Source organism: Ascaphus truei, chromosome 2 (assembly GCF_040206685.1).
Source record: "Ascaphus truei isolate aAscTru1 chromosome 2, aAscTru1.hap1, whole genome shotgun sequence".
In the NCBI taxonomy this organism is placed as follows: domain Eukaryota; kingdom Metazoa; phylum Chordata; class Amphibia; order Anura; family Ascaphidae; genus Ascaphus; species Ascaphus truei.
In genome coordinates this window covers 474,210,719-474,342,688 of record NC_134484.1, presented here as the reverse complement: position 1 = coordinate 474,342,688, position 131,970 = coordinate 474,210,719, and the positions used below count along the sequence as shown (strand labels likewise).

Sequence of the window (131,970 nt, the reverse complement as noted above, 5' to 3'; positions counted from 1 at the left end):
CCCTGACACCCCCAATCACTGTGACACTTCCCCGCACACACCCTGACACCCCCAATCACTGTGACACTTCCCCGCACACACTGACACCCCCAATCACTGTGATACTTCCCGCGCACACCCTGACACCCCCAATCACTGTGACACTTCCCCGCACACCCTGACACCCCCAATCACTGTGACACTTCCCCGCACACACTGACACCCCCAATCACTGTGACACTTCCCCGCGCACACACTGACACCCCCAATCACTGTGACACTTCCCCGCGCACACACTGACACCCCCAATCACTGTGACACTTCCCACACACACACCCTGACACCCCAATCACTGTGACACTTCCCCACACACACACTGACACCCCCAATCACTGTGACACTTCCCCACACACACACTGACACCCCCAATCACTGTGACACTTCCCCACACACACACACTGACACCCCCAATCACTGTGACACTTCCCCGCAAACACTGACACCCCCAATCACTGTGACACTTCCCCACACACACACACTGACACCCCCAATCACTGTGACACTTCCCCGCAAACACTGACACCCCCAATCACTGTGACACTTCCCCACACACACTGACACCCCCAATCACTGTGACACTTCCCCACACACACACTGACACCCCCAATCACTGTGACACTTCCCCACACACACACTGACACCCCCAATCACTGTGACACTTCCCCGCGCACCCTGACACCCCCAATCACTGTGACACTTCCCCGCGCACACTGACACCCCCAATCACTGTGACACTTCCCCGCACACACCCTGACACCCCCAATCACTGTGACACTTCCCCGCACACACTGACACCCCCAATCACTGTGACACTTCCCCGCAAACACTGACACCCCCAATCACTGTGACACTTCCCCACACACCCTGACACCCCCAATCACTGTGACACTTCCCCGCGCACACTGACACCCCCAATCACTGTGACACTTCCCCGCACACACACTGACACCCCAATCACTGTGACACTTCCCCACACACACACTGACACCCCCAATCACTGTGACACTTCCCCGCACACACTGACACCCCCAATCACTGTGACACTTCCCCGCACACACCCTGACACCCCCAATCACTGTGACACTTCCCCGCACACACTGACACCCCCAATCACTGTGACACTACCCCGCACACACACTGACACCCCCAATCACTGTGACACTTCCCCGCACACTGACACCCCCAATCACTGTGACACTTCCCCCCACACACTGACACCCCCAATCACTGTGACACTTCCCCGCACACACTGACACCCCCAATCACTGTGACACTTCCCCGCACACACTGACACCCCCAATCACTGTGACACTTCCCCGCGCACACTGACACCCCCAATCACTGTGACACTTCCCCGCACACACTGACACCCCCAATCACTGTAACACTTCCCCGCACACACTGACACCCCCAATCACTGTGACACTTCCCCGCACACACACTGACACCCCCAATCACTGTGACACTTCCCCGCACACACTGACACCCCCAATCACTGTGACACTTCCCCGCGCACACTGACACCCCCAATCACTGTGACACTTCCCGCACACACACTGACACCCCCAATCACTGTGACACTTCCCCGCACACACTGACACCCCCAATCACTGTGACACTTCCCCGCACACACTGACTCCCCCAATCACTGTGACACTTCCCCGCGCACACTGACTCCCCCAATCACTGTGACACTTCCCCGCGCACACCCTGACACCCCCAATCACTGTGACACTTCCCCACACCCTGACACCCCCATTCACTGTGACACTTCCCCGCGCACACACTGACACCCCCAATCACTGTGACACTTCCCCACACACACACACTGACCCCCCAATCACTGTGACACTTCCCCGCACACACTGACACCCCCAATCACTGTGACACTTCCCCGCGCACACCCTGACTCCCCCAATCACTGTGACACTTCCCACACACACACTGACACCCCCAATCACTGTGACACTTCCCCACACACCCTGACACCCCCAATCACTGTGACACTTCCCCGCACACACTGACACCCCCAATCACTGTGACACTTCCCCACACACTGACACCCCCAATCACTGTGACACTTCCCCGCGCACACTGACTCCCCCAATCACTGTGACACTTCCCCGCGCACACTGACTCCCCCAATCACTGTGACACTTCCCCGCGCACACTGACTCCCCCAATCACTGTGATACTTCCCCACACACCCTGACACCCCCAATCACTGTGACACTTCCCCACACACACTGACACCCCCAATCACTGTGACACTTCCCCGCGCACACCCTGACACCCCCAATCACTGTGACACTTCCCCGCACACACTGACTCCCCCAATCACTGTGACACTTCCCCACACACACACACTGACCCCCCAATCACTGTGACACTTCCCCGCACACACTGACACCCCCAATCACTGTGACACTTCCCCGCACACACCCTGACACCCCCAATCACTGTGACACTTCCCCGCGCACACCCTGACACCCCCAATCACTGTGACACTTCCCCGCACACACACTGACACCCCTAATTACTGTGACACTTCCCCGCACACACACTGACACCCCAATCACTGTGACACTTCCCCACACACTGACACCCCCAATCACTGTGACACTTCCCCGCACACTGACACCCCCAATCACTGTGACACTTCCCCGCACACTGACACCCCCAATCACTGTGACACTTCCCCCCACACTGACACCCCCAATCACTGTGACACTTCCCCACACACTGACACCCCCAATCACTGTGACACTTCCCCGCATACACTAACTCCCCCAATCACTGTGACACTTCCCCGCACACTGACACCCCCAATCACTGTGACACTTCCCCCCACACTGACTCCCCCAATCACTGTGACACTTCCCCGCACACACTGACTCCCCCAATCACTGTGACACTTCCCGCACACACTGACACCCCCAATCACTGTGACACTTCCCACACACTGACACCCCCAATCACTGTGACACTTCCCCGCACACACTGACACCCCCAATCACTGTGACACTTCCCCGCACACTGACACCCCCAATCACTGTGACACTTCCCCGCACACCCTGACACCCCCAATCACTGTGACACTTCCCGCACACACACTGACACCCCCAATCACTGTGACACTTCCCCACACACACACTGACACCCCCAATCACTGTGACACTTCCCCGCACACACTGACTCCCCCAATCACTGTGACACTTCCCCGCACACACTGACTCCCCCAATCACTGTGACACTTCCCGCACACACACTGACACCCCCAATCACTGTGACACTTCCCCGCACACACTGACACCCCCAATCACTGTGACACTTCCCCGCGCACCCTGACACCCCCAATCACTGTGACACTTCCCGCACACACTGACACCCCCAATCACTGTGACACTTCCCCACACACACTGATACCCCCAATCACTGTGACACTTCCCCGCGCACACCCTGACACCCCCAATCACTGTGACACTTCCCCACACACCCTGACACCCCCAATCACTGTGACACTTCCCCGCGCACACCCTGACACCCCCAATCACTGTGACACTTCCCCACACACCCTGACACCCCCAATCACTGTGACACTTCCCCGCACACACTGACACCCCCAATCACTGTGACACTTCCCCACACACTGACACCCCCAATCACTGTGACACTTCCCCGCACACACTGACACCCCCAATCACTGTGATACTTCCCCACACACCCTGACACCCCCAATCACTGTGACACTTCCCCACACACTGACACCCCCAATCACTGTGACACTTCCCCGCACACACTGACTCCCCCAATCACTGTGACACTTTCCCGCACACACTGACACCCCCAATCACTGTGACACTTCCCCGCACACACTGACTCCCCCAATCACTGTGACACTTCCCCGCGCACCCTGACACCCCCAATCACTGTGATACTTCCCCGCACACACTGACTCCCCCAATCACTGTGACACTTCCCCGCGCACACACTGACTCCCCCAATCACTGTGACACTTCCCCGCACACACTGACACCCCCAATCACTGTGACACTTCCCCACACACTGACACCCCCAATCACTGTGACACTTCCCCGCACACACTGACACCCCCAATCACTGTGACACTTCCCCGCACACACTGACACCCCCAATCACTGTGACACTTCCCCACACACTGACACCCCCAATCACTGTGACACTTCCCCGCGCACACTGACTCCCCCAATCACTGTGACACTTCCCCACACACACTGACACCCCCAATCACTGTGACACTTCCCCGCGCACACTGACTCCCCCAATCACTGTGACACTTCCCCACACACACTGACACCCCCAATCACTGTGACACATCCCCGCACACACACACTGACTCCCCCAATCACTGTGACACTTCCCCGCAAACACTGACACCCCCAATCACTGTGACACTTCCCCGCACACACACTGACACCCCCAATCACTGTGACACTTCCCCGCACACACTGACACCCCCAATCACTGTGACACTTCCCCGCACACACTGACACCCCCAATCACTGTGACACTTCCCCGCACACCCTGACACCCCCAATCACTGTGACACTTCCCCACACACACTGACACCCCCAATCACTGTGACACTTCCCCGCACACACCCTGACACCCCCAATCACTGTGACACTTCCCCGCACACACACTGACACCCCCAATCACTGTGACACTTCCCCGCACACACTGACACCCCCAATCACTGTGACACTTCCCCACACACACTGACACCCCCAATCACTGTGACACTTCCCCGCACACACTGACACCCCCAATCACTGTGACACTTCCCCGCACACACTGACACCCCCAATCACTGTGATACTTCCCCGCACACTGACACCCCCAATCACTGTGACACTTCCCCACACACCCTGACACCCCCAATCCCTGTGACACTTCCCCACACACTGACACCCCCAATCACTGTGATACTTCCCCACACACCCTGACACCCCCAATCACTGTGACACTTCCCACACACACACTGACACCCCCAATCACTGTGACACTTCCCACACACACACTGACATCCCCAATCACTGTGACACTTCCCCGCACACACTGACACCCCCAATCACTGTGACACTTCCCCGCACACACTGACACCCCCAATCACTGTGAATCTTCCCCACACACACTGACACCCCCAATCACTGTGACACTTCCCGCACACACACTGACACCCCCAATCACTGTGACACTTCCCCGCACACACACTGACACCCCAATCACTGTGACACTTCCCCGCACACACCCTGACACCCCCAATCACTGTGACACTTCCCACACACACACTGACACCCCCAATCACTGTGACACTTCCCGCACACACACTGACACCCCCAATCACTGTGACACTTCCCCGCACACACCCTGACACCCCCAATCACTGTGACACTTCCCACACACACACTGACACCCCCAATCACTGTGACACTTCCCCGCGCACACCCTGACACCCCCAATCACTGTGACACTTCCCCACACACACACTGACACCCCCAATCACTGTGACACTTCCCCGCACACACACTGACACCCCCAATCACTGTGACACTTCCCCACACACACTGACACCCCCAATCACTGTGACACTTCCCCACACACACTGACACCCCCAATCACTGTGACACTTCCCCGCACACACACTGACTCCCCCAATCACTGTGACACTTCCCCGCACACACTGACTCCCCCAATCACTGTGACACTTCCCACACACTGACACCCCCAATCACTGTGACACTTCCCACACACTGACACCCCCAATCACTGTGACACTTCCCCACACACACTGACACCCCCAATCACTGTGACACTTCCCCACGCACACTGACACCCCCAATCACTGTGACACTTCCCACACACTGACACCCCCAATCACTGTGACACTTCCCACACACTGACACCCCCAATCACTGTGACACTTCCCCGCACACACTGACACCCCCAATCACTGTGACACTTCCCCACACACCCTGACACCCCCAATCACTGTGACACTTCCCCGCACACACTGACACCCCCAATCACTGTGACACTTCCCCGCACACACTGACACCCCAATCACTGTGACACTTCCCCACACACACACTGACACCCCCAATCACTGTGACACTTCCCCGCGCACCCTGACTCCCCCAATCACTGTGACACTTCCCCGCACACACTGACACCCCCAATCACTGTGATACTTCCCCACACACTGACACCCCCAATCACTGTGACACTTCCCCGCGCACCCTGACACCCCCAATCACTGTGACACTTCCCCGCACACACTGACACCCCCAATCACTGTGACACTTCCCCGCGCACCCTGACACCCCCAATCACTGTGACACTTCCCCGCACACACTGACACCCCCAATCACTGTGACACTTCCCCACACACTGACACCCCCAATCACTGTGACACTTCCCCACACACTGACTCCCCCAATCACTGTGACACTTCCCCGCGCACCCTGACACCCCCAATCACTGTGACACTTCCCCACACACTGACACCCCCAATCACTGTGACACTTCCCCGCACACACACTGACACCCCCAATCACTGTGACACTTCCCCGCGCACACCTGACACCCCCAATCACTGTGACACTTCCCCGCACACACTGACACCCCCAATCACTGTGACACTTCCCCGCACACACACTGACACCCCCAATCACTGTGACACTTCCCCGCGCACACCCTGACACCCCCAATCACTGTGACACTTCCCCGCACCCTGACACCCCCAATCACTGTGACACTTTCCCGCACACACTGACACCCCCAATCACTGTGACACTTCCCCACACACACTGACACCCCCAATCACTGTGACACTTCCCCGCACACACTGACCCCCCAATCACTGTGACACTTCCCCGCACTCACTGACACCCCCAATCACTGTGACACTTCCCCACACACACACTGACACCCCCAATCACTGTGACACTTCCCCGCACACCCTGACACCCCCAATCACTGTGACACTTTCCCGCACACACTGACACCCCCAATCACTGTGACACTTCCCCACACACACTGACATCCCCCAATCACTGTGACACTTCCCCGCACACACTGACACCCCCAATCACTGTGACACTTCCCACACACTGACACCCACAATCACTGTGACACTTCCCCGCACACCCTGACACCCCCAATCACTGTGATACTTCCCCGCACACTGACACCCCAATCACTGTGACACTTCCCCGCACACACTGACACCCCCAATCACTGTGACACTTCCCCGCGCACCCTGACACCCCCAATCACTGTGACACTTCCCCGCACACACACTGACACCCCCAATCACTGTGACACTTCCCCTGCACACACTGACACCCCCAATCACTGTGACACTTCCCCGCGCACACCCTGACACCCCCAATCACTGTGACACTTCCCCGCACACACTGACACCCCCAATCACTGTGACACTTCCCCGCACACACCCTGACACCCCCAATCACTGTGACACTTCCCCGCGCACCCTGACACCCCCAATCACTGTGACACTTCCCCGCACACACACTGACACCCCCAATCACTGTGACACTTCCCCTGCACACACTGACACCCCCAATCACTGTGACACTTCCCCGCGCACACCCTGACACCCCCAATCACTGTGACACTTCCCCGCACACACTGACACCCCCAATCACTGTGACACTTCCCCGCACACACACTGACACCCCCAATCACTGTGACACTTCCCCGCACACACTGACACCCCCAATCACTGTGACACTTCCCCACACACCCTGACACCCCCAATCACTGTGACACTTCCCCACACACACTGACACCCCCAATCACTGTGACACTTCCCCGCACACACTGACACCCCCAATCACTGTGACACTTCCCCGCGCACACCCTGACACCCCCAATCACTGTGACACTTCCCCTGCACACACTGACTCCCCCAATCACTGTGACACTTCCCCGCACACACTGACTCCCCCAATCACTGTGACACTTCCCCGCACACCCTGACACCCCCAATCACTGTGACACTTCCCCGCACACACACTGACACCCCCAATCACTGTGACACTTCCCCGCACACACCCTGACACCCCCAATCACTGTGACACTTCCCCGCGCACACTGACACCCCCAATCACTGTGACACTTCCCCGCGCACACTGACACCCCCAATCACTGTGATACGTCCCCGCACACACTGACACCCCCAATCACTGTGACACTTCCCCGCACACACACTGACACCCCCAATCACTGTGACACTTCCCCGCACACACACACTGACACCCCCAATCACTGTGACACTTCCCCGCACACACTGACACCCCCAATCACTGTGACACTTCCCCGCGCACCCTGACACCCCCAATCACTGTGACACTTCCCCACACACACCCTGACACCCCCAATCACTGTGACACTTCCCCGCACACACACTGACACCCCCAATCACTGTGATACGTCCCCGCACACCCTGACACCCCCAATCACTGTGACACTTCCCCGCACACCCTGACACCCCCAATCACTGTGACACTTCCCCGCACACACACTGACACCCCCAATCACTGTGACACTTCCCCGCGCACACACTGACACCCCCAATCACTGTGACACTTCCCCACACACACTGACACCCCCAATCACTGTGACACTTCCCCACACACACCCTGACACCCCCAATCACTGTGACACTTCCCCGCACACACTGACTCCCCCAATCACTGTGACACTTCCCCGCGCACACTGACACCCCCAATCACTGTGACACTTCCCCGCACACACTGACACCCCCAATCACTGTGACACTTCCCCGCGCACACACTGACACCCCCAATCACTGTGACACTTCCCGCACACCCTGACACCCCCAATCACTGTGACACTTCCCCACACACACTGACTCCCCCAATCACTGTGACACTTCCCCGCACACCCTGACACCCCCAATCACTGTGACACTTCCCCGCGCACACCCTGACACCCCCAATCACTGTGACACTTCCCCGCACACACTGACACCCCCAATCACTGTGACACTTCCCCGCACACACCCTGACACCCCCAATCACTGTGACACTTCCCCTGCACACACTGACACCCCCAATCACTGTGATACGTCCCCGCACACCCTGACACCCCCAATCACTGTGACACTTCCCCGCACACACACTGACACCCCCAATCACTGTGACACTTCCCCGCACACACACTGACACCCCCAATCACTGTGATACGTCCCCGCACACCCTGACACCCCCAATCACTGTGACACTTCCCGCACACCCTGACACCCCCAATCACTGTGACACTTCCCCGCACACACTGACACCCCCAATCACTGTGACACTTCCCCCCCAATCACTGTGACACTTCCCCGCACACACTGACACCCCCAATCACTGTGACACTTCCCCGCACATACACTGACACCCCCAATCACTGTGATACTTCCCCGCACACACACTGACACCCCCAATCACTGTGACACTTCCCCGCACACACACTGACACCCCCAATCACTGTGATACTTCCCCACACACACACTGACACCCCCAATCACTGTGACACTTCCCCGCACACACTGACACCCCCAATCACTGTGACACTTCCCCGCACACACTGACACCCCCAATCACTGTGACACTTCCCCGCACACACTGACTCCCCCAATCACTGTGACAAGTGGGCGGGAGATGGAGTTGAATGGAGATTAATACGCTTAATTCTCTCGCTTATGTAGTAGCTGCTAATAATATGGTCTCTCCCCCCCCCCCCCAGCTGACCTTCTTAGGCCTCGGGCCGCGCTGATCCGCGCTCCTGCTCTGCCTCGCCGCTCCTCCGCTCCCTCAGCGCCGAAATTCAAGCAAGCCTGTCTCCTCAAAATGTCTGAGCCTCTGCACGGATGCGGAAGCGGCTGCAAAAGCCGCGCTGATGACCGATGCAGGGGGTAAGTGCATCTGCTCAGCGCGGCTCAGCGCGGCTCAGCACGGCCTACTGTACTATGTCCCAGGCCTTAGGCTGGGGCCGGGGTACCGCAGACCGCGGTGAGGTGTCCGCACGCTGAGCGCACAGACTGCCTTAAGGCAGCGTTCGCGTCCATGCGCTGTGCGGGCGGAGGCAAGAGGTAGGGCGCGTTGCGTGAGAAATCAGTTAAACTGATTTCTCAGCGCGACAGACAGGTCACGTGACCGCTTTGCTCAGACGGCGAACCAGCTCCGTGACGTCACTGGCACGCCCCTAGACACGCACACGGACGGCGTGCGCACCATGGCCAAAAAACGCACCCGCTTCAAGCGTGTCACGGCCGCGCGCGCCTCCGCACCGGCGAAGGTACTATGGACCTGGCCAAACTCTCATGCTAACATCTGTACAGTGCCGGCGACAGCGACGTCGCGTCAAAACAAATGCATTGCCGGCGTCATGTGCGCTTATAGTAAGCGCAACGCGACGGAGCGACGGCTTGGGCGCGATCGCTGTAAGTCATCTCAGTTTGATTTTTCCAGCGACCACAGCGTGAGGTCGCCGTCACTATAAGCGCACGACAGCGGCAGTGCATTTGTTTTGACGCGATGTCGCATCGCTGTCGCCGGCACTATAAGCGCGGACTTAGGAAGGCGGAGAGGGTCAGCCCCCCCCCTCCCCGACATGGCAGCGCCCCCCCCCCCCCCCTCCGAACCTCTTGGAACAACATGTGAGTTTGTCGCATCCCCAGTGGGTGTTTGTAGTATTGTGCCTCATACTTTGTTTCCTCCTCACTGCCAGCCTCACTACGTGCTGTGACGCGCCCCCCCCTCCCCGACATGGCAGCGCCCCCCCCTCCCCGACATGGCCGCGCCCCCCCCCTCCCCGACATGGCCGCGCCCCCCCCCTCCCCGACATGGCCGCGCCCCCCCCCTCCCCGACATGGCCGCGCCCCCCCCCTCCCCGACATGGCCGCGCCCCCCCCCTCCCCGACATGGCCGCGCCCCCCCCCTCCCCGACATGGCCGCGCCCCCCCTCCCCGACATGGCCGCGCCCCCCCTCCCCGACATGGCCGCGCCCCCCCTCCCCGACATAGCCGCGCCCCCCCCGACATAGAGGCGCCCCCCCCGACATAGCCGCGCCCCCCCCGACATAGCCCCCCCGACATAACCGCGCCCCCCCCCGACAGCCGCGCCCCCCCGACATAGCCGCGCCCCCCCCGACATAGCCCCCCCCCGACATAACCGCGCCCCCCCGACAGCCGCGCCCCCCCCGACATAGCCGCCCCCCCCGACATAGCCGCGCCCCCCCGACATAGCCGCCCCCCGACATGCCGCGCCCCCCCCGACATGCCGCGCCCCCCCCGACATAGCCGCGCCCCCCCCGACATAGCCGCGCCCCCCCGACATAGCCGCGCCCCCCCCGACATAGCCGCGCCCCCCCCCCGACATAGCCGCGCCCCCCCCCCGACATAGCCGCGCCCCCCCCCGACATAGCCGCGCCCCCCCCCGACATAGCCGCGCCCCCCCGACATAGCCGCCCCACCCCCCGACATAGCCGCCCCCCCCCCCCGACATAGCCGCGACCCCCCCCCGACATAGCCGCGACCCCCCCCCCCGACATAGCCGCGCCCCCCCGCCATAGCCGCGCCCCCCCCCCCGCCATAGCCGCGCCCCCCCCCAGCCATAGCCGCGCCCCCCCCAGCCATAGCCGCGCCCCCCCCGCCATAGCCGCGCCCCCCCGACATAGCCGCGCCCCCCCCCCCGACATAGCCGCGCCCCCCCCCCGACATAGCCGCGCACCCCCCCGACATAGCCGCGCACCCCCCCGACATAGCCGCGCCCCCCCCCCGACATAGCCGCGCCCCCCCCCCGACATAGCCGCGCCACCCCCCCACCCCGACATAGCCGCGCCCCCCCCCCCGACATAGCCGCGCCCCCCCCCCCCGACATAGCCGCGCCCCCCCCCCCCCCGACATAGCCGCGCCCCCCCCCCGACATAGCCGCGCCCCCCCCCCCCGACATAGCCGCGCCCCCCCCCCCGACATAGCCGCGCCCCCCCCCCCCGACATAGCCGCGCCCCCCCCCCGACATAGCCGCGCCCCCCCCCCCCGACATAGCCGCGCCCCCCCCCCCCGACATAGCCGCGCCCCCCCCCCGACATAGCCGCGCCCCCCCCCCCCGACATAGCCGCGCCCCCCCCCCGACATAGCCGCGCCCTCCCCCCCGACATAGCCGCGCCCCCCCCCCCCGACATAGCCGCGCCCCCCCCCCCGACATAGCCGCGCCCCCCCCCCCGACATAGCCGCGCCCCCCCCCCCGACATAGCCGCGCCCCCCCCCCGACATAGCCGCGCCCCCCCCCCCGACATAGCCGCGCCCCCCCCCGACATAGCCGCGCCCCCCCCCGACATAGCCGCGCCCCCCCCGACATAGCCGCGCCCCCCCCCCGACATAGCCGCGCCCCCCCCCCGACATAGCCGCGCCCCCCCCGACATAGACGCGCCCCCCCCCGACATAGCCGCGCCCCCCCCCCCCGACATAGCCGCGCCCCCCCCCCGACATAGCCGCGCCCCCCCCCCCCGACATAGCCGCGCCCCCCCCCCCGACATAGCCGCGCCCCCCCCCCCGACATAGCCGCGCCCCCCCCCCGACATAGCCGCGCCCCCCCCCCCGACATAGCCGCGCCCCCCCCCCCGACATAGCCGCGCCCCCCCCCCCCGACATAGCCGCGCCCCCCCCCCCGACATAGCCGCGCCCCCCCCCCCCGACATAGCCGCGCCCCCCCCCCCGACATAGCCGCCCCCCCCCCCCGACATAGCCGCGCCCCCCCCCCCCCCGACATAGCCGCGCCCCCCCCCCCCGACATAGCCGCGCCCCCCCCCCCCCGACATAGCCGCGCCCCCCCCCCCGACATAGCCGCGCCCCCCCCCCGACATAGCCGTGCCCCCCCCCCCGACATAGCCGCGCCCCCCCCCCCGACATAGCCGCGCCCCCCCCCCCGACATAGCCGCGCCCCCCCCCGACATAGCCGCGCCCCCCCCCCCCCGACATAGCCGCGCCCCCCCCCCGACATAGCCGCGCCCCCCCCCCCCCCCGACATAGCCGCGCCCCCCCCCCCGACATAGCCGCGCCCCCCCCCCGACATAGCCGCGCCCCCCCCCCCGACATAGCCGCGCCCCCCCCCGACATAGCCGCGCCCCCCCCCCGACATAGCCGCGCCCCCCCCCCGACATAGCCGCGCCCCCCCCCCGACATAGCCGCGCCCCCCCCCCGACATAGCCGCGCCCCCCCCCGACATAGCCGCGCCCCCCCCCCCGACATAGCCGCGCCCCCCCCCCGACATAGCCGCGCCCCCCCCCCGACATAGCCGCGCCCCCCCCCCGACATAGCCGCGCCCCCCCCCCGACATAGCCGCGCCCCCCCCCGTCGTAGTCCCGCTCCCCCCGTCGTAGTCCCGCTCCCTACCGGTTTGACCACGCCCCCGTACCTAAAAACGGCTCCCTTCAGACCGCAGCCGTGCACGCGCCGCCTGACACTTCCCCGCGCGCGCACGGAGCCGCTGTGTGATGTGGGAGAAAGTCACTGATAATGTGACAGCAAACACAGGGAGAGAAGCCACTGCTTAACCCCGCCCCCATCCTCTGTCTGCGCCAATCACAGGAGAGCAGCTAAAAAACCCGCCCCCATCCCCCGTCTGCGCCAATCACAGGAGAGAAGCTAAAGACCTCGCACATATCCGTCTGCGCCAATCACAGGAGCAGCTAAAGACACTGATCCCGCCCCAATCCCCTGTCTGCACCAATCACGGGAGAGCAGCTGAAGGAGCAGAGAGTGACAGCCCAGGGGAGAGACACCTCCCAGCAAGGAGCAGAGAGAGACAGCCCAGGGGAGCTGAGAGACAGCCCAGGGGAGAGACACCTCCCAGCAAGGAGCAGAGAGAGACAGCCCAGGGAGCTGAGAGACAGCCCAGGGGAGAGACAACTCCCAGCAAGGAGCAGAGAGAGACAGCCCAGGGGAGAGACACCTCCCAGCAAGGAGCAGAGACACCTCCCAGCAAGGAGCAGAGAGACAGCCCAGGGGAGCTGAGAGACAGCCCAGGGGAGAGACACCTCCCAGCAAGGAGCAGAGAGAGACAGCCCAGGGGAGCTGAGAGACAGCAGCACAATCCGGATCCCAGAGGTATCCTTAGTCACTATTACAGGGGCGCAGATAACTCAGTGCCCGGGACCTGCTTATTTGGGTAAATGTTGAGATGTTATAAATCTCCAGACCAGCGTGTTACATAATGACGCGTCTCATTGCCAGGGAGACCTGGGGCGGGTTATACCATGTATTCCTAATGCCTGTTAGGATAAGGCCGCGCGTATAGTGCCCGCGATGGGACGGGTTATACCATGTATTCCTAATGCCTGTTAGGATAAGGCCGCGCGTATAGTGCCCGCGATGGGACGGGTTATACCATGTATTCCTAATGCCTGTTAGGATAAGGCCGCGCGTATAGTGCCCGCGATGGGACGGGATATACCATGTATTCCTAATGCCTGTTAGGATAAGGCAGCGCGTATAGTGCCCGCGATGGGACGGGTTATACCGTGTATTCCTAATGCCTGTTAGGATAAGGCCGCGCGTATAGAGCCCGCGATGGACGGGTTATACCGTGTATTCCTAATGCCTGTTAGGATAAGGCCGCGCGTATAGTGCCCGCGATGGGACGGGATATACCATGTATTCCTAATGCCTGTTAGGATAAGGCCGCGCGTATAGTGCCCGCGATGGGACGGGATATACATGTATTCCTAATGCCTGTTAGGATAAGGCCGCGCGTATAGCGCCCGCGATGGGACGGGTTATACCATGTATTCCTAATGCCTGTTAGGATAAGGCCGCGCGTATAGCGCCCGCGATGGACGGGATATACCATGTATTCCTAATGCCTGTTAGGATAAGGCCGCGCGTATAGCGCCCGCGATGGGACGGGATATACCATGTATTCCTAATGCCTGTTAGGATAAGGCCGCGCGTATAGTGCCCGCGATGGGACGGGATATACCATGTATTCCTAATGCCTGTTAGGATAAGGCCGCGCGTATAGCGCCCGCGATGGGACGGGTTATACCATGTATTCCTAATGCCTGTTAGGATAAGGCCGCGCGTATAGTGCCCCGCGATGGGACGGGTTATACCACGTATTCCTAATGCCTGTTAGGATAAGGCCGTGCGTATAGTGCCCGCGATGGGACGGGATATACCATGTATTCCTAATGCCTGTTAGGATAAGGCCGCGCGTATAGTGCCCGCGATGGGACGGGTTATACCATGTATTCCTAATGCCTGTTAGGATAAGGCCGCGCGTATAGTGCCCGCGATGGGACGGGATATACCATGTATTCCTAATGCCTGTTAGGATAAGGCCGCGCGTATAGCGCCCGCGATGGGACGGGATATACCATGTATTCCTAATGCCTGTTAGGATAAGGCCGCGCGTATAGCGCCCGCGATGGAGGGGATATACCATGTATTCCTAATGCCTGTTAGGATAAGGCCGCGCGTATAGTGCCCGCGATGGGACGGGATATACCATGTATTCCTAATGCCTGTTAGGATAAGGCCGCGCGTATAGTGCCCGCGATGGGACGGGTTATACCATGTATTCCTAATGCCTGTTAGGATAAGGCCGTGCGTATAGTGCCCGCGATGGGACGGGTTATACCATGTATTCCTAATGCCTGTTAGGATAAGGCCGCGCGTATAGTGCCCGCGATGGGACGGGTTATACCATGTATTCCTAATGCCTGTTAGGATAAGGCCGCGCGTATAGTGCCCGCGATGGACGGGTTATACCATGTATTCCTAATGCCTGTTAGGATAAGGCCGCGCGTATAGTGCCCGCGATGGGACGGGTTATACCATGTATTCCTAATGCCTGTTAGGATAAGGCCGCGCGTATAGCGTCCGCGATGGGACGGGATATACCGTGTATTCCTAATGCCTGTTAGGATAAGGCCGCGCGTATAGTGCCCGCGATGGGACGGGTTATACCATGTATTCCTAATGCCTGTTAGGATAAGGCCGCGCGTATAGTGCCCGCGATGGGACGGGTTATACCATGTATTCCTAATGCCTGTTAGGATAAGGCCGCGCGTATAGTGCCCGCGATGGGACGGGATATACATGTATTCCTAATGCCTGTTAGGATAAGGCCGCGCGTATAGTGCCCGCGATGGGACGGGTTATACCATGTATTCCTAATGCCTGTTAGGATAAGGCCGCGCGTATAGCGTCCGCGATGGGACGGGTTATACATGTATTCCTAATGCCTGTTAGGATAAGGCCGCGCGTATAGTGCCCGCGATGGGACGGGTTATACCATGTATTCCTAATGCCTGTTAGGATAAGGCCGCGCGTATAGCGTCCGAGATGGGACGGGTTATACCATGTATTCCTAATGCCTGTTAGGATAAGGCCGCGCATATAGCGTCCGCGATGGGACGGGTTATACCATGTATTCCTAATGCCTGTTAGGATAAGGCCGCGCGTATAGCGCCCGCGATGGGACGGGATATACCATGTATTCCTAATGCCTGTTAGGATAAGGCCGCGCGTATAGTGCCCGCGATGGGACGGGATATACCGTGTATTCCTAATGCCTGTTAGGATAAGGCCGCTTGTATAGTGCCCGCGATGGGACGGGTTATACCATGTATTCCTAATGCCTGTTAGGATAAGGCCGCGCGTATAGTGCCCGCGATGGGACGGGTTATACCATGTATTCCTAATGCCTGTTAGGATAAGGCCGCGCGTATAGTGCCCGCGATGGGACGGGTTATACCATGTATTCCTAATGCCTGTTAGGATAAGGCCGCGCGTATAGCGCCCGCGATGGGACGGGATATACCATGTATTCCTAATGCCTGTTAGGATAAGGCCGCGCGTATAGTGCCCGCGATGGGACGGGTTATACCGTGTATTCCTAATGCCTGTTAGGATAAGGCCGCGCGTATAGTGCCCGCGATGGGACGGGATATACCATGTATTCCTAATGCCTGTTAGGATAAGGCCGCGCGTATAGCGCCCGCGATGGGACGGGATATACCATGTATTCCTAATGCCTGTTAGGATAAGGCCGCGCGTATAGTGCCCGCGATGGGACGGGTTATACCATGTATTCCTAATGCCTGTTAGGATAAGGCCGCGCGTATAGCGCCCGCGATGGGACGGGATATACCATGTATTCCTAATGCCTGTTAGGATAAGGCCGCGCGTATAGTGCCCGCGATGGGACGGGTTATACCATGTATTCCTAATGCCTGTTAGGATAAGGCCGCGCGTATAGTGCCCGCGATGGGACGGGATATACCATGTATTCCTAATGCCTGTTAGGATAAGGCCGCGCGTATAGTGCCCGCGATGGGACGGATTATACCACGTATTCCTAATGCCTGTTAGGATAAGGCCGCGCGTATAGTGCCCGCGATGGGACGGGTTATACCATGTATTCCTAATGCCTGTTAGGATAAGGCCGCGCGTATAGCGCCCGCGATGGGACGGGATATACCATGTATTCCTAATGCCTGTTAGGATAAGGCCGCGCGTATAGTGCCCGCGATGGGACGGGATATACCATGTATTCCTAATGCCTGTTAGGATAAGGCCGCGCGTATAGTGCCCGCGATGGGACGGGTTATACCATGTATTCCCAATGCCTGTTAGGATAAGGCCGCGCGTATAGTGCCCGCGATGGGACGGGTTATACCATGTATTCCTAATGCCTGTTAGGATAAGGCCGCGCGTATAGTGCCCGCGATGGGACGGGTTATACCATGTATTCCTAATGCCTGTTAGGATAAGGCCGCGCGTATAGTGCCCGCGATGGGACGGGATATACCATGTATTCCTAATGCCTGTTAGGATAAGGCTGCGCGTATAGTGCCCGCGATGGGACGGGTTATACCGTGTATTCCTAATGCCTGTTAGGATAAGGCCGCGCGTATAGCGCCCGCGATGGGACGGGTTATACCATGTATTCCTAATGCCTGTTAGGATAAGGCCGCGCGTATAGCGCCCGCGATGGGACGGGATATACCATGTATTCCTAATGCCTGTTAGGATAAGGCTGCGCGTATAGCGCCCGCGATGGGACGGGTTATACCATGTATTCCTAATGCCTGTTAGGATAAGGCCGCGCGTATAGTGCCCGCGATGGGACGGGATATACCATGTATTCCTAATGCCTGTTAGGATAAGGCCGCGCGTATAGCGCCCGCGATGGGACGGGTTATACCATGTATTCCTAATGCCTGTTAGGATAAGGCCGCGCGTATAGCGCCCGCGATGGGACGGGATATACCGTGTATTCCTAATGCCTGTTAGGATAAGGCCGCGCGTATAGCGCCCGCGATGGGACGGGTTATACCATGTATTCCTAATGCCTGTTAGGATAAGGCCGCGCGTATAGTGCCCGCGATGGGACGGGTTATACATGTATTCCTAATGCCTGTTAGGATAAGGCCGCGCGTATAGTGCCCGCGATGGGACGGGATATACCATGTATTCCTAATGCCTGTTAGGATAAGGCCGCGCGTATAGTGCCCGCGATGGGACGGGTTATACCATGTATTCCTAATGCCTGTTAGGATAAGGCCGCGCGTATAGTGCCCGCGATGGGACGGGATATACCATGTATTCCTAATGCCTGTTAGGATAAGGCCGCGCGTATAGCGCCCGCGATGGGACGGGTTATACCATGTATTCCTAATGCCTGTTAGGATAAGGCCGCGCGTATAGCGCCCGCGATGGGACGGGTTATACCATGTATTCCTAATGCCTGTTAGGATAAGGCCGCGCGTATAGTGCCCGCGATGGGACGGGTTATACATGTATTCCTAATGCCTGTTAGGATAAGGCTGCGCGTATAGTGCCCGCGATGGGACGGGTTATACCATGTATTCCTAATGCCTGTTAGGATAAGGCCGCGCGTATAGTGCCCGCGATGGGACGGGTTATACCGTGTATTCCTAATGCCTGTTAGGATAAGGCCGCGCGTATAGTGCCCGCGATGGGACGGGTTATACCATGTATTCCTAATGCCTGTTAGGATAAGGCCGCGCGTATAGTGTCCGCGATGGGACGGGATATACCATGTATTCCTAATGCCTGTTAGGATAAGGCCGCGCGTATAGTGCCCGCGATGGGACGGGTTATACCATGTATTCCTAATGCCTGTTAGGATAAGGCCGCGCGTATAGTGATCGCGATGGGACGGGATATACCATGTATTCCTAATGCCTGTTAGGATAAGGCCGCGCGTATAGTGCCCGCGATGGGACGGGATATACCATGTATTCCTAATGCCTGTTAGGATAAGGCCGCGCGTATAGTGCCCGCGATGGGGCGGGATATACCATGTATTCCTAATGCCTGTTAGGATAAGGCCGCGCGTATAGTGCCCGCGATGGGACAGGATATACCGTGTATTCCTAATGCCTGTTAGGATAAGGCCGCGCGTATAGTGCCCGCGATGGGACGGGTTATACCATGTATTCCTAATGCCTGTTAGGATAAGGCCGCGCGTATAGTGCCCGCGATGGGACGGGTTATACCATGTATTCCTAATGCCTGTTAGGATAAGGCCGCGCGTATAGCGCCCGCGATGGGACGGGTTATACCATGTATTCCTAATGCCTGTTAGGATAAGGCCGCGCGTATAGCGCCCGCGATGGGACGGGATATACCATGTATTCCTAATGCCTGTTAGGATAAGGCCGCGCGTATAGTGCCCGCGATGGGACGGGATATACCATGTATTCCTAATGCCTGTTAGGATAAGGCCGCGCGTATAGTGCCCGCGATTGGACGGGATATACCATGTATTCCTAATGCCTGTTAGGATAAGGCCGCGCGTATAGTGCCCGCGATGGGACGGGATATACCATGTATTCCTAATGCCTGTTAGGATAAGGCCGCGCGTATAGTGCCCGCGATGGGACGGGTTATACCGTGTATTCCTAATGCCTGTTAGGATAAGGCCGCGCGTATAGCGCCCGCGATGGGACGGGTTATACCATGTATTCCCAATGCCTGTTAGGATAAGGCCGCGCGTATAGGGCCCGCGATGGGACGGGTTATACCATGTATTCCTAATGCCTGTTAGGATAAGGCCGCGCGTATAGTGCCCGCGATGGGACGGGTTATACCGTGTATTCCTAATGCCTGTTAGGATAAGGCCGCGCGTATAGTGCCCGCGATGGGACGGGTTATACCGTGTATTCCTAATGCCTGTTAGGATAAGGCCGCGCGTATAGTGCCCGCGATGGGACGGGTTATACCGTGTATTCCTAATGCCTGTTAGGATAAGGCCGCGCGTATAGTGCCCGCGATGGGACGGGTTATACCATGTATTCCTAATGCCTGTTAGGATAAGGCCGCGCGTATAGTGCCCGCGATGGGACAGGATATACCATGTATTCCTAATGCCTGTTAGGATAAGGCCGCGCGTATAGTGCCCGCGATGGGACGGGATATACCATGTATTCCTAATGCCTGTTAGGATAAGGCCGCGCGTATAGTGCCCGCGATGGGACGGGATATACCATGTATTCCTAATGCCTGTTAGGATAAGGCCGCGCGTATAGTGCCCGCGATGGGACGGGTTATACCATGTATTCCTAATGCCTGTTAGGATAAGGCCGCGCGTATAGCGCCCGCGATGGGACGGGATATACCATGTATTCCTAATGCCTGTTAGGATAAGGCCGCGCGTATAGCGCCCGCGATGGGACGGGATATACCATGTATTCCTAATGCCTGTTAGGATAAGGCCGCGCGTATAGTGCCCGCGATGGGACGGGATATACCATGTATTCCTAATGCCTGTTAGGATAAGGCCGCGCGTATAGTGCCCGCGATGGGACGGGTTATACCATGTATTCCCAATGCCTGTTAGGATAAGGCCGCGCGTATAGTGCCCGCGATGGGACGGGATATACATGTATTCCTAATGCCTGTTAGGATAAGGCCGCGCGTATAGTGCCCGCGATGGGACGGGTTATACCGTGTATTCCTAATGCCTGTTAGGATAAGGCCGCGCGTATAGTGCCCGCGATGGGACGGGTTATACCATGTATTCCTAATGCCTGTTAGGATAAGGCCGCGCATATAGTGCCCGCGATGGGACGGGTTATACCATGTATTCCTAATGCCTGTTAGGATAAGGCCGCGCGTATAGTGCCCGCGATGGGACGGGTTATACCATGTATTCCTAATGCCTGTTAGGATAAGGCCGCGCGTATAGTGCCCGCGATGGGACGGGATATACCATGTATTCCCAATGCCTGTTAGGATAAGGCCGCGCGTATAGTGCCCGCGATGGGACGGGTTATACCATGTATTCCTAATGCCTGTTAGGATAAGGCCGCGCGTATAGTGCCCGCGATGGGACGGGTTATACCATGTATTCCTAATGCCTGTTAGGATAAGGCCGCGCGTATAGTGCCCGCGATGGGACGGGATATACCATGTATTCCTAATGCCTGTTAGGATAAGGCCGCGCGTATAGCGCCCGCGATGGGACGGGTTATACCATGTATTCCTAATGCCTGTTAGGATAAGGCCGCGCGTATAGCGCCCGCGATGGGACGGGTTATACCATGTATTCCTAATGCCTGTTAGGATAAGGCCGCGCGTATACCGTCCGCGATGGGACGGGATATACCATGTATTCCTAATGCCTGTTAGGATAAGGCCGCGCGTATAGCGCCCGCGATGGGACGGGTTATACCATGTATTCCTAATGCCTGTTAGGATAAGGCCGCGCGTATAGTGCCCGCGATGGGACGGGTTATACATGTATTCCTAATGCCTGTTAGGATAAGGCTGCGCGTATAGTGCCCGCGATGGGACGGGTTATACCATGTATTCCTAATGCCTGTTAGGATAAGGCCGCGCGTATAGTGTCCGCGATGGGACGGGATATACCATGTATTCCTAATGCCTGTTAGGATAAGGCCGCGCGTATAGTGCCCGCGATGGGACGGGTTATACCATGTATTCCTAATGCCTGTTAGGATAAGGCCGCGCGTATAGCGCCCGCGATGGGACGGGTTATACCATGTATTCCTAATGCCTGTTAGGATAAGGCCGCGCGTATAGCGCCCGCGATGGGACGGGTTATACCACGTATTCCTAATGCCTGTTAGGATAAGGCCGTGCGTATAGTGCCCGCGATGGGACGGGATATACCATGTATTCCTAATGCCTGTTAGGATAAGGCCGCGCGTATAGTGCCCGCGATGGGACGGGATATACCATGTATTCCTAATGCCTGTTAGGATAAGGCCGCGCGTATAGTGCCCGCGATGGGACGGGTTATACCATGTATTCCTAATGCCTGTTAGGATAAGGCCGCGCGTATAGTGCCCGCGATGGGACGGGATATACCATGTATTCCTAATGCCTGTTAGGATAAGGGCGCGCGTATAGCGCCCGCGATGGGACGGGTTATACCGTGTATTCCTAATGCCTGTTAGGATAAGGCCGCGCGTATAGCGCCCGCGATGGGACGGGTTATACCGTGTATTCCTAATGCCTGTTAGGATAAGGCCGCGCGTATAGTGCCCGCGATGGGACGGGTTATACTATGTATTCCTAATGCCTGTTAGGATAAGGCCGCGCGTATAGCGCCCGCGATGGGACGGGTTATACCATGTATTCCTAATGCCTGTTAGGATAAGGCCGCGCGTATAGTGCCCGCGATGGGACGGGTTATACCACGTATTCCTAATGCCTGTTAGGATAAGGCCGCGCGTATAGCGCCCGCGATGGGACGGGTTATACCATGTATTCCTAATGCCTGTTAGGATAAGGCCGCGCGTATAGTGCCCGCGATGGGACGGGTTATACCATGTATTCCTAATGCCCGTTAGGATAAGGCCGCGCGTATAGTGCCCGCGATGGGACGGGTTATACCGTGTATTCCTAATGCCTGTTAGGATAAGGCCGCGCGTATAGCGCCCGCGATGGGACGGGTTATACCGTGTATTCCTAATGCCTGTTAGGATAAGGCCGCGCGTATAGTGCCCGCGATGGGACGGGTTATACATGTATTCCTAATGCCTGTTAGGATAAGGCCGCGCGTATAGTGCCCGCGATGGGACGGGTTATACATGTATTCCTAATGCCTGTTAGGATAAGGCCGCGCGTATAGCGCCCGCGATGGGACGGGATATACATGTATTCCTAATGCCTGTTAGGATAAGGCCGCGCGTATAGTGCCCGCGATGGGACGGGTTATACCATGTATTCCTAATGCCCGTTAGGATAAGGCCGCGCGTATAGCGCCCGCGATGGGACGGGTTATACCATGTATTCCTAATGCCTGTTAGGATAATGCCGCGCGTATAGTGCCCGCGATGGGACGGGTTATACCATGTATTCCTAATGCCTGTTAGGATAAGGCCGCGCGTATAGCGCCCGCGATGGGACGGGATATACCATGTATTCCTAATGCCTGTTAGGATAAGGCCGCGCGTATAGTGCCCGCGATGGGACGGGTTATACCATGTATTCCTAATGCCTGTTAGGATAAGGCCGCGCGTATAGCGCCCGCGATGGGACGGGTTATACCATGTATTCCTAATGCCTGTTAGGATAAGGCCGCGCGTATAGCGCCCGCGATGGGACGGGTTATACCATGTATTCCTAATGCCTGTTAGGATAAGGCCGCGCGTATAGCGCCCGCGATGGGACGGGATATACCATGTATTCCTAATGCCTGTTAGGATAAGGCTGCGCGTATAGTGCCCGCGATGGGACGGGTTATACCATGTATTCCTAATGCCTGTTAGGATAAGACCGCGCGTATAGTGCCCGCGATGGGACGGGTTATACCATGTATTCCTAATGCCTGTTAGGATAAGGCTGCGCGTATAGCGCCCGCGATGGGACGGGTTATACCGTGTATTCCTAATGCCTGTTAGGATAAGGCCGCGCGTATAGCGCCCGCGATGGGACGGGTTATACCGTGTATTCCTAATGCCTGTTAGGATAAGACCGCGCGTATAGTGCCCGCGATGGGACGGGTTATACCATGTATTCCTAATGCCTGTTAGGATAAGGCCGCGCGTATAGCGCCCGCGATGGGACGGGTTATACCGTGTATTCCTAATGCCTGTTAGGATAAGGCCGCGCGTATAGCGCCCGCGATGGGACGGGTTATACCATGTATTCCTAATGCCTGTTAGGATAAGGCTGCGCGTATAGCGCCCGCGATGGGACGGGTTATACCGTGTATTCCTAATGCCTGTTAGGATAAGGCTGCGCGTATAGTGCCCGCGATGGGACGGGATATACCGTGTATTCCCAATGCCTGTTAGGATAAGGCCGCGCGTATAGCGCCCGCGATGGGACGGGTTATACCGTGTATTCCTAATGCCTGTTAGGATAAGGCTGCGCGTATAGCGCCCGCGATGGGACGGGTTATACCGTGTATTCCTAATGCCTGTTAGGATAAGGCCGCGCGTATAGCGCCCGCGATGGGACGGGTTATACCATGTATTCCTAATGCCTGTTAGGATAAGGCCGCGCGTATAGTGCCCGCGATGGGACAGGATATACCATGTATTCCTAATGCCTGTTAGGATAAGGCTGCGCGTATAGCGCCCGCGATGGGACGGGTTATACCATGTATTCCTAATGCCTGTTAGGATAAGGCCGCGCGTATAGTGCCCGTGATGGGACGGGTTATACCATGTATTCCTAATGCCTGTTAGGATAAGGCTGCGCGTATAGTGCCCGCGATGGGACGGGTTATACCACGTATTCCTAATGCCTGTTAGGATAAGGCCGCGCGTATAGTGCCCGCGATGGGACGGGATATACCATGTATTCCTAATGCCTGTTAGGATAAGGCCGCGCGTATAGTGCCCGCGATGGGACGGGATATACCATGTATTCCTAATGCCTGTTAGGATAAGGCCGCGCGTATAGTGCCCGCGATGGGACGGGTTATACATGTATTCCTAATGCCTGTTAGGATAAGGCTGCGCGTATAGTGCCCGCGATGGGACGGGTTATACCGTGTATTCCTAATGCCTGTTAGGATAAGGCCGCCCGTATAGCGCCCGCGATGGGACGGGTTATACCGTGTATTCCTAATGCCTGTTAGGATAAGGCCGCGCGTATAGTGCCCGCGATGGGACGGGTTATACCATGTATTCCTAATGCCTGTTAGGATAAGGCCGCGCGTATAGTGCCCGCGGTGGGACGGGTTATACCGTGTATTCCTAATGCCTGTTAGGATAAGGCCGCGCGTATAGTGCCCGCGGTGGGACGGGTTATACCGTGTATTACTAATGCCTGTTAGGATAAGGCCGCGCGTATAGCGCCCGCGATGGGACGGGTTATACCGTGTATTCCTAATGCCTGTTAGGATAAGGCCGCGCGTATAGCGCCCGCGATGGGACGGGTTATACCGTGTATTCCTAATGCCTGTTAGGATAAGGCCGCGCGTATAGCGCCCGCGATGGGACGGGTTATACCGTGTATTCCTAATGCCTGTTAGGATAAGGCCGCCCGTATAGTGCCCGCGATGGGACGGGATATACCATGTATTCCTAATGCCTGTTAGGATAAGGCCGCGCGTATAGTGCCCGCGATGGGACGGGATATACCATGTATTCCTAATGCCTGTTAGGATAAGGCCGCGCGTATAGTGCCCGCGATGGGACGGGATATACCATGTATTCCTAATGCCTGTTAGGATAAGGCCGCCCGTATAGCGCCCGCGATGGGACGGGATATACCATGTATTCCTAATGCCTGTTAGGATAAGGCCGCGCGTATAGTGCCCGCGATGGGACGGGTTATACCATGTATTCCTAATGCCTGTTAGGATAAGGCCGCGCGTATAGTGCCCGCGATGGGACGGGATATACCATGTATTCCTAATGCCTGTTAGGATAAGGCCGCGCGTATAGTGCCCGCGATGGGACGGGATATACATGTATTCCTAATGCCTGTTAGGATAAGGCCGCGCGTATAGTGCCCGCGATGGGACGGGATATACATGTATTCCTAATGCCTGTTAGGATAAGGCCGCGCGTATAGTGCCCGCGATGGGACGGGATATACCATGTATTCCTAATGCCTGTTAGGATAAGGCCGCGCGTATAGTGCCCGCGATGGGACGGGATATACTATGTATTCCTAATGCCTGTTAGGATAAGGCCGCGCGTATAGTGCCCGCGATGGGACGGGATATACCATGTATTCCTAATGCCTGTTAGGATAAGGCCGCGCGTATAGTGCCCGCGATGGGACGGGTTATACCGTGTATTCCTAATGCCTGTTAGGATAAGGCCGTGCGTATAGTGCCCGCGATGGGACGGGATATACCATGTATTCCTAATGCCTGTTAGGATAAGGCCGCGCGTATAGTGCCCGCGATGGGACGGGTTATACATGTATTCCTAATGCCTGTTAGGATAAGGCCGCGCGTATAGTGCCCGCGATGGGACGGGTTATACATGTATTCCTAATGCCTGTTAGGATAAGGCCGCGCGTATAGTGCCCGCGATGGGACGGGTTATACCGTGTATTCCTAATGCCTGTTAGGATAAGGCTGCGCGTATAGCGCCCGCGATGGGACGGGTTATACCGTGTATTCCTAATGCCTGTTAGGATAAGGCCGCGCGTATAGTGCCCGCGATGGGACGGGATATACCGTGTATTCCTAATGCCTGTTAGGATAAGGCCGCGCGTATAGTGCCCGCGATGGGACGGGATATACCGTGTATTCCTAATGCCTGTTAGGATAAGGCCGCGCGTATAGTGCCCGCGATGGGACGGGATATACCGTGTATTCCTAATGCCTGTTAGGATAAGGCCGCGCGTATAGTGCCCGCGATGGGACGGGTTATACCATGTATTCCTAATGCCTGTTAGGATAAGGCCGCGCGTATAGTGCCCGCGATGGGACGGGTTATACATGTATTCCTAATGCCTGTTAGGATAAGGCTGCGCGTATAGTGCCCGCGATGGGATGGGTTATACATGTATTCCTAATGCCTGTTAGGATAAGGCCGCGCGTATAGCGCCCGCGATGGGACGGGTTATACCGTGTATTCCTAATGCCTGTTAGGATAAGGCTGCGCGTATAGCGCCCGCGATGGGACGGGTTATACCGTGTATTCCTAATGCCTGTTAGGATAAGGCCGCCCGTATAGTGCCCGCGATGGGACGGGTTATACCACGTATTCCTAATGCCTGTTAGGATAAGGCCGCGCGTATAGTGCCCGCGATGGGACGGGATATACCATGTATTCCTAATGCCTGTTAGGATAAGGCCGCGCGTATAGTGCCCGCGATGGGACGGGATATACCATGTATTCCTAATGCCTGTTAGGATAAGGCCGCGCGTATAGTGCCCGCGATGGGACGGGATATACCATGTATTCCTAATGCCTGTTAGGATAAGGCCGCGCGTATAGTGCCCGCGATGGGACGGGATATACCATGCATTCCTAATGCCTGTTAGGATAAGGCCGCGCGTATAGTGCCCGCGATGGGACGGGATATACCATGTATTCCTAATGCCTGTTAGGATAAGGGCGCGCGTATAGTGCCCGCGATGGGACGGGTTATACCATGTATTCCTAATGCCTGTTAGGATAAGGCTGCGCGTATAGTGCCCGCGATGGGACGGGTTATACATGTATTCCTCATGCCTGTTAGGATAAGGCTGCGCGTATAGTGCCCGCGATGGGACGGGTTATACCGTGTATTCCTAATGCCTGTTAGGATAAGGCCGCGCGTATAGTGCCCGCGATGGGACGGGTTATACATGTATTCCTAATGCCTGTTAGGATAAGGCCGCGCGTATAGTGCCCGCGATGGGACGGGTTATACCGTGTATTCCTAATGCCTGTTAGGATAAGGCCGCGCGTATAGTGCCCGCGATGGGACGGGTTATACATGTATTCCTAATGCCTGTTAGGATAAGGCCGCGCGTATAGTGCCCTCGATGGGACGGGATATACATGTATTCCTAATGCCTGTTAGGATAAGGCCGCGCGTATAGTGCCCGCGATGGGACGGGTTATACCATGTATTCCTAATGCCTGTTAGGATAAGGCCGCGCGTATAGTGCCCGCGATGGGACGGGATATACCATGTATTCCTAATGCCTGTTAGGATAAGGCCGCGCGTATAGTGCCCGCGATGGGACGGGTTATACATGTATTCCTAATGCCTGTTAGGATAAGGCCGCGCGTATAGTGCCCGCGATGGGACGGGATATACATGTATTCCTAATGCCTGTTAGGATAAGGCCGCGCGTATAGTGCCCGCGATGGGACGGGATATACCATGTATTCCTAATGCCTGTTAGGATAAGGCCGCGCGTATAGCGCCCGCGATGGGACGGGATATACCACGTATTCCTAATGCCTGTTAGGATAAGGCCGCGCGTATAGTGATCGCGATGGGACGGGATATACCATGTATTCCTAATGCCTGTTAGGATAAGGCCGCGCGTATAGTGCCCGCGATGGGACGGGTTATACCATGTATTCCCAATGCCTGTTAGGATAAGGCCGCGCGTATAGTGCCCGCGATGGGACGGGTTATACCATGTATTCCTAATGCCTGTTAGGATAAGGCCGCGCGTATAGTGCCCGCGATGGGACGGGTTATACCATGTATTCCTAATGCCTGTTAGGATAAGGCCGCGCGTATAGCGCCCGCGATGGGACGGGTTATACCATGTATTCCTAATGCCTGTTAGGATAAGGCCGCGCGTATAGTGCCCGCGATGGGACGGGATATACCATGTATTCCCAATGCCTGTTAGGATAAGGCCGCGCGTATAGTGCCCGCGATGGGACGGGTTATACCATGTATTCCTAATGCCTGTTAGGATAAAGCCGCGCGTATAGTGCCCGCGATGGGACGGGTTATACCATGTATTCCTAATGCCTGTTAGGATAAGGCCGCGCGTATAGTGCCCGCGATGGGACGGGTTATACCATGTATTCCCAATGCCTGTTAGGATAAGGCCGCGCGTATAGTGCCCGCGATGGGACGGGTTATACCATGTATTCCTAATGACTGTTAGGATAAGGCCGCGCGTATAGTGCCCGCGATGGGACGGGTTATACCGTGTATTCCTAATGCCTGTTAGGATAAGGCCGCGCGTATAGCGCCCGCGATGGGACGGGTTATACCATGTATTCCTAATGCCTGTTAGGATAAGGCCGCGCGTATAGTGCCCGCGATGGGACGGGATATACCATGTATTCCCAATGCCTGTTAGGATAAGGCCGCGCGTATAGTGCCCGCGATGGGACGGGTTATACCATGTATTCCTAATGCCTGTTAGGATAAAGCCGCCCGTATAGTGCCCGCGATGGGACGGGTTATACCATGTATTCCTAATGCCTGTTAGGATAAGGCCGCGCGTATAGTGCCCGCGATGGGACGGGATATACATGTATTCCTAATGCCTGTTAGGATAAGGCCGCGCGTATAGTGCCCGCGATGGGACGGGATATACCATGTATTCCTAATGCCTGTTAGGATAAGGCCGCGCGTATAGCGCCCGCGATGGGACGGGATATACCACGTATTCCTAATGCCTGTTAGGATAAGGCCGCGCGTATAGTGATCGCGATGGGACGGGATATACCATGTATTCCTAATGCCTGTTAGGATAAGGCCGCGCGTATAGTGATCGCGATGGGACGGGATATACCATGTATTCCTAATGCCTGTTAGGATAAGGCCGCGCGTATAGTGCCCGCGATGGGACGGGTTATACCATGTATTCCTAATGCCTGTTAGGATAAGGCCGCGCGTATAGTGATCGCGATGGGACGGGATATACCATGTATTCCTAATGCCTGTTAGGATAAGGCCGCGCGTATAGTGCCCGCGATGGGACGGGTTATACCATGTATTCCTAATGCCTGTTAGGATAAAGCCGCGCGTATAGTGCCCGCGATGGGACGGGTTATACCATGTATTCCTAATGCCTGTTAGGATAAGGCCGCGCGTATAGTGCCCGCGATGGGACGGGTTATACCATGTATTCCTAATGCCTGTTAGGATAAGGGCGCGCGTATAGCGCCCGCGATGGGACGGGTTATACATGTATTCCCAATGCCTGTTAGGATAAGGCCGCGCGTATAGTGCCCGCGATGGGACGGGATATACCGTGTATTCCTAATGCCTGTTAGGATAAGGCCGCGCGTATAGTGCCCGCGATGGGACGGGTTATACCATGTATTCCTAATGCCTGTTAGGATAAGGCCGCGCGTATAGTGCCCGCGATGGGACGGGATATACCATGTATTCCTAATGCCTGTTAGGATAAGGCCGCGCGTATAGTGCCCGCGATGGGACGGGTTATACCATGTATTCCTAATGCCTGTTAGGATAAGGCCGCGCGTATAGTGCCCGCGATGGGACGGGATATACCGTGTATTCCTAATGCCTGTTAGGATAAGGCCGCGCGTATAGTGCCCGCGATGGGACGGGTTATACCATGTATTCCTAATGCCTGTTAGGATAAGGCCGCGCGTATAGTGCCCGCGATGGGACGGGATATACCATGTATTCCTAATGCCTGTTAGGATAAGGCCGCGCGTATAGTGCCCGCGATGGGACGGGTTATACCGTGTATTCCTAATGCCTGTTAGGATAAGGCCGTGCGTATAGTGCCCGCGATGGGACGGGATATACCATGTATTCCTAATGCCTGTTAGGATAAGGCCGCGCGTATAGTGCCCGCGATGGGACGGGTTATACATGTATTCCTAATGCCTGTTAGGATAAGGCCGCGCGTATAGTGCCCGCGATGGGACGGGTTATACATGTATTCCTAATGCCTGTTAGGATAAGGCCGCGCGTATAGTGCCCGCGATGGGACGGGTTATACCGTGTATTCCTAATGCCTGTTAGGATAAGGCTGCGCGTATAGCGCCCGCGATGGGACGGGTTATACCGTGTATTCCTAATGCCTGTTAGGATAAGGCCGCGCGTATAGTGCCCGCGATGGGACGGGATATACCGTGTATTCCTAATGCCTGTTAGGATAAGGCCGCGCGTATAGTGCCCGCGATGGGACGGGATATACCGTGTATTCCTAATGCCTGTTAGGATAAGGCCGCGCGTATAGTGCCCGCGATGGGACGGGATATACCGTGTATTCCTAATGCCTGTTAGGATAAGGCCGCGCGTATAGTGCCCGCGATGGGACGGGTTATACCATGTATTCCTAATGCCTGTTAGGATAAGGCCGCGCGTATAGTGCCCGCGATGGGACGGGTTATACATGTATTCCTAATGCCTGTTAGGATAAGGCTGCGCGTATAGTGCCCGCGATGGGATGGGTTATACATGTATTCCTAATGCCTGTTAGGATAAGGCCGCGCGTATAGCGCCCGCGATGGGACGGGTTATACCGTGTATTCCTAATGCCTGTTAGGATAAGGCTGCGCGTATAGCGCCCGCGATGGGACGGGTTATACCGTGTATTCCTAATGCCTGTTAGGATAAGGCCGCCCGTATAGTGCCCGCGATGGGACGGGTTATACCACGTATTCCTAATGCCTGTTAGGATAAGGCCGCGCGTATAGTGCCCGCGATGGGACGGGATATACCATGTATTCCTAATGCCTGTTAGGATAAGGCCGCGCGTATAGTGCCCGCGATGGGACGGGATATACCATGTATTCCTAATGCCTGTTAGGATAAGGCCGCGCGTATAGTGCCCGCGATGGGACGGGATATACCATGTATTCCTAATGCCTGTTAGGATAAGGCCGCGCGTATAGTGCCCGCGATGGGACGGGATATACCATGCATTCCTAATGCCTGTTAGGATAAGGCCGCGCGTATAGTGCCCGCGATGGGACGGGATATACCATGTATTCCTAATGCCTGTTAGGATAAGGGCGCGCGTATAGTGCCCGCGATGGGACGGGTTATACCATGTATTCCTAATGCCTGTTAGGATAAGGCTGCGCGTATAGTGCCCGCGATGGGACGGGTTATACCATGTATTCCTAATGCCTGTTAGGATAAGGCTGCGCGTATAGTGCCCGCGATGGGACGGGATATACCATGTATTCCTAATGCCTGTTAGGATAAGGCCGCGCGTATAGTGCCCGCGATGGGACGGGTTATACCATGTATTCCCAATGCCTGTTAGGATAAGGCCGCGCGTATAGTGCCCGCGATGGGACGGGTTATACCATGTATTCCTAATGCCTGTTAGGATAAGGCCGCGCGTATAGTGCCCGCGATGGGACGGGTTATACCATGTATTCCTAATGCCTGTTAGGATAAGGCCGCGCGTATAGCGCCCGCGATGGGACGGGTTATACCATGTATTCCTAATGCCTGTTAGGATAAGGCCGCGCGTATAGTGCCCGCGATGGGACGGGATATACCATGTATTCCCAATGCCTGTTAGGATAAGGCCGCGCGTATAGTGCCCGCGATGGGACGGGTTATACCATGTATTCCTAATGCCTGTTAGGATAAAGCCGCGCGTATAGTGCCCGCGATGGGACGGGTTATACCATGTATTCCTAATGCCTGTTAGGATAAGGCCGCGCGTATAGTGCCCGCGATGGGACGGGTTATACCATGTATTCCCAATGCCTGTTAGGATAAGGCCGCGCGTATAGTGCCCGCGATGGGACGGGTTATACCATGTATTCCTAATGACTGTTAGGATAAGGCCGCGCGTATAGTGCCCGCGATGGGACGGGTTATACCGTGTATTCCTAATGCCTGTTAGGATAAGGCCGCGCGTATAGCGCCCGCGATGGGACGGGTTATACCATGTATTCCTAATGCCTGTTAGGATAAGGCCGCGCGTATAGTGCCCGCGATGGGACGGGATATACCATGTATTCCCAATGCCTGTTAGGATAAGGCCGCGCGTATAGTGCCCGCGATGGGACGGGTTATACCATGTATTCCTAATGCCTGTTAGGATAAAGCCGCGCGTATAGTGCCCGCGATGGGACGGGTTATACCATGTATTCCTAATGCCTGTTAGGATAAGGCCGCGCGTATAGTGCCCGCGATGGGACGGGATATACATGTATTCCTAATGCCTGTTAGGATAAGGCCGCGCGTATAGCGCCCGCGATGGGACGGGATATACCACGTATTCCTAATGCCTGTTAGGATAAGGCCGCGCGTATAGTGATCGCGATGGGACGGGATATACCATGTATTCCTAATGCCTGTTAGGATAAGGCCGCGCGTATAGTGATCGCGATGGGACGGGATATACCATGTATTCCTAATGCCTGTTAGGATAAGGCCGCGCGTATAGTGCCCGCGATGGGACGGGTTATACCATGTATTCCTAATGCCTGTTAGGATAAGGCCGCGCGTATAGTGATCGCGATGGGACGGGATATACCATGTATTCCTAATGCCTGTTAGGATAAGGCCGCGCGTATAGTGCCCGCGATGGGACGGGTTATACCATGTATTCCTAATGCCTGTTAGGATAAAGCCGCGCGTATAGTGCCCGCGATGGGACGGGTTATACCATGTATTCCTAATGCCTGTTAGGATAAGGCCGCGCGTATAGTGCCCGCGATGGGACGGGTTATACCATGTATTCCTAATGCCTGTTAGGATAAGGGCGCGCGTATAGCGCCCGCGATGGGACGGGTTATACATGTATTCCCAATGCCTGTTAGGATAAGGCCGCGCGTATAGTGCCCGCGATGGGACGGGATATACCGTGTATTCCTAATGCCTGTTAGGATAAGGCCGCGCGTATAGTGCCCGCGATGGGACGGGTTATACCATGTATTCCTAATGCCTGTTAGGATAAGGCCGCGCGTATAGTGCCCGCGATGGGACGGGATATACCATGTATTCCTAATGCCTGTTAGGATAAGGCCGCGCGTATAGTGCCCGCGATGGGACGGGTTATACCATGTATTCCTAATGCCTGTTAGGATAAGGCCGCGCGTATAGTGCCCGCGATGGGACGGGATATACCGTGTATTCCTAATGCCTGTTAGGATAAGGCCGCGCGTATAGTGCCCGCGATGGGACGGGTTATACCATGTATTCCTAATGCCTGTTAGGATAAAGCCGCGCGTATAGTGCCCGCGATGGGACGGGTTATACCATGTATTCCTAATGCCTGTTAGGATAAGGCCGCGCGTATAGTGCCCGCGATGGGACGGGTTATACCATGTATTCCTAATGCCTGTTAGGATAAGGCCGCGCGTATAGTGCCCGCGATGGGACGGGTTATACCATGTATTCCTAATGCCTGTTAGGATAAGGCCGCGCGTATAGTGCCCGCGATGGGACGGGTTATACCATGTATTCCTAATGCCTGTTAGGATAAGGCCGCGCGTATAGTGCCCGCGATGGGACGGGTTATACCATGTATTCCTAATGCCTGTTAGGATAAGGCCGCGCGTATAGTGCCCGCGATGGGACGGGTTATACCATGTATTCCTAATGCCTGTTAGGATAAGGCCGCGCGTATAGTGCCCGCGATGGGACGGGTTATACCATGTATTCCTAATGCCTGTTAGGATAAGGCCGCGCGTATAGTGCCCGCGATGGGACGGGTTATACCATGTATTCCTAATGCCTGTTAGGATAAGGCCGCGCGTATAGTGCCCGCGATGGGACGGGTTATACCATGTATTCCTAATGCCTGTTAGGATAAGGCCGCGCGTATAGTGCCCGCGATGGGACGGGTTATACCATGTATTCCTAATGCCTGTTAGGATAAGGCTGCGCGTATAGTGCCCGCGATGGGACGGGTTATACCATGTATTCCTAATGCCTGTTAGGATAAGGCCGCGCGTATAGTGCCCGCGATGGGACGGGATATACCGTGTATTCCTAATGCCTGTTAGGATAAGGCTGCGCGTATAGTGCCCGCGATGGGACGGGTTATACCATGTATTCCTAATGCCTGTTAGGATAAGGCCGCGCGTATAGTGCCCGCGATGGGACGGGTTATACCATGTATTCCTAATGCCTGTTTGGATAAGGCCGCGCGTATAGTGCCCGCGATGGGACGGGATATACCGTGTATTCCTAATGCCTGTTAGGATAAGGCCGCGCGTATAGTGCCCGCGATGGGACGGGATATACCATGTATTCCTAATGCCTGTTAGGATAAGGCCGCGCTTATAGCGCCCGCGATGGGACGGGATATACCACGTATTCCTAATGCCTGTTAGGATAAGGCCGCGCGTATAGTGCCCGCGATGGGACGGGTTATACATGTATTCCTAATGCCTGTTAGGATAAGGCCGCGCTTATAGTGCCCGCGATGGGACGGGATATACCACGTATTCCTAATGCCTGTTAGGATAAGGCCGCGCGTATAGTGCCCGCGATGGGACGGGTTATACCATGTATTCCTAATGCCTGTTAGGATAAGGCCGCGCGTATAGTGCCCGCGATGGGACGGGATATACTATTTATACCTAATGCCTGTTAGGATAAGGCCGCGCGTATAGTGTCCGCGATGGGACGGGTTATACCATGTATTCCTAATGCCTGTTAGGATAAGGCCGCGCGTATAGTGCCCGCGATGGGGCGGGATATACCATGTATTCCTAATGCCTGTTAGGATAAGGCCGCGCGTATAGTGCCCGCGATGGGACGGGTTATACCATGTATTCCTAATGCCTGTTAGGATAAGGCCGCGCGTATAGTGCCCGCGATGGGACGGGATATACCATGTATTCCTAATGCCTGTTAGGATAAGGCCGCGCGTATAGCGCCCGCGATGGGACGGGTTATACCGTGTATTCCTAATGCCTGTTAGGATAAGGCCGCGCGTATAGTGCCCGCGATGGGACGGGATATACCATATATTCCTAATGCCTGTTAGGATAAGGCCGCGCGTATAGTGCCCGCGATGGGACGGGTTATACCATGTATTCCTAATGCCTGTTAGGATAAGGCCGCGCGTATAGTGCCCGCGATGGGACGGGTTATACATGTATTCCTAATGCCTGTTAGGATAAGGCTGCGCGTATAGTGCCCGCGATGGGACGGGATATACCATGTATTCCTAATGCCTGTTAGGATAAGGCCGCGCGTATAGCGCCCGCGATGGGACGGGTTATACATGTATTCCTAATGCCTGTTAGGATAAGGCCGCGCGTATAGTGCCCGCGATGGGACGGGTTATACCATGTATTCCTAATGCCTGTTAGGATAAGGCCGCGCGTATAGTGCCCGCGATGGGACGGGTTATACCATGTATTCCTAATGCCTGTTAGGATAAGGCCGCGCGTATAGTGCCCGCGATGGGACGGGATATACCATGTATTCCTAATGCCTGTTAGGATAAGGCCGCGCGTATAGCGCCCGCGATGGGACGGGTTATACCATGTATTCCTAATGCCTGTTAGGATAAGGCCGCGCGTATAGCGCCCGCGATGGGACGGGTTATACCATGTATTCCTAATGCCTGTTAGGATAAGGCTGCGCGTATAGCGCCCGCGATGGGACGGGTTATACCATGTATTCCTAATGCCTGTTAGGATAAGGCTGCGCGTATAGTGCCCGCGATGGGACGGGTTATACATGTATTCCCAATGCCTGTTAGGATAAGGCCGCGCGTATAGTGCCCGCGATGGGACGGGATATACCATGTATTCCTAATGCCTGTTAGGATAAGGCCGCGCGTATAGTGCCCGCGATGGGACGGGTTATACCGTGTATTCCTAATGCCTGTTAGGATAAGGCCGTGTGTATAGCGCCCGCGATGGGACAGGATATACCATGTATTCCTAATGCCTGTTAGGATAAGGCCGCGCGTATAGTGCCCGCGATGGGACGGGTTATACATGTATTCCCAATGCCTGTTAGGATAAGGCCGCGCGTATAGTGCCCGTGATGGGACGGGTTATACCATGTATTCCTAATGCCTGTTAGGATAAGGCCGCGCGTATAGTGCCCGCGATGGGACGGGTTATACATGTATTCCCAATGCCTGTTAGGATAAGGCCGCGCGTATAGTGCCCGTGATGGGACGGGATATACCACGTATTCCTAATGCCTGTTAGGATAAGGCCGCGCGTATAGTGCCTGCGATGGGACGGGTTATACATGTATTCCCAATGCCTGTTAGGATAAGGCCGCGCGTATAGTGCCCGTGATGGGACGGGTTATACATGTATTCCCAATGCCTGTTAGGATAAGGCCGCGCGTATAGTGCCCGTGATGGGACGGGATATACCATGTATTCCTAATGCCTGTTAGGATAAGGCCGCGCGTATAGTGCCCGCGATGGGACGGGATATACATGTATTCCTAATGCCTGTTAGGATAAGGCCGCGCGTATAGTGCCCGCGATGGGACGGGATATACCATGTATTCCTAATGCCTGTTAGGATAAGGCTGCGCGTATAGTGCCCGCGATGGGACGGGTTATACCATGTATTCCCAATGCCTGTTCGGATAAGGCCGCGCGTATAGTGCCCGCGATGGGACGGGTTATACATGTATTCCTAATGCCTGTTAGGATAAGGCCGCGCGTATAGTGCCCGCGATGGGACGGGATATACCATGTATTCCTAATGCCTGTTAGGATAAGGCCGCGCGTATAGTGCCCGCGATGGGACGGGTTATACCGTGTATTCCTAATGCCTGTTAGGATAAGGCCGCGCGTATAGCGCCCGCGATGGGACGGGTTATACCATGTATTCCTAATGCCTGTTAGGATAAGGCCGCGCGTATAGTGCCCGCGATGGGACGGGTTATACCGTGTATTCCCAATGCCTGTTAGGATAAGGCCGCGCGTATAGCGCCCGCGATGGGACGGGTTATACCATGTATTCCTAATGCCTGTTAGGATAAGGCTGCGCGTATAGTGCCCGCGATGGGACGGGTTATACCGTGTATTCCTAATGCCTGTTAGGATAAGGCTGCGCGTATAGTGCCCGCGATGGGACGGGATATACCATGTATTCCTAATGCCTGTTAGGATAAGGCCGCGCGTATAGTGCCCGCGATGGGACGGGTTATACCATGTATTCCTAATGCCTGTTAGGATAAGGCTGCGCGTATAGTGCCCGCGATGGGACGGGTTATACCATGTATTCCTAATGCCTGTTAGGATAAGGCCGCGCGTATAGTGCCCGCGATGGGACGGGTTATACCGTGTATTCCTAATGCCTGTTAGGATAAGGCCGCGCGTATAGTGCCCGCGATGGGACGGGTTATACCATGTATTCCTAATGCCTGTTAGGATAAGGCCGCGCGTATAGTGCCCGCGATGGGACGGGTTATACCATGTATTCCTAATGCCTGTTAGGATAAGGCCGCGCGTATAGTGCCCGCGATGGGACGGGTTATACCATGTATTCCTAATGCCTGTTAGGATAAGGCCGCGCGTATAGCGCCCGCGATGGGACGGGTTATGCCATGTATTCCTAATGCCTGTTAGGATAAGGCCGCGCGTATAGTGCCCGCGATGGGACGGGTTATACCGTGTATTCCTAATGCCTGTTAGGATAAGGCCGCGCGTATAGTGCCCGCGATGGGACGGGTTATACATGTATTCCTAATGCCTGTTAGGATAAGGCCGCGCGTATAGCGCCCGCGATGGGACGGGATATACCATGTATTCCTTATGCCTGTTAGGATAAAGCCGCGCGTATAGTGCCCGCGATGGGACGGGATATACCATGTATTCCTAATGCCTGTTAGGATAAGGCCGCGCGTATAGCGCCCGCGATGGGACAGGATATACCATGTATTCCTAATGCCTGTTAGGATAAGGCCGCGCGTATAGTGCCCGCGATGGGACGGGTTATACCATGTATTCCTAATGCCTGTTAGGATAAGGCCGCGCGTATAGTGCCCGCGATGGGACGGGTTATACATGTATTCCTAATGCCTGTTAGGATAAGGCCGCGCGTATAGTGCCCGCGATGGGACGGGATATACCGTGTATTCCTAATGCCTGTTAGGATAAGGCCGCGCGTATAGTGCCCGCGATGGGACGGGATATACCATGTATTCCTAATGCCTGTTAGGATAAGGCCGCGCGTATAGTGCCCGCGATGGGACGGGATATACCGTGTATTCCTAATGCCTGTTAGGATAAGGCCGCGCGTATAGTGCCCGCGATGGGACGGGTTATACCATGTATTCCTAATGCCTGTTAGGATAAAGCCGCGCGTATAGTGCCCGCGATGGGACGGGATATACCATGTATTCCTAATGCCTGTTAGGATAAGGCCGCGCGTATAGTGCCCGCGATGGGACGGGATATACCATGTATTCCTAATGCCTGTTAGGATAAGGCCGCGCGTATAGTGCCCGCGATGGGACGGGTTATACATGTATTCCTAATGCCTGTTAGGATAAGGCCGCGCGTATAGTGCCCGCGATGGGACGGGTTATACCATGTATTCCTAATGCCTGTTAGGATAAGGCCGCGCGTATAGTGCCCGCGATGGGGCGGGATATACCATGTATTCCTAATGCCTGTTAGGATAAGGCCGCGCGTATAGTGCCCGCGATGGGACGGGTTATACCATGTATTCCTAATGCCTGTTAGGATAAGGCTGCGCGTATAGTGCCCGCGATGGGGTGGGATATACCATGTATTCCTAATGCCTGTTAGGATAAGGCCGCGCGTATAGTGCCCGCGATGGGACGGGATATACCATGTATTCCTAATGCCTGTTAGGATAAGGCCGCGCGTATAGTGCCCGCGATGGGACGGGTTATACCGTGTATTCCTAATGCCTGTTAGAATAAGGCCGCGCGTATAGTGCCCGCGATGGGACGGGTTATACCATGTATTCCTAATGCCTGTTAGGATAAGGCCGCGCGTATAGTGCCCGCGATGGGACGGGTTATACCGTGTATTCCTAATGCCTGTTAGGATAAGGCCGCGCGTATAGTGCCCGCGATGGGACGGGTTATACCATGTATTCCTAATGCCTGTTAGGATAAGGCTGCACGTATAGTGCCCGCGATGGGACGGGTTATACTATGTATTCCTAATGCCTGTTAGGATAAGGCTGCGCGTATAGCGCCCGCGATGGGACGGGATATACCATGTATTCCTAATGCCTGTTAGGATAAGGCCGCGCGTATAGTGCCCGCGATGGGACGGGTTATACCGTGTATTCCTAATGCCTGTTAGGATAAGGCCGCGCGTATAGTGCCCGCGATGGGACGGGTTATACCATGTATTCCTAATGCCTGTTAGGATAAGGCTGCGCGTATAGTGCCCGCGATGGGGCGGGATATACCATGTATTCCTAATGCCTGTTAGGATAAGGCTGCGCGTATAGTGCCCGCGATGGGGCGGGATATACCATGTATTCCTAATGCCTGTTAGGATAAGGCCGCGCGTATAGTGCCCGCGATGGGACGGGTTATACCGTGTATTCCTAATGCCTGTTAGGATAAGGCCGCGCGTATAGTGCCCGCGATGGGACGGGTTATACCGTGTATTCCTAATGCCTGTTAGGATAAGGCCGCGCGTATAGTGCCCGCGATGGGACGGGATATACCATGTATTCCTAATGCCTGTTAGGATAAGGCCGCGCGTATAGTGCCCGCGATGGGACGGGATATACCATGTATTCCTAATGCCTGTTAGGATAAGGCCACGCGTATAGTGCCCGCGATGGGACGGGATATACCATGTATTCCTAATGCCTGTTAGGATAAGGCCGCGCGTATAGCGCCCGCGATGGGACGGGATATACCATGTATTCCTCATGCCTGTTAGGATAAGGCCGCGCGTATAGCGCCCGCGATGGGACGGGATATACCACGTATTCCTAATGCCTGTTAGGATAAGGCCGCGCGTATAGTGCCCGCGATGGGACGGGTTATACCGTGTATTCCTAATGCCTGTTAGGATAAGGCCGCGCGTATAGTGCCCTCGATGGGACGGGTTATACCGTGTATTCCTAATGCCTGTTAGGATAAGGCTGCGCGTATAGTGCCCGCGATGGGACGGGTTATACCATGTATTCCTAATGCCTGTTAGGATAAGGCCGCGCGTATAGTGCCCGCGATGGGACGGGTTATACATGTATTCCTAATGCCTGTTAGGATAAGGCCGCGCGTATAGTGCCCGCGATGGGACGGGTTATACATGTATTACTAATGCCTGTTAGGATAAGGCCGCGCGTATAGTGCCCGCGATGGGACGGGATATACCGTGTATTCCTAATGCCTGTTAAGATAAGGCTGCGCGTATAGCGCCCGCGATGGGACGGGTTATACCATGTATTCCTAATGCCTGTTAGGATAAGGCCGCGCGTATAGCGCCCGCGATGGGACGGGTTATACCACGTATTCCTAATGCCTGTTAGGATAAGGCCGCGCGTATAGTGCCCGCGATGGGACGGGATATACCATGTATTCCTAATGCCTGTTAGGATAAGGCCGCGCGTATAGTGCCCGCGATGGGACGGGTTATACCATGTATTCCTAATGCCTGTTAGGATAAGGCCGCGCGTATAGTGCCCGCGATGGGACGGGATATACCATGTATTCCTAATGCCTGTTAGGATAAGGCCGCGCGTATAGTGCCCGCGACGGGACGGGATATACCATGTATTCCTAATGCCTGTTAGGATAAGGCTGCGCGTATAGCGCCCGCGATGGGACGGGTTATACCGTGTATTCCTAATGCCTGTTAGGATAAGGGCGCGCGTATAGCGCCCGCGATGGGACGGGATATACCATGTATTCCTAATGCCTGTTAGGATAAGGGCGCGCGTATAGTGCCCGCGATGGGACGGGATATACCGTGTATTCCTAATGCCTGTTAGGATAAGGCCGCGCGTATAGCGCCCGCGATGGGACGGGATATACCATGTATTCCTAATGCCTGTTAGGATAAGACCGCGCGTATAGTGCCCGCGATGGGACGGGTTATACCATGTATTCCCAATGCCTGTTAGGATAAGGCCGCGCGTATAGCGCCCGCGATGGGACGGGATATACCATGTATTCCTAATGCCTGTTAGGATAAGACCGCGCGTATAGTGCCCGCGATGGGACGGGTTATACCATGTATTCCTAATGCCTGTTAGGATAAGACCGCGCGTATAGTGCCCGCGATGGGACGGGATATACCATGTATTCCTAATGCCTGTTAGGATAAGACCGCGCGTATAGTGCCCGCGATGGGACGGGATATACCATGTATTCCTAATGCCTGTTAGGATAAGACCGCGCGTATAGTGCCCGCGATGGGACGGGATATACCATGTATTCCTAATGCCTGTTAGGATAAGGCCGCGCGTATAGCGCCCGCGATGGGACGGGATATACCATGTATTCCTAATGCCTGTTAGGATAAGGCCGCGCGTATAGCGCCCGCGATGGGACGGGTTATACCATGTATTCCCAATGCCTGTTAGGATAAGGCCGCGCGTATAGTGCCCGCGATGGGACGGGATATACCATGTATTCCTAATGCCTGTTAGGATAAGGCTGCGCGTATAGTGCCCGCGATGGGACGGGTTATACCATGTATTCCTAATGCCTGTTAGGATAAGGCCGCGCGTATAGTGCCCGCGATGGGACGGGTTATACCATGTATTCCTAATGCCTGTTAGGATAAGGCCGCGCGTATAGTGCCCGCGATGGGACGGGTTATACCATGTATTCCTAATGCCTGTTAGGATAAGGCAGCGCGTATAGTGCCCGCGATGGGACGGGTTATACCATGTATTCCTAATGCCTGTTAGGATATGGCCGCGCGTATAGTGCCCGCGATGGGACGGGTTATACCATGTATTCCTAATGCCTGTTAGGATAAGGCCGCGCGTATAGTGCCCGCGATGGGACGGGTTATACCACGTATTCCTAATGCCTGTTAGGATAAGGCTGCGCGTATAGTGCCCGCGTTGGGATGGGATATACCATGTATTCCTAATGCCTGTTAGGATAAGGCTGCGCGTATAGCGCCCGCGATGGGACGGGTTATACCATGTATTCCTAATGCCTGTTAGGATAAGGCCGCGCGTATAGTGCCCGCGATGGGACGGGATATACCATGTATTCCTAATGCCTGTTAGGATAAGGCCGCGCGTATAGTGCCCGCGATGGGACGGGATATACATGTATTCCTAATGCCTGTTAGGATAAGGCCGCGCGTATAGTGCCCGCGATGGGACGGGTTATACATGTATTCCTAATGCCTGTTAGGATAAGGCCGCGCGTATAGTGCCCGCGATGGGACGGGTTATACCATGTATTCCTAATGCCTGTTAGGATAAGGCCGCGCGTATAGTGCCCGCGATGGGACGGGATATACCATGTATTCCTAATGCCTGTTAGGATAAGGCCGCGCGTATAGTGCCCGCGATGGGACGGGTTATACCATGTATTCCTAATGCCTGTTAGGATAAGGCCGCGCGTATAGTGCCCGCGATGGGACGGGTTATACCATGTATTCCTAATGCCTGTTAGGATAAGGCCGCGCGTATAGTGCCCGCGATGGGACGGGATATACCATGTATTCCTAATGCCTGTTAGGATAAGGCCGCGCGTATAGTGCCCGCGATGGGACGGGTTATACCATGTATTCCTAATGCCTGTTAGGATAAGGCCGCGCGTATAGTGCCCGCGATGGGACGGGTTATACCATGTATTCCTAATGCCTGTTAGGATAAGGCCGCGCGTATAGTGCCCGCGATGGGACGGGATATACCGTGTATTCCTAATGCCCGTTAGGATAAGGCCGCGCGTATAGTGCCCGCGATGGGACGGGTTATACATGTATTCCTAATGCCTGTTAGGATAAGGCCGCGCGTATAGTGCCCGCGATGGGACGGGATATACCATGTATTCCTAATGCCTGTTAGGATAAGGCCGCGCGTATAGTGCCCGCGATGGGACGGGTTATACCATGTATTCCTAATGCCTGTTCGGATAAGGCCGCGCGTATAGCGCCCGCGATGGGACGGGTTATACCATGTATTCCTAATGCCTGTTAGGATAAGGCCGTGCGTATAGTGCCCGCGATGGGACGGGTTATACATGTATTCCTTATGCCTGTTAGGATAAGGCCGCGCGTATAGTGCCCGCGATGGGACGGGATATACCATGTATTCCTAATGCCTGTTAGGATAAGGCCGCGCGTATAGTGCCCGCGATGGGACGGGTTATACCGTGTATTCCTAATGCCTGTTAGTATAAGGCCGCGCGTATAGTGCCCGCGATGGGACGGGTTATACCGTGTATTCCTAATGCCTGTTAGTATAAGGCCGCGCGTATAGCGCCCGCGATGGGACGGGATATACCATGTATTCCTAATGCCTGTTAGTATAAGGCCGCGCGTAATAGTGCCCGCGATGGGACGGGTTATACCATGTATTCCTAATGCCTGTTAGGATAAGGCCGCGCGTATAGCGCCCGTGATGGGACGGGATATACCATGTATTCCTAATGCCTGTTAGGATAAGGCCGCGCGTATAGTGCCCGCGAATGGACGGGTTATACCATGTATTCCTAATGCCTGTTAGGATAAGGCCGCGCGTATAGCGCCCGCGATGGGACGGGTTATACCATGTATTCCTAATGCCTGTTAGGATAAGGCCGCGCGTATAGCGCCCGCGATGGGACGGGTTATACCATGTACTCCTAATGCCTGTTAGGATAAGGCCGCGCGTATAGTGCCCGCGATGGGACGGGTTATACCATGTATTCCTAATGCCTGTTAGGATAAGGCCGCGCGTATAGTGCCCGCGATGGGACGGGATATACCATGTATTCCTAATGCCTGTTAGGATAAGGCCGCGCGTATAGTGCCCGCGATGGGACGGGTTATACCATGTATTCCTAATGCCTGTTAGGATAAGGCCGCGCGTATAGTGCCCGCGATGGGACGGGTTATACCATGTATTCCTAATGCCTGTTAGGATAAGGCCGCGCGTATAGTGCCCGCGATGGGACGGGTTATACCATGTATTCCTAATGCCTGTTAGGATAAGGCCGCGCGTATAGTGCCCGCGATGGGACGGGATATACCATGTATTCCTAATGCCTGTTAGGATAAGGCCGCGCGTATAGCGCCCGCGATGGGACGGGATATACCATGTATTCCTAATGCCTGTTAGGATAAGGCCGCGCGTATAGTGCCCGCGATGGGACGGGTTATACCATGTATTCCTAATGCCTGTTAGGATAAGGCCGCGCGTATAGCGCCCGCGATGGGACGGGTTATACCATGTATTCCTAATGCCTGTTAGGATAAGGCCGCGCGTATAGCGCCCGCGATGGGACGGGTTATACCATGTATTCCCAATGCCTGTTAGGATAAGGCCGCGCGTATAGCGCCCGCGATGGGACGGGATATACCATGTATTCCTAATGCCTGTTAGGATAAGGCCGCGCGTATAGTGCCCGCGATGGGACGGGTTATACCATGTATTCCTAATGCCTGTTAGGATAAGGCCGCGCGTATAGTGCCCGCGATGGGACGGGTTATACCATGTATTCCTAATGCCTGTTAGGATAAGGCCGCGCATATAGTGCCCGCGATGGGACGGGATATACCATGTATTCCTAATGCCTGTTAGGATAAGGCCGCGCGTATAGTGCCCGCGATGGGACGGGATATACCATGTATTCCTAATGCCTGTTAGGATAAGGCCGCGCGTATAGTGCCCGCGATGGGACGGGTTATACCATGTATTCCTAATGCCTGTTAGGATAAGGCCGCGCGTATAGTGCCCGCGATGGGACGGGTTATACCATGTATTCCTAATGCCTGTTAGGATAAGGCCGCGCATATCGTGCCCGCGATGGGACGGGATATACCATGTATTCCTAATGCCTGTTAGGATAAGGCCGCGCGTATAGTGCCCGCGATGGGACGGGATATACCATGTATTCCTAATGCCTGTTAGGATAAGGCCGCGCGTATAGCGCCCGCGATGGGACGGGTTATACCATGTATTCCTAATGCCTGTTAGGATAAGGCCGCGCGTATAGTGCCCGCGATGGGACGGGTTATACCATGTATTCCTAATGCCTGTTAGGATAAGGCCGCGCGTATAGTGCCCGCGATGGGACGGGATATACCGTGTATTCCTAATGCCTGTTTGGATAAGGCCGCGCGTATAGTGCCCGCGATGGGACGGGATATACCATGTATTCCTAATGCCTGTTAGGATAAGGCCGCGCGTATAGTGTCCGCGATGGGACGGGATATACCATGTATTCCTAATGCCTGTTAGGATAAGGCCGCGCGTATAGTGCCCGCGACGGGACGGGATATACCATGTATTCCTAATGCCTGTTAGGATAAGGCTGCGCGTATAGCGCCCGCGATGGGACGGGTTATACCGTGTATTCCTAATGCCTGTTAGGATAAGGGCGCGCGTATAGCGCCCGCGATGGGACGGGATATACCATGTATTCCTAATGCCTGTTAGGATAAGGGCGCGCGTATAGTGCCCGCGATGGGACGGGATATACCGTGTATTCCTAATGCCTGTTAGGATAAGGCCGCGCGTATAGCGCCCGCGATGGGACGGGATATACCATGTATTCCTAATGCCTGTTAGGATAAGACCGCGCGTATAGTGCCCGCGATGGGACGGGTTATACCATGTATTCCCAATGCCTGTTAGGATAAGGCCGCGCGTATAGCGCCCGCGATGGGACGGGATATACCATGTATTCCTAATGCCTGTTAGGATAAGACCGCGCGTATAGTGCCCGCGATGGGACGGGTTATACCATGTATTCCTAATGCCTGTTAGGATAAGACCGCGCGTATAGTGCCCGCGATGGGACGGGATATACCATGTATTCCTAATGCCTGTTAGGATAAGACCGCGCGTATAGTGCCCGCGATGGGACGGGATATACCATGTATTCCTAATGCCTGTTAGGATAAGACCGCGCGTATAGTGCCCGCGATGGGACGGGATATACCATGTATTCCTAATGCCTGTTAGGATAAGGCCGCGCGTATAGCGCCCGCGATGGGACGGGATATACCATGTATTCCTAATGCCTGTTAGGATAAGGCCGCGCGTATAGCGCCCGCGATGGGACGGGTTATACCATGTATTCCCAATGCCTGTTAGGATAAGGCCGCGCGTATAGTGCCCGCGATGGGACGGGATATACCATGTATTCCTAATGCCTGTTAGGATAAGGCTGCGCGTATAGTGCCCGCGATGGGACGGGTTATACCATGTATTCCTAATGCCTGTTAGGATAAGGCCGCGCGTATAGTGCCCGCGATGGGACGGGTTATACCATGTATTCCTAATGCCTGTTAGGATAAGGCCGCGCGTATAGTGCCCGCGATGGGACGGGTTATACCATGTATTCCTAATGCCTGTTAGGATAAGGCAGCGCGTATAGTGCCCGCGATGGGACGGGTTATACCATGTATTCCTAATGCCTGTTAGGATATGGCCGCGCGTATAGTGCCCGCGATGGGACGGGTTATACCATGTATTCCTAATGCCTGTTAGGATAAGGCCGCGCGTATAGTGCCCGCGATGGGACGGGTTATACCACGTATTCCTAATGCCTGTTAGGATAAGGCTGCGCGTATAGTGCCCGCGTTGGGATGGGATATACCATGTATTCCTAATGCCTGTTAGGATAAGGCTGCGCGTATAGCGCCCGCGATGGGACGGGTTATACCATGTATTCCTAATGCCTGTTAGGATAAGGCCGCGCGTATAGTGCCCGCGATGGGACGGGATATACCATGTATTCCTAATGCCTGTTAGGATAAGGCCGCGCGTATAGTGCCCGCGATGGGACGGGATATACATGTATTCCTAATGCCTGTTAGGATAAGGCCGCGCGTATAGTGCCCGCGATGGGACGGGTTATACATGTATTCCTAATGCCTGTTAGGATAAGGCCGCGCGTATAGTGCCCGCGATGGGACGGGTTATACCATGTATTCCTAATGCCTGTTAGGATAAGGCCGCGCGTATAGTGCCCGCGATGGGACGGGATATACCATGTATTCCTAATGCCTGTTAGGATAAGGCCGCGCGTATAGTGCCCGCGATGGGACGGGTTATACCATGTATTCCTAATGCCTGTTAGGATAAGGCCGCGCGTATAGTGCCCGCGATGGGACGGGATATACCATGTATTCCTAATGCCTGTTAGGATAAGGCCGCGCGTATAGTGCCCGCGATGGGACGGGTTATACCATGTATTCCTAATGCCTGTTAGGATAAGGCCGCGCGTATAGTGCCCGCGATGGGACGGGATATACCATGTATTCCTAATGCCTGTTAGGATAAGGCCGCGCGTATAGTGCCCGCGATGGGACGGGTTATACCATGTATTCCTAATGCCTGTTAGGATAAGGCCGCGCGTATAGTGCCCGCGATGGGACGGGTTATACCATGTATTCCTAATGCCTGTTAGGATAAGGCCGCGCGTATAGTGCCCGCGATGGGACGGGATATACCGTGTATTCCTAATGCCCGTTAGGATAAGGCCGCGCGTATAGTGCCCGCGATGGGACGGGTTATACCATGTATTCCTAATGCCTGTTAGGATAAGGCCGCGCGTATAGTGCCCGCGATGGGACGGGATATACCATGTATTCCTAATGCCTGTTAGGATAAGGCCGCGCGTATAGTGCCCGCGATGGGACGGGTTATACCATGTATTCCTAATGCCTGTTCGGATAAGGCCGCGCGTATAGCGCCCGCGATGGGACGGGTTATACCATGTATTCCTAATGCCTGTTAGGATAAGGCCGTGCGTATAGTGCCCGCGATGGGACGGGTTATACATGTATTCCTTATGCCTGTTAGGATAAGGCCGCGCGTATAGTGCCCGCGATGGGACGGGATATACCATGTATTCCTAATGCCTGTTAGGATAAGGCCGCGCGTATAGTGCCCGCGATGGGACGGGTTATACCGTGTATTCCTAATGCCTGTTAGTATAAGGCCGCGCGTATAGTGCCCGCGATGGGACGGGTTATACCGTGTATTCCTAATGCCTGTTAGTATGAGGCCGCGCGTATAGCGCCCGCGATGGGACGGGATATACCATGTATTCCTAATGCCTGTTAGTATAAGGCCGCGCGTAATAGTGCCCGCGATGGGACGGGTTATACCATGTATTCCTAATGCCTGTTAGGATAAGGCCGCGCGTATAGCGCCCGTGATGGGACGGGATATACCATGTATTCCTAATGCCTGTTAGGATAAGGCCGCGCGTATAGTGCCCGCGAATGGACGGGTTATACCATGTATTCCTAATGCCTGTTAGGATAAGGCCGCGCGTATAGCGCCCGCGATGGGACGGGTTATACCATGTATTCCTAATGCCTGTTAGGATAAGGCCGCGCGTATAGCGCCCGCGATGGGACGGGTTATACCATGTACTCCTAATGCCTGTTAGGATAAGGCCGCGCGTATAGTGCCCGCGATGGGACGGGTTATACCATGTATTCCTAATGCCTGTTAGGATAAGGCCGCGCGTATAGTGCCCGCGATGGGACGGGATATACCATGTATTCCTAATGCCTGTTAGGATAAGGCCGCGCGTATAGTGCCCGCGATGGGACGGGTTATACCATGTATTCCTAATGCCTGTTAGGATAAGGCCGCGCGTATAGTGCCCGCGATGGGACGGGTTATACCATGTATTCCTAATGCCTGTTAGGATAAGGCCGCGCGTATAGTGCCCGCGATGGGACGGGTTATACCATGTATTCCTAATGCCTGTTAGGATAAGGCCGCGCGTATAGTGCCCGCGATGGGACGGGATATACCATGTATTCCTAATGCCTGTTAGGATAAGGCCGCGCGTATAGCGCCCGCGATGGGACGGGATATACCATGTATTCCTAATGCCTGTTAGGATAAGGCCGCGCGTATAGTGCCCGCGATGGGACGGGTTATACCATGTATTCCTAATGCCTGTTAGGATAAGGCCGCGCGTATAGCGCCCGCGATGGGACGGGTTATACCATGTATTCCTAATGCCTGTTAGGATAAGGCCGCGCGTATAGCGCCCGCGATGGGACGGGTTATACCATGTATTCCCAATGCCTGTTAGGATAAGGCCGCGCGTATAGCGCCCGCGATGGGACGGGATATACCATGTATTCCTAATGCCTGTTAGGATAAGGCCGCGCGTATAGTGCCCGCGATGGGACGGGTTATACCATGTATTCCTAATGCCTGTTAGGATAAGGCCGCGCGTATAGTGCCCGCGATGGGACGGGTTATACCATGTATTCCTAATGCCTGTTAGGATAAGGCCGCGCATATAGTGCCCGCGATGGGACGGGATATACCATGTATTCCTAATGCCTGTTAGGATAAGGCCGCGCGTATAGTGCCCGCGATGGGACGGGATATACCATGTATTCCTAATGCCTGTTAGGATAAGGCCGCGCGTATAGTGCCCGCGATGGGACGGGTTATACCATGTATTCCTAATGCCTGTTAGGATAAGGCCGCGCGTATAGTGCCCGCGATGGGACGGGTTATACCATGTATTCCTAATGCCTGTTAGGATAAGGCCGCGCATATCGTGCCCGCGATGGGACGGGATATACCATGTATTCCTAATGCCTGTTAGGATAAGGCCGCGCGTATAGTGCCCGCGATGGGACGGGATATACCATGTATTCCTAATGCCTGTTAGGATAAGGCCGCGCGTATAGCGCCCGCGATGGGACGGGTTATACCATGTATTCCTAATGCCTGTTAGGATAAGGCCGCGCGTATAGTGCCCGCGATGGGACGGGTTATACCATGTATTCCTAATGCCTGTTAGGATAAGGCCGCGCGTATAGTGCCCGCGATGGGACGGGATATACCGTGTATTCCTAATGCCTGTTTGGATAAGGCCGCGCGTATAGTGCCCGCGATGGGACGGGATATACCATGTATTCCTAATGCCTGTTAGGATAAGGCCGCGCGTATAGTGCCCGCGATGGGACGGGATATACCATGTATTCCTAATGCCTGTTAGGATAAGGCCGCGCGTATAGTGCCCGCGATGGGACGGGATATACCATGTATTCCTAATGCCTGTTAGGATAAGGCTGCGCGTATAGCGCCCGCGATGGGACGGGTTATACCATGTATTCCTAATGCCTGTTAGGATAAGGCCGCGCGTATAGTGCCCGCGATGGGACAGGATATACCGTGTATTCCTAATGCCTGTTAGGATAAGGCCGCGCGTATAGTGCCTGCGATGGGACGGGTTATACCATGTATTCCTAATGCCTGTTAGGATAAGGCCGCGCGTATAGTGCCCGCGATGGGACGGGTTATACCATGTATTCCTAATGCCTGTTAGGATAAGGCTGCGCGTATAGCGCCCGCGATGGGACGGGATATACCATGTATTCCTAATGCCTGTTAGGATAAGGCCGCGCGTATAGTGCCCGCGATGGGACAGGATATACCGTGTATTCCTAATGCCTGTTAGGATAAGGCCGCGCGTATAGTGCCTGCGATGGGACGGGTTATACCATGTATTCCTAATGCCTGTTAGGATAAGGCCGCGCGTATAGTGCCCGCGATGGGACGGGTTATACCATGTATTCCTAATGCCTGTTAGGATAAGGCTGCGCGTATAGTGCCCGCGATGGGACGGGTTATACATGTATTCCTAATGCCTGTTAGGATAAGGCCGCGCGTATAGTGCCCGCGATGGGACGGGTTATACCATGTATTCCTAATGCCTGTTAGGATAAGGCCGCGCGTATAGTGCCCGCGATGGGACGGGTTATACCATGTATTCCTAATGCCTGTTAGGATAAGGCTGCGCGTATAGTGCCCGCGATGGGACGGGTTATACCATGTATTCCTAATGCCTGTTAGGATAAGGCCGCGCGTATAGCGCCCGCGATGGGACGGGTTATACATGTATTCCTAATGCCTGTTAGGATAAGGCCGCCCGTATAGTGCCCGCGATGGGACGGGTTATACCATGTATTCCTAATGCCTGTTAGGATAAGGCCGCGCGTATAGCGTCCGCGATGGGACGGGTTATACCGTGTATTCCTAATGCCTGTTAGGATAAGGCCGCGCGTATAGTGCCCGCGATGGGACGGGTTATACCATGTATTCCTAATGCCTGTTAGGATAAGGCCGCGCGTATAGTGCCCGCGATGGGACGGGATATACCGTGTATTCCTAATGCCTGTTAGGATAAGGCCGCGCGTATAGTGCCCGCGATGGGACGGGTTATACCATGTATTACTAATGCCTGTTAGGATAAGGCCGCGCGTATAGTGCCCGCGATGGGACGGGTTATACCATGTATTCCTAATGCCTGTTAGGATAAGGCCGCGCGTATAGTGCCCGCGATGGGACGGGATATACCATGTATTCCTAATGCCTGTTAGGATAAGGCTGCGCGTATAGCGCCCGCGATGGGACGGGTTATACCATGTATTCCTAATGCCTGTTAGGATAAGGCCGCGCGTATAGTGCCCGCGATGGGACGGGTTATACCGTGTATTCCTAATGCCTGTTAGGATAAGGCCGCGCGTATAGCGCCCGCGATGGGACGGCTTATACCATGTATTCCTAATGCCTGTTAGGATAAGGCTGCGCGTATAGCGCCCGCGATGGGACGGGATATACCATGTATTCCTAATGCCTGTTAGGATAAGGCCGCGCGTATAGCGCCCGCGATGGGACGGGATATACCATGTATTCCTAATGCCTGTTAGGATAAGGCCGCGCGTATAGTGCCCGCGATGGGACGGGTTATACCATGTATTCCTAATGCCTGTTAGGATAAGGCCGCCCGTATAGCGCCCGCGATGGGACGGGATATACCATGTATTCCTAATGCCTGTTAGGATAAGGCCGCGCGTATAGCGCCCGCGATGGGACGGGTTATACCATGTATTCCTAATGCCTGTTAGGATAAGGCCGCGCGTATAGCGCCCGCGATGGGACGGGATATACCATGTATTCCTAATGCCTGTTAGGATAAGGCCGCGCGTATAGCGCCCGCGATGGGACGGGTTATACCATGTATTCCTAATGCCTGTTAGGATAAGGCCGCGCGTATAGCGCCCGCGATGGGACGGGATATACCATGTATTCCTAATGCCTGTTAGGATAAGGCCGCGCGTATAGTGCCCGCGATGGAACGGGTTATACCATGTATTCCTAATGCCTGTTAGGATAAGGCCGCGCGTATAGCGCCCGCGATGGGACGGGTTATACCATGTATTCCTAATGCCTGTTAGGATAAGGCCGCGCGTATAGCGCCCGCGATGGGACGGGTTATACCACGTATTCCTAATGCCTGTTAGGATAAGGCCGCGCGTATAGCGCCCGCGATGGGACGGGATATACCATGTATTCCTAATGCCTGTTAGGATAAGGCCGCGCGTATAGTGCCCGCGATGGGACGGGTTATACCATGTATTCCTAATGCCTGTTAGGATAAGGCCGCGCGTATAGTGCCCGCGATGGAACGGGTTATACCATGTATTCCTAATGCCTGTTAGGATAAGGCCGCGCGTATAGCGCCCGCGATGGGACGGGTTATACCATGTATTCCTAATGCCTGTTAGGATAAGGCCGCGCGTATAGCGCCCGCGATGGGACGGGATATACCATGTATTCCTAATGCCTGTTAGGATAAGGCCGCGCGTATAGTGCCCGCGATGGGACGGGTTATACCATGTATTCCTAATGCCTGTTAGGATAAGGCCGCGCGTATAGCGCCCGCGATGGGACGGGTTATACCATGTATTCCTAATGCCTGTTAGGATAAGGCCGCGCGTATAGTGCCCGCGATGGGACGGGTTATACCATGTATTCCTAATGCCTGTTAGGATAAGGCCGCGCGTATAGTGCCCGCGATGGGACGGGTTATACCATGTATTCCTAATGCCTGTTAGGATAAGGCCGCGCGTATAGTGCCCGCGATGGGACGGGTTATACCATGTATTCCTAATGCCTGTTAGTATAAGGCCGCGCGTATAGTGCCCGCGATGGGACGGGTTATACCATGTATTCCTAATGCCTGTTAGGATAAGGCCGCGCGTATAGTGCCCGCGATGGGACGGGTTATACCATGTATTCCTAATGCCTGTTAGTATAAGGCCGCGCGTATAGTGCCCGCGATGGGACGGGTTATACCATGTATTCCTAATGCCTGTTAGGATAAGGCCGCGCGTATAGTGCCTGCGATGGGACGGGTTATACCGTGTATTCCTAATGCCTGTTAGTATAAGGCCGCGCGTATAGTGCCCGCGATGGGACGGGTTATACCATGTATTCCTAATGCCTGTTAGGATAAGGCCGCGCGTATAGTGCCCGCGATGGGACGGGTTATACCATGTATTCCTAATGCCTGTTAGGATAAGGCCGCGCGTATAGTGCCCGCGATGGGACGGGTTATACCATGTATTCCTAATGCCTGTTAGTATAAGGCCGCGCGTATAGTGCCCGCGATGGGACGGGTTATACCATGTATTCCTAATGCCTGTTAGGATAAGGCCGCGCGTATAGTGCCCGCGATGGGACGGGTTATACCATGTATTCCTAATGCCTGTTAGTATAAGGCCGCGCGTATAGTGCCCGCGATGGGACGGGTTATACCATGTATTCCTAATGCCTGTTAGGATAAGGCCGCGCGTATAGTGCCCGCGATGGGACGGGTTATACCATGTATTCCTAATGCCTGTTAGGATAAGGCCGCGCGTATAGTGCCCGCGATGGGACGGGTTATACCATGTATTCCTAATGCCTGTTAGGATAAGGCCGCGCGTATAGTGCCCGCGATGGGACGGGATATACCATGTATTCCTAATGCCTGTTAGGATAAGGCTGCGCGTATAGTGCCCGCGATGGGACGGGTTATACCATGTATTCCTAATGCCTGTTAGGATAAGGCCGCGCGTATAGTGCCCGCGATGGGACGGGATATACCATGTATTCCTAATGCCTGTTAGGATAAGGCCGCGCGTATAGTGCCCGCGATGGGACGGGATATACCATGTATTCCTAATGCCTGTTAGGATAAGGGCGCGCGTATAGTGCCCGCGATGGGACGGGTTATACCGTGTATTCCTAATGCCTGTTAGGATAAGGCCGCGCGTATAGCGCCCGCGATGGGACGGGATATACCATGTATTCCTAATGCCTGTTAGGATAAGGCCGCGCGTATAGTGCCCGCGATGGGACGGGTTATACCATGTATTCCTAATGCCTGTTAGGATAAGGCCGCGCGTATAGTGCCCGCGATGGGACGGGTTATACCATGTATTCCCAATACCTGTTAGGATAAGGCCGCGCGTATAGTGCCCGCGATGGGACGGGATATACCGTGTATTCCTAATGCCTGTTAGGATAAGGCCGCGCGTATAGTGCCCGCGATGGGACGGGTTATACCATGTATTCCTAATGCCTGTTAGGATAAGGCCGCGCGTATAGTGCCCGCGATGGGACGGGATATACCATGTATTCCTAATGCCTGTTAGGATTTGGCCGCGCGTATAGTGCCCGCGATGGGACGGGTTATACCATGTATTCCTAATGCCTGTTAGGATAAGGCCGCGCGTATAGTGCCCGCGATGGGACGGGTTATACCGTGTATTCCTAATGCCTGTTAGGATAAGGCTGCGCGTATAGTGCCCGCGATGGGACGGGATATACCATGTATTCCTAATGCCTGTTAGGATAAGGCTGCGCGTATAGTGCCCGCGATGGGACGGGTTATGCCATGTATTCCTAATGCCTGTTAGGATAAGGCCGCGCGTATAGTGCCCGCGATGGGACGGGATATACCATGTATTCCTAATGCCTGTTAGGATAAGGCCGCGCGTATAGTGCCCGCGATGGGACGGGTTATACCATGTATACCTAATGCCTGTTAGGATAAGGCCGTGCGTATAGTGCCCGCGATGGGACGGGTTATACCGTGTATTCCTAATGCCTGTTAGGATAAGGCCGCGCGTATAGTGCCCGCGATGGGACGGGTTATACCATGTATTCCTAATGCCTGTTAGGATAAGGCCGCGCGTATAGTGCCCGCGATGGGACGGGATATACCATGTATTCCTAATGCCTGTTAGGATAAGGCCGCGCGTATAGTGCCCGCGATGGGACGGGATATACCATGTATTCCTAATGCCTGTTAGGATAAGGCCGCGCGTATAGTGCCCGCGATGGGACGGGATATACCATGTATTCCTAATGCCTGTTAGGATAAGGCCGCCCGTATAGTGCCCGCGATGGGACGGGATATACCACGTATTCCTAATGCCTGTTAGGATAAGGCCGCGCGTATAGTGCCCGCGATGGGACGGGTTATACCATGTATTCCTAATGCCTGTTAGGATAAGGCCGCGCGTATAGTGCCCGCGATGGGACGGGTTATACCATGTATTCCTAATGCCTGTTAGGATAAGGCCGCGCGTATAGTGCCCGCGATGGGACGGGTTATACATGTATTCCTAATGCCTGTTAGGATAAGGCCGCGCGTATAGTGCCCGCGATGGGACGGGTTATACATGTATTCCTAATGCCTGTTAGGATAAGGCCGCGCGTATAGTGCCCGCGATGGGACGGGTTATACCATGTATTCCTAATGCCTGTTAGGATAAGGCCGCGCGTATAGTGCCCGCGATGGGACGGGATATACCATGTATTCCTAATGCCTGTTAGGATAAGGCCGCGCGTATAGTGCCCGCGATGGGACGGGTTATGCCATGTATACCTAATGCCTGTTAGGATAAGGCCGCGCGTATAGTGCCCGCGATGGGACGGGATATACCATGTATTCCTAATGCCTGTTAGGATAAGGCCGCGCGTATAGTGCCCGCGATGGGACGGGTTATACCATGTATTCCTAATGCCTGTTAGGATAAGGCCGCGCGTATAGTGCCCGCGATGGGACGGGATATACCATGTATTCCTAATGCCTGTTAGGATAAGGCTGCACGTATAGTGCCCGCGATGGGACGGGTTATGCCATGTATACCTAATGCCTGTTAGGATAAGGCCGTGCGTATAGTGCCCGCGATGGGACGGGATATACCATGTATTCCTAATGCCTGTTAGGATAAGGCTGCACGTATAGTGCCCGCGATGGGACGGGTTATACCATGTATTCCTAATGCCTGTTAGGATAAGGCTGCACGTATAGTGCCCGCGATGGGACGGGTTATACCATGTATTCCTAATGCCTGTTTGGATAAGGCTGCGCGTATAGTGCCCGCGATGGGACGGGTTATGCCATGTATACCTAATGCCTGTTAGGATAAGGCCGCGCGTATAGTGCCCGCGATGGGACGGGTTATACCATGTATTCCTAATGCCTGTTAGGATAAGGCCGCCCGTATAGTGCCCGCGATGGGACGGGATATACCATGTATTCCTAATGCCTGTTAGGATAAGGCCGCGCGTATAGTGCCTGCGATGGGACGGGTTATACCGTGTATTCCTAATGCCTGTTAGGATAAGGGCGCGCGTATAGTGCCCGCGATGGGACTGGTTATACCACGTATTCCTAATGCCTGTTAGGATAAGGCTGCGCGTATAGTGCCCGCGATGGGACGGGTTATACCATGTATTCCTAATGCCTGTTAGGATAAGGCCGCGCGTATAGTGCCCGCGATGGGACGGGATATACCATGTATTCCTAATGCCTGTTAGGATAAGGCCGCGCGTATAGTGCCCGCGATGGGACGGGTTATACCATGTATTCCTAATGCCTGTTAGGATAAGGCCGCGCGTATAGTGCCCGCGATGGGACGGGTTATACCATGTATTCCTAATGCCTGTTAGGATAAGGCCGCGCGTATAGTGCCCGCGATGGGACGGGTTATACCATGTATTCCTAATGCCTGTTAGGATAAGGCCGCGCGTATAGTGCCCGCGATGGGACGGGATATACCATGTATTCCTAATGCCTGTTAGGATAAGGCCGCGCGTATAGTGCCCGCGATGGGACGGGTTATACCGTGTATTCCTAATGCCTGTTAGGATAAGGCCGCGCGTATAGTGCCCGCGATGGGACGGGTTATACCATGTATTCCTAATGCCTGTTAGGATAAGGCCGCGCGTATAGCGCCCGCGATGGGACGGGATATACCATGTATTCCTAATGCCTGTTAGGATAAGGCAGCGCGTATAGTGCCCGCGATGGGACGGGTTATACCATGTATTCCTAATGCCTGTTAGGATAAGGCCGCGCGTATAGCGCCCGCGATGGGACGGGATATACCACGTATTCCTAATGCCTGTTAGGATAAGGCCGCGCGTATAGTGCCCGCGATGGGACGGGTTATACCATGTATTCCTAATGCCTGTTAGGATAAGGCCGCGCGTATAGTGCCCGCGATGGGACGGGTTATACCATGTATTCCTAATGCCTGTTAGGATAAGGCCGCGCGTATAGTGCCCGCGATGGGACGGGATATACCATGTATTCCTAATGCCTGTTAGGATAAGGCCGCGCGTATAGCGCCCGCGATGGGACGGGTTATACCGTGTATTCCTAATGCCTGTTAGGATAAGGCCGCGCGTATAGTGCCCGCGATGGGACGGGTTATACCATGTATTCCTAATGCCTGTTAGGATAAGGCCGCGCGTATAGTGCCCGCGATGGGTCGGGTTATACATGTATTCCTAATGCCTGTTAGGATAAGGCCGCGCGTATAGTGCCCGCGATGGGACGGGTTATACCATGTATTCCTAATGCCTGTTAGGATAAGGCCGCGCGTATAGTGCCCGCGATGGGACGGGTTATACCATGTATTCCTAATGCCTGTTAGGATAAGGCCGCGCGTATAGCGCCCGCGATGGGACGGGATATACCATGTATTCCCAATGCCTGTTAGGATAAGGCCGCGCGTATAGTGCCCGCGATGGGACGGGATATACCATGTATTCCTAATGCCTGTTAGGATAAGGCCGCGCGTATAGTGCCCGCGATGGGACGGGTTATACCATATATTCCTAATGCCTGTTAGGATAAGGCCGCGCGTATAGTGCCCGCGATGGGACGGGTTATACCATGTATTCCTAATGCCTGTTAGGATAAGGCCGCGCGTATAGTGCCCGCGATGGGACGGGTTATACCATGTATTCCTAATGCCTGTTAGGATAAGGCCGCGCGTATAGTGCCCGCGATGGGACGGGTTATACCATGTATTCCTAATGCCTGTTAGGATAAGGCCGCGCGTATAGTGCCCGCGATGGGACGGGTTATACCATGTATTCCTAATGCCTGTTAGGATAAGGCCGCGCGTATAGTGCCCGCGATGGGACGGGTTATACCATGTATTCCTAATGCCTGTTAGGATAAGGCCGCGCGTATAGTGCCCGCGATGGGACGGGTTATACCATGTATTCCTAATGCCTGTTAGGATAAGGCCGCGCGTAATAGTGCCCGCGATGGGACGGGTTATACCATGTATTCCTAATGCCTGTTAGGATAAGGCTGCGCGTATAGTGCCCGCGATGGGACGGGTTATACCATGTATTCCTAATGCCTGTTAGGATAAGGCCGCGCGTATAGTGCCCGCGATGGGACGGGTTATACCATGTATTCCTAATGCCTGTTAGGATAAGGCCGCGCGTATAGCGCCCGCGATGGGACGGGATATACCATGTATTCCTAATGCCTGTTAGGATAAGGCCGCGCGTATAGTGCCCGCGATGGGACGGGTTATACCACGTATTCCTAATGCCTGTTAGGATAAGGCCGCGCGTATAGCGCCCGCGATGGGACGGGATATACCATGTATTCCCAATGCCTGTTAGGATAAGGCCGCGCGTATAGTGCCCGCGATGGGACGGGTTATACCACGTATTCCTAATGCCTGTTAGGATAAGGCCGCGCGTATAGCGCCCGCGATGGGACGGGATATACCATGTATTCCCAATGCCTGTTAGGATAAGGCCGCGCGTATAGTGCCCGCGATGGGACGGGATATACCATGTATTCCTAATGCCTGTTAGGATAAGGCCGCGCGTATAGCGCCCGCGATGGGACGGGATATACCATGTATTCCTAATGCCTGTTAGGATAAGGCCGCGCGTATAGTGCCCGCGATGGGACGGGTTATACCATGTATTCCTAATGCCTGTTAGGATAAGGCCGCGCGTATAGTGCCCGCGATGGGACGGGTTATACCATATATTCCTAATGCCTGTTAGGATAAGGCCGCGCGTATAGCGCCCGCGATGGGACGGGTTATACCATGTATTCCTAATGCCTGTTAGGATAAGGCCGCGCGTATAGTGCCCGCGATGGGACGGGATATACCATGTATTCCTAATGCCTGTTAGGATAAGGCCGCGCGTATAGTGCCCGCGATGGGACGGGTTATACCATGTATTCCTAATGCCTGTTAGGATAAGGCCGCGCGTATAGTGCCCGCGATGGGACGGGATATACCATGTATTCCTAATGCCTGTTAGGATAAGGCCGCGCGTATAGTGCCCGCGATGGGACGGGTTATACCGTGTATTCCTAATGCCTGTTAGGATAAGGCCGCCCGTATAGTGCCCGCGATGGGACGGGTTATACCATGTATTCCTAATGCCTGTTAGGATAAGGCCGCGCGTATAGCGCCCGCGATGGGACGGGTTATACCACGTATTCCTAATGCCTGTTAGGATAAGGCTGCGCGTATAGCGCCCGCGATGGGACGGGTTATACCATGTATTCCTAATGCCTGTTAGGATAAGGCTGCGCGTATAGCGCCCGCGATGGGACGGGTTATACCATGTATTCCTAATGCCTGTTAGGATAAGGCCGCGCGTATAGTGCCCGCGATGGGACGGGATATACCATGTATTCCTAATGCCTGTTAGGATAAGGCCGCGCGTATAGTGCCCGCGATGGGACGGGATATACCATGTATTCCTAATGCCTGTTAGGATAAGGCCGCCCGTATTGTGCCCGCGATGGGACGGGTTATACCATGTATTCCTAATGCCTGTTAGGATAAGGCCGCGCGTATAGCGCCCGCGATGGGACGGGTTATACCATGTATTCCCACTGCCTGTTAGTATAAGGCCGCCCGTATAGTGCCCGCGATGGGACAGGTGACGTCACCCGTCGCCGCTAGCGAAAGTTATATTTCGCTTTGCGGCGGTGTCGCGGGCATACTGGTATTTGATTGGTTCAGGGGCTGGTCACATGAGACGACAGCCCTTAAAATCAAATATTCCCGGCATCCAAAATCCGCGACACGGCGTCGCATTGTCGCTGTCGCGCTTACTATAAGCACACGTGGTGGCGGCGGCAATGCATTTTGTTTTTGGGCGACGTCGCCCATCGCGGGCACTATACGCACGGCCTCAGCCTGTTTGTGGGAACATTGTTTCTTCTCTTATTTGTCTGGCACCCCCAGTTCTGCAGGGCCATGTATAACCGGACACGCAGTGTAAGCTGAGACAAGCTGAGACACGAGCTTCTCCAAGGAGACGACCCAAGGAAAAGGGGGTGAAGTTGCCCCGCTTGGGTTTAGCTGTCGGTTCCGACCCTCTGTGTGCGGTTCTGGGCTGAGCGTAAAAGGCGCCCGGCACCGGCTGGGATGGGCCTCCTCGCTGAACGTTCCTTGGGGACCGTTGTCCTGCATGCATGGTGGGGAGCGTGTGACCGGGCGAGGCAGAGGGCGCAGTGCGGGGGAAGTCTTGCAGGCGGCAGTGATGGTAATAAGGGAGGTGGAGAGGTGTAGTTCGGCAGGAGAGGGTAGGCTGCGTGTGCGAGAGTGCTCAGAGATCCGGGCAGACGCTGTGTTGGGTATCGCTTTGTAGGTGACCACGTGTCTTGAGTTGCCTCTGTTGGTACAGGGGTGTGCAAACTTTCTGCGCGGCGCCCCCTGTCTGCTCTCTCCCAGTGATGCGCTCCCCTCCTTACCTTTAATCCGGCGCCAGATGATGCCGCGGGGTTATGTGGCGTCACGTTGCATGACCTCGCGGCGTCATTGGATGCCGCGTTGCCCACAGCTGGCTGAATTCAGCTAAGTGAGTTAGAGGTCTTGCGCTGAAGAGCGCGGGGCCTCTGTAACCGCCGTGCGCACCCAGCTTGTGCGCCCCTGCTGCAGGGTATGGGCGGTCAGTGTAATGATTTATCTGCTGGGGGAGCCTGGCGGGGCTTTTAGAGGGGAGATCGCTGAGTAAATACGCGGGGATTGTGCAGTATGGAAAGGGGCATCTTGTACCAGGACCGGCCTTAGCGCCCGGCAGTTGCCTTGGGCCCCGCGCGCTCTCCTGTCCGCGCCGGGATTCACATTTTTGCCTGCGAGGGGAGTGCTGGGAAGTCCCGGTGCAGCATCGCACCGCTGCTCACCCCAAGGTGTGTGGGTTGGGGGAGATGCGTGGGGGGGGGGTCTTACCTTTATGTGGGGCGGCCTTCCTTCTGCGGCGTCGGGTTGTCGCGTTCCATCACGACGCTGCAGGAGGAGGGCCCCCCGCTGCCAGCGTGCCGCCATGATGTAGCAGTGCTGTGGAGGGGAGCATGGGTACTGCCTAATCCTGTGTGTGCATAAGGGAGCGGCAGGTCGCCCGAGGACAGCCCAGCAGCTGGCTGGGAAGGGAGGGGGGGACTCCTTTATTATCGGGGTTAGGCGGGGACAGGATGCGTTGTGCCGGAAGGGATACATAGTTAATGTGGGGGAACACAAGAAATGCATCCAGCCTTGTATAACGCCTCTGGAAGTTGTAATTTTGGGAAGCCCCTCTTTATCCCCTCTCCCCCCCTCCCACCACCTTCTTAATTTGCCCCATATCTCTAGTGATGGTCCCTTATGCTGCGCTCTGTTCTCCTGCTGCCAATAAACCTCCTGTCCTGCTGCTTCCAACCCCACGTTGCACCCCTACTGCTCCCCTCGCTGCCTTCAGTACCCCCCTCCCATAGTACAGGGGCTGTCGCAGGAGCGCACGCTGATTTCTGTGTGTCTCTTGCATAAGAGCGCCCCCAGGTAATAATATGTCATGCAGATGTTGTGTCTCGGATATTCTTACCCGGGGGCGCTGTATAACATCTCCCCCTTCTTTATATATCTATATCATGTCACAATGTACAGTTCTACATCCTAACGGAAGTTGACAGCCATTTGGAGCTTCTGTTCGAAATCTGTATAAATCCTGCTTGTGTGCCTAACGAAATGGCCGACTTCTGACTTTGTGCTGCAGTCTGCGAAATGCTGCGGCTGATATGTAACATTATATTACTAAATGTAACACATTATTGTTACAGCTTTCAGAGTATTAGACAGTCTGCTGTTTGGAACACAGCAACAGATCTGTTTGTGATACTTTGTTGCCCAAGGGCAGAGCTCAAAAAAGGTGCGTGTCAGAGTTCAGTTTCCAAAGAAGTGGTTAGGACTTTCTAAATGGTCGCTGTACCAACCAAAGGATGATCAGTACATTCAAAAAAATAATTAAAAATGGCTTTAGGAGTTTAGATAATACTGACTGCATTTTTTTTTTAATCAGCCTATTTTTTTAAATGAGCTTTTTCACGTTCTGCTGCATTAAGCTCCTGATGGTGCCCCGCGGGGGGGGGGGGGGGGCTGTGCGCTGGTGGTGCCCCGCGGGGGGGGGGGGGGGCTGTGCGCTGGTGGCACCCCGCGGGGGGGGGGGCTGTGCGCTGGTGGTGCCCCGCGGGGGGGGGGGGGCTGTGCGCTGGTGGTGCCCCGCGGGGGGGGGGCTGTGCGCTGGTGGCACCCCGCGGGGGGGGGGGGCTGTGCGCTGGTGGTGCCCCGCGGGGGGGGGGGGGGGGCTGTGTGCTGGTGGCACCCCGCGGGGGGGGCTGTGCGCTGGTGGTGCCTCGTGGGGGGGGGCTGTGCGCTGGTGGCGTCCCGCGGGGGGGCTGTGCGGAAATGTTCTCATTGGACGGAGGGGAAATAGACAATAGGTCGGATGTGGCTGAAGAAGTGGAAAGCACGGGGTTAAGCGGGAAGCCGGCCGTGAGGATGGGGGTTTGGGGGGTGAGGATGGGGGTTTGGGGGGGTTTGGGGGGGTGAGGATGGGGGATTTGGGGGGGTGAGGATGGGGGTTTGGGGGGGTGAGGATGGGGGATTTGGGGGGGTGAGGATGGGGGATTTGGGGGGGTGAGGATGGGGGTTTGGGGGGGTGAGGATGGGGGTTTGGGGGGGTGAGGATGGGGGTTTGGGGGGGTGAGGATGGGGATTTGGGGGGTGAGGATGGGGATTTGGGGGGTGAGGATGGGGATTTGGGGGGTGAGGATGGGGATTTGGGGGGTGAGGATGGGGATTTGGGGGGTGAGGATGGGGATTTGGGGGGTGAGGATGGGGGTTTGGGGGGTTGAGGATGGGGATTTGGGGGGTGAGGATGGGGATTTGGGGGGTGAGGATGGGGATTTGGGGGGTGAGGATGGGGGTTTGGGGGGGTGAGGATGAGGATTTGGGGGGTGAGGATGGGGATTTGGGGGGTGAGGATGGGGGTTTGGGGGATGAGGATGGGGATTTGGGGGGTGAGGATGGGGGTTTGGGGGGTGAGGATGGGGATTTGGGGGGTGAGGATGGGGGTTTGGGGGGGTGAGGATGAGGATTTGGGGGGTGAGGATGGGGATTTGGGGGGTGAGGATGGGGGTTTGGGGATGAGGATGGGGATTTGGGGGGTGAGGATCGGGGTTTGGGGGGTGAGGATGGGGATTTGGGGGGGTGAGGATGGGGATTTGGGGGGTGAGGAAGGGAAATGTTTTAGTTTTCCTAGATCAGGACCTGTTACCACCTGCTCAGAGGTTCTCTCGTGATGGGAGCACCAGTGCCCATGTTTGGTGCTGTCCTCTGAAGTAGGTGGGGGCAGCACTAATACCCCATAGTGACCAGCAGGGCGTGGGGGTGTCCACCCATGGAATGTTGGTTATGGAATTTAATCGGCCCACCGAGCTGGTTAGTGTGTGTGTGTGTGTGTGTGTGTGTGTGTGTGTGTGTGTGTGTGTGTGTATGTGTGTGTGTGGCGCGCGCTGACAAGGGCCTCTTACTTTGTGTTTGTGTTGTTGGGGCAATTCACGCGCCCGCTAGTTATGTACAAAGGGTCAGCAAGAGAAATAGTCACTCACCTGTTAGGGGTGCGGGTTTTGGGACTAGGGTAATAAAACGGGGATGTTTCGTTTCTGCCCAGACAGGGGGGTCTTGTAATGGTGACAAATAAGAGACTCTGAGCATTGGGGTTTTTTTAAGATGCCCCTTTGTTTGGACTGTCAATAGCAGGAGTGACCAACTACTGTCCTCAAGGGCCACCAACAGGTCCGGTTTTAAGGTTATCCCTGCTTCAGCACACTGATTGAACCACCGGTGCTAAAGGAGATCTGGTAGATGTTCTTGTCCCGTGTTATCTGGAACCAGATAGTCAGTGGTTTATACGTCAGTTGGATGAGTACCGCCCGTCACCGAATCAGCCCGTCCTGGTCCGTGAACTTTCATTTCCTATAGTATCCGGTGTAATTTAAACACACACACACTATAATAACCAGGACTGATTGCGGGTCCCATGTGATGGGAAGGCAGGGTGTCCGTGTGCTTTGCTAGTTTACACACACACACACACACACACACACACACACTAATAACCAGGACTGATTGCGGGTCCTGTGTGATGGGAAGGCAGGGGGTCCGTGTGCTTTGCTAGTTTACACACACACACACACACTAATAACCAGGACTGATTGCGGGTCCTGTGTGATGGGAAGGCAGGGGGTCCGTGTGCTTTGCTAGTTTACACACACACACACACACACACACACACACTAATAACCAGGACTGATTGCGGGTCCCGTGTGATGGGAAGGCAGGGGGTCCGTGTGCTTTGCTAGTTTACACTCACACTCACACACACACACACACACTAATAACCAGGACTGATTGCGGGTCCTGTGTGATGGGAAGGCAGGGGGTCCGTGTGCTTTGCTAGTTTACACACACACACACACACACACACTAATAACCAGGACTGATTGCGGGTCCTGTGTGATGGGAAGGCAGGGGGTCCGTGTGCTTTGCTAGTTTACACACACACACACACACACACACACACACACACACACACACACACACACACACACACACACACACACACACACACACACACACACACACTAATAACCAGGACTGATTGCGGGTCCCGTGTGATGGGAAGGCAGGGGGTCCGTGTGCTTTGCTAGTTTACACACACACACACACACACTAATAACCAGGACTGATTGCGGGTCCCGTGTGATGGGAAGGCAGGGGGTCCGTGTGCTTTGCTAGTTTACACACACACACACACACTAATAACCAGGACTGATTGCGGGTCCCGTGTGATGGGAAGGCAGGGGGTCCGTGTGCTTTGCTAGTTTACACACACACACACACACACACACACTAATAACCAGGACTGATTGCGGGTCCCGTGTGATGGGAAGGCAGGGGGTCCGTGTGCTTTGCTAGTTTACACACAGGATAATTCCCTATCTGCACACTGTCCTGGGCAGCCATAGCTGGCTGAGTAAACTCGTGGTGAACACACAGTGTGATATCAGACAGGAAATCGCCCCCTCCCAAGTCTCGGATATATATTATATTCTATTATAATATATATATGTGTATCTTTTATTTATTTATTTTTTGCTTCACTATGCTGGGATTTCAGTCGCACTTAAAGCTGCAGTTCAAGCTGTTGTTTTTTTGTTGTTTTTTCATTTAATATGTGCATCAGTACAATCTACACACTGACAGGTGAATAGCTAAGTTGCCGATCGATCCGTTCTCCTGAATCGATAGCTGAAATTCGGCTGGGGGTTCACTAAATGCATCTTGGGTAATCTCCTGCTGAACTGACAGACAAAGTTCTGTGAGGAAGACCGCGGTGACCAGGCCGGCACAAGATTCACTTGGCTCACTGCTAGAGAGGGCCGGGCTAAAAAAGGTGATGCTGTTTCAGAAGTGGAAGGGGATGTGACTTTGTATATGGTTGCTATAGGAACAAAAATGCCTGTTACATTACAATACATTAAAAATGTCGGTTTGTTTTTTTGTTATTTTTTAATGCTTCAAGTATTTTCTCATAGTACTGGGGGGGTCTCATTTCTGTAATCCCCCATTTGCATCAGGAATGCCAGCCAGTCTACCCCACGGAATATCTGGCAGGAAACCCTTTGTTGTGAGGTGTGAAATGGAACACTTGAAGACTGCTCTGGTTTGAGTAATCTCCGCCCTCATACAAACAGTGGAGGTGACAAAATCCTTTGAAACATACTCAAGTCCTAGACATTGGGTCGCCTTTCTGGCCATATGCTACCCTGGTATGCAAAGGAATTTCCTCTGGGTTTTACCCATACCTTGAAATACAGTATGTTGGATAAAACATGAACATATTAAAATATCCGGTTCCTTTGGGTCCAGCTGGTCCAAACTCCCCAGTTCTCAATGCCGGAACTGGGACACCCTATGGTCCAATTTGCGACTTGCTACGACCTTGGGAACCGGAGATACACAAATACACTTAAAACCGTTTCACATTTTAATACACAAAACTCCGCTGTAAATGAAATCACGGTTTTTCACTAAATCCCCATTGAAAATAACGGGTTCCGCCGCCATAGACTTTCAATGGCAAACCGCCGCCATTGGCGGCTATGGGAATCCCCGCCATAGACTTTCAACGGGGCGATGCCGCCGTTGAAGTCAATGGGGTTTTTCCGCCGTAGCCGGTCAATGGGGTTTGGCCGCCATTGGAGTCTATGGGCAACATCCCTAACTTTCAAGGGGGTCCATACTCCGTCGGGTTGGTCCAAGAGGGTCAAGGATGGTTCTGCAGCAATGCCAGAGCAGTGGCTACAGATACCCCAAACCCCGATCCTCTCCTCTGGGCCCTCCGGAACCGGAGCTATGGATTACCAGTTTTCAGCTTTTCACACTTAGCCGTTTTCCTGAGCTTTTCTGCCGCCGCCATTGGAACCTATGGCGCGGCCCGCTCTTCTCGGTTCGACCCTTATCTGGGGTCCAGGATACGGGGACCCGGTTGTGGTCGAGTGGGGGGAGGTCTAGGAACCAGGGACAGAAAGAATTTTATTTCTAGGGGCCCTAGAACTGTTTATTCCCACGCCACTTGTCGTTGAACTTGACTTGTAAGTGATCAAAGCTCTCCTATTGAAAATGTATCCGCTTTGCGGTTAAGCGGTTTGGACGGCAGCCAACTCGTTCCTGGAAAGCTCTCTCGAGGATTTCTCCATTGAAGTCAATGAGCCCATTGACTTTCAATGGGAAACCGCCGCTCTCCCTCTCGGACGCCATCTGCTGGTCTTCTCAGGAACAGGACCCAAACAGCAAGATTCACCATTTGAAAGCATTGAGCCCTAATGGCGGCCTATGGGAACCTGCAAAATGGTGCCTGAAAAGGCGGGAAAGTTACACAAAGGGCTATAATCACTATACAACTATTAACACTTGTGCTCCTGGATGGATCCTAGTGTGTGTGTGATGCAGACACTGATATAACAATAAAACAGGGTAACAGTGGAATATACATGTTCAGATTATGACAAGGGTTAAATCACATTTCTGGACCTCAGCCCAGTTAACCCCTTGTCTCCCTGGTGAGGTTAGAAGGTGGCCAATTGGGGTGTAACCCCTTTAATCCCGGGCCAAATCCACCCCATTGTCACAGTTATTAAATGTTGTTGTACATTATATTAAAAATATAAAGTTTTTAGCTTATTTTGAAAGTCTTAAACATGGCAGTAGTATTTGTATGTACACGTACGTGTAGTGGGGTGCGAGAAGGTCACAACGCATTTTTAAGACGTGTCACAGTAAATTCTATAGTGTTTCGCAGACCTTAGTATGTTTGAAACTCCTACATTATTTCTGTTCTTCTGGCTGTTAAACTGACTCTCTATACTTCTGTTTTTTTTGTTTGTTTTGTTTTTTTAAACCAGAAAATGTTTGTAGGGATGTGCTATAAACCACCAAATATCAGAGAGATTGAGGAAGCTAAAATACTTTTGCAAATGGAGAAGGCATCAAAACTAAGTCATGTTTGCATAATGGGGGATTTTATTTATCCAGACACAGACTGGGGCAATGAACTGAGGACTAATCTATAAGGAATAAATGGGGATGATGTTTTTGCAGGGAAAAATGTAGAAGATAAATGGGCAGTCTTTAAAACATTGTTAGAAAAGCACACTTATCAGTGTATACCCTTGGGTAATAAGTATAAAAGAAATAAGTCAAAACCAATGTGGCTAAATAAACAGGTAGGGGAGGAAATGGAGAAGAAGAGGAAGGCGTTTAGATTCTTTAAGTCAGAAGGGACGGAGACATCGTATCAGAATTATAAGGAATGTAACAAAAATTGCAAAAGGGCAATCAAATTAGCAAAAATGGATAATGAAAAAAGGATTGCAATAGAAAGTAAGATCAGCCCTAAAAAGTTCTTTAAGTACCTTAATAACAAAAAAATGAGAAAAGAAAATATAGGGCCCTTTCAAATGTGAGATGGGTAGGCAGATTATTGGAGATAAGGAAAAAGCAGAGGTATTAATTAAACAAGTGCTTTGCCTCTGTGTTTACCAGGGAAGAATCAGTTTCAATAGTAGTGCCGCAGGAGGAAGCCACAACCTCCATATTAATGAACAATTGGTTAACTGAGGAAGTTCATAGGCGGCTTGAAAAAATTAAAGTAAGTAAGGCACCTGGCCCGATGGCATACATCCAAGAGTTCTCAAGGAGTTAAGCTCAGTAATAGCCAAACCATTATATTTAATATTCAAGGACTCCATTTCCACAGGCTCAGTACCACAAGATTGGTGTAAAGCAGATGTGGTCCCTATATTTAAAAAAGGAGCTAGATCAGAACCGGGAAATTACAGACCTGTAAGCCTGACTTCAATAGTAGGGAAACTACTTGAAGGTTTAATACGGGATAATATTCAGGAATACCTAATGGAAAACAAGATTATTAGTAAGTCAGCATGGATTTATGAAGGATAGATCATGCCAAACTAACCTTATTTGTTTCTTTCAGGAGGTAAGTAGGAATTTAGACCAGGGCAATGCAGTTGATGTGGTCTACTTAGATTTTGCAAAGGCTTTTGAAACGGTAATAATATATGCACCTGGATTGAAAACTGGTTAAAGGACAGACAACAGAGGGTTATCATAAATTGAACCTTTTCAGGTTGGGCTAAAGTCCTGAGTGGAGTACCTCAGGGATCGGTACTGGGACCCCTGCTTTTTAACTTGTTTATTAATGACCTTGAGGTTGGCATCGAGAGCAAAGTCTCCATCTTTGCTGATGATACTAAATTGTGTAAGGTAATAGAATCAGAGCAGGATGTAATTTGTCTTCAGAAGGACTTGGAGAGACTGGAAACGTGGGCAGGTACATGGCAGATGAGGTTTAATACAGATAAATGTAAGGTTATGCATTTGGGAAGCAAGAATAAATAGGCGACTTACATATTGAATGGGGAGAAATTGGGGAATCCTTGATGGAGAAGGATTTAGGAGTGCTTGTAGACAGCAGGCTTAACAATAGTACTCAAAGTCATGCAGTAGCTGCATCTATGCCCGTGCCTATATACAGCACCATTATTTATATACCTCTTCCCAACAAGTTCTTTACCCCTCAATAAAAAGCACCACCACAAATCCTCTATTCACACCCTCTTTCTACTCCTTCCTGCTGCTGGGGATAAATCTCCTAATCCTGGACCCAGACATACACACCTGCTTATTCCCTCATCTGCTGTCTCTAAGTCTCCCAACATAAGCTCTTCGGTGCAGGGATTTCCTTTCCTATTGTCTGATTTTGCTGCGCTTATTGTATTATAATTCCCTGTACTGTATTCTTTGTGAAGCGCTGAGTACACTTTAGGCGCTATATAAATAAAGACATACATTACAAAGGCAAACAAGGTTTTATCTTGCGATGGAAGCGAAGTAAACATAATTATGCCCCTTTACAAAGCATTAGTAAGACCACACCTTGAATGAATATGGAGTACAATTTTGGGCACCACTCCTTAGAAAAGACATTGCACTCTCTCTAATCCGGTAGAGAAGAGCCACCAAATTAATAATGGAGATGGACAATCTAATTAATGAGGAGAGACTAGCTAAATTAGCTTTAATTACATTAGAAAAGAGGCGTCTAAGAGGGGATATGATAACTATATACAAATACATTCGGGGACAGTGCAAGGAGCTTTCAAAAGAACTATTCATCCCACGGGCAGTACTAAGGACTTGGGGCCATCCCTTAAGGTTGGAGGAAAGGAGATTTCACCAGCAACAAAGGAAAGGGTTCTTTACAGTAAGGGCAGTTAAAATGTGGAATTCATTACCCATGGAGACTGTGATGGCAGATACAATAGATTTGTTCAAAAAAAGGTTGGACATCTTTTTAGAAAGGAAATGTATACAGGGATAAGTATACATGGGAAGGATGTTGATCCAGGGATTAATCTGATTGACAATTCTTGGAATCGGGAAGGAATCTATTTTTCCCCTTATGAGATATCATTGGATGATATGACACTGGGGTTTTTGTTTGCCTTCCTCTGGATCAATAAGTAAGTATAGATATAGGATGAAGTATCTGTTGATGGATGCATGTCTATTTTTCAACCTCATCTACTATGTAACCTACTTGTGGCATCTTTATAAACCTGTGATGCATTTTGCACAAAGTTAGAAATGTGATTCCTGTTTGAGGATGGGCCATATTTTTGTCACTGTGCCCTGTCTTTCTTACCTCTTTTGGTAATCTTAGTTTTGACAGCTTACACTGTATACTATTGGTTACTCCCATAAAAGATTACACTAAATATAAATTCATTATGTTTTTTCTTTTCTGGTAGACACGACCCTACCTGGATCTCCGCTGATAACCAACATATCTAAATCAACGCACCTCCAGAGGAGCACTGCCCACGACCAGCATGGAGCCACACTGTCAAGGCACCTCCAGAGGAGCACTGCCCACGACCAGCATGGAGTCACACTGTCAAGGCACCTCCAGAGGAGCGCTGCCCACGGCCAGCATGGAGCCACACTGTCAAGGCACCTCCAGAGGAGCGCTGGCCACGGCCAGCATGGAGCCACACGGTAAAGGCACCTCCAGAGGAGCGCTGCCCACGGCCAGGATGGAGCCACACTGTCAAGGCACCTCCAGAGGAGCACTGCCCACGGCCAGCATGGAGCCACACTGTGAGTAGAGGAGATATTTAGCTGGCTTTTTAGAATCTGCAAGTAGGACATGTTCTATTCACATGTATTTCTGCATTCACCCAACTAATCTTATTTTCTGTTGGGATAAAACCATCAGAAGGTAAGATGTATTTTGCTTTATAATCTTTTAGACCTCTCTTGCCAGCAGGGCTCCCAAACAGGGGCCTGGTCACCGAGCGGCTAAAATGTTCCCTCGCTGTGCTGTATATCTGGCTGACACTCCCTCCTTCCTGCCTATCCTGGCATTAGCTCTGTGCTGTCTGTATCACAGCGACAGGAAGAGAGTTGGAGACGCAGCAGAAGGAGACACACAGCTGCTGCAACAAAGCATACAGATCTTCTTTGCCGCGACAGGCAAGGACCAGAGGATCACAAACCCTGTACATAAATCCCTACCTCCTCATGGGACTACCTCTTAACCCCTTCCCACCGAGGGACTGTCTCTCTCAATCCCTTCACCACCCCGGGTCTAGTCTTAACCCCTTAGGCCTTGTCCCCGCTGCGCGCGCAATGCACACAAAGTACGGCCCTCTATGGGGCCGGCCCCAGTAGCTGCCTGCGCGCGCCTGCACGAAGTGCGATGCGCGACCACCTTTGCTAAAAGACAAGATTTGTGTCATTTGGTGCGGTGGCCGAGCAATGGCTACGTCACGGCGGCGGTTTAGCCAATGAGGTCGAACCAGCCGAGTGACGTCATGGCCGCGCCCCCGCCACGCCCCCATCCCCCCCTCTCCCCTGTCACGATTTTGTCTTTCCCCCTGCTCTTCTCTGGACGCGCATCCATCTCAAAACAACAGACAACAGATCGCGGCTGAAACTGGTGCACGCGCCGTCTGGCGCTCTGACGCACGCGTGCACACAGTGACTGGGGCCGTCGCCTTATGTCTCTGTCACTGTGTGTGTCTGTCTTGTCCCTTCTCAACAAACCCCTTAAACATCCTACCCTCCCACATACACTGATCTCCTCCCCCAAAAAACGCTCTTCTCAACAAATATCTTTAATGTGCCCCCCCCCTCCCCCTCCCCCTCCCGCTCAGCACTTCCCACCCTCTTTCCCGTTAACATCCACCCTCTGCTCAACAATGGCTCCGAGAAACTCATGTCTGGCTCCTGAGTTTTATACCTTTTTGTTCACCTCTGCAAACACATTGCTTTACAACAGATAATAATTATACCAATATCAGAGGAGGTAATATCACAAGAAGCGCCCCCACTCCCAGCTTCACATGATGGATTTTCCTTTTCTCGTTGCCAGGTTTTTCCGTGATTGTAAAGGAGAGTTTAGAGATTAAGTCAGAGAAAGAAGAGGCCGACACTGAGAAACACCTGACCCCGATAAAGAGTGAAACGGCTTCAATTCCTGTTAAAGGCAAGTACCCCAAAATCCTCACGTCTGGAATAAAAATATATATTATATTATAGCATTTGGACTGAAATTGGACAAGCATGTAAAATAATATTAAAGCATGGGTAGAATTGAGACCTAGAGGTTTTGCTGGATAAAAAAAAGCATGTATGACTTGTTTAGGTGAATATTATTATTGTAGTTTAAACATTCCTGGCGTCAAACACCAAGTCTCAACATCTCTTCAGCATGTTCAGGGTGTATAACAAAGTAAAACCACTGCCCCCCTGCTCTATATGAATCCAGACATTATTTTATACGTGTAGTGATATCACAAGAAGAGCCCCCCACTCCCAGCTTCTTCACATGATGGATTTTCCTTTTCTTGTTGGCAGGTTTCCCAGTGATTGTACAGGAGTCTTTCGAGATTAAGCCGGAGAAAGAAGAATCAAACCCCGATGATCGCCTGACCACAATAAAGAGTAAAATAGTTTCATTTACCGACGATGGTGAGTACTGCGAAATCCGTTTGTGTAGCACCAATACTGTTCTAATAAGCATGGTCACCTTTTATGGAGTATTCAGGGTTAATTGCCATCGAATGGTAGGTCACTCGTACTGGTGGGTGAGCATGCAGTTCTTAAACAAGACACATGCCATAAATAGATTTTTGGCCTCGTGTGTCCCCGGAACACACCTGGTGTCCTTTCTCATGGGTGCTTGGGGGGGCGGCCCCGACGGGTGAGTGACGTCATCACGCATTGTGGGCGTGCCGACGTCATCAGCTGTGGCGCGAAAACGGGAGGATAGGGTGTGTATATAAGGAAGTAAAGCTTGAACACTCCTTGATAAAGTGTACTCTACACGAAACGCGTAGGAGGGTGTTTACCTCCTCTCAAGATGGATTCATAAAAAAATAAATAATTTTTATACATGGTTTGGGACCCACTCTTGGCTGTGCGCTAGTTTTTTCCTCTTTGTTCTCCTGGAATACACAGGACCACAAAGTTCATAAACCTTCAGCTACCCCCAGAATCAAGAGGAGACGGGTCTCCTCTCCTCAGGTTAAAGTTTTTGTTCAGTAGTAACCTTTTCATATTGACTTATTGTGTACAATCTTTGGTGTGGTCCTGTTTATTAAATGTACTGGAGCACTGACCGTCTTCAAGGCGTTATAACCCAGTAACATTTATACCACTGTAGAATTCAGTGTAAAGTATTTCTCTATGGGGATATCGCAAGGGGAACCCTCACCCCAGCTTTATATGATGTCATTTCCTGTCTCTTTTCCAGGTTTGCCGGTGGTTGTACAAGAGGCATTACCGATTAAGTCGGAGAAAGCCGAGCCAAGCACCGAGGAACATCTGACCACAGTAAAAAGCGAAATTGTTTCATTTACTGTCGATGGTGAGTACTCTAAAATCCTTTTGTGTAGCACCAAGACTGTCTTGATATAAGTATGGTCACCTTTTAGGGACTATTCCAGGTTTATTGCTATCTAATGGGAAGTCACTAGGCCTGCTAGGTGGACAGGAGATTCTGGAACAAGTCACGTATCTGTCCCCACATGTCCCAGAAATCCACGACCGAGAATGTTCATATGCTTCTGGATTTCAAACGTTACTGTTAGATACTCCAGCAAGTAGAGACTAGTATCCCCTTGTGAGATGGCGTTTAATTACCACGTATAAACCTTTTGATGATGACTGTGTGTGATATCTCCTGTGACCCCTACCATTAACGGTACTGGAGCGTGGACTGTCTTTCAGGTTTTAAACGCAAAATGAATTGTAACCCTGCTTTGGAAACACTGTAAAGCATGTCTAGCGTAATCTCGGTAATCTGGTGAGAAGATGGCACCCCTCAGCAGAGCATTAAATGCACCGCTTATCACAAAAAGATGATATACCTTCTCAGTCATATATTACTAAAATATTTACTGCTGTGACCATTTGGGATATAAATTAATCCAATTAAACTAGACTAATTGGCAGCATTTCTTAATGTCAAGGTTGCAGATATTGTGAAGAAAGGGGTTTCATATGCCAGTGGTCATTGTACCAGGGTATGAAAAAAAATATATATATTATTATTATTATTATTATTATTTTTCATATAATATATATAAATTATTTATTTATGGCGTGAACAGGTTTGTGAACCCCAATGATGATCATTACAGAAATTCCATAGTTTTTCTGTGATAACCTTCTTGAATCAAAACCAGTATTTTCTTAAATATCCGTTAGGGTTTACATTAACCAATTCCATGTCCTTTAGAAACAAAATGATGTATGAATTAGACAAACGATGAGTAATTAATTAAGAGTCAGGGTATGTGAAAAAGTAGGTGAAACCCTGGTTTTGTCAGCTAAATTAAAGGGGATAATTAGAATCGGGTGTTTAAATAATTGGGTATGTCTTCAGGGGTGAGTTTGGGAGGCCCCACCATATATACAAATCAGAAACTTTGTGAGTTTGGTCTTCACCATACAGGTGGGTGTAAACACGTCAAGCCACGATCAAAAGAAATCTCTGAGGACCTCAGAAAAGCAGTTATTGATGCTCATCAGTCTAGAAAGGGTTACAAAACAATTTCTAAGGCTTTGGGACTCCCCCAATCCACTGTCAGACAGATAGTCTACAAATGGAGAAAGTTCAAGACCACAGTCAATCTACCCAGGAGTGGTCGTCCTACCAAAATCTCTCCAAGAACAAACCAGCAAATCATCCAGGAAGTCACAAAGAACCCCAGAGTAACATCCAAGGATCTGCAGGCCACACTCGCCTTGGCTAATGTGAGTGTTCATGACTCAACAATCAGAAAAAGACTGAACAATGGTGGATGGATAGCCAGGAGGAAACCACTGCTCTCTAAAAAGAACATTGCTGCCCGTCTGAAGTTCGCCAAAGAGCACATAGATGATCCACAAGACTTCTGGAACAATGTTCTCTGGACAGACGAGTCAAAGGTAGAACTTTTTGGCCTCAATGAGAAACGTTCTGCTTGGCGAAAACCAAACACTGTGTTCGAACAGAAGAACCTCATCCCAACTGTCAAGCATGGTGATGGGAGTGTGATGGTTTGGGGCTGCTTTGCTGCCTCAGGTCCTGGACGGCTTGCCATCATTGACACAACCATGAATTCTGCATTGTATCAGAAGATTCTAGAGGAGAATGTCGGCCCATCCGTCTGTGAGCTGAAGCTGAACCAAAAGTGGGTTATGCAGCAAGAAAATGATCCTAAACATACAAGCAGATCTACAAAAGAATGGCTGCTGAAGAACAAATTCTGCGTTTTAGAATGGCCTAGTCAAAGTCCGGACCTAAACCCCATTGAAATGTTGTGGCAGGACCTGAAGCGAGCTGTCCATGCAAGGAAGCCATCAAATGTCACTGAGTTGAAGCAGTTCTGTAAGGAGGAATGGGCCAAAATTCCTCAAGACCGATGTGAGAGACTGACCAGCAGTTACAGAAAACGCTTAGTTGAAGTCATTGCGGCTCATGGGGGTGCCACCAGATACTGAATCTAAAGGTTCAGATACTTTTTCACACATGGATATTGTCGCGTACAGCACATGACCTGGATAAGGGTTAATACAGAGGTCTCTAGCTGGTCCACCATCGCAAAGGTCCCTCAAATAAGCAATATCTCCCCTCAATCCATCCCAATATACCACCTGTTCTGAACAGCCCACAAGTGAGCATTTGACTTGCAACCAGAGTTAATACACACGGCTACTCTAGCTTACCTTTCTCCTGCACAAGGTACTTTCAGTGAGTTAATATTTACCTCTTACTTGATTACAATCATCTATCCACTTCCATCACCCAGGAAATATCAAATATTAAATTATTTGCAGTCTTGGGACCCTGTTTATTATATAAAAACTGTGCACTTAACACAATCTGTTGTAGCAAAATGTGTCAGAAAATTTAAATACTCTACAAAGTGTGCAATAGTTAATTCAGATCTCAAAGCATTACTTATTAAACATATATCTTTATCTTACGTTACAGAAAAATATTATTACAAGAACATACAGTTATGATAAATACAGACATACAGGACACCTACAAGCTCATATTGAACCCCCAAAATAACCACAACATATATATAAGCATATAAGTGTCACAGAGGAGTGCTACTGTGCATGGCGATATATATTTAAAACCAGAGACAGAACATGAAACACAGACAGAGCTCAGTGCACATCCAATTGTGACAAGTTTGATTGTGACAAATCTAATACAGAGTGCTTTTCCTGGTAATGTACAGGTTAATAAGAGCTTCAATCAGACTTAGAACTATGCAACTAATTTTGACAGATTTATTATAAATCATTCTTCCTGGTAATGTACAGGTTATTAAGAATTTATATTAGTTTTAGGTACCCTTGAGATGTGGTCTGCCGTGTAGGGACTCAAGGGCTTACAACACTTTGGCCAAAGAGTTAAACTAAAAGACCATTTTATTCAAAAGATATCTATACATATATATTTAGGCACTGTACCGTGTATAAGTTTCATTGGATGTGCACTGAGCTCTGTCTGTGTTTCATGTTCTGTCTCTGGTTTTAAATATGATAAATACAGAACAGTTTCTTAACATTTTGAAAGGATAAAAAAAAAAAAAAAACAGAATTCCCTATACGGTACCGCACCTCATAAGTTCTTCCCAAAGAGGTCACTGGTGCAGAAAGATGAAAATTCATGTGTCTGATCCCAAACACACCTATGTTGAATTCTGATTTTCATATTACCTTGCTTAGACTTTTGTACTATTTCTTCCCCATTAAAACAACATAAGACCCACCCCTGTCGTAAATCGGCTCTCCTGACGTGTGTGTGTGTGTGTGTCTGACTGTCTGTCTTCATAACTTAATTTCCCTGAGATTGACACTATCTTCCCGGTTGCGTCTGAGCGCTCTACATGCACGCCTGCACCTAAAATTTGAAAGCCCAACGTCTATTTCCACAAGAGAAACCGTTATCTGTCTCTTGCACCTCTTAGGCTAGGTCCCCACTGCAGCCGGTGGCGCGCGCCTCACACCAGCCCCATACCTTCTCCCTAGCTGTCCCTAGTGCATCCTAGCTCACTACCCATTGGGATGCGTCAGCCAACGGGCTACAACAGGATTGTGTTCCCGTGCGGCGACGCGTCACATGGTGCACCAATCAGAAAGACTGATGGGTGGAGAGAGACACTGGGAGGGAGAGCGGCACAAGGGGTAGAGAGCGAGAGACTGACAGGAGGGAGAGTGGCACGGAGAGAGGGATGGTGGGGGTGGGAAGCAAAGTGGCACAGGGGAAGAGTTAGAGTGGGATACCACTTAAGTGTTTAATTATTTAAGACTCCATGATAGCCTAACTAATCTACTTCCAAATGAGGTCAAATATCTGTAACTAACTTTTTCACAGCACCTTACAGCCACGGGAGAGAGGGATGGGAACCCCTCCTCCACCTCCCCCCCATCATGGCCACACACCCCCATCCTCCTAAAAAAAGCTCCCTACTGATCGCAGGTGAAGTGCCGTACAAGCGCCACCAGGACACAAGGCGGGCGCGTGCAGTGGGGCCTTAACCTTACCCATGCAGTGCGTGGTATGATTGGGTGTCTCTCATCGCAACGGTGACGGATATTCATTTGTCACTCTTATGCATTGCTGTCAGACCCGTTATTTCTTACATTTTGCTTAAGTCCTCCAACTAAGTGGTGACTTATTTGTCACTTCTCTCTGGGATAGACAAGGGATACTTCAAGACTGTTACCGTTTTCTTTGAGGCTGAGTCCAGAACCTGGCTATCGTCTACAGCCTTCTAAATTACCCCTATTAGTGGGCCATCGGTGATAGCCCCCCCAATTAAACCCCTCTGTAGATCAGCACAGACACAGGAAGGGCCATAAAAATCAATATCTTATTTTTACGACAAACGGTAACCACATTAACCCCTGAAGCACCAGATTGATTTAAATACTTACGATTGCTGCCATTTTTATTACAGATATTGAATGTTGAATCATTTGTGGATAAATAAATGTTGAAAAGTATCATGGTTTGTGTGTAATTTGTTTAGATCATGTTAAGATCTAATAAAATGTTACGTTTGAAATATGTGAAATTCCTAAGGGGTTCGCAAACTTTTTCTCGCGTATGTATGTATTAAATAGCCTGACTATTATGTCAGAATTTGGGTTCCCGAATTATTTCAGTGGCCTAAGGCTCTCTAGATATCTATATCTAAATAATGTGTCTTTGTTTAGCACTACAAACAGCAAACAGTAACAATTAAAATGACAATTATATGAAGAATTCCTCTGGATTGCTGCACAGACACAGTTGTTATTAGATATTGTCCTGTAACTAGATGCATAGATGGTAACCGCCGCTACAGAAGCTATATCCAAAGGACATGGAATCGGGTGAATCAACAAGTCCTCTTATAATCACATTTTTATCAAAAAGGGGTAAAGTAGCCAAAGAGAACCAGTTTCACAAAGAGACACCTTAATAAGGTAAAAGCAAAATGGATCAAAAGGCTGTACACGCTGGACCACAGATATAGCAGTGGTTCCACAGAGAAGAATGGAACTCTCTTCATCGTCCCAATGCAGTCACCCACTCGCCTCGGTGTATGGTCATATATAGACAAAATGTACTTTACTCATTATTTCTATCTGACTTTGGAAAACAAAGCAAAAATGAACGATTAATGTGATGCCTTTTATTCTACCAACAACCGTTTAGTGTACAAACAAGCTTTCCGACTTTACTGGAGAAGAGTCCTGTGAAAGTGTTTGAGCATGGGAGACAGATCTGTGGATATCCAATACACCACAGGACATACGTCCGGATAAGGTTGCTACAAATGTCCCCTGGAGAAAACCGTAGATGAATCCATGAATATATCCCTTCAGAGAGGGAGTAGAACACTAGAACAGACTAATGTATAAAGAAACTGCTTGAACACGTAGTGTAGCCAAATAATGTCAGATATAAGTGCAATCATCACAGTCACTAAGTTGAGCCGTACACAGACCAGTATGACGGGGTATAGAACAGGTGTGTCTGGTTAGGATTAAATTAGTCTCTTACCGCATAACAATCCTTTAGCGTTCCCCTTCTCGTCATGTCCTGCGCTCTCCGGTCACTTAGGATGCCACACCGACAGCTGGTGTATGTGAGGGCTCTTCGGTCATGCGGATCGTGAGTCGGGAGAGCTGATCAGCTGTAGTACCGCCTCTCTGTGTCCAAGATCCACCGCAACTCCCCTGCACTCTCACTGCTCCGCCCCGTCCTGCATCTCAATGAATGTGACTGCTGCACTGGCTACTGTGTAAAACAAGGCAGCTGGTAGTCAGGTGAGGTATATTCACGAAGGACTCCTCCGGACTCCGTATCCGTCCCAGATAAGGCATGCATCCGTCCGCGTAGATAATGATAGTTAAAACAGCAAAACGTCGGAGCACTGCAACAAAACAGACTGGACTGGCATCGGGTAAAATGAAAATGATTTAATGGGCATAAAGCCAAAAGAACGCAAGCAGGAAAATCCTCTGACGCGTTTCGTGCTTCTACAGCACTTTATCAAAGAGTGCATCTGTGGATATGTCACATTCATTAATTTAGCTCTTTATTCATAGAGGTTGAGTGTATTGCACCCATCAATATATAATCTTCAATAAACACTTAAAAAACAACTAATAATCAAAACATTGTTGGCCTCAACGTCTGGAGGCAGACACATACTTTGGTTTGGCTGAGATGAATTGCTAATCCCACTTGGTCCCTGCTTCTTCTGGAGCAATGCAGACCTGTTCTTTTCCTCCCCGCTGACATGTAAATCATCACATGAAGGGCCGGAGGGGGAGATTAGCTGTGAATACCATTACGAATACCGGATGGGAGGGGGAGATTAGCTGTGAATACCATTACGGATACCGGATGGGAGGGGGAGATTAGCTGTGAATACCATTACGGATACCGGATGGGAGAGGGAGATTAGCTGTGAATACCATTACAGATATCGGATGGGAGGGGGACATTAGCTGTGAATACCATTACGGATACCGGATGGGAGGGGGAGATTAGCTGTGAATAGCATTATGGATACCGGATGGGAGGGGGAGATTAGCTGTGAATACCATTACGGATACCGGATAGGAGGGGGAGATTAGCTGTGAATACCATTACGGATACCGGATGGGAGGGGGAGATTAGCTGTGAATACCATTACATGGGAGGGGGAGATTAGCTGTGAATACCATTACAGATACCGGATGGGAGGGGGAGATTAGCTGTGAATAGCATTACGGATACCGGATGGGAGGGGGAGATTAGCTGTGAATACCATTACGGATACCGGATGGGAGGGGGAGATTAGCTGTGAATACCATTACAGATACCGGATGGGAGGGGGGAGATTAGCTGTGAATACCATTACAGATACCGGATGGGAGGGGGAGATTAGCTGTGAATACCATTACAGATACCGGATGGGAGGGGGGAGATTAGCTGTGAATACCATTACAGATACCGGATGGGAGGGGGAGATTAGCTGTGAATACCATTACAGATACCGGATGGGAGGGGGAGATTAGCTGTGAATACCATTACAGATACCAGATGGGAGGGGGAGATTAGCTGTGGATACCATTACGGATACCGGATGGGAGGGGGAGATTAGCTGTGAATAGCATTACAGATACCGGATGGGAGGGGGAGATTAGCTGTGAATACCATTACGGATACAGGATGGGAGGGGGAGATTAGCTGTGGATACCATTACGGATACCGGATGGGAGGGTGAGATTAGCTGTGAATACCATTACGGATACCGGATGGGAGGGGAGATTAGCTGTGGGTACCATTACGGATACTGGATGGGAGAGGGAGATTAGCTGTGAATACCATTACGGATACCAGATGGGAGGGGGAGATTAGCTGTGAATACCATTACAGATACCGGATGGGAGGGGGAGATTAGCTGTGAATACCATTACGGATACCAGATGGGAGGGTGAGATTAGCTGTGAATACCATTACGGATACCGGATGGGAGGGGGAGATTAGCTGTGGGTACCATTACGGATACTGGATGGGAGAGGGAGATTAGCTGTGAATACCATTACGGATACCGGATGGGAGGGGGAGATTAGCTGTGAATAGCATTACATGGGAGGGGGAGATAAAATGTGAATACCATTACGGATACCAGATGGGCGGGGGAGATTAGCTGTGAATACCATTACGGATACCGGATGGGAGGGGGAGATTAGCTGTGAATACCATTACGGATACCGTATGGGAGGGGGAGATTTGCTGTGAATACCATTACGAATACCGTATGGGAGGGAGAGATTAGCTGTGAATAGCATTACAGATACCGGATGGGAGGTGGCGATTAGCTGTGAATACAATTACGGATACCGGATGGGAGGGGGAGATTAGCTGTGAATACCATTACAGATACCGGATGGGAGGGGGAGATTAGCTGTGAATACCATTACGGATACCGGATGGGAGGGGGAGATTAGCTGTGAATAGCATTACAGATACCGGATGGGAGGGGGAGATTAGCTGTGAATACCATTACGGATACCGTATGGGAGGGGGAGATTAACTGTGAATACCATTACAAATACCGGATGGGGAGATTAGCTGAGAATAGCATTACATGGGAGGGGGAGATTAGCTGTGAATACCATTACAGATACCAGATGGGAGGGGGAAATTAGCTGTGGATACCATTACAGATACCGGATGGGAGGGGGAGATTAGCTGTGAATACCATTACGGATACCGGATGGGAGGGGGAGATTAGCTGTGAATACCATTACGGATACCGGATGGGAGGGGGAGATTAGCTGTGAATAGCATTACATGGGAGGGGGAGATTAGCTGTGAATACCATTACAGACACCGGATGGGAGGGGGAGATTAGCTGTGAATACCATTACATGGGAGGGGGAGATTAGCTGTGAATACCATTACAGATACCAGATGGGAGGGGGAGATTAGCTGTGAATACCATTACAGATACCGGATGGGAGGGGGAGATTAGCTGTGAATACCATTACGGATACCGGATGGGAGGGGGAGATTAGCTGTGAATACCATTACAGATACCGGATGGGAGGGGGAGATTAGCTGTGAATACCATTACGGATACCGGATGGGAGGGGGAGATTTGCTGTGAATAGCATTACAGATACCGGATGGGATTGGGAGATTAGCTGTGAATAGCATTACGGATACCGGATGGGAGGGGGACATTAGCTGTTAATAGCATTACATGGGAGGGGGAGATTAGCTGTGAATACCATTACGGATACCGGATGGGTGGGGGAGATTAGCAGTGAATAGAATTACATGGGAGGGGGAGATTAGCTGTGAATAGCATTACAGATACCGGATGGGAGGGGGAGATTAGCTGTGAATACCATTACATGGGAGGGGGAGATTAGCTGTGAATACCATTACAGATACCAGATGGGAGGGGGAGATTAGCTGTGAATACCATTACATGGGAGGGGGAGATTAGCTGTGAATACCATTACAGATACCGGATGGGAGGGGGAGATTAGCTGTGAATAGCATTACAGATACCGGATGGGAGGGGGAGATTAGCTGTGAATACCATTACAGATACCGGATGGGAGGGGGAGATTAGCTGTGAATACCATTACATGGGAGGGGGAGATTAGCTGTGAATACCATTACAGATACCAGATGGGAGGGGGAGATTAGCTGTGAATAGCATTACAGATACCAGATGGGAGGGGGAGATTAGCTGTGAATAGCATTACGGATACCGGATGGGAGGGGGAGATTAGCTGTGAATACCATTACGGATACTGGATGGGATGGGGAGATTAGCTGTGAATAGCATTACAGATACCGGATGGGAGGGGGAGATTAGCTGTGAATAGCATTACAGATACCGGATGGGAGGGGGAGATTAGCTGTGAATAGCATTACGGATACCGGATGGGAGGGGGAGATTAGCTTTGAATACCATTACGGATACCGGATGGGAGGGGGAGATTAGCTGTGAATACCATTACGGATACCGTATGGGAGGGGGAGATTTGCTGTGAATACCATTACGGATACCGGATGGGAGGGGGAGATTAGCTGTGAATAGCATTACAGATACCGGATGGGAGGGGGAGATTAGCTGTGAATACCATTACGGATACCGGATGGGAGGGGGAGATTAGCTGTGAATACCATTACAGATACCGGATGGAAGGGGGAGATTAGCTGTGAATACCATTACGGATACCGGATGGGAGGGGGAGATTAGCTGTGAATAGCATTACAGATACCGGATGGGAGGGGGAGATTAGCTGTGAATACCATTACGGATACCGTATGGGAGGGGGAGATTAGCTGTGAATACCATTACAGATACCGGATGGGAGGGGGAGATTAGCTAAGAATAGCATTACATGGGAGGGGGAGATTAGCTGTGAATACCATTACAGATACCAGATGGGAGGGGGAGATTAGCTGTGGATACCATTACGGATACCGGATGGGAGGGGGAGATTAGCTGTGAATACCATTACGGATACCGTATGGGAGGGGGAGATTAGCTGTGAATACCATTACGGATACCGGATGGGAGGGGGAGATTAGCTGTTAATAGCATTACATGGGAGGGGGAGATTAGCTGTGAATACCATTACAGATACCGGATGGGAGGGGGAGATTAGCTGTGAATACCATTACATGGGAGGGGGAGATTAGCTGTGAATACCATTACAGATACCAGATGGGAGGGGGAGATTAGCTGTGAATACCATTACAGATACCGGATGGGAGGGGGAGATTAGCTGTGAATACCATTACGGATACCGGATGGGAGGGGGAGATTAGCTGTGAATAGCATTACAGATACCGGATGGGAGGGGGAGATTAGCTGTGAATACCATTACGGATACCGGATGGGATGGGGAGATTAGCTGTGAATACCATTACAGATACCGGATGGGAGGGGGAGATTAGCTGTGAATAGCATTACAGATACCGGATGGGAGGGGGAGATTAGCTGTGAATAGCATTACGGATACCGGATGGGAGGAGGAGATTAGCTGTGAATACCATTACGGATACCAAATGGGAGGGGGAGATTAGCTGTGAATACCATTACGGATACCGGATGGGAGGGGGAGATTAGCTGTGAATACCATTACAGATACCGGATGGGAGGGGGAGATTAGCTGTGAATACCATTACGGATACCGGATGGGAGGGGGAGATTAGCTGTGAATAGCATTACAGATACCGGATGGGAGGGGGAGATTAGCTGTGAATACCATTACGGATACCGGATGGGAGGGGGAGATTAGCTGTGAATACCATTACGGATACCGGATGGGAGGGGGAGATTAGCTGTGAATACCATTACGGATACCGGATGGGAGGGGGAGATTAACTGTGAATACCATTACGGATACCGGATGGGAGGGGGAGATTAGCTGTGAATACCATTACGGACACCGGATGGGAGTGGGAGATTAGCTGTGAATACCATTACGGATACCGGATGGGAGGGGGAGATTAGCTGTGAATACCATTACGGATACCGGATGGGAGGGGGAGATTAGCTGTGAATAGCATTACGGATACCGGATGGCTGCTTCCTGACGCCTGGAAAAAAAAATGTAAATTCCCATGGTGCTTTCAGATTGTGTTTTGTATATTATTTATTTCTCTAGTGTAGAAGTAGATATTGAACCCCTAAAGTTTAATGTTACTATGTTTACTGACTGATCTGAAATGCTTACAGTTGGTTATTCCATTCCTTTAAAATAAGATTTAACTCCTAAAAAATATTCTTAGAATTGGTTCTTCTACTGCGAGGAACTGTTACTTTTAAACAACCAAACAAGAAAGCTGGGGTAAGCAGTAATTTACTAGGTTCACAAGCCTTTCCTAACCATGGACAGCTTCAATGTTAATCATTTGGCGGGCCACCATCCAAATAGTAATAAATGCAAAGTATAGAAGTATCATAAACAGTGTGTTGTCTGAGCTGCCATAAACTGCTTAGGAAACCACCAAAGTCATTGGAGTGCACTTGGGATACAGGGACCACAATTTGGGAAACACGGTTATAGGGTAAATAGAGCATTACACATGTTTTGTTTTACTTGGGTTGTGTTAAAGTAAATTTTGGCAAATATTTAAAAAAAAATTGCTTTTGCTAATTTGATTGACAGATTTAAAACATTTGACTTCCATCTTTTTTTTGTTTTGTCTACTATCAGAGAACTGCTTGAATGAGATGCAAAACTGGAGCTCTGGTATGTCAAGAAATTGTTTGACTCCCCACAACTCAGAAGTGACAAAAAGTAGCGATTCCTGCAATACGTTGGACAGGTCCAAGAAACCAGTGCAACATACAGGCCGTGCACAACACACAGGACAGGTGGACTCTGAGTGTAGGTCAAGCACAAGATCTAAGCGAGAGTCTAAAAGAATTCGTAATGCTCATCTTTTTATCTGTTGTGACTGTGGGAAAAGCTTTCCACATCACAAGGCCCTGCTCACACACATGCATATCCATGGCGGGGAGAACCCGTTTGCCTGTTCCGAGTGTGAGAGAAAATTCAGCAATGTTTCCAACCTCCGCAAACACCAACAAATTCACACTGGGGAGAAACACTTCACCTGTAAGGACTGTGGGAAAAGCTTTTATCAGAAGGGGAACCTCATTTCACATCAGAGGATTCACACAGGCGAGAAACCTTTTGATTGTATGGAGTGTGGGAAAGAATTCAGTCAGAAGAGGGACCTCGTGGCCCACCAGAGCATTCATACCGGGGAGAAACCTTTTTCGTGTTCAGAGTGTGGGAAACAATTCAGTCAAAAGGGAAGCCTCTTAATACACCAGCAGATTCACACAGGGGAGAAACGATTTACATGTGCAGAGTGTGGGAAAAACTTTTCTCAGAAGATCAGCCTCCTCACACACCAGAGGATTCATACAGGGGAGAAACCTTTTGCTTGTGCAGGATGTGGGAAAAAATTCAGTAGTAAGGGACAACTCCTCCGACACCAGCGGGTTCACACAGGAGAGAAACCTTTCACATGTACACATTGTGGAAATAGCTTTTCGGATAAGACCAGTCTCATCAGACACCAGCGGATTCACACAGGAGAAAAACCGTTTACATGTGCCGAGTGTGGGAAAAGCTTTTCTCAGAAGATCACCCTCCTCACACACCAGAGTATTCACACAGGGGAGAAACCTTTTGGATGTTCAGAGTGTGGGAAGCAATTCATTACAAAGGGGAACCTCATCACGCATCAGCGGATTCACACAGGCGAGAAACCTTTCACATGTACAGCATGTGGGAAAAGCTTTCCACAGAAGATCAGCCTCCTCACACACCAGAATGTTCACAGAGGGGATAAACCTTTTGCTTGTTCTGAATGTGGGAAACAATACAGTAAAATGGAACAGCTCCTTAGACATCAGCAGATTCACACAGGGGACAACAAATTTGTTTGTTCAGAATGTGGGAAACAATTTGGTAATAAGGCACATCTCCTCAGGCATCAGCAGATTCACACAGGGGAGAAGCCTTTCTCATGTACAGAGTGTGGGAAAAACTTTACTCAGAAAGTGAACCTTCTCACACACCAGAGTGTTCACAAAGTAAAGAAAGTTGTTGTGTGTACAGAGTAGACAATAAGAACTTGTACAGTAGCTGTATATAGTCGGTCCCTTTATCATGTGACAACATTATCGGTAATGGAGCCCCTTTTACTGGGCCAACAAGGGTTTACAGTATATAAACATTTAACCTCTCTGTCATACTTAAAGAACCATTTCAGATATGATACGACAAACAGTGTTCTGGTACCTCTTTTTTGTGTAAAGGGTGTGGGAAATGCTTCAGAAGTGGTGTGGAGCCTCCTTACACAACAGCATGTTCACAACGGGGAGAAGCCATTTGTGTGTTCACAGTAGGAGAAATACTTCATACAAAAAGAGAACCTCCTCATACATCAGTGTGGACACACAGGAGAGAAACCTTTTCATATACTGTAGTAGGAGAGATTACACTTACTAGCGTGTACACACAAGGGAGAAGCTGTATTTTGTGCAGACTATGGGAGCAATTTTAGCCACACGAGGAGCTTCTTCATACATCAGAGGACTCAAAGGATACAATCCATTTCATGGACAAATTATATGGAAAACTTCTAAAATACCACTTGCTTTTTTTGTTCCTTTAAATGAAAGCTGATATGTGACTGAAGATATTACTGTCAGTACTAGGCCTCTAGCGACAAAGCTGAAAATGTTTGACACTTTAGAACAATTACTTTATTTTCAATACAAAAAAAAAAAAAGTTTGTTCTAAACTAACCAGCTGTGCTATGTGTGTTCCTCAGCAGATGGTACGAATGTTCACTGCTTTCCCTAGGACTATGGAGTGTTGAAGCTTCAAGGAGGGTCGGGGTGAAGATCCGCTTGTAAGATAGCCGTTTAATGTGAGCGTTCTGTGGCAGGCAAAAAGATTTCACCACCAAAGGATGACCTTTGATTGAATAACCACTCGAATACAGTATTTATATACTCCATTGTTCATGATGCCTTCCAAAAGAGAAAAAAACTAAAACTCTCCATTTTGTTTGTTGACACTTGACAGAGAGATATTTCTCACGGCCTGTAGAGCGCGGCTTCTGTTTAATCAGAAGATCCAGTTGAATAAAAAAACAAGTACATCTTAAAATATCTTCAATTTCTACTAAAAGGGATTTATTCAATCTGTTAAATCAGTTTAAGCATACCAGCAAATCGGAGATTTCATAAATATAAAAACAGCTTGCTCATCTCTGCAGAACAGTTAAAGATAGAGATACATGATCAGGTGTGCAGGATGTGTTCATTGCCAGATTACAAGACCAAGAGAAACACATTCAAACTCTTCAATAACAAATAGAGGACGAAGGAGAGGTCAATGAAAATACTCTCCCTCTCATCCTCTCTCCCCTGTTATGGATGGAGCTCATTGTACCATCATAAAACAGAAATATGAAGCGCAAATACCCCTTATGTAAAACAATTAATAAACCTAGTAAATAATATAGTCCTTTGAAATAGTGCCACTCCTCCAGAATGAGACTCTTTCCACGTCTAAGAAGGTATGGAGAAAGCGAGATCTGGAGCGCAAATATTCTCCAAAGGTATATGGAATACAAACAGAAAAATATGAAGTGTAACACTGTTTAGATCACTTCTAGTATCATAGAACAGGCGATGGGTTTCTCACTCGTCTTATGTGAGGAAATTAGGCAGTGTGGTTGTTACAGTAAACAACTTATAGAGGAGTCTTGGCACCCACAGCACACATCCAGAGTAATGGGGAGGGGGAGAAGGGGTTCCCAAACATAAAAATAAAAAAGGTAATACATTCACAAACAGAAAAGCATATTAGGTGTTGAGACCACCCAGGGTCAGATGCAGAGCTTGCACTGTGCTTACACAAATACACCAGCCATCGCGGACATCATCAATCTGCGATGCGAGCAGGGACCTCAGCCGGTATTCTCCACAACACAGGGATAGTCCAAAAGCTAGTCACGCCCCATGCGGTTCACTCTACGAGCTTCCTCAGGGGGATAATACTGTATATATATCTGTCTGTTGAGGGTGCCAAGACTCATCTATAAATTGGTTACTTTAACAACCACACTGTGATTTTCTCACATAACACGTGAGTGAGATACCCATCACCTGTTCTAGGGCACCAGAAACAGTGATCTAAACAGTGAAATACCCTTGGAGAACATTGTGTGATCACACCTCAGCTTATCAATATTCTGAACAGTAAATTTAATCCATTTCTGTCAGCTAGTTGGCAAAACACTGAATCCTTGGATCACAGGTTCAAATGGAGGAACACCAAGAACAGACACTGTTCTGGGACTCAGGCTGCATCTATTAACCCTACATTGTCTGCAATCATGAATGACTTCTGACCATCTTTTATTTCTGACAATTACCACGGATGGTGGAATACTTTGTCTCTCAGTCTCTCTGATCCTCAGATAAAGAGTCTCTCCAACTTGATCTTATCTTAATCTATTTTCTTTTAGGTTGAGTTAATTTTATCTCTGAATAATTTTTCCTGTGATTCCTAGTATTATGTTCTAAGGATGTTCTTTAAATCCCTTCCTTCATACTGACATTTTTGTAATGGTTTACCCATAAACGTGCCTTAGTACTCCGTTTTAAGGAGGAATCCACCCTAGCCATCCCTCATTTTTACAGGATTGAATCCAGTGGTTACTCCAGAGCTGATGTTCTGCTCCGGAGACCTCCCCAGTTCCCGAGATAATGGCAAAGTTAGCGATATTACTTACTGTTTTGTTTTTTTTAAAGGGAATTTAATTGGCAGTTCAATATGAGACCACAACCAACGATGTTGCATCTTCCTATTGCCCTGACATTTGGCAGCCATTTTGTTCCCGCCAGAAGGAAATTTAAATCTGGTAAGTATCTCGTGAACCGGTTGGTCCTGGAGCGGAAAATAGCCGCGCTTGACCAGTTTATATCCTGTACAAAATGGAGGGGGTAAAAAAAAACAGAAAGGGGGACTTCTCCATGAACATTATTTAGAAGAAAAAAAATAACTGCATACCTGCAGATACCAATTTGCAACACCATTGCAAAATTAGCGGGAGATGACTACTTTCTATTGGTGCCCAGGTGGTTATAATTGTTGCAAAAATGTTAAGTTACATTTACTGGAAGCTGGGAAGATCCCGGCTGCCGAGATATTTATTTTTCTTTGTTTATCGTTTTGCCGATTTTGATATAAGACTAAATAAACCACCTATGGAAGCCGCTGGGTCACCAATAGATAGCTGCAATGTCATCTCAATGATTTTTTATTGGCTGCCCAGCCTCACGCATGACCAGGAAGCTGTAATCTCTTATACATTATTTTGTTTGGCAAAACAAAGCCCTAAGAACAATTGTTATAACACTAACTAGACAAAAAAGAGGGTTAGGTCTTCTTCACGTACTTTATTTTTAACGTTCACATCTTAAAACCACTTTTGATTGGTACCCCAACTCATCTATCAATCTATGGGTTCAATTAGAGGGTTTTTTCACAATATTTAGAACTTGACTTTGTTAGCTTGCTATCTAAAACTAACAGACCATAAACATTATATCATCAATAACAGCTCCTTATTGGCAGACCAGCTAATCACCTAGACACAGCAAGAGATCCGCACTATTGCTCCCAAACCCTCTCCCTCTCCCCTATGTGTTTCAAACCTTAGATTTTCCTTTAGGAGCCTGCTACAGCTGCTTTGGTAAATGGAGAAAGACTAATATCACGTGATGTGCGGATATGTTTCGCTTAGACAAATGAATACATTTGGAATATTTTATAGACAAATACTCTTGGCCACAAGCCGAATCTTGGCAGCATTCCCAAACCAAACGCTTCCTATCATCCCCTATTATGTCGCCCTACATTCAAAGACAAAAAGACTATATTTTAATCAAAGTATCTGGTATTTCTAAGAAGTTTAACATTTCCTGTATCTATAAACTACTTGATGCTTGTCTGGAAAAAACCTAAGTTTGCCTTGTCCCTGGGGAGGAAATTGGGGACAAGCCTACCACATAAAATAATGGTCTAAAATCTTGGGAATATTTAAGATTTCCATCTGCTGACACCAGAGTTATAACATATTCCTACAAAATCCTTTTCAGGTGGCATTCCCATGTAAATTGTGTTCTGTATTCCTCAGTGTTTCAGACCTATGCTGGAGAAACTCAATAAGGCCATACATCTCACTTGCTCCTCACTACTCAATATTATAATGTATGTAACAAATGACGTGGTCCTTAACAACCTGTGAAACCTGCTTCTAAATCAAAGCATAATGTCTCCTCCTTACAAAACTACCCAGTCTTTCATCTCCTATCCACAACCAGACGTACCTTTTTATAGCAACTACCCATAAATCCTTGGGTAGACAGTTGACCACCATGTATATCGGTGGATATGTATATGGAAATGTTGACACATACCCTCCACAACTCTGTACACTTTGGTCAAATATGGACTCGTTAAATTATATGACCAACACAAAAGGAATCAAATCCAAGCAAGTGCATAATTCTCAATATATTGATTGGATCTTATTGTAATTTTGACCCATAATCAGCACTCGGTTATTTTTCAGATTTTTCTGTTATTATTAAAACTGCTTCTTTTTTTATATTTTCTTTGTCTCCTGTATTATGGGTTTTTATTCTGTACAGCGTACTTTGTTTTCTTTTCATAACCCTGCACCACATGGACCAATAGGACTGCAACATAATCTGCGTCCCACTGGCCCGCGTGACGCAGGGAATTTAAGTACAAGGAAGCACCAGCGCTACGTTTCCCGGGCTGAGATTAACATAGTTCAACTCCTAGAGACCGCGTTCCCCATCTATTAGAGAAAGGGAGTCAGCGGTGGAACTGCGTCTTCAAATTCTCGGCTTTCTAACGTGACCTCCTTGTGTTTTACGGACATAAGGATAACTTGGCATATGGAATTTATAAATAAAGCACATTGTCAAATAATACATTACTCAGTAAATCTTGCCGGTTATTCAATACGGTGTCAATGTTTGCAGCTCACAGACTGGACAACTCGATTTACCGTTTCATTGTGTTCTGTATGAATAACCGCCATCGCTATTATATGTTTTACGATAGTTTCTCCTCAAATCCAGCCCTTTGTGTTGCATTAACTTGGTCGCCAAAAAAAAAAAAAAAAAGAGAGAGAGAGAGAGAATTCACTACCATCTGTCAATTGTACCGAGGTTTAATTATCGCAATATAGTACAAATGAAAAGAAACCCATCCTGCTACAAATATTTCAACAAACTTTATTGTAGGTGTAGAATTAAAAAAATAAAGAAGATTATAAAAGACAAAGGGTGTGTGTTAATTGTAAAACAGCAAGGTGGCGGGGAAGGGGGGGGGGGGGCGAAAGGTGCACTCATTTGACTCCGACACACAAAATGCCTCGGGTGCACGCCCAACGCCAAACTGCGAAATCAAGATAAGATGCAAATCTCCTTATGTTGACGAAAAAGACCGGCGCTCCGGAGAACTGGTACAATAGTAAAACATTTATTTAAAGAGATTAGATGTTTCGGTCCGTCACTCGGACCTTTGTCAAGATAGTGTTGTGCATTACTAACATCGCTCATATACATATTAAAGTGAGGAAGCACCTGTGGGACTGACATAATCTCGTTACTTCTCCTGACATCATTACATTTTCAGTGTAAACATGGTTAGCTGGCGACAGTATTAGATACCTCACTAACCATAGAAGGCAAAAAGTTCAATATGTCCGTCATGTTGTAGTAAAATTATCTAAAGTGAAACCTTTAACCCGGAAGAAGTTGTGAATATTACCTAACAAACAAACAAACACGAACAAGGACACAACTGCAAAAAGTGATAGACACACATTGGTTACATTTAAATAACAAAGCCCAGCAAGGAGGGGCAGTGGAGAAGGTGGGTATAGGTACCCAGCTCAGGGCCTCAATGGGCACTGGTGACTATTCTGTTGGATAAATTCATGGTTCTGTTCTCGGACAAACCAGGCAGTTTTATGGGTAAGCGTTACCAAAAGACTTAAATGAAATAAGACCAATCCTCGGTTTTTCTGTTGCTTTGTAGAAACCATGTCCCAGCTTTCAAATCGTCTTCATGAACAATGTAACTATTGAGTGAGACAACATCTATACTGACTAGATGGTTGTATTTACACCAAGGAACAGCAGTCAACGTTGTAAGGACATCCCTTGTATCTTGCAAATAGGAGGGTAACTCAATTACAAAAGGTAATGATCGGTAATCTAGAAACTGAAATAAAAGTGATAAGGGATCCCATTCCAAGAACGTTGGGCCTTTGCAATGGTTTTAGGCTGCCTCGGTCTGCTTTGTTTGGACAAACTGTGACTCCCGGTAAGTTTATTTTAATTTTTTTTATTTATAAAAGGTTTTACCAGGAACTAATACATTGAGAGTTACCTCTCGTTTTCAAGTATGTATCCTGTACAGTATGTAAGGACAGTGGTTCAGGGTTTCTGCATTGACATTGTACGCCTATGCAACTCAATAAAGAGAACCCGCCGTCCCCAGGAAAGCATGGACTAGTATTTGGGTGCCGGGGACCCGCCACTCTACAAACGATTCAACGGTACCTTGACAGGCTCTGGCTTGAGCTGACCATCCCGACCCGGTGTCCCAAGTACAGTGTGGGCTTCAGGATAAGCCCTGCTTCCTTGATACAGTAAAACACAGAAGAAATATGCAACAAATAATCTTCCCAGGTATATCTGAAGATGGCCAAGTCATCTAAATATGCTCATGCAAAGCCTTGGAGCCCTCCCAGTAGACAACTTAGATAAAGGTGATAAGGGATCCCTTTTGAAAAACGTTGGGTCTTTTCAGTGGTTTTAGGTGATCTTAATCTACCTTTGGCACACAATTACCACACAAGAACAGGATGACTGGGGTGTAAAACTTTTCCTTCTCTCTTTTTCCATAGGGCTATAATCTAGTGCAGGAGCGGCCAACTCCAGTCTTCAAGTACCACCAACTGGTCAGGTTTTCAGGATATCCCTGCTTCAGCACAGGTGGCTCAATCAGTCGTAGCTTCAGCACAGGTGGCTCAGTCAGTCCTAGCTCATTGAGCCACCTGTGCTGATGCAGAGACTGAATCAGTGGCTCATTCTTTGACTGTGCTGAAGCAGGGATATTCTGAAAACCTGACCTGTTGGTGGCCCTTGAGGACTGGAGTTGGCCACTCCTGCACTAGTGGATTGAGACGTTCATTCTTGAGGTCGTTATTTCTTTGGGGGGGGAATCCTGTCTTTTGTGCTGCAATGTGTGATGTGATATGAGCAGCTCCTAAGGCCTCGGTCCCGCTGCGCTCGTTGGCGCGGGCGGCAATGTAGCGAGTTCCCCACCAGCAGGGGAATCCTCGCGAGCCGGTCCCGGTCCCCCCTGGCGGCACAGCTGACTACACGCTGTGGCGCGTCAGCCGCTAGGAGACACAACAGAATGGTGTTTCCTAGCGTTGACGCGCCACGTGGTGTGGCTGTGAGCCAATGGGGAGGGGAGGCTGCGGGAGGAGGAGAGGCTTCGGGGAGCGGGGAGGAGTGTGGAGTGAAAGCAGCGTGCGTGCCTGTCTGTGTGTGTGTCTGAGTGCGTGAGTGCCTGCCTGTGTGTGTGTGTCTGTGTGTCTGTGTGTGTGTGTGTCTGAGTGCGTGAGTGCCTGCCTGTGTGTGTGTATGTGTGTGTGTGTGTGTCTGTGTGTGTGTATGTGTGTGCGTGCCTGTCTCTGTCTGTGTGTGTGTGTGTGTGTGTGTGTGTGTGTGTGTGTGTGTGTGTGTGTGTGTGTGTGTGTGTGTGTGTGTGTGTGTGTGTGTGTGTGTGTGTGTGTGTGTATGTATGAGTGCCTGCGTGTGTGTGTTTTTTTTACTTACCTGCAGCCTGTGGCAGCCCGTGGAGGGAGGGGGGGGAAAGAGTAGCGGGTCCCTCCGCTCAAGCCACGCCCCCCCCCTCCCTGTCAATCCTCCCAATCCCGCCCACCTCCCGCTCCGGCCCCTCACGTCATGGCCGCGCCCCCTCACGTCATGGCCGCGCCCCCCCCCCCCGACCCGTTTGGACACGCCCCCCCCCCGCTCCGAGAAAAGTATCCTGTAGACCGCAGATCGCGGTACAGCGAGTTGCACGCGCCGCCGGCAAGCCAGCCGTGCGGACGCGTGCAACGGGACCTTAGCCTTACTCAGACTCTGCTGCTATTCTCCTACATTGCTGCAGTAGGGACGTCACACAGACGGGGACAATGGTTTCCAGAGCTGAATTCTGTATGACTCCAAGATAATTAGGCAACTGGACTCCATTTATATGATAAATGTCTAATGTATTTAACTTTGTACCTATTCTTCCAGTCTGTGCCAAGGTGGGCGCTGGCACTGCTCCCAGGAGAGGTGTGCCGCTACATGCTCCGTGGTGGGTGACCCTCACTACATGACCTTTTACCGCAAGAGATATTTCTTCCATGGGACCTGTGATTACACTTTGGTGCAGGTAACTATCACAGATACGACTATGAAAAAAGCAAATTAACACGTTTCTTAGGGATATGGGGGATCATTTCTTAGGGTCCAGGCGCCTCTAAGTTCTTCTTTCACCCCCTCACCTGTATTCAGACTGCCTCGGTCTGCTTTGTTTGGACAAACTGTGACTCCCGGTAAGTGCAGTGGTTCAGGGTTTCTGCATTGACATTGTACGCCTATGCAACTCAATAAAAAGGACCCGCCGTCCCCAGGAAAGCAAGGACTTGTGTTTGGGTGCCGGGGACCCGCCACTCTACAATCGATTCAACGGTACCTTGACAGACTCTGGCTTGAGCTGACCACCCCAACCCGGTGTCCCAAATACACTGTGGGCTTCAGGATAAGCCCTGCTTCCTTGATACAGTAAAAAAAACTGCACCAAATGATCTTCCCAGGTATTACTAAAGATGGCCAAGTCATCTAAATATGCTCAAGCAAAGCCTTGGACCCCTCCCAGTAGACGACTGACCAGGCGCTGTAAGGTGGCCAGCACATTCTTCATCCCAAAATGCATGACTAAAATTGATACAAAATATCTGGGGTGATGAAGGCCGACTTCTTCCGGGCCTCTTGGGTCAATGGAATCTGCCAATACCTTCTACTTAGATCCATAGTGGTCAGATACCTTGCCCTCACATCTATTAGCTCATCCATGTGGGGCATTTGAAAGGCATCTGGAATAGTATCGACATTAAGTTTCTGGTAATCCACACAGAACTGGATAGTACCACCTTTTTTAGGCACCAGGACTACTGAGGAGGTAGGTCCAGGGACATATGGGCTGAAGATCACCCATAGGGCTAGCATCTCGTCGATCTCCCGCTCCATACTCAGTTTTACCTCTGTATTGATTGGCTGATCAGTGTGACGGTGAAAGGGTACCCAGGCTCACTAATAAAGGTTCAGACCACTTTGGTACCCCTGATCCGTGTATTGAGGTCCTAGAGTGTCAGCTCTTGGATCCAGATGTCAGAAATGCATTACTGTGACTGTGTGCAAATTTTGCGACAGTAAAGATTTTTCTGTGTTTTGCCTTTCTCGGGGTGCTGGGACCAGGACATTTCTAGGCTGTAAGTTTCAGGGTGGGTTTGCCGAAGAAAGTCTTCACAGAATGTGTCTATGTATCGGGGTTCCAGAGTTATGGGATACCCCAAAAGTTGGATCCGGGAATCGAGTGAGATTCTCGGATGCAGCCAAGCACATTGCCCCGGGCAAACTGTGACCCTGAAAACGTTCTTGCGACTCACCGCCAGGATTCCTGCTGCAGCATGATCCAGACAAGGTAAATGGGGCATGAAGGGGTTAATGCATACCTGCAACATACAGGGGATCCCTAGTATAAGGAAGGGTGGCTAGAAAACAGGGGAAAGGGAAAAGAGAGGGGGAAGGGAAAGGGATAAGGAAGGCTCCCGTATCAGCTAAAGTAGAGTGGGTAATAAGTTGATAGTCAAAGATCGTATACAGGTGCAAAAGGGGACAAGGGATAATGCAAACAAACAAAAGATTCCCCCTTGAATGCACTCAGATAGATCAATTAGTAATGATGGAATATGTTAAAATCCTTTAATCAATAATAAAATAGTGGTTGTACAGAGGGGTGTGGTGCAGAGCTCCAGGGCCAACCCCTAATGACATACCAAATAATCTTCCTTAATAATTAAATAAGGCAGGAGGCTGGAAGAGTCACTGCATCCAATCACATCGGTGTAATAGCCACAGTATACAGTACATTGATAAATTCCTACAGAACAGAGTGCTAGCCTATGGTAAGGCTGCACTTTTGTCTAAAAAATCACCAGTCTCTAATGAAATAAGGCTGCTGATGCTAAATCTGGAGGAGATGGATACCCTGGCAGTAATGTAAAGTACCAAAACAGGCTAGTAAAGAACTTACAGACATAGAGACACTAAATCATGAGTACCCCCTCTCAGAGCAAACTAGCATAATGTTTGCATAGAAAGCTATACAAGCGATACACTTAGCCGTATGGTCACCTGACGGCGTGACGTCACCCTACAGCACGGACCACACTGACACACGCTCCAGCAACTCCAGCTATACTACTGCTGCTTCGCTGTTACATTGTAGCGCAGTCTCCCGTCCTCCCACTCCTTTGGGCAGCAAACTCAGCATTTCATACACCTGAAATGAAGCTAAGTGTACCGCTTGTATAGCTTTCTATGCTGACATTATGCTAGTTCTTTACTATGCAGTTGCTGCATATCAAGACTTTTGTATATATATATATATATATGTGTGTGGCGCAGCAGTGTGTTGATTTAGACTGCTGCACTAGGAGTCTGACTTTGACTAACTAGGATTGGCATTTGATACTATCCTCCTGTTTACCACAAGTATATACTGTACACTCCCTGTGAGACTCACACTCAGTGTTTCAGTTCAATGGAGGACACTAGCAATTCATTTGATATATGTTATCTCATACAAAATCAAGTGTATATGTAGTTTTCTGTTCATGAGGCTATAACTTGATACGGTCGGCGAACCGTGCCTCAGGGCATTACACATGCACACTTTGTGCTAGCCCTCTCCAGGACTATATATCTTTGCTAGGTGTTTTTCTCCATTTTATTATGCTAACCATACATATTGATCTGATTGTGTCTGCAATGTGATATTCACGCTGTCTTTTGATCTACATCATCACAATAGGTTTGACAGGCTAATTATTACAGTCAGCCTGTTTTGGTACTTTACATTACTGCCAGGGTATCCATCTCCTCCAGATTTAGCATCAGCAGCCTTATTTCATTAGAGACTGGTGATTTTTTAGACAAAAGTGCAGCCTTACCATAGGCTAGCACTCTGTTCTGTAGGAATTTATCAATGTATACTGTGGCTATTACACCGATGCGATTGGATGCAGTGACTCTTCTAGCCTCCTTCCTTATTTAATTATTAAGGAAGATTATTTGGTATGTCATTAGGGGTTGGCCCTGGATCTCTGCACCACACCTCTCTGTACAACTACTATTTTATTATTGATTAAAAGGATTTTAACATATTCCATCATTACATATTGATCTATCTGAGTGCATTCAAGGGGGAATCTTTTGTTTGTTTGATTATAAGGAGGGGTGCCCAGGTACCCTGAACCTAGTATAGGGTTTCAGGGGGTGCTCCAGCTATATGATAAAGCTGAGAGTGATTTCTTGTGTGTTAAAAGTTTAAAAGTAATTTCTAGAGAGTGTCATGGATGAGGCTAGTAAGGGTAAGCAGTATATCCCCTCAATCCATCCCTGACATCAAAACGGGACTTACACATTTTTATCACACAAGATACAGGACTCAGTATATTTTATTAAAGAGTTATGTTTAATAGGAATATGTACTGATAACCTGTGAATGAACTATGGGATTTCCAAGTCATGGATTCCGAGGGACCAGATGGCTACCAAGCTTGGTGCCTATGGGTCTGTGCGGAATCCAGACTTGAAAGCCTCAGGGGCGCCAAGGTGTTAGACCAGAAGGGGGACTGCAGTGATGCTTGAGTACCCGCATCCTGGGCTAACACAGGGCTCTCAGCCACCATTTGCCAGAGCCCAGACTCTGTGGAGCCTGGAGACCCAGGGGGCTCGGTATGCAGAGGCAGAGGTGCCAGGTTGGCGCATGCCCCTTTGCAGAATGAAAAAGGTGCCCACCCGGCTTTACAATACCGGCAAATCGATGATTGGCTGGCAGGAAAATTCCCACGCTCTAATAGGCTGTAGAGGTTTGTGAATGGGACACTGAAACCCATAAGAAACCTTGCAGCCAATGAGGAGCGGAGATTCAAAGCGCCAAACCATCAGCGGCAAATTCAAAGATGCTCTGTTACTGAATAGACGCGAGCCGGCTTCAAAGATTTTCAGTGAGAACATTTTCTAAGTCCCGCTTTTTGAGAACGTAACGGTCGTGGCTGGCATTGCATGCCGAAATCAGTTCCAGGATTTCGTGAGTACCTCCCGGTCATTGGAAAGGGCTCCTACAGAGGTCAGTTTTGTGAATTTCGTTTAAAAGGACAAGTTTATTCGTTAGCCACGTCCCCATTAAGTGTGTTAACCGTGTAAATTGTGTTACATTGTGTGTATGTCTTTTCCTGAAATAAATGACAATTTATTTTACTTCCTTGCTTTGCTCAATCATATGATCCCGGTATAAAAAGGTGTTGATAAACCTGGTCTCCCGTGACAGTCAGCATGGTCGGTTCTGCCTGGTTTGATGGAGAACAGAACCATGAGTTTGTCCAACAGATTAGTCACCTGTGCCCATTGGGGCACTGAGCTGGGTACCTATACCAACATTCTCCACTGCCCCTCCTTGCTGGGCTTCACCAAGGTGATCAGGCAAAGCGGGGTCCTCTTGATCTCCCAGAGGTGGGCTACAGGCAGCCATCACCACTAACTCACTCACATAATAGGCTTTTAGCATATTGATGTGGTACAATCTCTGCCTAACTTGTTCAGTATCTAACACCACCACATAGTTAGTATAATTTATCCTCAGAATAATTGGGTATGGGCCAGCCCAGGCAGCTAATAGCTAGTTCTGGTGAGTGGGCTTCAACACAAGCACTTGCTGACGGGGAATAAATTCCCTACTATGGTCACTGTGGTCATACCAATGCTTTAGCTTGGTCTGACCCGCCCTTAGCTTAGTCTTTGCTCACCCCATTAGATCTTCCATCCTCTCTCGGAGCTACACCACATACTGCACCACTGAGGTGTCCGTTCAGGCGACCTCTCCCATCCTTTCCTGATAGGTCCAGTGGTCCACGTACCCAGCGCCCATAGAGCAGCTCAAAGAGGGAGAAGCTCTGTGTAAGCAAATAGTATGTGCTGAAAATCAGTCTCCCCTTTTGCTTCTACGAAAGTCCGCAGCATTTATTTGAGGGAATCGTTGAACCACTCAACACAGTCCATTAGTTTGGGGATGGTAGGGAGCAGTGTGGAGTTGTTTCAATCAATGGTATCAATGGTAGACAGAGCCACAGCTTTGCGATACCTGGTAGCAATATCCAACTTTGAGGATATACCTCTATCCCGTCCGACTGAATCATCAGGGGCTCCACAATATCTATAGTCACCAGCTGCAAAGACTCCACGTGTTCTGGAACCAAAGGGAATACGCTGGGTAATATTTGGCAAGACAGCTTAACTGGTTTCCTTTTACAAGCACCACAAGTTCTTTATCTTTCCTTCACTTTATTGAAAAGCAGCAGATTACAAAGTCACTTGTAGATGGTGTAGTGAGAGAGAGCTTCTCCACAATAATAGTGCTTTATAGTAGGGACAAAAGTAAAAACGATACTTCTTACCAAGAGCTGGGAGGCATAAGTAGTGCTTGCTAGACTGCTGACGTGAAAAGGAAGCAAAATGGAGGGTGCCTCACGGGAACAGAGGCCTGGGCTAAGGAAACTGTGAATACAGGCAGGGGGTAATGGAACAGTCCACTATGCCAGGGGAATAACAGGTTTTGTCAGAGCAACCACTACCAGGGCTAGGAGATAGAGAAAGAAACTAATGTATCCTTTTCACCTGCACTGGGAATAATAACTGCAGGGAAAGTGCTACTACATAAAGGGCCAGCAGGCAGAGCTGCAAAAAAGGAAGAGAACTATGATTCTTGTTCCATGACACCGCGATTTTCAGTAACAGTCTCAGGGATACCTTCACATGATCACCATGCCTGCCTACTTGCTGGCAGGCAGCACAGGAGTCGCAGAAGTCTGCCACTGCCTGGGTTACTATCAGGCTCAGTAGGGATATCCACAGGGAGTCAGTAGTATAGAATCACCTGGGATAATCACATGGTGCAACGGGTAGCAGAGAGTTTCCGGGAGGAACAGGCGAAAGAGGTTGTCAGACAAGCAAGGATCAAGGCAGGTGGAGAGTGGTGAGGGGGGAAGAGAGAGAGGTGAGGGGGAAGAGAGAGGTGAGGGGGGAGAGAGAGGTGAGGGGGGAGAGAGAGGTGAGGGGAGAAGAGAGGTGAGGGGGGAGAGAGGGGATAGCGGTGAGGGGGGAGAAAAGAGAGGTGAGGGGGGAGAAAAGAGGGAGGTGATGGAGGGGGAGAAAAGAGTGGTGAGAGGGGGTGAGAAAAGAGTGGGAGGGGAGTGAGAAGAGAGGGGAGGAGATGAAAAGAGATAGGTGAGGGGGGTGAGAGGAGTGGGAGGGGAGTGAGAAGAGAAAGGGTGAGGGGGGAGAGAGGAGGAGGGGAAAAGAGAGGAGAGGGGGAAGAGAGAGGTGAGGGGGGGAGAGAGGTGAGGGGGGAAGAGAGAGAGAGTTGAGGGGGGGGAGAGGTGAAGGTGGGGAGAGATAGAACTGAGGGGGGAAGAGGTAAGGAGGGGGAGAAAGGTGAGGAAGGGGGAGAGAGGTGAAGAGGGGGGAGAAAGGTGAGGAGGGAAGAGAGAGGTGAGGAGGGAAGAGAGAGGTGAGGAGGGGAGAGAGAGGTGAAGGGGAGAGAGAGGTAGGTGAGGGGGGAAAGAGAGGTGAGGGGGGATGAGAGTGGTGTGAGGGAGAGAGGTGATGTGGGAAGGAGGTGAGGGCAGAGAGGGAGAGGTGAGGGGGAGAGAGAGTTGAGGGGGGAGAGGGAGGTTAGGGGGTAAGAGAGGGAGAGGTGAGGGGGAGAGAGAGTTGAGGGGGGAGAGGGAGGTTAGGGGGTAAGAGAGGGAGGTTAGGGGGTAAGAGAGGGAGGTTAGGGGGGAGAAAGAGGTAAGGGGGAGAGAAGAGAGAGATGAGGGTGAGAGAAGATAGAGAGAGAGAGAGGCGAGTGGGGAAGAGAGGTGAGGGGGCGAGAGAGAGGTGAGGGGGAGAGAGAGGTGAGGGGGGAGAGAGGTGACGGGGAAAAGAGAAAGGAAAGGGGGAGAAGAGAGAGAGGTGAGGGGGAAGAGAGGTGAGGGGGAAGAGAGAGGTGAGAGGGAAGAGAGAGGTGAGGGGGAGAGAGAGGTGAGGGGGGAGAGAGGTGACGGGGAAAAGAGAAAGGAAAGGGGGAGAAGAGAGAGAGGTGAGGGGGAAGAGAGGTGAGGGGGAAGAGAGAGGTGAGAGGGAAGACAGAGGTGAGGGGGGAAGAGAGAGATCAGGGAGAGGGGAGAAGTGAGAGGGAAGGGGGATGTGAGGGGGGAGAGAGGGAGGGAAGGGGGAGGTGAGGGGGAGAGAGGGAGGAAAGGGGGTGGAGAGAGAGATGAGGGTGGGAGAGGGGGGAGAGAGGTAAGGGGGCAGAAAAGAGAGAGAGGTGAAGGGGTGAGAGAAGAGAGTGGTAAGGGGGTGGGAAGAGAGAGGGGTGAGGGGAGGGGGAAGAGAGTGGTGAAGGTGGGAAGAGAGCAGAGGGGGGAAGAGAGGTGTGAGGGGGGAAGTGAGGGAGGGGAGGGGGGAAGAGAGAGAGGTAGGGGGGAAGAAAGAGATATGAGGGGGGAAGAAAGAGTTGATGGGGGGAGAGAGGTGAGGAGGGAGGAAGAGAGGTGAGGGGAAGAGAGAGGTAAGGGGGAAGAGAGAGAGAGGTGAGGGGGGGAAGAGAGAGAGGTGAGGGGGGGAAGAGAGAGGTGAAGGGAGAATAGAGATGAGGGGCGAAGAGAGAGGTGAGGGATTGAGAGGAGGAGTCAGTGCCAGGCTGCAGGCAGGGAGGGGGAGGAGTCAGTGTCTGGCTGCAGACAGGGTGGGGGAGGAGTCAGTGCCTGGCTGCAGGCAGGGTGGGGGAGGAGTCAATGCCTGCCTTCAGGCAGGGTGGGGGAGGAGTTAGTGCCTGGCTGCAGACGGAGGGGGAAGAGTCAGTGCCTGGCTGCAGTGTCATGGAACAAGAATCATATTTCTGTTTGACCCCCTTCTGCTTGTCAGCTCCTTAAGTTCAGCTGCATGTATTTGTTCCTCAAAGACACACTGTGTCTGTGTGATGTATCACTGAGTTTCCTTTTCCTTCCAGTCTGCCAGTACTCTGGTTGCCCTGGCAACATCTCCAGTCCTCCTAGGTATTGGACTTTACCATTCCCCCCTGTCCCTGCTGACAGTTGGTTTAGCCTGCCCCTATTCCTGTGTCACAAGCAGGACCCTCTTTCTTTTCATTCCTTACTTGGCTGAGTGAGTACCTTCCTGTCACACTCCCATGGCAAGGCCATCTCTTTCTACCTGCCCTTAACTACAAACTCACAACTACACACCATCCACAAGAGCCTGTATTTACTGCTGCATTTCCAATAAAGTGAAGGAAATATTATAGGACTTGGCGTGATTTGGAAAGGGGGCTGAGTTAAGCTATCTGGGGATATTCACACATCACACGTGACCCTGGCTTCAGAATAGTAGAAAGAGGACTGTGTGCTTTGGCAACACACAAAGAAGCTGCTACTCACAGCCTTTATGCTAACACAGAGCAGTCTCTCCACATTGACAAGCGGCAGCTTTACACTGCCAATACAGAGCACAGACTTTCTACAGCATAGCAGCCACTGCCTACAGCCTTTAGGCCAAGTCCATAGAAGGACAGGCCGTGCTGAGGCGTGCGGACGTCAGCGCTGAGCCCCTGCATCCTCAATGAGAATGCCTTGAGAGGGGGCTCGCGCGAGCGTCCGCAGGCGTGCTCAGGCTTTGGAGTTTTCAGCCGAGCACCAAGCTGTTTTGTCGGCTGAAAACCTCCAATGAAAACCTCTGTGACGTCGACGTCAGTGCGTCGCGGGCGATTGGCCCAGCGACGTCACTGCCCCGCCTCCCTCAGTCTCCCCCCACCTCCGATCGCGGACGCTGGCTCGCCTGTATGTGCATGGAATCCCACAGCTTTTGCAGGCGAGCCTCAGCGTCAGCTCTATGGCCCGGGCCTCACACACAAGGCATCAGCACAGCAGTCAGACAGTGCACTATACACAGAACTTTGAGTGAGGAGCTACCATCTCACCTAACCCTGTGCACAGTCCACAGCTAGCGCCACCAGGGCCACACCACCGGACACCCGCCAGGACACGGGTCAGAGCCACTGGACACCTGTAAGTACAGCTACCCCTACGCTTACCGCTGCAGGACACCTCCCGGCACTATCTGAGACAGTCATCCATCGCTGACGCATGTAAACAGACCGCACGCCACACGCACTGGCTAAAGGCCTACACACACCTACAGCATGGCAGAACTCAGATCCCCACCAGACACAACGCAGGAAAGTGACCACTCAGACACAGAGACCGCTGCGCAACTGCAACAGGCGCAGGCAGACGCAAGGCCTAAATGGATAGTCACACTGACACAAAAGGCGCACAAAAAGTACGAAACTGACATTGAAGCGCACCGCGCTAAATTAGAGTTGGCCTGGGAAACAACCACACTTGGGATACGCAATGTCGCCGGCGCTGGCAATTATGTACAACAGCTCGAGCAGTCAATAACTCAATTGAAGATAGATCACTCCGGCTACCAAGCGCTGTCACAGGCATATTTCACCTATCTAACAAGAACAAACACAGAAGATGGCATGCGAGAACGCGACCTGCAAAAGGCGATTGACCTAGAATGTGATGGCATTGTGCAAACCGCCATAACGGAAGCTGAGAATAAGAGAAAAGACCTTTTGCAGGAGACCACATTGCAGCGTTCCAGCACATCCAGGCACTCATCAAGGTCAGCAAGATCAGCGCAATCTAACGCGTCCAGCAGAAGCGCTACCAAGGCGCGAGCCACCGCAGAGGCTGCATGTGCCAGGGCTGCATACGCTCAGAAAGAGGCAGCCGTAAGGGCAGAAAGAGCACGCATAGAAGAGGAGGAGCAGAACGCCGCCACCAATGCCGCCGCCTCTGTGCGTAGAAAAGCTGAATTGGACGCGGATCTAGAAGCTCTAAGCAAAGAAGAGGACGCCGCCGCCATAGCCCAAGCTGAAGTCCTAGACGCAGCCGCGCAATAGGACGGCGGGGAGCAACCGTACAGATGGATAGCCTCAGAGGATCCAGTACAACGCACTGAAGACTACGTAAGGAGCCTCTTCTGCGTAAACACCAGCGCGCGATCTCAACACGAGGAGAGTGACTCCACAGACACCAAAGACTTGATAGGTCCACATGGAGAAGACGCTGTTCCTGCAAGGGTACATGGTACTTGGGATAACCATAGCCGATACAGTGATCCACACGCCAGCACGCACACGGATGCACTACAACACGCTCACAATCCAGGTACACCCACACGGGAAAACACAGCCCCTCACACTGACCAGCAGTCATCACGCGTTCGTGACAAGGAAGAGGCGACCGCAAGGACCCTCCTGGCAATTACCTCAGAACGCGACCAACACGCCGATGCCTCAGGCCTGACAGACATGGGCAAGTACATGATCCGGCGTGACATGGTGCAAACAGGACTTACCAACTTTGACGATCGTCCTGAGAACTACCGAATGTGGAAGTTCACGTTCAAGGACGCAATAAAGAGCCTGGGCTTCTCAGCAAGGGAAGAGCTCAGCCTGCTATCCAAATGGCTGGGGAAAGAATCCATGGAACACGCGAAGAGACTCGGGGCGGCAAACGCGAACCACCCCCAAGTAGGTCTTGACCAAGTATGGGAAAGGCTAGAAGAGTGCTAAGGTAGCCCCGAAACAGTCGAAGATGCGCTCTTCAAGAGAGTTGACAACTTTCCCAGGATCACAGCTAAAGACTACTCGAAGTTACGAGAGCTCGGGGACCTGCTGCAAGAGCTGGAGTTTGCAAGAAAACACCATTCCTTAACAGGTCTCAACGTCCTAGACTCAGCTCGCGGAGTGAGACCCATCTTGGAGAAGCTACCCTACAACCTCCAAGAAAGATTGACGTCACAAGGCTCCAAATACAAAAGGGAGAAGCAAGACGCCTTCCCTCCCTTCTCATTCTTCTTGAGCTTCATCCGTGAAGCGGCAAGAACAAGGAACGATCCCAGTTTCATCTTGGGTGCGCAGACCACACACAGTGCCAGCAACCTGAGGAATGAGAGACCAGATACGGTAACGCCAGAACACCTATCTCGGTCCACAGGACGGACATGCCATCCACGACCCAAACAACTTCCGACCAGTCGGTCGCCGGAGACAAGAAACCAAGGGACCCAAACAGGGAATGTCCCATACACAGGAAGCCACACCCACTTAACAGGTGCTTTGGGTTCAGGATGAAGTCCCTAGAGGAACGCAAGAAGTTACTCAGAGAATTCGGAGTTTGCTTCAGGTGTGCCGATTCCACAACTCACCTAGCCAAAGACTGTAAAGAGGCCATCCTGTGTGTAGTGTGCAAAAGTGACAAGCACCTAACATTGCTACATCCAGAGGCACTGACACTCCACCAACTCAACAACCCATCCTCCATAGCGGAGCATGGCAGGGAGGAAGGAGAAGAAGAGCCAACATCTGTCACGTCTCAGTGCACCGAGGTTTGCGGGAAAGGAAGTGACAAAGGTTCCTGCTCCAAAATATGAGTTGTCGCAGTGCACCCCCAGGGACAACCTGAAAGGGCTATCCGGATGTATGCAATTCTCAACGATCAAAGTAACAGATCATTGGCGAAGACGGAATTCTTCAACTTATTCAACGCACAAGACAATGCCTCACCCTATACCCTCAGAACCTGTGCAGGGTTAACTGAGACAACAGGGAGAAGAGCAAATGGCTATATCATACGTTCAGTGGACAACAGAGTGAAGACTCATCGAATGCAACTCATCGAATGCAACACTCATCGAATGCAACCACATGGCGGCAAACTGGGATGAGATTTCCACACCAGACGTGGCACGCCATCACCTACACCTCAGAGGAATAGCCAACTACATCCAACCGGTAGAACAAGGCGCCAAGATCTTGCTGCTGCTCAGCAGGGACATCCTGAGGGTGCACAAAGTCCGTAAACAGCGCAACGGACCCCACAACACTCCATTCCCCAAAGACTTGACCTAGGATGGGTGATAGTGGGCAACGTGTGCATTGACAAAGGGCACGAACCAGACTATGTTGATGCCCGCAGAACAGTGATAACAGAATGCGGACACACATCCCTCTCCGAACCATGTCTTGGCCTTCTCCAAGTAACAGGAATACCAAGTGAGGAGAAGAGACAAGGTCATACCTCTGAGATAAACAAAAACATCTTCGCATCATGGAAATGTGACAATGGCCTAGGATGCTCATCAGTCCAGACCACTAAGGATGATGAGCGACTCCACTCAAGGAAGAAAGTTATCTCCTGAAGGTGACCGACAAAAGGATTGTCCAAAGGAAAATAAACAATTGGACAATCCTCCTGCGAGCAATGGCACACCTAAGACATACAGTCATTCCTCTCCGCAGAATACAAGTGGCAAAGCAGCCAGCTGCCACTGCTGGCATAGCCGCAAAAGATTGCGCCCTGCAGGTGAAACTACAGGGGCAAAAAGACTATCCTCTCACACGCCTAAAAAGAGACAGTCGCAGAGACATTTCACAAAAGCATTTACAAGGACAAAAGAGACTGTTCTTCGTCATGTCAAGGGAGAAAACAACCTCCTGAGGGCAGTTAACAAAGAGACACAAAGGCGTATCACCAAAATACGTGGAGACGTTCTCGTACAAGAGAAATGTACCGATGACTTAGGGTGCACAGCGTTCCAGACAACAAGGGACGATGACAAGCAAGCACCATTGAAGGAAGGTGAAGAATGCTGGTACCTCCTATCATCTGGTGTCCACCACCCTCAGAAACATGATCAAATCCGTCTAGTGTTCAGCTCCAGAGCTCAGCACCAGGGAGTCTCCCTGAGCGACACCCTCTTCACTAGACCAGACTTGTCAGACAGTCTTCCAGGAGTGTTGATCCGCTTCCACAAGGAGCCAAAAGCCATCTCCTTCTGCCAAACGCCAGGTGGTAGAGTGACAGACTACCATGACTGGCACATCCACAAGGTGATGCCCTCTGTAGAGAAAGCTACAGAGACAAAGGCAAAGCTACAGAGACAGAGACAAAGTTCACCCATAAGTTTAGAAGAAAACAATGCCAGAGACTTTTGCACAAAGACATTTTGGTGCAACCAGCTAACCTGGAGCGGTGCATCCACTTGGCATCCTTTGCCAAAGAACCTTGGCCAAGGGACTTTGAAGCCAGGGATACCGTCCGGTATCTCATCGCTATGTGGATATGCACTTTCGCATTGTTTGAGAATGTGATGTTATATTTGTTATGTATTTACATATGTTCCACATATTCTAATTATATAGTGGTATCTCCAGATACCAAACGGGGAGTATCCTTTAACAAGATTTATATTTCTGTTCAACCCCCCTCTTTTTGCAGCTTCTGCCTGTATATTTGCTCTGAACACACACTGCGCCTGTGTGATTTATACAATGTTGCCATTCCTGCCTCTGTGCATGAAGTCTGTGAGTTGCTATAGAAACCTCTAAAATCTTTCTCAGAATGGGCTATTCTGCCCTCCCCCTTGTCTTGCTGACAGTTAGTTAGTCCCATCTCACTTCTAGTGTGACCCTTGCTCCTCACTTCCTTTTCCACCAAGGACACAGTGAGTACAGTATCTGCCTGCTACTACCCCGACAAGGCCTTTCTGTTTTACCGTAGTCTAACCTCATACAAGCATTCAGACAGAGAAGCACTCTCTACTCACTCTACACCTACAAGCACCCTTTGTTTTATACTTCTGCAATAAAATTAAGAAAGACAATAAGGACTTGTTATGCTTTGGAAGAGGGAAGACATGAGCTAAGCTATCTGGGTCTATTCACACCCTATACGTGACCCTGGGTCCAGAATACCGATGCCTCAACTTATGGTATCAGTGCTGTGCTAAGCCATGTAGGCGAGGATGGCAGTGAGCATCCGATCGTCTACCTAAGCTGCAAGCTGTTGCCTCGGGAGGTAGCCTATGCCACAATCGAAAAGGCGTGCCTGGCCATTGTGTGGGCTCTCAAGAAGTTACAGCCCTATGTTTACGGGAGGCCATTCACCGTGATCACCGATCACAACCCCCTGAGCTGGTTGCAGCGGGAGTCGGGGGAAAATCGAAAGTTACTGCGCTGGAGCCTTGCCCTCCAGGAGTTAGATTTTACCTTTCAACACAATAAGGGCAGTGAGCACGGCCACGCCGATGGTCTTTCCAGACCATGAAAAGTATAGGCAACCGAGAGCTATGTAACGAGCAAGCCAGATCAGAGTACCAGACAAGTTTTGGAGCTGATCAGACACACGGCTCTTGGGATTTTCAAAAGTGCTTTGTATGGAATAGCACTGAGAAGCAGGTGAAGGAGATGAACAGGGCAAGCCTACTGAAGCAGGCCCCTGCACCTAGCTGAGGCTAGATTCTTCTCCCCCGGGCCCCAGTTGGCGAGTGTACATTGTGATTGTGTTATTTGTGTGTTTGCTGGCTTGCCAGAATAAACTTTCATTTATTCAACTATTGTGTCCTGTCTGGTGATAATGATCCCGTTGGAAGTGTGTTAAAAATTCTGGTCCCCCGTGACACTGGTCTTAGAAGGCTTTAGGTGAGGCCAGGTAGTATCAGCAGCTGTAATTATTGTAATGCTTCAATGTATATGGGTCTCCATTCTATATAATGTATACTTAAAGCAGCAATCTCCTCCCACCCCACTTCCATTTGTTGTACACAATCAGAACCGGAGCGTTCACTGCATCTTTCCTGCGCTACTTTTTATCTCTGGGAACCCCCTTGTTCCAGAGATATTAACCCTTCATGTGCTGGTGTTTCCGGGAAGTCAGTATGTCTGGCATCCAAATCTCCCTCCCACAGGCCCATAGGAAGTTGCAATATCATCACAGCATGACATCATGTCTTCCCGTGGGACATCTTTGATTTACTTTCTACTACTTGATTTTATGGGGGATCGTTGGAACGAAGAATAGCGCAGATCAGCTCTGGGAAACCCGCCAGTTCCGATTATAAAAATGAAAACAATTATGGAGCGGTGTTTAGACATACTTAGTATTGTTTTATGTTGTGTTAGGCTGCGCTTATAGTGCCGGCGACGCGACGGCAGGCTGCGGTCGTTGGAAAAATCAAATTGAGATGACTTCCAGCGAACGCGACCAAGCCGTCGCTCCGTGCTTACTATAAGCGCATGTGACAGCAGCAATGCATTTGTTTTGACGCGACGTCGAGTCGCCATAAGCGCAGCCTAACCTAGTTTCAGGGACAGCTAATTTGCTAATAAATGCGTGATCATGAAAAAAACTCCACTGTAACTTAAATGATATGAAATAATAAAATGATATAATCAACACAAAGCTATGAGTTACTAGAAAGAAATCTTTAATTGTCACCGTATTTTGGTGTGGCTTGTTGATCTTTTCTGTCAGAATAAACCAATTCTAAACAAAAGATTATAAGAAGCACTTTTTAAACAATATATGAAGTCTGAACTCCTCATAACTCACATTTCTATCTTTAAAGAAACAAGATGATCGGCCATCAAATATACTTGTTATCACTCACAAGAGGACAGTTGAGGACAACTTATGTGGCAAAGTTGGTGACTTCACGACGGACTATGCCCTTTTTTAAACATAGAAAATAAAATAATTGTCTCTGGTTTGCCAGTGCCCAGACAGCAGTATATTCAGTCATCCTTTAGTGAAGCTCCTTGTTTTTTTGGAAGTTCTCCATACACTTTGTCCAGATAACGGGCTTGTAACCTTTGTCTGTTCTGTGATGTATGAGGGGATGTTCCTCTCCTTATGGAAAAACTGGCTCCCATTATTCTACACAAGAAAAGATTCTCACGGTATGAACTCGCTAGTGTGTGTAGAGGCATCACCCTGGGGATTGCAAGAACCCTTCATCAGAGCTTAATGAATCCCAGTGTATGCGAAAAGCTTCCCCTACACTGGGTACGGGCACAAGGCTTCATTGCCATGTGCACACTGGCGTGAGTGAAGTTTTCCTCCAGTATAAAGAATTTCCCACTCTGTACACACAGAAGGTTTCTTACTAGTGTGAACGTGCTGGTGTATTATGAGGCTCAACTTTCTTATAAAGGATTTCCCTTACTCAGCACTCTCAACTGTCTTATCTGTGTGAACGCTCTGGTGTGAGAGAAGGCTTCTTTTCTTAGAAAAGTTTTTTCCACATTCCGAACATGTAAAAGGTTTTTCCCCCGTGTGAATACGCCGGTGTCTAAGGAGATTCCCCTTTTTACCAAATTGCTTCCCACATTCTTGGCATGTAAAAGGTTTCTCCCCTGTGTGAATCATCTGGTGACGTGTGAGCCCGACCTTCTGAGAATAGCTTTTCCCACACTCTGTACATATGAAAGTTGTCACCCCTGTCTCTGTGTGAATCTGAGTGTGTTTGACGAGGTTCCTCTTGTGAGTGAATTGTTTCCCACACTCTGAACAAGCAAAAGGTGTTTCCCCCACGTGACTACCCTGGTGTCTAACGAAGTCCCACTTGTGAGTGAATTTCTTCCCGCACTCTGAACAAACAAAGGACTTTTCCCATGTGTGGACAAGCTGATGCCTATTGAGGGTGTGCTTCCGTGTGAAATATTTCCCACACACCGTACAACCAAATAGTTTCTCCCCGGTGTGGACGCGACTATGTACCAGCAGGACCCAATGACGTGTGAAACTTTTTCCACAGTCACAACAGATATACAGCTGAGCTCCACTGCTTCCTCTAGACTCCTCCTCATATACTGTGCTTGACCCACACTCAGATTCAGTCTGTGCCGTGTGCTGGACAAGCTCTGTAAATTCATCATCTTCTTGCAATGGATCCTTGGATGTGTCGACTGTGTCGCAGGAATCATTCGCTTTTGTCGGGTCTGGGCTCTGAGGAGTCAAACAATTTTGGGAAATATCAGAGCTCCAGTTTTTCCTCTCATTCAAAATATCTAATAGAAGTAAACAAAAAAGAAGGGTCCATTAAATTTGATGCATATGTAATTTGTAGTTATGCATGTACAGTATATCTTTATTTATATAGCGCTGTGGAGGAGTGTATAGGAGAAAAGGGAGTTAAGGGGTTAAATTCACTCACTACTCCAGATCCAGGGGACCACACCCAGGTCTGCCTACCGTGCAGGGATTATTCCAAATTAGCTACTGATAAGGATTAAATCTTAAAATGGAGGCGGCAGACGCCCTCAGGGAAGTCTATTCCCAACCTGTGACGCTACAGGTTCCCAGAGAACGTGTCAGGGCAAGAGCACAGTCTCTCACCCTGCACCAAACTAAACTTTGCTTGGTCTGCCAGACATACGCGGTTTTGTTTCACGCTTTGCAGTGCTGTTAAAAGTGCACTGCCATGAAATTTGAACCAGGTCAATCTCAAAATGTGTAAGACGTGGGAAACCAAGGGAATAAAAAATATATAGGGCCGCTGGGAGATACAGAACGGGAATGCTTTCTGTCATTTGAAGAGCTCAGAGTTGAGAAGGAATTCCCACAATCTCACTTCTTCCCCTACATGCAGATCATACATTACTGTGAGAGCCTAGAGAATTATAAGAAAGAGATACTAGAAAACAACATGTTTGATAGCTACTTTAGGACTGAAAATAATATGACATATTCGATCTCTGAATTATGTGATTGGATCCGAGATAAAGACCATGGCAAGCAATTGTAAAAAGTGGCAGCCAAGTGGAACAAGGACTTCCCAGAAATAACGGAGATTGACTCTTTGCTGGTAAGATTGGGTAGAACCAGGAAAATAATAATATCAGAGACATGGAGGGAATTACAATGTAAATTACTACATAGAGCATATTATGCGTTTGATATCCAATATAAACAGATAGAAAAGGATCAAAATAAATGCCAGAAATGTCTGCTTATTAAAGCGGATCTAAAACACTGCCTATGGGAATTCCCATGTAAATCTGATTTTTGGGACTAGGTTCTAATATATATACGTGACATGACAAAAGTGGTAACTGTGAAGGAACCTCTATCGGTTTAATTTGGGAACATGGAGGGGTGGAAAGACGTTAATGGGGAATTGCTAAAATTATACTCCGGTCAACTAGAAAGTCTATAATGGTGCATTGGGTGAAACATGACCCTCCAAATGTGGAAACGGTTAAAACATCTCACTCAGCTAATGACCTTAGATAAAATGGAAACGAAGACCAATAAGGAACAAAAAAAATGAGAATTTCTTTACAAAATGGGAACCCTTTATCGACTCCCTACCGCAGAGTGAAAAAGACCAAATATATCATGCTTTTGCACACACGTCCTGGAGTCGCTAGTGGGAAATTGCACAAGGTCATAGATGAGGTAAACAGAGGGAGAAAAGAACCAGGTTAAACAGTTATCAAGACAGAGAACAGTATATCTGATCCTAACGTCTGTAATATGTGTCTGTACAAAGCAGTCATTCTGTGTGTTAATTATTTAATGTAAAAATTGTGTAACTTTGAGTTAAGTTTGAGCATCTGATTTATACCTTTTTACTTATATATTTTTTTGTTTAAGTATAATTTAAACATGGAAAATTGTAAAGATGTGTTGAAATCTGTCATGTTTACCAGCAATGTTAGAAAATCAATAGAAAGAACAATGAGAAAAAAAAAAAAGTGTACTGCAACTGTCTTGACATTTTGGGGTGCTATCCCGCTTTTCTTATTCATCGGCAAGCAACGATCGCGCATGCGTGACATTTGTCCCGGTTTTTGCCGAGACAAATATGGTCGCCCTACTTATTGTGTGTGAGAGAGAAAGAGAAGAGGAGAGAGAGAAAGAGAAGAGAAAGAGGAGAGAGAGAAAGAGGAGAGAGAGAGGAAAGATATATATTAAAACAGCATGCAGTGGCTTGAGGATTGGCTTGTGTAATACAGTACGAGCTTGAGACAAAAGGTGGCACTGAGTGCTCATTTGCATGTCATTTCCCAGAATCCCTTACTGCAGTGGAAGCGCTGTATGCTGGGTGACAATGGGGAAAGACAGGGTTGCAGACCTGTCTAAGACATGCAAATGAACATACAGTAATATTTACAGTTGCTATATATATATATATATATATATATATATATATATATATATATATATATATATATATATATATATACAGAAGAATGTGTGATGTGGTATCAGGGAGACTAAAAGGTGCAACATGTACTAACGGCGGTCCCATGTTTAGGCGGTTACATCTGAATTTATGCCATTTTTCTTATTTTACCAGTCTATGACACGTACTGTATAAGTATTTAAAATATATAATTTTCAATAGTTTCTAAGCCTGGTGAGCTGGGACTTGGGACGGGTTCGATTCCTCGGGCTGCTCTTTTATCGGACGTCACTGTATGTGCAGGGATAGCTGGAAAAGTCCCCCTCTGCCCTCTCGTTATCTTTATTGGCTCTCTGGTAAGGACGGGGTTAGCTAGGGGTAAATATTTTTTTTTAAAAACCCACTTCATTTACAAAACACTTCCACAGTCAGAGGCCCCCAAGAAATTACATTTGTAATTAGTATCTTACCCCACAAAAAGGAAAGCAAACAAATCTTTGCTAACAGCATGGTTGGATTTGGTTTTGGGAAATCTATTTACAACCTTTTCTCTGACTGGCTACCTGGGATTGCAGCTTAATATACTGCGCATACATACCATTTAATTTATATTACCTTTATATAAGGGTGGCTACATGTGTGTTCTTGTCATATTCGAAAGTGTAAAAAGGCGTAAGTCTGAATGTCATTGTTCATAACAAGTATCACAACAGGGTTTCAGGGATAGAATCCAGTGCAATAAATCGGTCATTTTACACAACACTTGTGTTGTTTACTAAAGCCTACAAAAAAGTGTGAGCTGTACGCGAGTAATTTCCTTTCCTGGGTACCGTTCCTGTAGAAGTTGCAGTAGTTACTACCACTAGGGTAATTAAGCGGTTAACCCATCCTGCAACTACAGTAACCACTAAGGTAATTAAGGGGTTACTGGTGTTTTAGTAGCTGGGCATCGGCCCTTACATGTTTGGGCTGAAGAGGACGCCGCCTTCAACCTGGCACGGGTAAGTAAAAATGTATTCATTTAACGTATTATGTATTTTACTGGAATTAAATGGGCAAAAGTGCTAGTAGCTATACTTGGCTACAAGGTTATTTGCCTATTCCTTGGTGGTGGTGGTGGGGGGAGTTAATTGTCTTGGGGTGGGTGGTTAGGTGTCTCGGGTGGGTAGTGGGATGGTGGCGGTAGTAACCGTTAAGGTAATGAAGGGGTTAACCCCATCCACTAGCCTAATGAATCACTAATAGGTGGTAATTAATCCTGAATATTTCCTGAAGGGGGCCATACATATTATAACACAGCCGTCTTTGTGGAACACAAAAGGATATTAGGATACTCACCATCAACAGTAAGCATAATAATATTACTATTTATGGTGGTCAGAAGTTCCCCAGTGTCCGACTCTTCTTTCTCCGGCTTAATCTGGAGCGTCTCGGGTACAATCACCGGGGAACCTGCCAACAAGAAAAAGAAAATCCATCATGTGAAGCTGGGAGTGGGGGCTCTTCCTGTGATATCACCGCCTCTAATACGTGTATAATATAATACCGGTTGTAAAGCAACGTGTTACCAGCGCCTCGGACAGTAAATGTCGGAGCTTCAGGAAAATTACATCTTACTTGCTGATGGCAGCAAAATATCTTCTACTCACTTAACACGTGTGGATCCATGCTGGTAGTGAGCAGCGCTCCTGTGAATGTGCCGAGATAGGAGGCTCCGTGATCCTAAGTTACTGTGTATCAGCTGTGCCCGAGATCCATCAGAACCATGGCTGGGACTATAGGAAATATAGGAAATATCGTTTGTGTTAATCACTTATTGGAACAAACCACAGTATAAGCTTTAGAGCAGCAATACCCAAATCTTAATTTTTTTTTATTTTTAAAAAACCCCAAGAACGATGGGAAGCCGGGGATCCACAGGAGATAAACTGCACTATTTTAAGCTCGGGGTTCTGGATATACTTACCAATTACTGAGATTAAATCTCCCTTCAGAGGAAAGAAAATGGCTGCCAAATCGCAGGCAAAATAGGAAGCCGCAACATTATCGGTTGCAGTTTCCTATTAGCCGGCAATTAAAGTTCTCTTTGAACACCAGGAATACGGGTAATTTTTCAGGGACACTGCAGTCATAGGAGCTAAAAATAGTGCAGTTAAAAATCAGGGATATTCCCCCATTCCAATCCCATAAAAAAATGAAAGTGGAAGGGGGTTAGGGAGCATTGCAGATCCTCGTATGCCACATCATCACCCTCACATTCAAAACGTATCCAAAACCTGTCGCTTTTTCCTCCGCAATATGACAAAGATACGCCGCTTCCTCTGTTGCTCGACTGCTAAAACTCTGACTCAGGCCCTCATTTTCTCCCATCTTGACTACTGTAACTCCTGCTGTCCGGCCTTCCTGTCTCTCACCTGTCTCCCCTACAATCTATCCTAAACGCTGCTGCCAGAATCACTCTACTCTTTCCTAGATCTGTCTCAGCGTCTCCCCTCATGAAATCCCTCTCCTGGCTTCCGATCAAATCCCGCATCTCACACTCCATTCTTCTCCTCACTTTTAAAGCTTTACACTCTTCTGCCCCTCCTTACATCTCAGCCCTAATTTCTCAGTATGCACCATCCCGACTCTTGCGTTCTGCTCAAGGATGTCTTCTTTCTACCCCCTTTGTATCTAAAGCTCTCTCCCGCCTTAAACCTTTTTCACTGACTGCCCCACACCTCTGGAATGTCCTTCCCCTCAGTATCCGACTAGCACCCTCTCTATCCACCTTTAAGACCCATGTTAAGACACACTTGCTTAAAGCAGCATATGAGTAGCACCATGGCTAATACTATACACATGATAAAGCTTGGCCCCCTGCAGACACACTTACCACTGTCTCTGTACGTTCTTCCTACCTAACAATTAGACTGTAAGCTCTTCAGAGCAGGGACTCCTGTTCCTAAATTTAAATTTTTATGTCTGAAACACTTCTTCCCATGTTCTGTTATTTGTTATTTGTATGATTGTCACGTGTATCACTACTGTAAAGCGCTATGTATATTAATTGTGCTATATAAATAAAGACACACATAAAACTTAATTTCAAAATAACTGCAATATACAGAATTGGTTCAGGATTGCGTCATAACTAAACCCTCCTGTATAACACACTAGCTGAGAGACCCGGCGTTGCCCGGGATGTAATGTTCCCGTTCCTCTCTCTCCTCCCCCCTCTCTCTGTTTGTCCCCCATTCACATCAATCCAGTCCCCCCCTCCCTCCCTCCTTTACAGCTTCATGTAGCGTGTGTGCGTCAGTCACTGTGTGTTTGCTCGCGCGTCAGTGAGTCTGAGGCAGAAACACAAACACACACAGACTGACTGACGCACACACAGTCAGTGTGTGCCTCAGTCAGTGTGTGCGTGCGTCAGTCAGGCTTTGTGTGCGCGTCAGTCAGTGTGTGCGTGCGTGCGGCAGTCAGTCAGTGTGTGCGCGCGGGGCGTCAAAGGCAGGGGGGGCGTCAAAGGCAGGGGGGGGCGTCAAAGGGAGGGGGGGGGCGTCAAAGGGAGGGGGGGGCGTCAAAGGGAGGGGGGGGCGTCAAAGGGAGGGGGGGGGCGTCAAAGGGAGGGGGGGGGCGTCAAAGGGAGGGGGGGGGGCGTCAAAGGGAGGGGGGGGGCGTCAAAGGGAGGGGGGGGGCGTCAAAGGGAGGGGGGGGGCGTCAAAGGGAGGGGGGGGGCGTCAAAGGGAGGGGGGGGCGTCAAAGGGAGGGGGGGGGCGTCAAAGGGAGGGGGGGGCGTCAAAGGGAGGGGGGGGCGTCAAAGGGAGGGGGGGGGCGTCAAAGGGAGGGGGGGGGCGTCAAAGGGAGGGGGGGCGTCAAAGGGAGGGGGGGGGCGTCAAAGGGAGGGGGGGGCGTCAAAGGGAGGGGGGGGCGTCAAAGGGAGGGGGGGGGGGCGTCAAAGGGAGGGGGGGGGCGCCTCAAAGGCATGGATTCCTCCCCCTGCATTTCCTGCAGTGGACAGGAGGGGGGGGGCAGTGGACAGGAGGGGGGGGGCAGTGGACAGGAGGGGGGGGGGCAGTGGACAGGAGGGGGGGGCAGTGGACAGGAGGGGGGGGCAGTGGACAGGAGGGAGGGGGCAGTGGACAGGAGGGGGGGGGCAGTGGACAGGAGGGGGGGGGCAGTGGACAGGAGGGGGGGGGGGCAGTGGACAGGAGGGGGGGGGGCAGTGGACAGGAGGGGGGGGGCAGTGGACAGGAGGGGGGGGGCAGTGGACAGGAGGGGGGGGGGGCAGTGGACAGGAGGGGGGGGGGCAGTGGACAGGAGGGGGGGGCAGTGGACAGGAGGGGGGGGCAGTGGACAGGAGGGGGGGGGGCAGTGGACAGGAGGGGGGGGCAGTGGACAGGAGGGGGGGGGCAGTGGACAGGAGGGAGGGGGCAGTGGACAGGAGGGGGGGGCAGTGGACAGGAGGGGGGGGCAGTGGACAGGAGGGGGGGGCAGTGGACAGGAGGGGGGGCAGTGGACAGGAGGGGGGGGGCAGTGGACAGGAGGGGGGACGCAGTGGACAGGAGGGGGGACGCAGTGGACAGGAGGGGGGACGCAGTGGACAGGAGGGGGGACGCAGTGGACAGGAGGGGGGGGCAGTGGACAGGAGGGGGGGGGCAGTGGACAGGAGGGGGGGCAGTGGACAGGAGGGGGGGGCAGTGGACAGGAGGGGGGGGCAGTGGACAGGAGGGGGGGCAGTGGACAGGAGGGGGGGGGCAGTGGACAGGAGGGGGGGCAGTGGACAGGAGGGGGGACAGGAGGGGGGACGCAGTGGACAGGAGGGGGGACGCAGTGGACAGGAGGGGGGGCAGTGGACAGGAGGGGGGGGCAGTGGACAGGAGGGGGGGGCAGTGGATAGGAGGGGGGGGCAGTGGACAGTGACACACACACACACACACACACACACACACACACACACACACACACACACACACACACACACACACACACACACACACACACCTCAGTTGATGAGCCCTTTCTCAGTTCCGTTTGGCGCCGGAGGTGGGGAGCGACACCTACCTGTACTTCCGGGCGCCGCCACCGTCTGACTCGGCGCCGCGAGGGAGGAAGGGGGTCCGCCATCTTACGCGCCGCGTGGCAGCTGCGGGAAGCGAGGTGATTTGGAGCGGGGAGGGGGGAGAGGTGATTTGGAGCGGGGAGAGGTGATTTGGAGCGTTACATAGTTAGATGCCGCTGGGGAGGGGGAAGAGGTGATGCCGCTGGGGAGGGGGAAGAGGTGATGCCGCTGGGGAGGGGGAAGAGGTGATGCCGCTGGGGAGGGGGAAGAGGTGATGCCGCTGGGGAGGGGGAAGAGGTGATGCCGCTGGGGAGGGGGAAGAGGTGATGCCGCTGGGGAGGGGGAAGAGGTGATTTGGAGAGGTGTGTGTGTGTGTGTGTGTGTGTGTGTGTGTGTGTGTGTGTGTGTGTGTGTGTGTGTGTGTTTTATTTATTTTTTTGGACCTTTGGCCCGTCACTCCGCCTCAGGCCAATGAGAGGTGTGGGGGGCGGGCCAAGGGGGTGGTGTGAGTGTGTGAGGCCAATGAGAGGTGTGCGGGGGCGGGCGGGCCAAGGGACCAATGAGATTGCCGCTAGGGACACCGGACATCCAGCAGGCAGGCATGCATGCAGGCAGGCAGGCAAACATACAGTGCTTTCACTAATATAGTATAAAGATAGTAACATACTGTACAGTGCTATAGTATAAATAAAAGCAGATACATCTGGTGCTCCCGTTTGGCATCAGAGACTTTGATAAATGCTCCCGATAATCTCTCAGGTCCAGCAGTTCTGCTCCATACTGACACTGTCTCACTGTCTCCCTTTCCTATTTCATACACCTACCCTGCCTGCAGTAATCCCCGCCATGCACGGGAGTTATATACCTACCCTGCCTGCAGTAATCCCCGCCATGCACGGGAGTTATATACCTACCCTGCCTGCAGTAATCCCCGCCATGCACGGGAGTTATATACCTACCCCGCCTGCAGTAATCCCCGCCATGCACGGGAGTTATATACCTACCCTGCCTGCAGTAATCCCCGTCATGTACAGGAGTTATATACCTACCCTGCCTGCAGTAATCCCCGCCATGCACAGGAGTTATATACCTACCCTGCCTGCAGTAATCCCCGCCATGCATGGGAGTTATATACCTACCCTGCCTGCAGTAATCCCCGCCATGCACGGGAGTTATATACCTACCCTGCCTGCAGTAATCCCCGTCATGCACAGGAGTTATATACCTACCCCGCCTGCAGTAATCACCTACATGCACGGGAGTTATATACCTACCCTGCCTGCAGTAATCCCCGCCATGCACAGGAGTTATATACCTACCCTGCCTGCAGTAATCCCCACCATGCACGGGAGTTATATACCTACCCTGCCTGCAGTAATCCCCGCCATGCATGGGAGTTATAGACCTACCCTGCCTGCAGTAATCCTCGCCATGCACGGGAGTTATATACCTACCCTGCCTGCAGTAATCCCCGCCATGCACGGGAGTTATATACCTACCCTGCCTGCAGTAATCACCTCCATGCACGGGAGTTATATACCTATCCTGCCTGCAGTAATCCCTGCCATGCACGGGAGTTATATACCTACCCAGCCTGCAGTAATCCCCGCCATGCACTGGAGTTATATACCTACCCTGCCTGCAGTAATCCCCGCCATGCACGGGAGTTATATACCTACCCGGCCTGCAGTAATCCCGCCATGCACGGGAGTTATATACCTACCCTGCCTGCAGTAATCCCCGCCATACACGGGAGTTATATACCTACCCAGCCTGCAGTAATCCCCGCCATGCACGGGAGTTATATACCTACCCTGCCTGCAGTAATCCCCGCCATGCACGAGAGTTATATACCTACCCTGCCTGCAGGAATCACCTCCATGCACGGGAGTTATATACCTACCCTGCCTGCAGTAATCCCCGCCATGCACGGGAGTTATATACCTACCCTGCCTGCAGTAATCCCCGCCATGCACAGGAGTTATATACCTACCCTGCCTGTAGTAATCCCTGCCATGCACAGGAGGTTATATACCTACCCTGCCTGCAGTAATCTCCGCCATGCACGGGAGTTATATACCTACCCTGCCTGCAGTAATCCCCGCTATGCACGGGAGTTATATACCTACCCTGCCTGCAGTAATCCCCGCCATGCACGGGAGTTATATTCCTACCCTGCCTGCAGTAATCCCCGCTATGCACGGGAGTTATATACCTACCACGCCTGCAGTAATCCCCACCATGCACGGGAGTTATATACCTACCCAGCCTGCAGTAATCACCTCCATGCACGGGAGTTATATACCTACCCAGCCTGCAGTAATCCTCGCCATGCACGGGAGTTATATACCTACCCCGCCTGCAGTAATCCCCGCCATGCACGGGAGTTATATACCTACCCTGCCTGCAGTAATCCCCGCCATGCATGGGAGTTATATACCTACCCTGCCTGCAGTAATCCCCGCCATGCACGGGAGTTATATACCTACCCTGCCTGCAGTAATCACCTCCATGCACGGGAGTTATATACCTACCCTGCCTGCAGTAATCCCCGCCATGCACGGGAATTATATACCTACCCTGCCTGCAGTAATCCCCGCCATGCACGGGAGTTATATACCTACCCTGCCTGCAGTAATCCCCACCATGCACGGGAGTTATATACCTACCCTGCCTGCAGTAATCCCCGCCATGCACGGGAGTTATATACCTACCCTGCCTGCAGTAATCACCTCCATGCACGGGAGTTATATACCTACCCTGCCTGCAGTAATCCCCGCCATGCACAGGAGTTATATACCTACCCTGCCTGCAGTAATCCCCGCCATGCACGGGAGTTATATACCTACTCTGCCTGCAGTAATCACCTCCATGCACAGGAGCTATATACCTACCCTGCCTGCAGTAATCCCCGCCATGCACGGGAGCTATATACCTACCCCGCCTGCAGTAATCACCTCCATGCACGGGAGTTATATACCTACCCTGCCTGCAGTAATCCCCGCCATGCACGGGAGCTATATACCTACCCCGCCTGCAGTAATCACCTCCATGCACGGGAGTTATATACCTACCCAGCCTGCAGTAATCCATGCCATGCACGGGAGTTATATACCTACCCTCCCTGCAGTAATCCCCGCCATGCACGGGAGTTATATACCTACCCTGCCTGCAGTAATCCCTGCCATGCATGGGAATTATATACCTACCCTGCCTGCAGTAATGCCCGCCATGCACGGGAGTTATATACCTACCCTCCCTGCAGTAATCCCTGCCATGCACGGGAATTATATACCTATCCTGCCTGCAGTAATCCCCGCCATGCACGGGAGTTATATACCTACCCTGCCTGCAGTAATCCCCGCCATGCACGGGAATTATATACCTACCCTGCCTGCAGTAATCCCTGCCATGCACGGGAATTATATACCTACCCTGCCTGCAGTAATCCCCGCCATGCACGGGAGTTATATACCTACCCAGCCTGCAGTAATCCCCGCCATGCACAGGAGTTATATACCTACCCTGCCTGCAGTAATCCCTGCCATGCACGGGAATTATATACCTATCCTGCCTGCAGTAATCCCCGCCATGCACAGGAGTTATATACCTACCCTGCCTGCAGTAATCCCCGCCATGCACGGGAGTTATATACCTAACCAGCCTGCAGTAATCACCGCCATGCACGGGAGTTATATATCTAACCTCCCTGCAGTAATCCCTGCCATGCACGGGAGTTATATACCTACCCCGCCTGCAGTAATCCCCACCATGCACGGGAGTTATATACCTACCCTGCCTGCATTAATCCTCGCCATGCACGGGAGTTATATACCTACCCGGCCTGCAGTAATCCCCACCATGCACAGGAGTTATATACCTAACCAGCCTGCAGTAATCCCCGCCATGCACGGGAGTTATATACCTACCCTGCCTGCAGTAATCCCCGCCATGCACGGGAGTTATATACCTACCCTGCCTGCAGTAATCCCCGCCATGCACGGGAGCTATATACCTACCCCGCCTGCAGTAATCATCTCCATGCACGGGAGTTATATACCTACCCTGCCTGCAGTAATCACCGCCATGCACGGGAATTATATACCTACCCTGCCTGCAGTAATCCCCGCCATGCACGGGAGTTATATACCTACCCTGCCTGCAGTAATCACCTCCATGCACGGGAGTTATATACCTACCCTGCCTGCAGTAATCCCCGCCATGCACGGGAGTTATATACCTACCCGGCCTGCAGTAATCCCCGCCATGCACGGGAGTTATATACCTACCCTGCCTGCAGTAATCCTCGCCATACACGGGAGTTATATACCTACCCTGCCTGCAGTAATCACCTCCATGCACAGGAGCTATATACCTACCCTGCCTGCAGTAATCCCCGCCATGCACGGGAGCTATATACCTACCCCGCCTGCAGTAATCACCTCCATGCACGGGAGTTATATACCTACCCTGCCTGCAGTAATCCCCGCCATGACAGGAGCTATATACCTACCCCGCCTGCAGTAATCACCTCCATGCACGGGAGTTATATACCTACCCAGCCTGCAGTAATCCCCGCCATGCACGGGAGTTATATACCTACCCTGCCTGCAGTTATCCCCGCCATGCACGGGAGTTATATACCTACCCTGCCTGCAGTAATCCCCGCCATGCACGGGAGTTATATACCTACCCTCCCTGCAGTAATCCCCGCCATGCACGGGAGTTATATACCTACCCTCCCTGCAGTAATCCCCACCATGCACGGGAGTTATATACCTACCCTGTCCGCAATAATCCCGCCATGCACGGGAGTTATATACCTACCCTGCCTGCAGTAATCCCCGCCATGCGCGGGAGTTATATACCTACCCTGCCTGCAGTAATCACCTCCATGCACGGGAATTATATACCTACCCTGCCTGCAGTAATCCCTGCCATGCACGGGAATTATATACCTACCCTGCCTGCAGTAATCCCCGCCATGCACGGGAGTTATATACCTACCCTGCCTGCAGTAATCCCTGCCATACACGGGAATTATATACCTACCCTGCCTGCAGTAATCCCTGCCATGCACGGGAATTATATACCTACCCTGCCTGCAGTAATCCCTGCCATGCACGGGAATTATATACCTACCCTGCCTGCAGTAATCCCCGCCATGCACGGGAATTATATACCTACCCTGCCTGCAGTTATCCCCGCCATGCACGGGAGTTATATACCTACCCTGCCTGCAGTAATCCCCGCCATGCACGGGAGTTATATACCTACCCTCCCTGCAGTAATCCCCGCCATGCACGGGAGTTATATACCTACCCTCCCTGCAGTAATCCCCACCATGCACGGGAGTTATATACCTACCCTGTCCGCAATAATCCCGCCATGCACGGGAGTTATATACCTACCCTGCCTGCAGTAATCCCCGCCATGCACGGGAGTTATATACCTACCCTGCCTGCAGTAATCACCTCCATGCACGGGAATTATATACCTACCCTGCCTGCAGTAATCCCTGCCATGCACGGGAATTATATACCTACCCTGCCTGCAGTAATCCCCGCCATGCACGGGAGTTATATACCTACCCTGCCTGCAGTAATCCCTGCCATACACGGGAATTATATACCTACCCTGCCTGCAGTAATCCCTGCCATGCACGGGAATTATATACCTACCCTGCCTGCAGTAATCCCTGCCATGCACGGGAATTATATACCTACCCTGCCTGCAGTAATCCCCGCCATGCACGGGAATTATAGACCTACCCTGCCTGCAGTAATCCCCGCCATGCACGGGAGTTATATACCTACCCTGCCTGCAGTAATCCCCACCATGCACGGGAATTATATACCTACCCTGCCTGCAGTAATCCCTGCCATGCACGGGAATTATATACCTACCCTGCCTGCAGTAATCCCCGCCATGCACGGGAGTTATATACCTACCCTGCCTGCAGTAATCCCTGCCATGCACGGGAATTATATACCTACCCTGCCTGCAGTAATCTTCGCCATGTACGGGAGTTATATACCTACCCTGCCTGCAGTAATCACCTCCATGCACGGGAGTTATATACCTACCCTGCCTGCAGTAATCCCTGCCATGCACAGGAGTTATATACCTACCCTGCCTGTAGTAATCCCCGCCATGCACGGGAGTTGTATACCTACCCTGCCTGCAGTAATCACCTCCATGCACGGGAGTTATATACCTACCCTGCCTGCAGTAATCCCCGCCATGCACGGGAGTTATATACCTACCCTGCCTGCAGTAATTCCTGCCATGCACGGGAATTATATACCTACCCTGCCTGCAGTAATCCCCGCCATGCACGGGAGTTATATACCTACCCTGCCTGCAGTAATCACCTCCATGCACGGGAGTTATATACCTACCCTGCCTGCAGTAATCCCCGCCATGCACGGGAGTTATATACCTACCCGGCCTGCAGTAATCCCCGCCATGCACGGGAGTTATATACCTACCCAGCCTGCAGTAATCCCCGCCATGCACGGGAGTTATATACCTACCCTGCCTGCAGTAATCCCCGCCATGCACGGGAGTTATATACCTACCCAGCCTGCAGTAATCCCCGCCATGCACGGGAGTTATATACCTACCCTGCCTGCAGTAATCCCCGCCATGCATGGGAGTTATATACCTACCCTGCCTGCAGTAATCACCTCCATGCACAGGAGTTATATACCTACCCAGCCTGCAGTAATCCCCGCAATGCACGGGAGTTAGATACCTACCCTGCCTGCAGTAATCCCCACCATGCACGGGAGTTATATACCTGCCCTGCCTGCAGTAATCCCCGCCATGCACGGGAGTTATATACCTACCCTGCCTGCAGTAATCCCCGCCATGCACAGGAGTTATATACCTACCCTGCCTGCAGTAATCCCCACCATGCACGGGAGTTATATACCTACCCTGCCTGCAGTAATCCCCGCCATGCACGGGAGTTATATACCTACCCTGCCTGCAGTAATCTCCGCCATGCACAGGAGTTATATACCTACCCTGCCTGCAGTAATCCCCGCCATGAACGGGAGTTATATACCTACCCCGCCTGCAGTAATCCCCGCCATGCACGGGAGTTATATACCTACCCTGCCTGCAGTAATCCCTGCCATGCACGGGAGTTATATACCTACCCTGCCTGCAGTAATCCCTGCCATGCACGGGAGTTCTATACCTACCCTGCCTGCAGTAATCCCCGCCATGCACGGGAGTTATATACCTACCCTGCCTGCAGTAATCACCTCCATACACGGGAGTTATATACCTACCCTGCCTGCAGTAATCCCCGCCATGCACGGGAGTTATATACCTACCCTGCCTGCAGTAATCCCCGCCATGCACGGGAGTTATATACCTACCCTGCCTGCAGTAATCTCCGCCATGCACAGGAGTTATATACCTACCCTGCCTGCAGTAATCCCCGCCATGAACGGGAGTTATATACCTACCCCGCCTGCAGTAATCCCCGCCATGCACGGGAGTTATATACCTACCCTGCCTGCAGTAATCCCTGCCATGCACGGGAGTTATATACCTACCCTGCCTGCAGTAATCCCTGCCATGCACGGGAGTTCTATACCTACCCTGCCTGCAGTAATCCCCGCCATGCACGGGAGTTATATACCTACCCTGCCTGCAGTAATCCCCGCCATGCACGGGAGTTATATACCTACCCTGCCTGCAGTAATCACCTCCATACACGGGAGTTATATACCTACCCTGCCTGCAGTAATCACCTCCATGCACGGGAGTTATATACCTACCCTGCCTGCAGTAATCCCCGCCATGCACGGGAGTTCTATACCTACCCCGCCTGCAGTAATCACCTCCATGCACGGGAGTTATATACCTACCCTGCCTGCAGTAATCCCCGCCATGCACGTGAGTTATATACCTACCCAGCCTGCAGTAATCCCCGCCATGCACGGGAGTTCTATACCTACCCAGCCTGCAGTAATCCCCGCCATGCATGGGAGTTATATACCTACCCTGCCTGCAGTAATCCCCGCCATGCACGGGAGTTATATACCTACCCTGCCTGCAGTAATCCCCGCCATGCACGGGAGTTATATACCTACCCTGCCTGCAGTAATCCCCGCCATGCACGGGAGTTATATACCTACCCTGCCTGCAGTAATCCCCGCCATGCACGGGAGTTATATACCTACCCTGCCTGCAGTAATCCCCGCCATGCACAGGAGTTATATACCTACCCAGCCTGCAGTAATCCCCGCCATGCACAGGAGTTATATACCTACCCTGCCTGCAGTAATCCCCGCCATGCACGGGAGTTATATACCTACCCAGCCTGCAGTAATCCCCGCCATGCACGGGAGTTATATACCTACCCTGCCTGCAGTAATCCCCGCCATGCACGGGAGTTATATACCTACCCTGCCTGCAGTAATCCCCGCCATGCACAGGAGTTATATACCTACCCAGCCTGCAGTAATCCCCGCCATGCACAGGAGTTATATACCTACCCTGCCTGCAGTAATCCCCGCCATGCACGGGAGTTATATACTGTACCTACCCTGCCTGCAGTAATCCCCGCCATGATTCCCAGCCGGGAAGAAACCTCGTATCCGGTGCTGTGACAGCTGTTTATTCCCCTCGGGGTATTTCCGGTATTGCAGGAGTTCCACAGTAACCCCAGCTACATGAGGTCACTTCCTGTGTATGGGACGCATCGTGTTACCAAGCGTTCCATTGCACTGTCACACACAGACACACAGACACGTGTGCAGGAGATTTAAAGAGACACTGCCCAATAGATCAGAACCTCTCCCTAACACAGCAATACCTGGAATTGTAAATATATTGTATTGTATGTCTTTATTTATATGGCGCCATCAATGTACATAGCGTCTCACAGTAGTAATACACGTGACAATCATATAAATAACAAATAATATAAATAACAGGTCATGGGAATAAGTGCTTCAGACATAAAAGTAACATTTAGGAAGAGGAGTCCCTGCCCCGAGGAGCTTACAGTCTAATTGGCTAATATATTGGCTGCAAGTTCTGTTATATAATACTATTTAGTGAAGAATTGATGATCCAGGGCACAATGCGGATTTTCAAAAAGATTCAATAAATCAAATACTCTAGCACCAAATGCGACGTTTCGCACAGAGGACTTTCTCAAGGACGAAACGTCATATCTGGTGCTATTTGATTTATTAAATCTTTTTGAAAATCCGCATTGTGCCCTGGATCATCAATTCTTCACTATCTTAGGATCCATGAGCACCGGTTGTTGCCAGTATTTTCCTTTATCTATTGGTGTGCAGCGTTATCATTTTCTGTTCTACATTATACCATTTAGCCATATATTTAGCATGCACATTTATCAGCCTCACCGTGTAACGTTTACTTTCCATCACTGAATGCTATGCTGCAAATCCTCAAGGGGACAAGGAAGTATTTTTGTATTGTTGTTACACCAACATAATTACAAGTCTCTTCCTCTCTGACCCCAGGCAGCAAAGCCGTGTAAGCCGCGCTTATAGTGCCGGCGACGCCACGCTGCGGTCGCTGGAAAAATCAAATTAACTTGACTTCGGCCCCGCACACACAGCGCGCTACACGACGTGCGCTTCCGCGCTCGTCACAGACTCCTGGCGGCCAATGGTAGTGTTCAGTATTGAAACTACCATTGGCTGCAAAGCGCGGCGTCGGCGCTGCAGCAGCCGCGGGAGACCTTTCAATCTGTGATCTCCGGCTGCAGCAGCGCCGACGTCAGTTTCAGCAGCCAATGAAAGGTTCGTAGAGGAGGGACAGGAGGGGGGCGACGCTGCAGGCGCCCCAGCTCCCCGCGCACCTCCTGCCATTACTGCATCTATTCCACAGGACAATATTACCCAGAGAATGGTATAACGTGCCGTCAGACACGAGTCCGTGGAGTAGGGTGCGCTGTGCGGCTGCTCTGTACGTGTGATACGCACAAAAAGTAGCTGATTATTACATTGCCCCCTGGGTCCCCCAGCAATCGATGCTTTCGATCCTTCATCAAGCCCCCTTAGTACATGTTGTGCCCTCTCCGTCATTACGAGGACTGCGTCACGCAGTCCCCAGCGTGAACGCGGCCTTCCAGTGATCGCGACCAAGCCGTCGCTCCGTCGCGTCTCTTCTACTATAAGCGCACGCGACGGCGGCAGTGCGTTTCTTTTGCCGCGACATCGCGGCGCCGGCACTGTAAGCGCAGCCTAACACTGAATAACTAAGGCTGCGTCCATGGTATGGACGACCGCGCGTCCGCACGCTGAGCGGTCAGACTGCCTAAAGGCAGTGATTGCGTCTATGCGGCGTGCGGGCGGGAGGGGGCGCGCGTTGCGCATGAAATCAGTTAAAACTGATTTCTTGGCGGGATGGGCCGGTCACAGGCTCGCCCCTAGACATGCTCAACAATGGTGCCCACACCATGGCCAGCGGAAGCACCCTCTTTCCCTCTATGTGTCTATGGACGCAGCCTTAGGCCTGGGACATAGACATTTTGTCCGTGCGGAGGCGCGCTGAGGCTCAGGGAAAGCGGGGCTTTCCCTGGCCTTACACAGCGCGCCGTCCGTGGGCGGGTCGGGGACGGGCCAGTGACGTCACGGAGCTGGTTCCCCCTCTTTGGGCGAACCGCTCACGTGACCGGCCCTGCGCTCCGGCGAGCGCCAAATCTGAAAACTTGGTGAGACACGCGCTTCCCCAAGCGTGCGCGAGCCCCTGCTAAAGCCGCTCTCATTGCGGCTGCAGGGGCTCAGTGCTGAGCGTGAGCCCGGCTCAGCACGGCTCAGCCTTGCTCACACCACTATGTCCCAGGCCTTAGAGAGAAAGGGCGATTGTGAGAAACACACAGGCAGATCCCACTGTGGGGATAAACACACAGGCAGATCCCACTGTGGGGATAAACACACAGGCAGATCCCACTGTGGGGATAAACACACAGGCAGATCCCACTGTGGGGATAAACACACAGGCAGATCCCACTGTGGGGATAAACACACAGGCAGATCCCACTGTGGGGATAAACACACAGGCAGATCCCACCGTGGAGATAAACACACAGGCAGATCCCACCGTGGAGATAAACACACAGCAGGCAGATCCCACTGTGGGGATAAACACACCGGCAGATCCCACTGTGGGGATAAACACACAGGCAGATCCCACTGTGGGGATA

The 131,970-nt window shown here is 51.5% G+C and overlaps 2 protein-coding genes across 7 annotated transcripts in view; one reads left to right on the top strand and one right to left on the bottom strand.

Moving 5' to 3' along the window:
- Positions 1-13,740: 13,740 nt before the first annotated feature.
- LOC142488342 (uncharacterized) lies at positions 13,741-89,003 on the top strand. 3 transcript variants are annotated; one of them, XM_075588735.1, is made up of 6 exons: positions 13,741-14,218; positions 71,870-72,065; positions 73,495-73,608; positions 73,980-74,093; positions 74,878-74,991; positions 86,865-89,003. In XM_075588735.1, exons 2-6 carry the CDS (start codon positions 71,951-71,953, stop codon positions 88,286-88,288), a joined length of 1,881 nt encoding a protein of 626 aa, XP_075444850.1. In that variant the 5' UTR covers positions 13,741-14,218; positions 71,870-71,950; the 3' UTR covers positions 88,289-89,003. The 3 variants fall into 3 exon arrangements, with proteins under 3 accessions (XP_075444850.1, XP_075444849.1, XP_075444851.1); XM_075588734.1 differs by having other exon boundaries at positions 13,760-14,218; positions 71,870-72,218; XM_075588736.1 differs by lacking the exon at positions 86,865-89,003 and adding an exon at positions 76,081-79,657 and having other exon boundaries at positions 13,782-14,218; positions 71,870-72,218.
- A 22,994-nt stretch (positions 89,004-111,997) lies between these two features.
- LOC142488374 (uncharacterized) overlaps positions 111,998-131,970 on the bottom strand; it is a 22,176-nt gene continuing 2,203 nt past the window's right edge. The window contains exons 2-5 of one of the 4 annotated variants that reach the window (XM_075588840.1): positions 129,331-129,470; positions 117,370-117,495; positions 117,059-117,172; positions 111,998-113,600 (exon numbers count right to left, since the gene is read on the bottom strand). In XM_075588840.1, the coding sequence (XP_075444955.1) occupies positions 112,753-113,600; positions 117,059-117,172; positions 117,370-117,388 (981 nt within the window). In that variant the 5' untranslated portion in view covers positions 117,389-117,495; positions 129,331-129,470 and the 3' untranslated portion in view covers positions 111,998-112,752. Of the gene's footprint in view, positions 113,601-117,058; positions 117,173-117,369; positions 117,496-120,766; positions 120,852-129,330; positions 129,471-131,970 lie in introns of those variants that run through there. The other 3 variants (XM_075588842.1, XM_075588841.1, XM_075588843.1) reach the window with 3 other exon arrangements.

Coding starts and splice junctions, on each gene's coding strand:
- LOC142488342 (XM_075588734.1), top strand. CDS start 71,951: ATGGAGCCACACTGTCAAGGCACCTCCAGAGGAGCACTGCCCACGACC. Junction 73,609..73,979: donor GGCTTCAATTCCTGTTAAAG/GCAAGTACCCCA, acceptor TCTTGTTGGCAG/GTTTCCCAGTGATTGTACAG. Junction 74,992..86,864: donor TGTTTCATTTACTGTCGATG/GTGAGTACTCTA, acceptor GTCTACTATCAG/AGAACTGCTTGAATGAGATG.